This window comes from Gymnoscopelus microlampas, assembly GCF_963454915.1.
Source record: "Gymnoscopelus microlampas genome assembly, chromosome: 9".
Taxonomy (NCBI): domain Eukaryota; kingdom Metazoa; phylum Chordata; class Actinopteri; order Myctophiformes; family Myctophidae; genus Gymnoscopelus; species Gymnoscopelus microlampas.
In genome coordinates, this window is record NC_139946.1 from 22,031,303 (window position 1) to 22,147,443 (window position 116,141).

Below are 116,141 nucleotides of genomic sequence, written 5' to 3' on the forward strand. Positions count from 1 at the left end.
CATTGCTATGCAGATGATACTCAGCTCTATCTTCCACTCAAAACCTCTGACCCTAGTTGCCTATCCTCCCTCAAAGCATGCCTGGCCGATATCCACTCCTGGATGTCTCAGAACTTTCTCCAGTTAAACTCCGACAAATCCGACATTATTCTTTTTGGTCCCCTCAGTTCACAAACCACCATTTTAGACAGTCTTGGCCTCTTGGCAACGAATGTGACTCCCGTTGCAAGGAACCTGGGAGTCCAATTCGACTCCGAACTCCGGTTTGAAAGCCAAATAAAAAAGGTGGTACAAACCTGCTTCATGCATTTAAGGAACATTTATAAAATCAAATCATTTCTTTCCACTGCCAATCTTAAAACTGTTGTGAATGCCTTAATATATTCTCGCCTTGATTACTGTAATGCATTATACTCTGGTCTCAACCAAAACCTTATTCATCGTCTGCAACTGGTCCAAAATGCAGCAGCCAGGCTCATCACCGGTACCAGGAGATTTGAGCATATAACCCCTGTCCTAGCTGCACTTCACTGGCTGCCAGTTGCCTTCAGGATTGATTTTAAGATTTTATTACTAACTTTTAAAGCTCTGAATGGTCTGGCGCCTAGTTATTTATGTGATCTGGTGGAACCTTATGTGCCAGGTCGCACCCTTAGATCCTCTGGCCAGGGTCTATTGGAATTTCGTACTGCTAAGTTGGTGACCAAAGGCGGTCGGGCCTTTTCTATAAAGGCCCCTATACTCTGGAAAAGCCTACCAGAAGAACTAAGATTAACCAGGTCATTAACGAGTTTTAAATCCCTGTTAAAAACCCATTTTTACAGAATGGCCTTTTTAACTTGAGATAAATGTTGTTGATTATTGCTCTGTTTTACTGTAAATGTATATATCACTGTTAATTCATTATCTGCATTGTTTTGATTGCTCTTCTGACTGTTCAAGCACTTTGTAACTTTGTTTAAATAAGTGCTATACAAATAAAGTTTTATTATTATTATTATTATAGGTAAAAACGCGTATTGGCCTGTTATAGCTCCACCATGAGGCTGATTTGAAAATGTTCAAGTGGCATTTCTTCCTCGGCCTAGTGGGAATGTGCGTGCAAAATGTCACAGAAATCGCGTGCTGCGTTCATGATTTGAGGCATTTTGTTCAAAACTAACCAATCCTGCAAACTTTGGAAGCCAATCTTAGCCAATCAGGATGGAATGTGGAAAATGGAACAGATCCGTGTTGATCACATGACTATAGAGATACTGTGTACCGATTTGGTGTTGATGTTTGGACAAAATCTGTAGGAGTAATATCCAAAAATGTGTTTTGCAAAAATCAGCCTCCTGGTGGCGCTATAACAGGCCAATATAAAAGATGCATTGTCATCCAGGGAGTGTGTGTGCACAGTTTCGGAGATTAGCTGCTCACAGACAGATATATATATATATGATACATCTATGTGTGTGTGTGTGTGTGTGTGTGTGTGTGTGTGTGTGTGTGTGTGTGTGTGTGTGTGTGTGTGTGTGTGCGCGCGCGCGCGTGCGTGTGTGTGTGTGTACCTGGTTACATTTCGGACGGAGACCTGTGTTGCACGTTGTTGCCCATCAGCTTCATCAGCTTAAAATCCTCAACATATTCTTCACGACTGTAGCCTCAGATTTGGTTGAAAAACTACCCCCTCACTCTGGGTGCTATGGGGGAGAGTATGTTGACTCATTTTACGAAAAACAGGGTGTACGCAAAGATGATTTTAAACTCTCCCCTGTGACAACAGATGAGGTGTTTAAAAAATTTAGTGCACTCCAACAACACAGAGCCACTGGACTCGACAACATCCCCGCCAAATTTCTAAAAGACTCAGCCGCCTCCATTGCTCCAATCATTACTCACGGGTCCCTAACGACTTCAAAAAAGCAAGGGTGACCCCTCTGTACAAAAAAGGGAACCAATTAGACCCTGGCAACTACCGCCCTATTTCTATTCTAAGCTCCATCTCGAAAGTCATGGAAAAAATAGTCTATGAACAGGTCGATAAGTACCTTGCCGAGAACGATCTAATTTACAAATTCCAATCTGGTTTCAGAACAAACCACTCCACTGACACATGCCTTCTCTATTTGAACGACTCTATCAAACAAGATGTCGACAAGGGCAAATATTGCGGCATGGTCATGCTGGACCTCCAGAAGGCCTTTGACACCGTTAATCACCCAATTATGATCAATAAGCTCAAAGCAATAGGTTTTGATGATACGTCAGTAAACTGGATGAGATCCTACCTGGAAGGGAGGGAGCAAGTGGTGGAAGTAAACGGCACCCAGTCCCCTCCCCTCTCAGTGACTTGTGGAGTTCCTCAAGGAAGTATACTAGGACCTTTACTGTTCCTGATATATGTGAATGACATGTCTTCAGCTTGCGACTGCAAACTGTTCCTGTTCGCAGATGACTCGGCTCTGCTGGTCTCGGACAGGGACAGGCTGCAGGTTGAGAAAACTCTCAGCACTGAACTCAACAAGATCTGCATCTGGCTCTCCGACAACACACTTTCATTACACCTGGGTAAAACTGTATCCACCCTCTTTGGGTCCAGTCCTAACCTTAGCAAGGCTGAGAGTTTCACGATCAAAGTGGGTGATGATGTTATCACAAGAAAGGAGGAAATTACCTACCTGGGTTCTATCTTGGAGGCAAACCTCTCCGGTAACAAAAACGCCAAAAAAGTGAACAAAAAGGTCATCCAAACAATACGCTATTTGTGGAGGATTGATCGTCTAGTCAGTAAGAATACTCTGAAGATTCTTGCGGGGGCCCTCATACAAGGTCATTATGATTATGCATGCACTTCATGGTATCACAACACCTCCAAGGCCTTAAAAACAAGGCTCCAAACATCCCAAAACAAACTTGTAAGGCTACTACTTGGCCTCAATCACAAAACCCATCTAACCCCTGCTCATTTTGCTAGGATTGGATGGCTTAGGGTTGAGGACAGAGTACAGCAACTTGCTAACCCAGATTTGGCTCAACAAAGGGAATGAACTCGTTTTCATGCTATTCATCAAAAATGTGGAATGCCCTACCAAAAGGAGTAAAGGAGTGTAAAACCCTACTCACTTTCAAAACTGCCCTAAAGATACACCTTCAGGAGGCTGCAATTGAAAAATGGCCCCTGTCCAAGTCCTAACCTACCCCACCCCCCCCTCTCTTTCTTCTTTTGTACATATTTTTCACTCTTCATACCAGTAACCTGTAAACTGATTGTATGACATTCTATAGTAGTGTGTATATCTGTCTATCTCTTATATGTCATCATGATTTGTGTGCGTGGGGAACTCATTTGAAACGAGCCCAGTGCTTTAATGAGTCTTCCATTTTAGTAGACCTTGTATTGTGAATTTGTACTTCCATGTACTGTTGTTCTCATGTCTTACTAAATAAAGTACATCAATCAATCAATCAATTCCTTTTTCTACACTCTCCTATGTAAATAAAACAATGATCCCAACTTTGCCTTTTGTACTTCATCATCCACCTTACTGGGGAAGTTAACAGAATTTGGAAAAGTGACAGGTCAGGACATACTGTAATGACATTTGCCTGACAAACGCAGATGTGCATTGCGACAGACTAGCCTTCTTCAGGATCACAGTCACCCTAATCTCTAAACAGCAGAGGGCCCTGTTCTTCCTTTTTTTTGACGATGGGTTCCCAGATTGGCACCCTGATGAAGGCCTGAGTGCTACAACACATACTGGAAGGTGCATTTTGAATCCCCCCCCTCCCCTCCTCCCACAACAACAGTTCCTTAGCCACTATCTTTTTTGCCTCAACGTTCATCTTCAAAAAAGACATTCATAGGCCTGAATGTTGGGGTGCTTTTATGCTGCCCATGCATTTTGTTAATGTTTGCAACTACTCATTTGTCTGTGCATGTGTTATGTATGCACTTTTATGTTTCTTAAACCTTAAATCATCAACCTGCTCAGGAACTACAGATGAAAATGACCCCCGCATGGTTACATTTGTCACATTTACATGTATGCAGACCCTTTTCTCTTTAGTGTTCTCCAGTCCCTGTGCACCTTAGCATATCGAGCAGTCATGAGGGCAGTGATCTCACAATTATCTTTAGTCATAAGAAATATGTTAAATATATTGTGCATTAATATGCATAACTGATCAAAAAATATAAACTGGGAGCAGATCTGTCAATTGCCTTTGAATTTAGAAAAAAAAAATGATGTTGACCATCGAGGGAGAGATAACAAGAAATCTGATATCCCATCTATACAGATGGTTTCAGGACAATGTTATGGGAAACACTCAAGATATTAAACAGAAGTGGGAACTAGAAATGAACATCTGTATCACTGACAATAATTGGGAAAAATCATGCCTTAATGGTCATAAATTAACAAGCAGCCCTACTTGGAGAGTTCCAATGCAAAACAAAAATGCGAGTGTTTAAGACCCCTAAAATGTTTGTGAAATACAGCAACACCTCAGAATTATGCTGGAGAGAATGTGGGAAGATTGGGGACCATAAACACATACAGTACAGAGATATTCAAGGGGATTTTAACAAATTATGGGAGTTGACATTCCTTTTGAGGCAGCTTTCTTTATACTCGGTGAGATTCCGTGGAGACTAGTAACCAAGAAACAGATATATCTGCTTGGGGTGTTGCTGTTGATTGCAACAAAAAGATCACTGTGTCTTGGATAAATGCAAAGCCACCGACTATCCAGCAATGGAGGGAGATGCTAAAAATCATATATCTAATGCAAAGTAATACAGGTAGACTACATACTATATGAGGACAGAGGATTTCAATATCAAATGGACACCGGTAAAACTACAATTACCCAGATTGATTAAGGATGCAGTCCCCCCTTATTATTAATGAGCTGATCAAACAGCCCAATTTCTTGTCCTTCCTACGCCATTGGCCAGAGTGTCCTGAAGGCCATGTAAAGAAATGTATGGATGATTGGTACTGTTAGAATAAAGATTTTTAGTTGTCTGTGATGCCTTTGTCATTTTAAAAAAAATGTTTGATGCTGTTAAATGTGTGTTGGAATCTTTATTTTGTGTGTGTGTATATGTACAGTATGTCCATATAACATGATTACAGAATGTATGAAAATGGAAATAAAAGTCAAGTGCAAAAAAAATAATCATGTTACTCAAATCATGAACAAACTAGATAAAGTGCTCCTCGGAGCACAGGTCTCCGCCAGGTCAGGTACGCTATTGTGGCCTCCTGGTGGCGCTATAATAGGCCAATGTGAAAAGGGCGGCATCAATGACTATGATGATGATCAAATGACTATAGAGATACTGTGTACCGATTTGCATGATGTTTGGATAAACTCTGTAGGAGTAATATTAAAAAATGGGTTTGCACAAATCGGCCTCCTGGTGGCGCTATAACAGGCCCATGTGAAAAAAAAGGGCAGAGGTTCTGAATTGCCATCCAGGTGTGTGCACAGTTTCACAGCGACCGGGCCGACGGTGCGGGAGCTGGTAACGGACGGACAGGACACACGGACGGACGGACACACAGACAGAGGGTGCAAAACATACTCTCTCGCCAGGCCGAAAGACAATAAAAACAATGAGTAAAAAAAGGAAATACTTTTAACACTATAAAATGGTTACTTGTTAAACTTCCTTATATACTGTAAGCTAGCTAACTACAATTAATAGAATGAATAATTTCTTGAAATCTATGATAAAGAACGTTTTCAAATGTGTTCAATAAGTTTTGCTTGGACACTAATCTCTTCACAAAAGGCAAGGGCCAGGTTAACCTAACCTTGAATGACAGTGACATTTCTCCTTAGATTTACTTTATGATAGTAGAGCTATAAATTGATGATGCTGATGATGTCAAACAGTCATGTTTAGTTAATGACAGATTTCAACAGATGCACAGTCAACAACATTTTACTATAAAAGACCAACCCCTGAATGTAATCCGCACATTCCACCAGCCATGAGGGGTATTGTACTTGCCCTGACTGTAGCCCTTGTGGGTAAGTATATCTTAGATGATTTAATCCATCTGTTTTTGCTCGTTTTGTTGTTTGTTACTATGCTGTAGTGTACTATGTAAATCATGAAGAAGTATACTGTGGCAATTTCCACAGAGATATAGGGATTTAGAAATTAATTAAAGATTTAGGAGTACAATTGATATCACAGAACAGAATATTTTCTTTGGTTCATACAGTGTTCATGAAATACAAATTTGAAACAAAGTTTTTCTGTCAGATGATTAAACAATATTTGTTTATTTGTCAATAGTTTCAGACACCAACTCTATAAGTGCATTTTTTACAACAGATTACTGACAGTCTATTCTTATTTTTCAGCGGGCGCTCATGTCAACTTTGGTAAGTTTACATGAACAGGAAATGTGCACATTGTGAAAGCCTACTACAACTATCTATGTATTTGTGAAATTATTTTAAATTATTTTTTCAAAGCTACATGATCTTTTAAAACTAAAATAACATATTAATTGATGTTTAAATTCATTGTTGATGCTAAATTATCCATAGATATTTTATTGTGTGTAATAACTTCTTGTTTCAGCCCCTGACTTTGCAGCCAGTGAGACCTACGTGTACAAGTATGAAGCCGTTCTCTTGGGAGGTCTGCCTGAGGAAGGCCTGGCTAGAGCTGGAATCAAAGTCACAAGCAAAGTTATGATCAGAGCAATGACCCCAGGGATCTTCCTTCTGAAGGTAAAGACTACAAATAGCTTTGATAGAAACTCAACTATTTATATGTGAGTTATGGACAGCAATTCAGGACCTTTCTATGTAAATTATTTGTAATTGAAAATTCCCCCCCCTCCCCCCCCCCCCCTCTAGCTTGTGGATCCTGAGATCTTTGAGTACAGTGGCATCTGGCCGAAAGATCCTTTTGTACCTGCCACCAAGCTCACTTCAGCCTTGGCTGCTCAGCTCTTGACTCCCATCAAGTTTGAGTATGCAAATGGTATTGTGGGCAAGGTGTTTGCACCAGAAGGGGTCTCCACTACTGTGCTGAATATCTACAGAGGTATCCTGAACATCCTTCAGCTCAACATCAAGAAGACCCAGAATGTCTACGAATTGCAAGAGGTTCAAATTAATCCTTTTCTGAATGATTATAAACACAAAAGCCAGGGTGATATTTGAACTCCCAAATAATTTCTGTTCTCTTACTCTAGGCTGGAGCCCAGGGTGTGTGCAAGACTAACTATGTCATTAGTGAGGACACCAGGGCTGAACGTATCCATCTGACCAAGACCAAGGACCTGAACCATTGCCAGGAGAGAATCATGAAAGACATCGGTTTGGCTTACACCGAGAGATGTGTTGAGTGCGAGAACGTAAGGGACATTTCTTTTAAACTATTATTACATTTTGATGAACAGCATCATTTTAAACACAGTGGGTGTGTTCTAATTGCTGCTGGGTTAATTGTGTCTGTGCAGCGAGGAGTGGACCTGAAGGGTGGCGTTGCCTTCAACTATGTCATGAAGCCAATGCCCACTGGTGCTCTGATATTGGAAGCGACCGCCACTGAGCTCATTCAGTTCTCACCTTTCAACATCATGAATGGTGCTGCCCAGATAGAGGCTAAGTATGTAGTTGACATTTCTTTCTATTTCTAAATTGTACAAGGAAGATCTTTTACATTGTACAGATTTAACTAGTTCTTAAAAATATTTTCACAGACAAAATCTGAAGTTCCTTGAGATTGAGCAGACCCTAGTGGAGCCCATTAGGGCAGAGTATCTCCACCGTGGATCCCTGCAGTATGAGTTTGCCACTGAGCTTTTACAGACACCCGTCCAGCTGCTGAGGATCACCAACCCAGAGGCTCAGGTACTGGGAACAATTTCCTGTTATTGTCTCCGCCAGGAGACTATGTTTTCACTTTCCGTCCCCCCCCTCAGCCAAGCTAACATAGGTCAAGCCTCACGTGACACGTGACAATACGTTGAAAGAGTGTGCTCTGATTGGCTAGTGAGACGCATGACGTATAGCGGCCTATAAATAGATGTGTCACTTAGAAAGAGCCTTGGTCTCTTTCAAAGTGAGGTAAGCCAGGAATAATCACGAAATGGCTGAGAAATGGCGGAGGAACACTTAAGACAGGATTAATCAAGTAACACTTAAGACAGGATTAATCAGGAACAGTACTGGCGGAGACCTGTGCTCCGAGGAGCACATTTTCTAGTCCATATTATTTTCAACTTTCTTCTCTAGCAAACACAACATAACACTGGGAGCATTGTTTCCTCTTTCTTCTTGACAGATTGTTGAGATTCTTCACCATGTGGTGGCCTATAATGTAGACAAGGTCCATGAAGACGCCCCCCTGAAGTTTATTGAACTTGTCCAGCTGCTGCGTGTGGCTAGATTTGAGAGTATCGAGGCTCTCTGGTCTCAGTTCAAAGCCAAGCCAGCTTACAGGTAGCGACTACAAAAACTAAAAATAAAGTAAAATAAATTGTACAAATGTCTGGAAAAGATACAATGATCATTTCTCCATTTTCAGACATTGGATCCTGAGCGCTGTTCCTGCCATTGGAACTCATGCTGCTTTGAAGTTCATCAAGGAGAAGTTTATTGCTGATGACATCACTGTTGTTGAGGCCAGTCAAGCTCTGCTGGCATCGGTGCACATGGTGACAGCTGACATGGAGGCCATCAAGCTCATTGAGGTACTATAGGTCAATCCTTAATGAGATCATGCAATTCAAATTCATGATGTAATTCATCACATTATTAGTTAGTAGGTTATAACAGTGCTTTCTTTTCACTTCTCTTCAGGGCCTGGCTTTTAACCCCAAGGCTAAGGCAGTCCCAGTTCTGCGTGAAATTGCCATGCTGGGCTATGGTACCATGGTTGCCAAATTCTGTGCTGAGAACCCAGCGTGCCCAGCTGACCTTGTTAAGGTTGGCTCATGTTGCTGTTTCATGTCCATAAAAACTTTAACTTCAGTTAATGAAAGTAAAATTAGAATGGTAACATTCTTTTTCTCCTGTGCCTTCCATAGCCATTCCACGACCTTGTCATCGAGGCTGCTGCCAGGGGTGAAGTTGAGGGACTGACAGTTGCCCTTAAAGTTCTGGGTAATGCCGGCCATCCTGCCAGTCTTAAACCAATCATGAAGCTTCTCCCTGGATTTGGCTCTGCTGCCGCTTCTCTGCCCATGAGAGTCCACATTGATGCAGTCCTGGCTCTAAGGAATATTGCAAAGAAGGAACCCAAGATGGTAAGAACAAAGCTCCTCAGTCTGTCTCCTTGCCAACAGTTCACAACATTTTAACATGCCCCATGCAATTTGCGTTTTTGTTCATGATTTTCATCTTTGTGATTTAGATCCAGGAACTGGCTGTTCAGCTGTTCATGGACAGGGCTCTGCACCCAGAGGTCCGCATGGTTGCTGCTATTGTCCTGTTTGAGACTAAGCTCCCCATGGGCCTGGTGACCACGATTGCTAATGCCATTATGAATGAAGGAAACCTGCAAGTTGCTAGTTTGGTCTACTCTTACATGAAGGCCATGACCAGGAGCACAGCACCTGACTTTGCTCAAGTGTAAGAGCCCTAACAGTAATCACTTGCTTCCCTTGTTGTTTAAAAAGGATGGTATATCATAAATGTTTATCTCCCAATTTTAGTGCTGCTGCCTGTAATGTTGCTGTGAGGATCATCAGCCCCAAATTTGAGAGACTGAGTCACCACTACAGCAGAGCCCTCCACTATGATGCCTATTACAGTACGAGCATTGACAGTGCATTCATTTACTGATAGTTAACGCACTCAGACATCAGATATCTGATGATTTAGTTGTTTTTTTCAGATCCATGGATGGTGGGTGCTGCAGCCACTGCTTTCTTCGTCAATGACGCAGCAACACTTTTGCCAAGAGCTGTTGTGGCCAAAGCCCGCACTTACCTGGCTGGAGCGTATGCTGATGTTCTTGAGGTAAAAGAAAGGCCTCCTTTCTTTTTATGTTGAGGTTTATGCAGGGCTCAGATGCATAAACTTCATGTTCGATCTTGTTTGACTTTACCATACTGATAGGGTGTAGCCACAACTTTAGTAGCTCATTTCTGACTTTGATGTTATAATCTTTCTCTTCATCATTTCATATAGACCTCTGCTCTATTTGTTTGGTACTAACTGCTTAAACCCTGTACTTAATTGACTAATGTCCCCCAGTGCTCTATTCTAGGCCCCCTCTTGTATTCACTGCACTTAAATATTGAGATACAAGCTCACAACGCATTGCGTTGTGAAGTGTTGCACTGGGAGATGCATTGTGGACTGTAATATGTTATACTGGTTGCATACTGGTCTCCATTTTTCTTCTTTTAGTTGGGAGTAAGAACCGAAGGAATTCAGGAGGCTCTTCTGAAAATGCCTCAGCTTCCTGATAATGCTGACAGAATTACCAAGATGAGGAATGTTATCAAGGCTGTGAGTAGGAAGGACCTTCCAAGTATTCAATTCTCCCTTTAAAGAATTGTATGTGATCACAGAACAATTTCATTACAAAAGCGGGACTAACTCAGGTCATCATCCCTCAGCTTTCTGAATGGAGAGCTCAACCTTCAAGCCAGCCACTGGCCTCTGTGTATGTCAAATTCTTCGGACAGGAAATTGCATTTGCCAACGTGGACAAAGCCATCGTCGACCAGGTTATTGAGGTACTGAATGTTACATTAACTTGTTTACATTCAATAATCAATCAACTCTGGATGTCATCATGTACACAATGTGTGTTTTCCTACAGCTAGCCACTGGTCCTGTCATGAAGGCTGAGGGAACGAAGGCATTTGATGCTCTGCTGGCTGGTATTGCATTCCATTACACTAAACCCATACTGGCTGCTGAGGTACGTCGTATCTTCCCTACTACTGTTGGTCTGCCTATGGAGCTGAGTTTCTATACCGCTGCCGTGGCTACTGCTGCTGTTGAGCGTAAGTTAATATTAGCTCAAGCCTAATATAAACCTACTGTAGGTGCTTTAACCTTTTAAACTTGACTGAATCTAATCTTTCAATTTCACAGTCAAGGCAATTGTGACACCACCTCTCCCTGAGAACTTCCATCCTTCCATGCTTCTTAAGGCTGACATTGAGATGAGGGCTGCGATGACTCCAAGGTGAAACAAATGGAAGCTCATTCTTAAAAATGTATTATTTATTTTTAATAAACTTGCATCTATTGAAGCGAAAGACATCTGGCATACCCTTTAAGTTTACATTTTCTTTGCCTTTCAGTGTTTCCATGCACACATATGCAGTTATGGGAGTGAATACTGCTTTAATCCAGGCTGCTCTGGTATCAAGAGCCAGAGTCCACACCATCTTACCTGCAAAGATAGAAGCAAGAGCTGACATGATCAAGGGCAACTTCAAGATTCAGGTTTTACCTGTTCAGGGTGTGGATAGGATTGCATCAGCAGTGTATGTACTATCCTTTTCACCAAATAAATTGTATGATTCACAATTTCTCTTATATATTTAAATTCATACACGTTTTTGCCTTTCAATGCAGTGTTGAGACTCTTGCTATTGCAAGAAATGTGGAAGATGTTGCAGCTGCAAGAATCACACCAATGATCCCAGCTGAAGTTGCAAGACAGCTATCCAAGGAGACTTTCACTTCTACGATCACATCTAGGGTTGCATCCTCTACGTTTGGTGGTTTGGTGTGTTTGGTGCCTGAGCCCCCCTTTAACACACAAAGTTTCACACACAAATGATACCAAGACAATTATTACGTTGGTTATGTGATTATGAGATTTTATGTTTTCTGTTTTTCTAGTCAAGATCATCCGAAATCATTCCTGTTGATCTGCCAGTCAAAATTATCCGCCAGGTGAAAACCCTGAAGGCTTTCTTTGAGAAGAAACTGTGTGCTGCATCTGAAACCTTTGGAATGAAGGCCTGTGTAGAGGTTGAGTCTCACAATGCTGCCTTCATCAGAGACAGCGCACTCTACACTTTGATTGGACAACATGCAGTCTTTGTTGAGGTTGCTCCAGGCAAGTAAAGTAGATGATATCATCTTTGAGTTACAGAGGTAATTAAGAATAATAAGTAATTTCTTGTTCTGTTTTGATGCAGCTGCTGGACCAGTCATTGAGATGATTGAGGTTGAGGTTCAGATTGGAGAAAGGGCAGCTGAGAAGATCCTCAAAGTGATCAACATGAGCGAGGAGGAGGAAATCCAAGAGGACAAGAATGTCCTCCTGAAGCTCAAGAAGATCTTGGTTCCTGGTCTGAGGAACGGTACCAGATCATCCTCTAGCTCCAGCAGCTCATCATCCTCAAGCTCTTCCCGCGCCTCCAGCTCTCGTTCTAGCAGCAGCAGCCGCTCAAGTGTTGGTTCCAAGTCTTCATCCAGCAGTCGCTCTTCCAGATCCAGTTCCTCCAGCTCCCGTGTCTCAAGGGTGAGGCTCAAAGTCAACTGGAAGGTCATCTTTTCTCTTGTTTAAATGCTGGACAGTCGGTTGATCTGTTGCCTTTATCATTACAGCAGGAGGTCATTGACATGAAGTTTGCCAAGAAGCACATTCACCAGGTAATCATCGAATGGCTGTCTAAAGAATTCTCCATCATCATGCCATCATGCCATATGCTCTGTTTTAACAAACATGTGCCTAATATATGTTTCGTTTGCAGTACGCAACTTCAACTGCCAGGGCTTCCATCATAAACAGCGCCACCAGCTTCGAGGCCATCTATAAAAAGGTGAGAACATTTCTATTAAAACATTTAAGAAGAAACCTTTAGATATACACTAAAGGACCCTTTTTTAAATGCCATTAACATCACTCCTTGATTTGCATCTTCAGGCCAAATACCTTGCCAACAGTGTCACTCCTGCCGTGACTATTCTCATCCGTGCGGTGAGAGCTGACCAAAAGGTTCAAGGATACCAGATTGCAGCTTACTTCAACAGAGATACATCCAGATTGCAGATTGTCGTCGCTAACCTTGCTGAAAATGACCACTGGAGAATCTGTGCTGATGGCATGATGCTAAGCTACAACAAACTCATGGTGAATCTTGCATCTCAGACTCCAGTATAATTTGACTTTGACTTTTGGCATCATTTGTGTTTCAAATGGGCTTAATTGTTTCCCATATTATTCTCTTAGACTAAGATTGCCTGGGGTAAGGAGTGCAAGCAGTATGAGACTGAGATAATAGCTGAAACCGGTCTTGTTGGCCCAGACCCAGCTTTCCGTATGAAGGTGACATGGGAAAAGCTTCCATCGGGGTGGCAACGCTATGCAAAGAGGTAAAGTCCCCAAATCACAATATCACTTTCAAACTTTGTTTCAATGTATTCTTTATAAAAATAAAAATAGATTGTATGCAATGTTTATCAAATATCTATGTCTTTTTCACAACATAGGATCTCTGAGTACTTTCCAAACATTGCCACACAAGCTGGTGTAAGCCTGGCAAAGGTCAAGAATGCTCCCAAACAGATCATACTGACTGTGGCTATTGCCTCTGAGAGAACCCTGAATGTTGTGCTGAAGACACCGAAGGTACACTTTTATTCCTCAATCTATTTATTTATCATTTTTGTTTCACAGCGATCTAGAGAGAAATTGCATTTATATCATTTGATCTTTTAAATTGTATTAATTATGGCTGACGTTTCCAATTTCAATAGAGGATCATGTACAAACTGGGATGTGGTCTGCCCGTTTATCTGCCTATTGGACACACAGCCGCTGAGTTGGACGCCTATCAGGACAGCCTGTTTGACAAAATCTCCTACTTGATTACCAAGGCTCATGCAGGTAAGCGTATATATATTGTACTGGAAAAAGTGCTTTCATTGTTTTAATAGCTTAAGAAATAAATTAACAAAAATATTTTTTTTTCTTTTTATTCTAGCTAAGTGCTTCATGGTTGGTGACAAACTGACCACGTTCAACAACAGGAGCTACAAGAATGAGATGCCCGCCTCTTGCCACCAGGTTCTGGCTCAGGATTGCACTGAAGAACTCAAGTTCATGGTTCTACTGAAGAAAGATCACACACTTCAACAAAACGAGATCAACGTAAAAATTGCTGATATGTAAGTTTAGCAAATGTCTAAGATTTCTAAAGAAGGAAATCAATTACTTTGTCTTAGAAAATGGATTTTGGAGATTTGGCAGTTCATCAATTTCTGAGCTCTCTTTCAACAGCGATGTTGACCTGTACCCCAAGAACAATGATGTTATGGTGAAGATTAATGGAATGGATGTCCCCATCAACAACCTTCCATACCAGCATCCCACAGGTCTCCTATATTAAAATTTCAAATGAGTCTGTCAATCTGAAATTATTCACATTATTAGCAGACAAATATCCAACTTCACATAATTATTTTTTGCAATAATTACAGCCAAAGTCCAGATCAAACAGAGAGGTGCGGGTATCACTCTCCATGCACCAAGCCTGGGTCTTCAGGAGGTCTACTTTGATAGGAACACTTGGACGGTGAGACATTTTACAATGAATATTAGGACCCTATTTCACTCATTTTTAAAAAAGGATTCTTAACAAAGTGGTCCTGAAAAGACTATACTATAGGTCCATAAACCACAAAGGCTTTTTTTGTTCTCAGGTTAAAGTGGTAGACTGGATGAAAGGAAAGACCTGTGGAATCTGTGGTAAGGCTGATGGGGAAGTCAGAGAAGAGTACAGCACCCCCAACGGACGTTTGACCAAGAGCTCAGTCAGCTACGCCCATTCCTGGGTGCTTCCTTCTCAGAGCTGCCGTGACACTACTGGTAAAACCTACACCTCGTCTTTGCAAGTTTCCTTCATATGTTTGGCAAAACAGCATCTAAAGTAGTTAGAGTTAACACTCTAATTTCTATCATTCTGTATTGAACAAGTATTCCCACTTGAATTAAGTCTTTAAAGGTGTCCATTACAGACCAACTATAACAATATAGCAGTTCTCCTTTATTTTATTCATAATTCAACATTGTGCGCTCAGCCCAGATCGTTTAGTGTGCATTAAAGTGCAACAATTGCTAAATGTTCAGGCTTGAAAATATTGCTGATCAACCACTGGACATCTGAACGTTAAAATATCAATATCAACTCGTAGTTTCAGGTGATTTGACCTACGAAATGCTGTGCACACATACAATATACTGATCTTACTTTTACAGAATGTTTCATGAAGCATGAATCTGTCAAGCTGGAGAAGCAGATCATGGTTCATGGCCAGATGTCCAAATGCTTCTCTGTTGAACCTGTGCTGCGTTGTCTGCCTGGTTGTGTCCCTGTGAGGACCACTCCTGTCACTGTTGGCTTCCACTGCATACCAGCTGGTGAGTCTACAAAACAAACAAACAATTTTTCACCTTATGTATTCTAGAAAGAATTGCTTAGCTCCTAATTTCTTTTCGTTCTTCCTCATTGCAGATTCTAACATGAACCGTTCTGAAGGTCTCGCCAACATCTATCAGAAGAGTGTGGACGTGAGGGAGACCACACAAGCCCATGTGGCCTGCCACTGTACTCCTCAGTGTGCTTAATCTCATAGCATTCTGTCACATTTTATTTTGTTTGTTATTTCAGACTAATATTACTGAATTTGTTGTTTAAAATGTTGTTCAAAATAAATTAACATGAAGCATTTCAACTTGGGATGAATTGCAAAGTTATTACAAATGGTAAATATATGGAATGTCAATTATGCAATAATAATAATAGCTTTATTTATATAGCACCTTTCAGAAACAAGTTACAAAGTGCTTACGTGCTTTACAGTAAAAGCTGAAAAACAAATATAAGATAATAAAATCAAAAACTTAAGATAAACAAGATAAATAATATAAAGGGTACAATACATGATTTAAGAAAAAGCTGTATGATAAAAGCGAGTTTAAGAAGATATTTAAAAGAGGACACAGAGTTTGCTTGCCTGAGATTGCCAAGCAGAGAGTTCAGCTGAGGGGCCCTGCTAAATCTACTTCCTTACTGTACTATCTATTATGTTGTGAAGGCATCCTTAATTTTATTTTATCCATTAACGTATATCTATGTCAACTATTGACGTGGCGTCACGTCAGGGTACAATCCCTCCCGTTTTTCAGTTCCAACCAAAAAAAAAAAAAAACATTTTTTTTTCTTTTTTCCTCTTTTTTTTTTTTTTTACTTTTTCCACACAGAACCAGGAGATAACATGCATACAAACTGGCTCAATAGCGCCCCGTGCCAAACAGGACAATGTGGTATTGCAGGTGAAAGTGCTTTATAAGCCAGAGAGAAGTTAGTTGGAATGAGTATATCTGAGGCTTGATTTAGGCTCAAACCTTTTGAAAAACGTTTGAGGGACATAAACAATATATTAAATATTATTATTATTTTTGGGCGGTGCAACCGCCCCTATATGTGAGGTTTGGTTATCGACATTCGCTGCACTGTGATTGGCCACCATTGTACTCCCCTAACCCCTACACATTCAATGCAAACCTATACTATCCACCATTGTACCCCCCTAACCCTGCACCGTGATTGGCCACCATTGTACACCCCTAACCCCTACACATTCAATGCAAGTCTATACTTTTCTTTAAGTGAGCTTCCATCACTGTGATGACCACTAGCTGTAATATGATTGGCTGACTTTATTGGCTGACTCTATTCAGGACTGTGATTGGCTAGTGAAACACATGACACATGTGCATAGCCCTATAAATAGGACTATGCACGTTTTTTTTAAAGTGAATCACCCATTGTGGACCAAAAATATTACTTTTCTTTAAGTGAACTTCCATCACTGTGATGACCACTGTGACCACACCGCCCACTTCACACTGGGTGTGATTTTTTAAATTCATGGTATAGTCCCTTTAATACATATGACCAGAAATTACATCACAAACAAACTAGGCTGCACCAGCGCTCCTGTTTTCGGGTATAGAGGGGTGGGTGTATAGAGGCGCGGAGAGATTGCGCCTGATCCCATTGGTTCACCGATCTGTCCGTCAACCCCCGCCCCGTTAACACAACATTACGAGCGACGCCCACTGCACTCTGGTTGGTTGGGGAAATGAAACACTTCCCATACCCGGTACACCGACGCGCTAGTCCAGGCTTTTATTTTTTAGCAAAACTAAACAATAAAAGCCTGGAGATCGAGGCTACAAACAAACTAACATGTAACATGTTTTGACACCAAACAATGAGCCAACAAGGACTGACTAGGGAACAAGACTAATATACACAAGAAGGGAAATTACAAATGATATACAGCTGGGGAAGACAACAGCAAAGAACTATGAAAACTAGAACATGAGCATAATGTGGAAACACAAGACCTAGACAGGACAGGCAACGTCTGCGACTGTTACAAGAACTGTAGATAAAATACAATAAACAGTATAAAAAACAGCAACTGATAAAAACATAGATATAAATAAAACATTGATTAACAAGTTAAAAACATTCAGTGATCAGTTGACCTCAGACTGATTTACAGTTTTTCACAATTGTTAACACACAAAAAGCGAAAATTCGGCACAATTTTCTGGTGAGCAATTTGCACCACCCGGCTGCTCCAGTGCGTGAGTGGTTCCAGAACCACCCACATTTTCCCGTTCTGTACCTTCAACCTTATTCTCCTTTCCTGAATCCCATTGAGGAGTTCTTTTGAGCTTGAAGGTGGAAGGTAAATGAACGGAACCCACAGAGCCGGGTCCCATTGCTCCAAGCCATGGAGGAGGCTTGTGGCGACGTCACTGTTAGGGTGTGAATCTTCTGCTATCTCACGATTCGATTCCGATTCTTGCGGTCACGATTCCTATTCTTTTCCGACTTTTTCAAAACAAACGATTCTCGATTAGTAAAATATATTTTTTCCAATTCAAAATTGAAAAATGTCATTATACAAAAATCGTGAAAATCGATTGCAGCCCTTGTCACTGTTGAGGTCTGTCAGGGCTTCATGCGCCACTCGAGGCGTTTCCTCCAACGCTGCTTGGACAGGGAGAACATTGCCTATGATGTGGATGAGGCCCTCTGGCCAGACATGAACCAGAGGCATGATGCCTAAATCATGTAGAGAAATAAAACATTTTTGGCTGCATATTTGTGTTTTGTTTTATGTTTGACTATGAAAAAAGTGGGCCTACACTGAGTCATTTTACAAAAGGAGAAATGGCTCATTCTCCAGTCATTGTCATTCATATGGTGTGTTCCATTTCTATGATTGTGTTTTCAATTTTGCCCTGCAGTGTGCTGTAAATGTTTGGTAGTGTGCAGCACATGCTTAGTTGTGTGTACTCAATGAATGGTATGTGTGTGTCATTTGAAAATATGGCTGTGTGTACCAAATGAAAACACGAGTTCCATTTTGTGAACAGTTAAAAGATTTGATGGCAAAGAGTCATCTTGCAAAGGGAGAGTAGGGTTTAGCATTTTCTGTGTGAGGTTTGCAGTTTGGGTGTGCAGTTTTGAGAAAGCCGTTATTGTTTTGAGAAACGTGTGTTAACAGTTGTGAAAAACTGTAAATTGGTCAATTTTGGGCTGGACTCAATGTGGGAGTGAGGGGCAGCAACAGAGATGGCCCGGTCACCTTTGGTTTTGTGACGTGTTTGGGAAACTGAAAAGAGCTGTTGAGATAATGACCTAATGGACCCTTCGCTAAACCCACTCCAAAAGCGATTGTCCAATGCCAGCTTAGGGCAATTCACACCCACTTTTGAGACAGCGCCGCTACTCGAGGTCCGTTAGAACGATGAACTGCAGCTCTCAATGCAATCTCTATGAGAGGCATTGTAAAATACCGTCATTTCACTGGTTAACTACTGAGGCTGTAGCGATTTTTTTTGTGTTCAAATAAAGTGTCCCATTTGTTTAATTTATCCTTGTCCCATATCTGTCATCTCGATATACTACCCACAATATACTATAATATACTCCATCAGTATGTCAAAACCGCTAGCATCGGAGATCTAGAGTTTAAGTGGTCGCATGGTATATACGTCACGGATGCATCCCTTGAGGTTTTCAATACCCAGAAAACTGGCGAAAGTGGTCGTTTTCAAAGTGGTTGTTTTCAATCTGGTCCAATCTGCTCAGTTCAAAGCTTGTTGGATGCGTGACGTTGAGGACATTAAGCACGCATTGACACCTTTTCGGGTTATTTGCTTTTTTTTAGGGGAGGCGAGATCTTAGTTGGGCAGGCGACCGCCTGTCCTGCCTCTACAGTAGGTACGCCACTGGTCGCCGCTCGACACTCGTAAAGACAGTGATGTCACTGAAATGCGACAACTTGTCTGTCTGCCGTCTACCCTCTGCTGTGTTAACATTATGGGTAACTCGTTAAAGTGGCAAATTAAATGTGAAACACATCAACTATTAAGAAAACAAGAAGATATGTTGACAAAGACACTCCATACATTTGGAAACATATTTCTATTTAAATCAATATCGTCTCCAGTTAATGTAGGATAATTTTAAAAGTAGGCTAACTCTCATATCCTCTCATAGGGAATGCATTGGCAGGTGTAGTTCATCGTTCTAACGGACCTCGAGTAGCGGCGCTGTCCCAAAAGTGGGCGTGAATTTATAGGCCTTCCGCTTCCGGCCGTGTGTCTCTATAGGTCTGGCAAGCTTTCGTCGCCTGCCATAGCTGTCACTGTTATATCGCCCGCACACACACACAATCATTTGCAACATAATGGCAAGAATAGGAATACCACGATAACGTAATGGTGACTATGAACCACGTACCCAAACCCGTTGGAGGCTGCTTTTCCCAAGCTGAAATCTGCACTTAAACTGCAAGGCTTCATGGCTGTGTTGTTGAATATATACACAGCTAAACGTCGGGAAAGTTACACGACTCACTCGCCCAGGTGGTGTCAATAATAGGCTACTTATCACCGTAATCGTAACAAAATTCAGAATCACAGGGCTGCCTGTTTCGGATTCCGCACGTTAAAGTATATTAATTCATTTGTTCGTCTATTTATTAACTGCTACTGCAGTCCCTGTGGTACTCCTGTTACAGTCAAGGATCACCTTCAACCTGGTGTTTGCACTTTCTCCATTTACGGTCCGTACATCTATATAAACGTTCAGATTTTAAATATAAAGTGCTTACCCCATGGCCACGGATGTTACAATTATGCACGGGACTCTCAAAAGTACACGTATAGTCTGTATTGTTCAATAAAAAGCATTTTAATCCGATCAGTGGCCATTTTCTCATAATGTATTCGAGTGCACCTACCAACCAATAGGGTCACTCAGTTGAAAGCATATGGAGAAAATGGCCACCGATCAGATTAAAATGCTTTTTATTGAACAATACGGATGATACACGTACTCCTGAGAGCCCGTATATACATGTAACATCCGTGGCCAAGGGATAAGCACTTTTTATTTGAAATATGAACGTTTATGTAGATGTACGGGCCATAAATGGAGAAAGTGCAAACACCAGGTTGAAGTTCATCCATGACGGTCGTGACAGTCGACTGTTGTGTATCCATGGCTATTACTCCCTCTAACATTTCCCATGTTTTTAGTTTATTGAAATAATGTCAAGCACATTTGTCCAGTGCATAGCCTACTGCAGGCCTTGTTGACTAGATTTAGAAGAGATTTTGAAGCTCTTGCTCCTGAAATGATCGATTCTTTTTAAATGGAAGAGCCATAATTTAACATGCAAGTCAATGGGTGAGAAGCAGAGATTGCCAGGCGCTGCCAGGCCTGGGTGTGACTAACTTCGCACCACCAGTCACAGAGTGGAGTGGGTGGGGCTTAGCGAAGGGTCCATTAAACTGCATGAGGGCAGGAACTGGAGTTGGCAGATCAGAGAGTGGAGCACTTAGGGCTTGGAAAACTAAAACTAAAATCAATTCTATATTTCACTGGTATAACCGATGCAGTTGGGCTAAAACAGATCTCATGTGCGCTAGTTTCTTCGTTCCAGTTAAAAGGGAAGAGCATGTACAAATCAAGTACAAAGAAAACAATAGATGTCCCTTTTGGTCTCCTCCTGATAGATGTTGTTCAGGACGGTTTTGAAAAAAGTGTTACACATCCTGCAATGCAGTGGTTCTGAACCTTTTCAGGCCGTGACCCCCCAAAATAATCATATTTGAGCTGGGGACCCCCCCCCCCACACACCCTGATAAGCACTTGAAATATAGTGAGTTGAGGCATTCAATTTAGTTTGACTAGGTTCCACATATAAATATTGTGAAAATAGCTGATAGGTCGTTGTGAGCTTGTAGATTTGGCCATCTTTCATTTGGCCAATGTTTGCCCAGTTTTTATATTATAGTTTGTTGATTACTGTACCCAAAACTGGACTTTTTCATTTATTTATTTATTTTTCTTAAAAGTCCTTAAATGGTCACTTAACTGTCATCTAGGGACCCCCCAAAATCATGTGGGGACTCCCCTGGGGGTCCCGACCCACTGCTTTAATGGATGGTGTCAGGGCATTCAACATTTTGGTGGCAGAGCAGTAGAATGAAAACTTTCCCATGCTTGTTCTAAATGTCTGTGGTACCAGATCATGGTTGCTGTGGGTGTTACTCATTTTGGAGAAGTAGTTCAACAGGTATGAGGGTATTGAGGGCACTGAGGGCAATGTCTCTTTGATTATCTTAGATACCAATCCCAGTGATATTTGCTTAACCCTTGTACCCTGAGCCATCCCAAACTAGCAAAGTGTGTTGGAATTAGATGGGTCATGGGCTTAAGCCTGAGAGGTAGTCATATCAATTTGTTTTGGGAGGTCTGAAGCTTAAACCCAACCTCATCCTCCAGATATTTCAAAAATAATGCCATGGTTGTGTCAAAAGCTGCACTAAGTTCAAGCAGGATTAAAATGGCACAAGAACCATAGTCAGCAGAATGTTGTTGTGCACTTTGAGCAGTGGGGATTCTGTGCTATTCGGAGTTCAGAAACTGCACAGACATTTATCAAAGATGGTGAATGTATTTAAATAGGAGGAGACTTGTGAGAAGACAACTTTTTCTAAAATGTTCTAAATTAATGGCAGCTTGGAGATGTACCCGACAACCTCATACATGTTCCGAAACAGTGCTAGGCAGGACAGAAAAGACTGAATTCTGTCTGGTGACTGTGAACGAGTCCAGAGCTATGCCTATAAAACTTGCCATCTGTGCAGGTATCAATACGCTCTTTTTGTAGTTGATCCTGAAACCCAGCTTAGAGCCCTGCAGGCCCGTCGGGACCCGACCAGGGTCACTCCAATACGGGCTGGGCTAGGGCCGTTTCTGTATTTGACCATCGCCGGGCTCGGACTCAACATTTTGTCTCAGCATGTGCGCTAGCTTGAATGGAGGGGGTGTGTGGGAGGCAGCACCCTACAGTCTATGGGGCAGAGACCGTATCTTAGTTTGTACAAAATAAGTGACTATTATTAGGTTTGAATATTACCACTGTGAATATATTTCTCATATACAATTATAACATCTATCTATAAATTCTGTGTGTTCGGCTGTCCCGGGCATAGCTTCGGCACCATCCGGCCGATTGAACTCAAACTTGCCGTGTGTGCCAGCGACAAGTTGACAACCCAGGGGGACGCAGTGCCAAGTGGAATTTCAGTTGGACCAATGGTTGCTGAGAACCGAAAAAATACATACATATATCTGTATCTGTCTGTAGCTGCACACCAGCTACTCTCTGCCCTGACAGGAGTGCTGATGGGGCAGAGAGAAGTACAGAGGGACTCCCTACAGGTCATTTGCAATGTAATGGTCATGTATTAATGACTTGGAGGTATGTTTTTCCTTCTAAATCCTTTTTACCCCTGCATCTAGTGATGTCCAATGCGGCCTGCATACGTTTTGACCTACCGGTAGTCTTGTTTACGTAAGTAGGCTGAAGAGGCTTATTGTCAGTATCAGCCGAGCAGTGAAGGCTCTATACCCATTCAATGCACTAGACCCCAGATTGAATTGCAGAGCTGGAGTGCCACACCTTCCAGCACTTACCATACATCTTAGTTACCCAAGCCATGCTACCCATAAGCTAGTTTTGCAGTGCCTGGATAACCTAGCAAAGGAAAATGCTCTACCTACCGAGGTTGAACACTTGTTTAGTTATCTTTCGTTTTCATTAGTTATCTAAAGTATGTGATTTACGTCATCATTAGATAGTTACTGTAGTGTAGTTGCCCTGATGAATGTCTGCAGACTGAAAGCTTGCCCATTTTAATAAAGATTATTGCATGGAGCTAAGTGTGCAGATTGTATTTAATTCATTATAAATTAATATGTTTAATTGATTATTTACTTTTTATAACATTCATTGGCTGGTATGAATAGATTGTAACATCCCATTACTCAAATAAAAAAAAACAATGACTAAAATGGATTCATTTGAATGCTATGAAATGTGCATTACACTTCCTAATATAGACTACAATAGCGAACTATGATTAATGACATAAATACTTAATATATACCGTATATTGTGATAAAGGAAGTGTTCAAGTGTGTACAAAATAATGTCCAGGTTTTTGCAACCTGGACATTGATCTCTTCACAAAAGGCAAGGGCCAGGTTAACCTAACCTTATTATATACCTGTGACATTTCTCCTTAGATTTACTTTATGATACTAGAGCAAGGTACCATCGATGATGCTGATGATGGCAAACAGTCATGTTTATTTAATGACAGATTTCAACAGATGCACAGTCAACAACATTTTGCTATAAAAGACAACCCCTGAATGTAATCCGTACATTCCACCAGCCATGAGGGGGATTGTGCTTGCTTGCTTGGCTGTAGCCCTTGTGGGTAAGTATATCTTTGATGATTTAATCAATCTGATTTTGGTCATTTTGTTGTTTGTTGCCATAGTACAGCACACATAAGTAAAGTGTGGCCATTTCCACAGAAAGGGATTTAGAAATGAAAGATTTAGATGTAAAACTGATATCACAACCAGTATATTTTTGATATGTAGCTGTGTTCATGAAATACAAATTTTTATTTTTTAAATACAAAACGTTTTTCTGTTCAATCTCTAGATGATTAAACAATCATTGTTTAATTGTAAATGTTTTCAGACACCAACTCTCTAAGTGTACTTTTTTACATCAGATTATTGACAGTCTATTCTTATTTTGCAGCGGGCGCTCATGTCAACTTTGGTAAGTTTACATGAACAGGAAATGTGCACATTGTTAAAGCTATCTATCTATGTATGTGTGAAATGATTTTAATTATTTTCTCCAAAGCTACATGATCTTTTGAAACTACAATAACACATGAATTAATGTTTAAATCCATTGTTGATGCTAAATTATCCATATATATTTTATCGTGGGTAATAACTTCTTGTTTCAGCGCCTCAGTTTGCAGCCAGTGAGACCTACGTGTACAAGTATGAAGCCGTTCTCTTGGGAGGTCTGCCTGAGGAAGGCCTGGCTAGAGCTGGAATCAAAGTCACAAGCAAAGTTATGATCAGAGCAATGACCCCAGGGATCTTCCTTCTGAAGGTAAAGACTAAAAATAGCTTTGATAGAAACTCAGCATTAATAAAATACACACTGTATGAATTTAAGTATTTACATGGATTATGGACAGGAATTCGGGACCCCTTTACGTAAATTATTAGTAATTTTAAATTGGCTTCCACCCCTCTAGCTTGTGGATCCTGAGATCTTTGAGTACAGTGGCATCTGGCCAAAAGATCCTTTTGTACCTGCCACCAAGCTCACTTCAGCCTTGGCTGCTCAGCTCTTGACTCCTATCAAGTTTGAGTATGCAAATGGTATTGTGGGCAAGGTGTTTGCACCAGAAGGGGTCTCCACTACTGTGCTGAATATCTACAGAGGTATCCTGAACATCCTTCAGCTCAACATCAAGAAGACCCAGAATGTCTACGAATTGCAAGAGGTTAAAATTAATCCTTTTCCGAATGATTATAAACACAAAAGCCATTTTGATTTGAACTCCCAAATAATTTCTGTTCTCTTACTCTAGGCTGGAGCCCAGGGTGTGTGCAAGACTCACTATGTCATTAGTGAGGACACCAGGGCTGAACGTATCCATCTGACCAAGACCAAGGACCTGAACCATTGCCAGGAGAGAATCATGAAAGACATCGGTTTGGCTTACACCGAGAGATGTGTTGAGTGCAAGGCCGTAAGGGACATTTCTTTTAAACTATGCTTACATTTTGATGAACAGCATCATTTTAAACACAGTGGGTGTGTTCTAACTGCTGCTGGGGTTAAATGTGAATTGTGTCTATGCAGAGAGGAATGGACATGAAGGGTGGTGCTGCCTTCAACTACGTCATGAAGCCAATGCCCACTGGTGCTCTGATATTGGAGGCGACCGCCACTGAGCTCATTCAGTTCTCACCTTTCAACATCATGAATGGTGCTGCCCAGATGGAGGCTAAGTATGTAGTTGATATTTCTTTCTATTTCTAAATTGTACAAGGAAGATTTTTTTACATTGTACAGATTTAACTAGTTCTTAAAAACATTTTCACAGACAAAATCTGAAGTTCCTTGAGATTGAGCAGACCCTAGTGGAGCCCATTAGGGCAGAGTATCTCCACCGTGGATCCCTGCAGTATGAGTTTTCCACTGAGCTTTTACAGACACCCGTCCAGCTGCTGAGGATCACCAACCCAGAGGCTCAGGTACTGCAAACCATTTCCTGTTATCCAGATTATTTTCAACTTTCTCCTCTAGCAAACACAACATAACACTGGAAGCATTTCCATTTCTTCTTTACAGATTGTTGAGATTCTGCACCATGTGGTGACCTATAATGTAGCCAAGGTCCATGAAGACGCCCCCCTGAAGTTTATTGAACTTGTCCAGCTGCTGCGTGTGGCCAGATTTGAGAGTATCGAGGCTCTCTGGTCTCAGTTCAGAGCCAAGCCAGCTTACAGGTAGCGACAGCAAACAATAAAAATAAAGTAAAATACATTTTACAAATGTCTGGAAAAGATTCAAGCATGGTTTCTTCATTTTCAGACATTGGATCCTGAGCGCTGTTCCTGCCATTGGAACTCATGCTGCTTTGAAGTTCATCAAGGAGAAGTTTATTGCTGATGACATCACTGTTGTTGAGGCCAGTCAAGCTCTGCTGGCATCGGTGCACATGGTGACAGCTGACATGGAGGCCATCAAGCTCACTGAGGTACTATAGGTCAATCCTTAATGAGATCTTACAATTCAAATTCATGATGTAATTCATCACATTATTAATTAAGATGTTATAACAGTGCTTTCTTTTCACCTCTATTCAGGGCCTGGCTTTTAACCCCAAGCTTAAGGCAGTCCCAGTTCTGCGTGAAATTGCCATGCTGGGCTATGGTACCATGGTTGCCAAATTCTGTGCTGAGAATCCAGCGTGCCCAGCTGACCTTGTGAAGGTTGGCTTAGTTTGCTGTTTCATGTCCATAAAAACTTTAACTTAAGTTATTGAAAGTAAAATTAGAATGGTAATATTGTTTTTCTCCTGTGCCTTCCATAGCCATTCCATGACCTCGCCATCGAGGCTGCTGCCAGGGGTGAAGTTGAGGGACTAACAGTTGTCCTTAAAGTTCTGGGTAATGCCGGCCATCCTGCCAGTCTTAAACCAATCATGAAGCTTCTCCCTGGATTTGGCTCTGCTGCCGCCTCTCTGCCCATGAGAGTCCACATTGATGCAGTCCTGGCTCTAAGGAATATTGCAAAGAAGGAACCCAAGATGGTAAGAACAAAGCTCCTCAGTCTGTCTCCTTGCCAACAGTTCACAACATTTTAACATGCCCCAAGCAATTTGCATTTTTGTTCATGATTTTCATCTTTGTGATTTAGATCCAGGAACTGGCTGTTCAGCTGTTCATGGACAGGGCTCTGCACCCAGAGGTCCGCATGGTTGCTGCTATTGTCCTGTTTGAGACTAAGCTCCCCATGGGCCTGGTGACCACGATTGCTAATGCCATTATGAATGAAGGAAACCTGCAAGTTGCTAGTTTGGTCTACTCTTACATGAAGGCCATGACCAGAAGCACAGCACCTGACTTTGCTCAAGTGTAAGAGCCCTAACAGTAATCACTTGCTTCCCTTGTTGTTTAAAAAGGGTGGTATATCATACATGTTTATCTCCCAATTTTAGTGCTGCTGCCTGTAATGTTGCTGTGAGGATCATCAGCCCCAAATTTGAGAGACTGAGTTACCACTACAGCAGAGCCCTCCACTATGATGCCTATTACAGTACGAACATTAACAGTTCATTCATTTACTGATAGTTATCGCACTCAGACATCAGATATCTGATGATTTAGTTGTTGTTTTCAGATCCATGGATGATGGGTGCTGCAGCCACTGCTTTCTTCATCAATGACGCAGCAACCCTTTTGCCAAGAGCTGTTGTGGCCAAAGCCCGCACTTACATGGCTGGAGCGTATGCTGATGTTCTTGAGGTAGGTCCTTTTATGTTGAGGTTTATGCAGGGCTCAGATGCATAAACTTCATGTACCATCTTGTTTGCCTTTACCATACTGATATGGTATTGATATGGTATTTCATCATTTTATATAGACCTCTGCTCTATTTGTTTGGTACTTAACTGCTTAAACCCTGTACTTAATTGACTAATGTCCCCCAGTGCTCTATTCTAGGCCCCCTCTTGTATTCACTGCACTTAAATATTGAGATACAAGCTCCCAACGCATTGCGTTGTGAAGTGTTGCACTGTGGGAGATGCATTGTGGACTGTAATGTCATACTGGTTGCATACTGGTCTCCATTTTTCTTCTTTTAGTTGGGAGTAAGAACCGAAGGAATTCAGGAGGCTCTTCTGAAAATGCCTCAGCTTCCTGATAATGCTGACAGAATTACCAAGATGAGGAACGTTATCAAGGCTGTGAGTAGGAAGGACCTTCCAAGTATTCAATTCTCCCTTTAAAGAATTGTATGTGATCAAAGAACAATTTCATTACAAAAGCGGGACTAACTCAGGTTTACTCTCATCATCCCTCAGCTTTCTCAATGGAGAGCTCAACCTTCAAGCCAGCCACTGGCCTCTGTGTATGTCAAATTCTTCGGACAGGAAATTGCATTTGCCAACGTGGACAAAGCCATCGTCGACCAGGCTATTGAGGTACTGAATGTTACATTAACTTGTTTACATTCAATAATCAATCAACTCTGGATGTCATCATGTACACAATGTGTGTTTTCCTACAGCTTGCCACTGGTCCTACCATGAAGGCTGAGGGAACGAAGGCATTTGATGCTCTGCTGGCTGGTATTGCATTCCATTACACTAAACCCATACTGGCTGCTGAGGTACGTCGTATCTTCCCTACTACTGTTGGTCTGCCTATGGAGCTGAGTTTCTATACCGCTGCTGTGGCTACTGCTGCTGTTGAGCGTAAGTTCAGATTGCCTCAATCCCTTTGATGTAGGCCACAGGTTCTGTAATCTTTTAAAATGTGAAATTGAAAATAATCTTTTAACTTCACAGTCCAGGCAACTGTGACACCAGCTCTCCCTGAGAACTTCCATCCTTCCATGCTTCTTAAGGCTGACATTGAGATGAGGGCTGCGATGACTCCAAGGTGAAACAAATGGCAGCTCATTCTTAAAAAAACGTTTATTTTTATCCGGCTTTCCCTTTAAGTTCACATTTTCTTTGCCTTTCAGTGTTGCCATGCACACATATGCAGTTATGGGAGTGAATACCGCTTTAATCCAGGCTGCTTTGGTATCAAGAGCCAAAGTCCACAGCATTTTACCTGCAAAGATAGAAGCAAGAGCTGATATGATTAAGGGCAACTTCAAGATTCAGGTTTTACCTGTTCGGGACGTGGATAGGATTGCATCAGCAGTGTATGTACTATCCTTTTCACCAAATAAATTGTATGATTCACAATTTCTCTTCTATATTTAAATTCATACATGTTTTCGCCTTTCGCTGCAGTGTTGAGACTCTTGCTATTGCAAGAAATGTGGAAGATATTGCAGCTGCAAGAATCACACCAATGATCCCAGCTGAAGTTGCAAGACAGCTATCCAGGGAGACTTTCACTTCTACGATCACATCTAGGGTTGCATCCTCTACGTTTGGTGGTTTGGTGCGTTTTATTCCTGATCCTATTTTCCACATAAAGTTCTATACAGTACTTAAGTCCTTTATTGTCTTGGTTCTGTGATTATGAGATTGTATTTTTCTGTTTTTCTAGTCAAGGTCATCTGAAATCATTCCTGTTGATCTGCCAGTCAAAATTGTCCGCAAGGTGAAAACCCTGAAGGCCTTCTTTGAAAAGAAACTGTGTGCTGCATCTGAAACCTTTGGAATGAAGGTCTGTGCTGAGGTTGAGTCTCACAATGCTGCCTTCATCAGAGACAGCGCACTCTACACTTTGATTGGAAAACATGCAGCCTTTGTTGAGGTTGCTCCAGGCAAGTAAAGTAGAGGACATCATCTTATTGAGTGACAGAAGTAATTAAGAATAATAAGTAATTTCTTGTTCTGTTTTGATAAAAGCTGCTGGACCAGCCATTGAGATGATTGAGGTTGAGGTTCAGATTGGAGAAAGGGCAGCTGAGAAGATCATCAAAGTGATCAACATGAGCGAGGAGGAGGAAATCCAAGAGGACAAGAATGTCCTCCTGAAGCTCAAGAAGATCTTGGTTCCTGGTCTGAAGAACGGTACCAGATCATCCTCTAGCTCCAGCAGCTCATCATCCTCTTCCCGCGCCTCCAGCAGCGCCTCCAGCTCTCGTTCTAGCAGCAGCAGCCGCTCAAGTGTTGGTTCTAAGTCTTCATCCAGCAGTCGCTCTTCCAGATCCAGTTCCTCCAGCTCCCGAGTCTCAAGGGTGAGGCTCAAAGTAATATTGAAGGTCTTCTTTTCTCTTGTGCAAATTTTGGTCAGTGGAGTTGATCAGTAGTCTTTATCATTACAGCAGGAGGTGTATGACATGAAGTTCTCCAAGAAGCACATTCACCAGGTAATCATCTAACAGCTGTCTAAAGAATGGTTCATTATCAAGCCATCATGTTCTGACTGACCATGTGCCTTTTTTGTTGCAGCATGCCGTTTCCGCTGCCAGGGCTTCCACCGTGAGCAGCGCCTCCAGCTTTGAGGCCATCTATAAAAAGGTGGGGCATTTTTAATCAAAACATTCAAAGAAGAAACATTTTGATAAGAATCAAAGGTGTTGAAGAAGACCTTTTTAACAACTTTCATTAACATCATATCATCATTTCCATCTTCAGGCCAAATATCTTGCTAACGGTGTCACTCCTGCCGTGACTATCCTCATCCGTGCTGTGAGAGCTGACCAGAAGGCTCAAGGATACCAGATTGCAGCTTACCTCGACAGAGATACTTCCAGATTGCAGATTGTCATCGCTAACCTTGCTGAAAATGACCACTGGAGAATCTGTGCTGATGGCATGATGCTAAGCTACCACAAACTTATGGTGAATCTTACATCTCAGACTCCAATATAATTTGACAAAATAGCTGTCATTTGTGTTTCAAATGGGCATAATTGTTTCCCATATTATTCTCTTAGACTAAGATCGCATGGGGTAAGGAGTGCAAGCAGTATGAGACTGAGATAATAGCTGAAACCGGTCTTGTTGGCCCAGACCCAGCTTTCCGTATGAAGGTGACATGGGAAAAGCTTCCATCGGGGTGGCAACGCTATGCAAAGAGGTAAAGTCTCCAAATCACAATATCACTTTCAAACCTTGTTTCAAAGTATTCTTTATAAAAAAAAAGAATTGTATGCAATGTTTATAAAATATCTGTCTTTTTCACAACATAGGATCTCTGAGTACTTTCCAAACATTGCCACACAAGCTGGTGCAAGCCTGGCAAAGGTCAAGAATGCTCCCAAACAGATCATACTGACTGTGGCTATTGCCTCTGAGAGAACCCTGAATGTTGTGCTGAAGACACCGAAGGTACACTTTTATTCCTCAATCTATTGTTTTTATCATTTTTGTTTCATAGCGATCTACAGAGAAATTGCAAGTATACCATTTGATCTTTTACATTGTATTAATTATGGCTAATGTTTCCAATTTCAATAGAGGATCATGTACAAACTGGGATGTGGTCTACCCGTGTACCTGCCCATTGGACACACAGCCGCTGAGTTGGACGCCTATCAGGACAGCCTGTTTGACAAGATGTCCTACTTGATTACCAAGGCTCATGCAGGTAAGCACGTAGGTATAGTGTACTGTAAACAGTGCTTTTATTGTTTTAATGGATGAATTGTAAAACCAATAAACTGAAATATCATTTGTTCCTTTTGATTCTAGCTGAGTGCTTCATGGTTGGTGACAAACTGACCACGTTCAACAACAGGAGCTACAAGAATGAGATGCCCGCCTCTTGCTACCAGGTTTTGGCTCAGGATTGCACTGAAGAACTCAAGTTCATGGTTCTACTGAAGAAAGATCACACACTTCAACAAAATATGATCAATGTAAAAATTGCTGACATGTAAGTAAAGCAAATGCTTAAGCTTTCTAAAGAAGGAAATCAATGACTTTGTCAAAGTAATTGGCAAGCAACACAGCAAATGTCATTCTCCATCCAAAACAAAAAGGTTTTACTTTTTGGGAGATTTGGCAGTTTATTCATATCTGAACTCTATTCTATTTCAACAGCGATGTTGACCTGTACCCCAAGAACAATGATGTTGTGGTTAAGATTAATGGAATGGATGTCCCAATCAGCAACCTTCCATACCAGCATCCCACAGGTCTTCTATCTTACAAATTAAAATGAATCTGTCAATCTGAAATCATTCACATTGTTGGAAGAGTAAATATCCAACTTTACATAATTTGTTTTTGTAACAATTACAGCCAAAGTCCAGATCAAACAGAGAGGTGAGGGTATCACTATCCATGCACCAAGCCTGGGTCTTCAGGAGGTCTACTTGGATAGAAACACATGGAAGGTGACACAATTTATAATGGAACTATTGGGACCTATTTCACTAATTTATAAATAAGGATTCTTAACAAAGTGGTCCTAAAAAGACTATACTCTAGGTCCATAAACCACAAAGGCTTTCTTTGTTCTCAGGTTAAAGTGGTGGACTGGATGAAGGGAAAGACCTGTGGAATCTGTGGTAAGGCTGATGGGGAAGTCAGAGAAGAGTACAGCACCCCCAACGGACGGTTGACCAAGAGCTCAGTCAGCTACGCCCATTCCTGGGTGCTTCCTTCTCAGAGCTGCCGTGACACTACTGGTAAAACCTACACCTCGTCATTGCAAATTTCCTTTACATGAACATTGGCAACACAGCATCAAAAGTTTCTATTCACCTAACACTTTAATTGCTGTCATTCTGTATTGAGAAAGTATTCCCACTTTAAACTTGTGAATTACAGACCAACCATAATGACTATGGTTGGTCTTGAAACAAACCATCTCTCTTTTAAGAAATGCGTACAAGCAACAAAGTAAACAATGTGCACTCAACCCAGCTCATTTAGTGTGATTAGACTGCAACAATTGCTAAATGTTCAAGTTTGAGGGTTCAAGTGGTTAACATTTTGTGTATCAACTCACAGTTTCAGGTGATTTGACCTACAAATGATGCAAATACATATTTTATATATACTCACCTTACTTTTCCAGAATGTTTCATGAAGCTTGAATCTGTCAAGCTTGAGAAGCAGATCATGGTTCATGGCCAGATGTCCAAATGCTACTCTGTTGAACCTGTGCTGCGTTGTCTGCCTGGTTGTGTCCCTGTGAGGACCACTCCTGTCACTGTTGGCTTCCACTGCGTACCAGCTGGTGAGTCTACAAAACAAACAAACAATTCACCTTATTATGTATTCTAGAAAGAATTGCATAGCTCCTAATTTATTTTCGTTCTTCCTCATTGCAGATTCTAACATGAATCGTTCTGAAGGTCTCGCCAACATCTATCAGAAGAGTGTGGACTTGAGGGAGACCACACAAGCCCATGTGGCCTGCCACTGTACTCCTCAGTGTGCTTAATCTCATAGCATTCTGTCACATTTTGTTATTTTATTTGTTATTTCACCAATATTACTTAAACTGTTTAAAATGTTATTCTAAATAAAGATCATGAAGCATTGCAACATATGTTGTGTGAATGTTATTACAAGTGTGGTATATTGAACGGCAAATTTTACATATCGTGGTGTCCAGGATCAACCAGCTAACTCAATTTTCAGCTTTTTTTTGTTCAATAGCATTTTTTTCATAAACGCTATTGAACACCCTTTGCGTCTGTGTAAAAAAAAAAGGTTTTGAACCAATGAAAAGTATTAAAAAGCTTCTCTGACAAAACCTCCATTGGATCCTCAAACTGTCCATCAACACCCCGCAACTCCCCTCCTCTCCTCTCCTGCTGCTGTTCTACAGCTCAGAGCACAGCGCACTGACTGCGCAGTGAGTGCACACAGACGGAGGAGGAGCACATAAACAAACAGTAACGATGCCAGGTTTTTCCCTCATAGTCTGTTAAAACTATGCAGTGTACCTGTTTATCAAACTTAGCACTGACGCTAATGTTATGAAAACAAGTAATTCTATTTCTAAAATCTATGAAGTGTTTGAGGAGAGCAATGTGACAAGAAAGGAGTTCATAGCATTTCTGTCGCGCTAGTTCTACTGAAACTCCAACTCTGTGAACCCCTCTTTGCAGAATTTATTGTAATTAAAGTCCTGTTTATTGTAGGCCTATATAATAAGTGTCATGAAGCATCAGGGCATTAATTCACACGTTGTGATGCGTTGCGAGCTTGGAGATCCATTTGGAATTTAGTTTTGGAGTTGGCAGGTTGCTGCTGGACAGCAGAGATATCATGTAATGCAGGTGAAATTGGGAAAAATGTGGTCGGTCATTGTGTGGTGAGTCAAGTATTACAATTCACAATTTAGGCATTTAGCAGACGCTCTTAGTCAATAGCCAGAGCCACTTACAAGTGTGAGATTGGAATATTATGGTTTCTTGATCACTGATTGGTAATGTCAAAATAGTACATAAAGTTTACAACACATAAAGTGTCAAGAAATGTCAAGAAATCCTAAATTTGAATGGAATATGATAATTCTGCACGGTTCTCTCTGGAAGATGGTGATTCCTTTCAGGAAGATAGGTGTTACCTTTCCTGTCTCTCTGTTCACCGATTATGTAACAACATGATAATGCAATTACATGAACCTAGTAATGAAGAAAGACTTAGCTACTTAGTTACTTTTAAACTTACTGCCTCAAGTAATTTCTATGTTTTTAAACTGAATTTTCTGATAATCATGATAATCAAGTTGTTTACTGTAACGTATGCATTTACAGTATGTACTGTTAAAAGGATCCCTGACTAATAAGCCACATATGCCTTAATACAGTATAATTGTCCTCTATAACTAAAATGTAAAATTATAAACACTTTAAATATTGTATTTATTTAGAAATAGTTCATCTCTCACTCAATAGGGGCAATGCCCGTCGCAAGTTGATGTTGTCATTTGTCCATGTGTGGTCTAGCCCTATTGAATTTATGGAATGCATATGCAAAAAAAACATATTTAAAATATTGATTTGATGCTCATATCAACTTCAGGAAGTATTAATAATTCCCTGCCATTCACTAAATAGCCCAAAAAGCCCAGACTGACAGGGTTTTTGCGATTTTCTTACCTTTTCAAGTAGTCACAGAATATTTATCTCCAGTATGATCGATTCCCTAATGGTTGCTGCTAATCACGGAGGGTTTCACTTTGCTTCCGTAAATGAAAGAAAAAATGTCATCGCGAACTTCCCTTGGCTCTATGAAAATAGCATGTTTCGCCAAAAAGACATAGTGAAACACACAAGCCGAGGTACAGAATATTTCCTTAATACTTTAACCAGGAAGTGAATGGAGCAGTAAATCTTTGGATCGCGTTATCTCCTGGTTCTGTGTGAAAAAACGTAAAAAAATAAAATAAAAATAACAAATCATTTTTTATTATTATTCTTTTTTTAGAGACGTCAAAAGACGTCATTGGCAGTGTGCATGGGCACTCGATTTACAGCCGTCAAAAGACGTCATTGGCAGTGAATAAGTTAAGTTGTTTTTTATTTTCACATGCATTCCATAAATTCCATAGGGCTAGACCACACAAATGACATCATCAACTTGCGACGGGCATTACCCCTATTGAGTGAAAGACTAAAGGTAGGGTAAGTGATTTACTTTTGTTAAAATAAGTGTTAAATAGCTCTACATTCTAGTACTCATTGCTATAGAGTGTTTGTTCAGTAAAAGGAGTCTCACATGTCTCTCCAGCTCTTTATTAAACAGAAAATGCATTTTCAGTGCTCTCTCCTGATTGGCTTAAATGTTGTCACCTACATGAAAATGTACTATATTCTGTTTACTAAAGAGCTGGAGAGACCCCTGTGACCGAACAAACGCTCTGTAGCAATGATTACTATCAGAATATAATACTTGAACCTTTTAACAAAAAAACTAAAAATACCCCAAAATATCACTTACCCTACCTTTAACTATTTCTAAAATAAATAAAACATTTAAGGTGCCACATTTTAAAGACGCACTGAAGTGACATTTTCGGACATTTTATTTTGAAGGTTCAGCCCGAAACGTCGGCTCAACGACTCTAATCCAATCAGAAGGTCCCATCCCTTCAGGCTATGGGACGTTGGATCTCAATCACTTCAGCCGTGGGCAACACGGCTAGTGTTTGTTTACAAGTGAGAGAGAGACGGCCAGTGAAGCGCGTTTGCTACTACCTGGCTTATTTCTAACCTATAATGTTTTCAGATACATATTTTAGTGTGCAGATGAAGTTTAAAATGAGTAATACACTCATCTTCAATGAGATTCAAAACGGAGTATCTCTGTAATTAAAATCAGCTGTGTTTGAAGAACGTGCAGCTATGGGAATCAAACAGGTGCATGTAATCAAGATTCATTTATATTCACGAAGGTCGAGTTATGTCATCACGCAGCACGTTTTCGTTTACAGGAAGTAATTAAGATTGGCTTTTTAGGGACTTTAGATGTAAAAATACACAAAAATGTTTTTTTTTCATTTTTTTTGGCGTCTATTGTTAGGTATGCCCATATGATGACCACGGATATGCTCTAAAAGTGTGAAAAACATATTTTTCATTTCACTACACCTTTAACACTTTCTTCTTCTTTGGTTTGTTTCTGCCCTAGTGACTCTTTTGTGATTAATTGGTTGTTGTTATATGTATATTTCCCTGTGGCGGTGTCTTACCCTGTGTATATATTTTGCCCCTAATTGATGCATGGGTGATTGAGTGGTGCTGATTGAGTGATTGAGTACCTGGTGTGTGAGTGGTGTCTGAGTGTACTGTAGACTTGTTCCTAGCAAGGGGCCAGCTTGAGATTTTTACATTGACTAATACAGAAGAGACAGTTCATATGAATGGCCTGTAGTTTCGCTGTTTTACCCCTGCTTGTGTCAGAAAGAATATTGACAAGGATTGACAATAAGGTAGGCTATGCTCTAGGAGGGGCGGGATGATTTGATTGACAAGCTACACAACCAATAGCATTCTTTAGGGATTGATTTCCGGTTCATATTCCCGGAAACTTTTTGGCATATATTAAAGATGGCGGATTTCTAATTCCTGAACAATCGGCTTCATTTTCGGTCTGTAGAAACCAGAGGTGTGGCTTAGTCCATTCTTTTTATACAGTCTATGGTTCCCAGCCTTACTATTAGGTGGGACCTGATTGGCTCCTGTGTGGTGGACTCCTCTATAAATATAGCTGTCACCGGTCTTCAGAGTTTAGGCGTCTTCCTCCTACCAGCCTCCAAACACCAGCACTCTGTTTACCATGGGTTAAAGTTCTGTGTGTGTAGGGGTGGCTGACCTCTCTTTTTGTTATTAGTTCATTCTCTGTTTTTGCTAGTTTATAATAGGTTAGATATTTGTATTTTTGGTTTCCTTTGTGTTAGGTAAGGGTAGGAGTTTGTGTTATTGTATTTAGGATTTTATGGTCCCACCCTGAGGTAATGATGTTTTTATCTTAAATATAAAATAAATCTGGATTTTAAAACCTGGAAGTAGGGAGTCCATTTTCTATGTTACACCTAGTGACCCCTAGGCTGGGTCGTAACAGTTGTAAATATCAATAACTTCATCCTTGTTAATTAATTATCACAAATAGTGGTTTGGATCGCAACAAGTTTGTCCACCCCTGCTCTAAAGCTGTGGTTCCCTACTTGGAGTGTGGCATTGGGGGTATAAATAAGATCACAAGGGGGCTGCAAGGCCTCATCCGTTTTGTGGTAGTAAAGATACGATTGGCACACAATCATGAATCCCTTTCCAGACCATTTCTTAATCTACTTACTTAAATACTACCTACTTAGTGAAGGTATCATTGCCTTTATATAGCTCATCTCACTCTAAAATATTACAGCTTGTGACATGCGCCAGACATTTTTAGATCGATCTGCCTATGTTATCAATGTGACGCGAAACTTTACTTTTTTCGAGTGGAAGTCATCTCCGTTGGTAGGTCATGGTCTGATTCAACGTGATAATGTCCCATTCAATGCATTGATAGCATCTGAATATTATTATTATTATTTTTGTTTTAGCATCCGAATCAATGTTAGCTTTGTTATTTGCATCTCATCACAGCTGTTCAAAAGTAATGTTTAAACATTGGCATCATATCTAGAACAAACATGCTAAAATGACATGTCAGTAAAGGTCATCTTGACCCTATAAATAAGTAGAGATAAAGTGAGCAAATACTTAACAGTATAGTCACTGTGGCCACGTTATTTGAACTTTTTTGAACTTTTATTATAGGAGACATGCCACCTTCTTTAATCGCTTCTAAATCTGTGCAAAATGATACTATACTGAAATGCAAATCACTACATTTCCTATGGGTATGAAAGGTTCAAACAATCCAAAATTCAAACCCAGCAATAGAATCACTGGTGTATGTTCTTCACTTTATTTACAGATGTATGCCTCATGACCATTTGGATCATGAGAAGACTGTCAGAGGTAAAACAAAGATTATTCTTAATTAATCACAGTTTTAGGAGATATCAACTGAACAAATATTGGGTTTTATCATTCTGTCAAACACTGATCCTTTAGAAAAAAAGGAAAACAAAAATAGAAAAAACTAAAACCATGTACATAAAAAAATGACTACTTTATAGTTCTTTTGATGTCCTCATCAAAAGGACTGCGTCGTGGAGAGACATGATCAAACAATGTGAAACCGATGCTTAAAGAGATAGGTCACCCCCATAATGCCTTTTTTTCTATCGATTACTCACCCCATGGAGCCTTGAATTCATGGAGATTGTTTTGTTTTTGTCGCATTCCTAAGCCAATAATTTGATGACCGACAGTCTATGAGGCAATAAAATTATTGGCTTAGGAATGCGACAAAAACAAAAAAATCTCGATGAATTCAAAGCTTCGCGGGGTGTGTAATTGATAGAAAATAAGTTTTTGTTTTGGGTGAACTATCCCTTTAATGCTGACCTGGCACATGTCAGTAGAATACAAGTCAGGTGGCCCTAACCTGAACCGAAACTGATTCACACCCTCTTTGTACCAATAAGATAACGATCCATCCAATGGCATACACAAGAAGTGACTTTGCATCACAATTTCATGATAATTGTGCTAACAGGGGCTTTGCCCCCCAGAGTTTTTTCTGATAAAGGAGCTGCTTGGAGCCGCTTGGAGACTTCCACAGCACCTGCAGCCATGAGAGTGGTTGTGCTCGTCATGACTCTGGCCCTTGTGGGTGAGTATGATTTTCCCTGTTAAATAAAAAGCTGCACCATTATAAATTACATTAACTAAACTATGCCATTACTTGAGACTGCTACAGGTGCTACAGGCAGTTATATGTTTGTGGAAGTCAAAAGTGATTCTGTTTTTTTAGCTTAATGTTTAATGGCGTAATGTTTAATTATTATGAAAAAAAAAAAGGAATTTGCCAGTAAACTATTACCAACATTTATTGGAAAACTCAATGCAAATTGTGTTGTGTCAAGTGGCAATGGAATTAAAAGATTAGAAGATGTATCTACAGTAGGTGTATGCTTATGTATGTTGAAAAGAGTAAGAGGAGTTACTTAGGAATATACTTAGGCATGGAATTCTGGTGTTAGTTCAATCTAATCTTGTGTTATTTCCTTTTAGCTGGTCAACACCGCAACTTTGGTACGTGCACATTGTAAAACCATCACAAATAATGATGTCTGTTTTCATTAATAATATTTGTTGGGTTCTCCACCCCAGGAGTAAGTAATAATAATAATAATAATAATAATAATAATAATAATAATAATAATAATGAATAGTAATAGCATTAGTCTTATAGCCATGCGAAACTTAAAGGGATATTTCACTTTCAAACATGTGTGGGGTCATTTTAACGTCTACTCTGGCTTTTGTGAGCACCCCAGACAGTTTTTAAGTTGCTTGATTCAGTGTTTCAATATTTCATATTCATTTTATCAGACACGCCCCCTTCCTGTACAAACCCATTGTAACTTCAAAATCCATTTTAACCATGATGGAGTCATCGAAAACACCCGTCCTTGGTTCTGGTGACTGATATTGTCCTTCTAATGCGTGAGGGGGCTGTGTTTTTTCAATTACTTATTTTATATATATTTTTTTTTAATTATTGTTTTAAATACAAAACTTTCGTAAAATAAATGAAAAAAGTAACAGCCCCTCACGCATTATAAGGACAATATCATTCACCAGAACCAAGGACGGGTGTTTTCAGTGAATCTATCATGGTTAAAATTGAGTTTGAAGTTACGATGGGTTTGTATAGGTAGTGGGCGTGTCAGATAAAATAAATATAAAATATCTAAATACTGTCTGGGGTGAAACACAAAAGCCAGAGTAGATGTTAAAATGCCCCCAAACATGTTTGAAAGGGAAACATCGCTTTAATGCATATTATCCTCTGTCGACAGTCACAAAAGATATTGCTGCAAATGATGTATCTTTCATAAATTCATGGTAAAAATGATCAATTATTATTATTTCATTACTCTTCTAACAGAAGGAAATTGTATTCACAGATCCTGCATTTGCTCCAACTAAGACCTATGTGTACAAGTATGAGGCAGTGCTCATGGGCGGTCTGCCTGATCAGGGTCTGGCGACAGCTGGAGTAAAAGTCAGCAGCAAAGTTCTCATCAGTGCTCTTGCCCACAATACCTTTTTGCTTAAGGTAAAGGTCATCATTTTCAAAAGGTGACTAAATATCAACAAATGGTCATTCCTTTACATTAAACAATGTTCTTTTTACCCTATAGCTTGTGGAACCTGAACTTTATGAGTACAGTGGTTTCCTGCCCAAAGATCCATTTATACCTGCCACTAAGCTCACTGCCGCCCTGGCTGCTGAGCTTATGATTCCTATCAAGTTTGAGTATGCCAGTGGTGTTGTGGGTAAAGTGTATGCCCCTGAGAGAATCTCGGAAATGATGTTGAACATCATCAGAGGTATCCTCAATGTCCTTCAGCTCAACGTTAAGAAGACTCAGAATGTGTACGAGCTGCAGGAGGTTTGTCCAAAGCCCTTGCAGCTACATACAAATCAATCAGAAAGTTAGAGCTCTCCAGTAACCTTTCCCAAATGTCTCTCAGTCTGGAGCTCAGGGTGTATGCAAGACCCTTTACGCCATTACTGAGGACTTAAAGGCTGAGCGCATCCTTCTGACCAAGACCAAGGACCTTCAGCACTGCCGGGAGAAGATCAGTAAGGACAGTGGTTTAGTCTACACCAAGAAGTGTGTTGAGTGCCAGCAGGTGAAGGCAAATACATGTTCTGTCATAAGATGCATTACTGTATACTTGCCACAAAATCAAATAACTATGTGTCTATACACAGGGAACAAAGAACCTGAGGGGAGTTGCAGCATACAACTACATCTTGAAGCCTGCTGCCGCTGGTGCGCTGATATTGGAGGCAAGTGTCAGTGAACTGATTCAATTCTCACCATTTGTTGAGAGGAACGGTGCTGCTCAAGTGGAGACCAAGTAAGTTCAGCGACGCATAATTCAAAACAATGGCACTGCTTAATGATGCTTAATCACACATTAATGTTTTTTATTCCATTTTACTCCTTAAGACAAAAGTTCATCTTCCTTGGGATTCAGACAACACCAATTGTGCCAATCGCAGCTGAGTATGTTCACCGTGGATCACTTAAGTATGAGTTTGGTGATGAGCTTCGTCAATCCCCACTTCAGCTCATTAAGGTCAACAACTTACAGGCTCAGGTATTGTTTCATATTACTTATAAGGATCAATAAAATAATGACTGGAAATATGCTATTCTGGTTACACAAATACACAACACAGACAGTGCAGAATCAACATGATTGAACCCCAGTAAGTGTAACCCCCACCCTTCTCCCTTTAGGGCGTGCACAGACATTTAGAGGGGCAGGTGCTCAAGTGAAAAAAAAGGGCACCTTCTGTGGCGCGCGAACATGCACGCGCGCGCAGCAGAAAGTTTTCGGGTCTAATTCGGGTCTAACTCGGTCTAATTCGGGTCTAATTCGGGTCTAACTCGGTCTAATTCGGGTCTAATTCGGGTCTAATTCGGTTCTGTTTGACCAATAGAAATCAACATTTTTTACGGTTTTACTTTTTGCTATAAAATAAAATATTTGTATCAACTACTACATCAATGTACTGCTCTGTGCATGATAATTAAGGGTTAATCTCCTAGAAACTAACTGAAGAAATTAAACAGCAGCATTAATGTAAACCTATAAGGTAAACCTAGGTTGTTACCTGGGCAGTCAGGAAATCGCCAGTGGAAAGTAACTAAGTGCATGTACTCAAGTATTGTACTTATAAGTAAAATTTTGAGCCATTTTTACTTTACTTGAGTATTTCCCATTTTCAATACACTTACTTCTACTGTCTTCACTACATCTCAGATGCAAATATTCTACTTTTACTCCACTACAATTATTTGAAAACTTTACTTTGTAGATTTAGTAGATTATTATTACAAAACATACATTTCATCACTTCAGCCCTATATACATTTCAGCCATTTGAAAATATATATATATATATATAAATATTCTGCATAATGAGCACCTTTTTTTTTACTTAACTTTGGTACTTTAAGTACATTTTGATACCAATACTTTTGTAGTTTTACTCAAGTAAATTATTCTTTGAGTATTTCTACATTGCAGTATTGATACTTTTACTTTTACTAGAAATGTTGTGAGTACTTTTTCCACCACTGGAAAACGCTAATTAAGGCACAGCTGCGCTGAATGAGACTTTCTGCACAACAACGAGACTAAATGGATGCAAGAAATTGAAGAAAAGAAGAGTGAAGTTATAGTTTGGCATCTGATTTAGCCTAGGGGATTAAACAATACACTCGTTGTATTTGTTACCTGGTGGCTGTCAATCAGTGCAACAACTGAATGAAAGAGAGAAGTGAAAGAAAACCCGCGCAGGGGACCAACACTGACTGTGTTGCTTGGCTTCACTCTGCCTGAGTGACTGGCTGTCTGCTCTGCGCGAGTGCGCGTTCACGTTGAGAGCAGGGAAGGGAGGGGCTGCAGGGCACGTACGAGTGCCGCGGGGCACGTGTGGGGATGTTTTTGACGACATTTATAACGCGCATTTGGGGCATATTAGAAGCTTTTAATCCAGAATTGATCGACCATGGGCCACATACTGTACACTGTTAAAAAAAAGAAAAACTTTAAAAACGAACTTTCAAAAGGGCACATTGCTGTCCAGCGGGCAAACGGGCAGGTGCTCAAGCACTACCTAGTCTAGTGTCTATGTGTGCACGTCCCATTACCCTCCTTCTCCCATTCCTTCCCAACCCTTCTTACCTCCATCATCTTCTCTACTTTAATTGAAGCCAGTCTGCAGCCAGCCCGTATGTGTGCGGAGTGCGGACTACAAACTCATAGCAGAGCAGTTGTCCAATCGTCTTGAAACTTACCACAAATAAAACGTGTCTTCACTTCTAATAATCCCACATTTAGCCCTGTAGGCGGCGCGCACGCACAAACAGGTTTTCATTTAGCCATCGACACTTCTACTGCACAATGCACTAGCTCTGGTTCAGTTCAGACGTTAGTGAGTTCCCTTTAACGCTCTGGAAGACCCCTCGCTCTGCGCATGTACAAGGAATTCCACTGCCCTGCCAGCGCTCAAGCGTAGTGAAAATAAACAAAAACATTTCGCTACTCACCGAAGCAAAGGCTGTTTTGTGTTGTTGAATGTCTATTCTCCAACCCCGCACGCCTAAACGCACCCCACCTACTCTGTAAAATACACTTTTTGGGCAGAAAATAAAATATGTCAGCGAGACGGACATTATTTGTATTTACTCCACAGTGCCCTCTACATTTTGGTTAATGGTAAGTTCAAATCCCCCAGATCTGTAGAGGGCACTGTGGAGTAAATACAAATAATGTCCGTCTCGCTGACATATTTTATTTTCTGCCAAAAAAGTGTATTTTACAGAGTAGGTGGGGTGCGTTTAGGCGGAGCGAGGGGTCTTCCAGAGCGTTTAGGGAACTCACTAACGCTCTGAACCAGAGCTAACAATGCACATGCGCCGGACTCGCACTGCGCAAAGAACAAACACCACTCAGCCATTGTAGCTGCACAGTCAACAAACTACCTCTCTTCTACTGTTACTAGGGTTACATGCGAGACGTTGTGTGTGCGCGAGCCTGTATGGAAGTTTTTATCGGACTTTGTGAGGCTGCCATTCCCACCGAGCCAGAGGCAGCCGTGCGACATAAAACGTATGGAGGAATTTGTAAAAAGCACTATACTTGATAGGCAATTAAATGCCAGCACCACATTTTTTGTCCCTGTCCAGCCCTTGCTGAAAGACCCCTGACAACACTGGCCACCTTTTTTATTTTACTATTTATTTATTTTCTATTTTATGTTTTATTGTATATGTACCTTTGTTTAACAAATGAGGGGCTAAACACATACAATACTTTTTCTTTCTTAATTATAGTACATTTAAGCCCCAATATTGCTACAAATCGCTACAATAAGTATATCCACTCATTTTGGGGCCAAACAACAACTTGAAGGATACATGTAGCTCTGATAATGATGTACCATGCATGTTTACATGATGCCCCAACATTTTACTTATTATACTTCATTATTTTTACATTTTGGCAAAAACTGCACATTTAACATTGACCTGGCCACAATGTTTAGCTGCCCACTGGATCTGTATCTGTCTAGGGGTACAGGGGGCTTTCCCTTTGACATTGACCTGGCCACAATGTTTAGCTGCCCACTGGGCCTGTATCTGTCTAGGGGTACAGGGGGGCTTTCTCATAGGAAGTGGCCAAACCTCCGAAGGGGGCTGTTTTCTATTCCTATTAATTTGAGCATCACAATTATTCTGGTCAATCTTCAATGACAATGATTTGCTCTGTTTGTAGATTGTGGATACTCTGAATCATCTGGCTACCTCCAACGTGGAAAAGGTCCATGTGGATGCGCCTCTCAAATTTCTGGAACTCATTCAGCTCCTTCGTACAGCCCACTATGAAGACCTTGAGATGCTATGGAATCAGTTCAAAACCGGCCCTGCTTTCAGGTTAGTTTCCCCCTAGAGGATGGAAATTTACTGGGACATTTTATAACACAGACCTCATTGAACGAATAAAAGACAGCCTCCCTTTTAATGCAACAACATGACGTCTCAAACCCTGGAGGTTCTTATTCACAGGTTTGATGAAGAACCACGACCTCGTTGGTGCATTAAAAACCCTAAACTATCAGTGTGTAGACAATCTTTTATTCATTCAGTTTTGACTACTCTACTGTCAAACGCCTACCATAGATGAGGTATACTGTAAGGACAAGTTGTCACTCATCGCAATTGTCTATAGACCTCATTCACTTTTTTTTTCTCAGACGCTGGATCCTGGATGCCATCCCTGCCATTGGAACATCAGCTGTTCTGAGATTCATCAAGGAGAAGTTCGTGGCTGATCACATTACAGCTGCTGAAGCAGCCCAGGCTTTGGTGGCATCTGTGCACATGGTCACATCTGATCTGGAGGCCATCAAGATTTTTGCGGTTGGTGAAACTTCAAACAACACAGCACTTGTTATCCAGTTAACAAAAGTTAAGGAATTAAAAGAGGATAATGCATCATTTGTATTGGTCTAGGCCCTGGCAGTCAACGACAAAATTGTGGCCAACCCCATTCTCCGTGAAATTGTCATGCTTGGTTACGGTACCATGATTGCAAAATATTGTGCAGAGAAGGTCGTCTGTCCCGCTGAGCTTATCAAGGTAATACCTACCTACCTACCTACCTACCTACCTACATACATACAGTTTTTCTAATAGTGAACAAAATATTTGGATTAGAATCTTTATAGTTCATATCTTTCTGTAGCCACTCCATGATCAATTGAGTGGGGCCCTTGCCAGTGGTGCAACTGAGGAGCTCATCCTGCTGCTGAAGGTTCTGGGTAACGCTGGTCACCCAGTTAGCATTAAGCCAATCACCAAGGTCCTCCCCATGTTTGGCAATGCTGCTGCAGGTCTGCCCGTGAGAGTCCATGCTGATGCCATCTTGGCCCTGAGGAACATTGCACCGAAGGAATCCAGGGTGGTATGTGAATTTTCAGTAACAGGGGATAAATAATATAATCCATGCAAACTTCTACTATACTATTTCTCATCTCCTCTTGTCATTTAGGTCCAGGAAGTGGCTATTCAACTGTTCATGGACAGGGCTCTCCACCCAGAGCTGCGTATGCTTGCTTCCATCGTGCTGTTTGAGACCAGGCCACCAATGGGTCTGGTGACCACACTAGCTAACATTCTTAAGACGGAGGAGAACCTGCAGGTGGCGAGCTTCACTTATTCTCACATGAAGTCCTTGACTAGGAGTACCGTAGCTAGCCACGCGTCAGTGTAAGTGCTCTATTACAGGCTCAGTTAGCATCACGCCTTATGAAACAATACCAATCAATCCGTGTTGAAAAATGTAATTCTCTCATTGTAGTGCTGCAGCTTGCGACATTGCAGTCAAAATCCTTAGCCCCAGATTGGACAGACTGAGCTACCGTTTCAGCAAAGCCGTCCACATGGATGTGTACAGCAGTAAGAGCTAACATCTGATTTTAAGTTTAATTTAAGTTTTTTTTTCGCTTGACCTTTTCTGTATCATCATGTAACCGTCTCATTTCACTATATGAAAGATCCCCTGATGCTTGGTGCTGCTGCAAGTGCTTTCTACATCAATGACGCTGCCACCATCTTGCCCAGATCCATTGTGGCTAAAGCCAGTGGCTTCATGGCCGGTGCTGCTGCTGATATTCTGGAGGTAAAGACGAGTTGTCAGTTTTCCTCTCATGACACCTCACGAAGTAGTAATTCAAGTTATTCAACAGTTCAATTCATATATTATTTCATTTTTACACAGGTTGGCGTAAGAACTGAGGGACTCCAGGAGAGTCTTCTGAAAAACCCTGGTATTTTGGAGAACACTGATAGGGTCACCAAGATGAGGCGTGTCCTTAGAGCTGTAGGCAACAAGAAACATGAAGAGTACAAATACAAATCGTTCATTTCAGTTCAGGATGAAATGCACATGATTAAAGCACTGTACTGATGTACAGATGGTATGACCTTTTTTCCACAGCTTTCGCATTGGAGAGGTATGCCCAATAGCAAGCCCCTGGCATCTGTGTATATCAAATTCTTTGGACAAGAAATTGCTTTTGCGAACATCAACAAGGCTATGATTGACCAGGCCATTGCGGTATGATTCCAGAACATAACCTCCTGTCCTTGAAATAAATTAAATTGTATTTGACAATCTTATGAAACATAATAATGAAGCAAAATTCTACCCTGCAGCTTGCCACTGGACCCACCGTTGAAGCATACGGAAAGCATGCTATTAAGACTCTGCTGTCTGGTGCATCTTTCCATTATACTAAACCTATACTGGCTACTGAGATGCGTCGCATTATCCCCACTGCAGCTGGCTTTCCCATGGAACTCAGTGTTGTCACTGCTGCTGTGGCTGTTGCAGCGGTCCAAAGTAAGTAATTATTGACTACATAACAACACCCACAACTTGAAGCCCAATGCAAGTAAAATGTACTTTGGATACGTTCTGGGATAAATCCACATAGTATTATTGATGAGATAAGTTACGTTGTGCTAGTGCATAATTGATGTATAGAGTGGGTAAAGTAGTGCTTCTATACTGTATTTGTTTTGGCATAGTCAAGGCCAAGACCACTCCAGCGCTGCCAGAAACCTTTAATTTTGCTCACCTACTGGAGACAGCCATCTGTCAGCTTGAGACTGAGATCAAACCAAGGTAAGAAAGTCAATCAATTAATCAGCCATTCTTACTACAGTGATATTTACTATAATTAGATACAACAGTAATATTCAAAATATAATTTTAAATGATTTGTCTCATTGTCCTAGCATTGCTATGGAAACCTTTGCTATGATGGGAGTAAATACTGCTATGCTCCAGGCAGCTGTGTTGACCAGAGGTAAGGTCAACTCTCTTATGCCATCAAAAATAGCAGTATGGCTTGACATCACTGATGGCAACTTCAAGATTGAGGCATTGCCCATTGCTGCGCCTGAGTACATTGCAACTCTGCAGTAAGTCATACATTTTTCTTCATGTATTTCTCCATTAATCTCTAAAATGTGCAAACTTCGAAACTCTCGTTATTCTTTCAACAGAGTTCAAACTCATGCTGTGGTAAAAAATATAGAGGATCTTGCAGCTACAAAAATCACACCCATCATCCCTGCCAAAATCTTGGAACCCATATCAAAATTGAGACTCACATCTATGATTTACTCCTCTATTGCTGGGAGCTCAGTGAGTCACCCACACACCCACCCACACACACACACACACACACACACACACACACACACACACACACACACACACACACACACACACACACACACACACACACACACACACACACACACACACACACACACACTGATAGTTACCGTAGTCCAAATACTTATACTCCTTTCTTCTGTTTTAGTCAAAGTCCTCTGAGGTGCTTTATCCTGATATGCCAGTTAACATGGAGCCCCTTGTAAAGGCAGCCCAGTTTAATAAGAAGTACTGTGCTACCCTCGCCATGAAGAGTTGTGTTAAGATTGTCTCAGAGAATGCTGCATTCATCAGGGACACTGCTTTCTACAAAATGATTGGAATGCATTCTGCTGCTGTTTATGTGAAACCTGGCAAGTGTTCTAAATACAACATACAATTAAATATACACTATGTAAATCTCACACACACACGCGCGCGCACACACACGCAATTTAATAACATTTCAATGTCATGTTTTCAGTTAAAGGTGTAGTCATTGAGGGACTGGTGATGGAGGTTCAAGTCGGACCAAAGGCTGCAGAGAAGCTTATTAAACACAACAGCCTATGCGAAGAGGAAGTCACTGAGGAAAAAACAGTCTTGCACAAACTCAAGAAAATCCTGTATCCTGGTCTGAGGAATGGCACCGTGTCTTCTTCCAGCTCCAGCAGTTCTCGCTCCAGCCGCTCTCGTTCCAAGTCTTCGTCCGTATCCTCCAGTTCCTCGTCTCACAGCAGCAGCAGCAGGCTTAGCTCCAGTAGATCAGTGAGCAGTTCTTCTAGCTCCAGCTCCTCCAGGTCTGCTCAGATCTCGAAGGTAACTCATTGTCTCCGCCAGAGGTGGAGAGTATGTTTTCGTCTCCGTCCTTCCGTGTGTCCGCCAAGCTAACATTGGTCAAGCTTCACGTGACACGTGACAATATGTTGAAAGGGTGTGCTTTGATTGGCTAGCGAGACGCATGACGAAATAGAAACCGGTAAATAGGTTTGTCACTTCCATCAGCCAAGCTAACATTGGTCAAGTGACACGTGACAATATGTAATATAAATAGGTAAGACAGGAACAGTACTGGCGGAGACCTGTGCTCCGAGGAGCACATTTTCTAGTTAATCATGATTTCATGACTTTACGTAGAAGGAAATATGGAGTATAGTGAGATCTTCATATCACAATTTACAGTATGAAAAAGTGGAATTGACACAAAAATATGTTTTGTTCCAAACAGGCTATAATTTACCCCCATACGTTCCAGAGGAACCACAAGAAGCAGGTAAGTTTTACTTATCTTGGGCAAGGATAAGTAAAAAAAACTTTTAAAAACTGCAGTCAATTTCTCACAAATCTCCTATGACCTTTGTACAGACAATCATCTCTCAAGCCACCTCAGCAGTAAGAAACTCCAAGAGCAGAAGCAGTGCTTCAAGTTTTGAGGCCATCTACAAGCAGGTAAAGCTTTATCCTCTTTAGACAGAAATGAACATTTGATCTGTGGGTGAATTTACATCAGTTAACACTGTTCCTCAGAATAAATGCCTGAGCGAGGTTTCCGCTCCTACCTTTTCCATCCTCTTCCGTGTGAGGAGAGCTGACCAGAAGTTGCAAGGATATCAGTTCGCTGCCTACCTGGACAAACCTACAGCCAGAGCGCAGTTAATGCTTTCTTCTTTGGCTGACTCCAACTGGGGGTTATATGCCGATGGAGCTGTGCTTAGCAAGCATAAAGCTATGGTAAGAAGCCTTTTATTTTTACGTCATCCATCTTACAGCATAAAGCAGCCATGTCCATGTGTGTATTGTTGCAGTTTTAAAAGGGTGCTCTTACAAATCAGCTGAATGTTTATCCCAATATCCCTACAGGTCAAGTTTATCTATGGAACGGACACTGATCGTTTTCAGGCTGTGTTCACCACTGAGACTGGTCTAGTTGGTCCAAACCCTGCAGCCCGCCTGAAAGTGGATTGGAAAGACAGTGCCAGAATAATCCCTGTTATTCGGCGCTATGCAAAGATGTAATTCTAAGCATACCTGTACATACATGTACTGTGGTTCTTTATACAGTATGCATTCCTAATTATGGCCTATTTCAAATTTAAAGAGCCATTTTTAAACATGACAACATGACAAACATTTATCTTATAGTGCCTACGAGTATGTTCCTGCTGCTCTCCTCAATTCACTGGTTGGGGGAAAGGAAAATAACACAGAAGGCCGAATGTCACTAACTGTGGTCGCCACATCTGAAAGGACTCTGGACATCATTTTAAAAACACCAAAAGTATGATGAATCAGATTTTGTTCCAGGATCACTGAAGCTGTATTTTGTTTGTTTGTTTATTTATTTATTTAATATGTTTAATTATTGTATTTTCCTTCTTGCAGATGAGCTATTACAAAATGTCTATGCCTCTTCCAATCTCTCTACCACTTAATGAATTCAGTGGTCTTTCCCCTTTTGATGACAACATGGTTAACAAATTGCACTATTTTCTCGCCAAGACCAATGCAGGTAATATAAAAAGAAAATTCTATAAATTTGAGGAAAACTTTTAGTTTAATTTCGATTTGCCCACATGCCAAAAGACATTTTTAAGAAAACTTTTTCCTTCTATTCTATTTATGTTTTTGTTTTTCTTCACAGCTGAATGTAGCTTCATCAAAAACAAACTGACCACATTCAACAACAGGAGCTACACAAATGAGATGCCCGTCTCTTGCTACCAGATTCTGGCTCAGGATTGCACCCATGAACTCAAGTTCATGGTTCTGCTGAAGAAAGATGCTATTGAACAGAACTATATCAATGTCAAAGTTGCTGGCATGTGAGTCTTTGAATACCATGCCCAATATAATAATAATGATGATAATATATAATTTACAATTAAAAAATATATATATGTGAGAGCTGACATAATAATTTGTTACATGTGTGCCTTTTCAGTGATATTGACCTGCATCCAAAGAACAATGATGTGATTGTGCTAATTAATGGAAGGGAAATTCCCATCAGCAACCTCCCATACCAGAATCCCACAGGTTTATACAAATATTAATTACATCCTCCAGTTATTATATAGCAGTAAAACCACCATGCCAAATTTACTTTTCCAAAATAAGCATTACGTTTCTGACAAACCAGGGTTTCTCATATTTTTTTCCTCTGGGAATCCTATCATTCTGCTTTAAATACTTTTTAATAAACACGATTAAGCTACTGTTGACCTGCATATTTAAACTGACCTGAATAATTTATTGTGGTATGTTTTACTATCAGCTCAAATCCGAATCATACCTAAGGGTGAGGGCATCGCTATCTATGCTCCAAGCTATGGACTTCAGGAAGTCTACTTTGCTAAGGACACATGCAAGGTAAAAAATAAAATAAAATCATTGTTTTTAATAAATGTTAAATCTATATTCCAATAGCAATCGTTGACATTTTGAACAAACCAGGGGCACAGCCATTTTCAAATCAGGCAAAAATAAGAATTAAATAACATAACCCTAACCTAACCCTAAAACCAAAATAAAGTAACAAAAAACGCCCAAAATCCACCCAAACCGCAAATTTTCGCACGCGCAAGGGTCAGGGACGCATGCGTGCCCACCCGCTTCTGTCTCGGCCCAGCCTATACTAGCGGTCTGGTTGCGCCACTGGCTGTTTGTTTGTTCAATAACTGGGGTTTCCCCTTCTCTTAGTAAACAGAAAATACAGTTTCAGGTCAGGATACCAATGCCATTCAAATCCAGAGAGAGATACAACTCATACAAGATACAGGATAAACATGTGAAACTGGAAGTGATGAAACAAAATAATGAGCAAACACAATTGGAACACAGTAAAACTGAAGATGATGATTGACGGGGTTCTCTCTCCTGATTGGATAAAATTGGTATCCCAACCTGAAAATAAGGTTTCTGTTTACTAAAGAGCTGAGGAGATGGATGGGGAGACCACTATTACTGAACAAACACTCTATAGCAGTGATAACTATTTGAATATAGAGTTTTAACATTTTAACAAAAAAAAACGTTCAATCACCATCACTTCCATGCTCTTTAAGTATAAGCATGAATGCAGTATAAATGACTATACTCTTCAAATATTTTGTTAAATGACTTTTAAATGTACTCAAACATGTGACCTAAACCTTGTAGCTTTAAAAGCTGACCATGGGGATTTATCAAACAACATAAAAAGTGCTGCTGACATTTGAAATAGCTTATGAAGCCATTAGAATCATGATCTGAGATAATATAATTATACAGTATGTATGGCCATTCCATTCAGGTTAAAGTGGTGGACTGGATGAAGGGACAGACATGTGGACTTTGCGGTAAGGCTGATGGGGAAGTCAGACAAGAGTACCGCACTCCCAACGGACATGTGACCAAGAATGCAGTAAGCTATTCCCATTCCTGGGTGCTCCCTGCTGAGAGCTGCCGTGACACCACTGGTAAATACCTAGTCTTTTTTGTAGTCTCATTCAAAACCATGGCATAAACCAAGATGAGTGACATGAAAAGAATTTGAAATGTTATCATGGCACACAGGTGGATCAATCGACTCTTAAAGCAAGTTAATTATCCATACCTCTCCAATACAGAGTGCCGCATGCGACTTGAATCTGTGACGTTGGACAAGCAGATCATGGTTCATGGGCAGGAGTCCAATTGCTACTCTGTTGTGCCGGTGCTGCGCTGTCTGACTGGCTGCGTGGCTGTCAAGACCACTCCTGTCACAGTGGGCTTCCACTGTGTGCCTACTGGTAAGTCTATAAAATGATTTAAAAAAAATAAAAAATATAAAAACAGTTTCAAAAGCTATAGCTGGAAGATTTTGTGGAAAATCTCAGTTCCTAACTACTTTACTCTCCTCACAACTGCAGATTCAATGGCGAGTCAGTCTGAAACTAGTGGCTACGAGAAGAGTGTGGACCTGAGGGAGACAACAGAAGCACATCTGGCCTGCAGCTGCAACACTGAGTGTGCATAAACTCTTTTGTGTCATACGTGTCTCCTGTGGGTCTTTTGTGTCATTCACAGTTATGTTATTTGTTATTTCAGCTCAATTGTCTGGATTATTTTGTTTGTAAAATGTGATAATAATAAATATAGAACAACATAACCAGCATCCCAAAATATGTTGTCTGGAAGTTATTTCTAAATGTTCTGAAAGTGATTAGGTTTGTCCAGAGATAGGTTTGAAACAAACAATGTTCTATAGAATAGAATAGAATAATTGTATTGGCATCAGTAAATGACTGACAGCAATAGAAACGTCACAGTGGATCAAAACACAAAAAAGCTGAAGCTTGTTTACATTGTGGTCCAACAAAGTATACAATCTTGGGGGCAGGCCAGCTAATGAACTGGTGTCGCTAAGTCCAATTAGATTTAGCTGAGTCTACTTAGATGTCCAATTAGATCCCTCTAATAGCTATTCCTTTCCCCTTTTCCCAGAAATTGCCAAATTGTACATGCATGACAAATTAAACAAAGCTGACAATCTGTTAAATTGTAAAAATGCTGATCCGTCTCCTAGATGCATAGATTTGATAACCGATTGGAAGGTAGCGTAACAAGCGAACCGCAATTTACTTTGTTGCCATTATGCTTACTGATCTTATTTCAGTTAAGCTACCCGACACCAGGGGCTAAATTTCTCAAGTGTAGGGAGAGGGAGACCAAGTCCAACCACTGCAGATATACTAACTAGTTACTTTATATTGCATTAACATATACCATACACATATTTGTTATAATACCGTTGTATTCATCGAAAAAGTTTAGGATTGCCACTTTAAAACAATAAGATGGCAGAATGTTCCTGATTGAAGTACTAACTAATTTTTTCCTCTTCATTTGGAGACTTTACCTGAGAATATGACTATATGAATACTGAAAGTATTGATATTCGTGAATGCAATACTGTAATTTCTTTTTAAGAATTCGATAACCATATAAAAATATTGATACCAAGAGTTTATTACATTTTTATGTTTTATTATGGAACTTAATATATATAATTATAAGACAACAAACATAAAGTCACCAGACACATTGGAAAGAATCAGCCAAAAAAGCAAAGCAAAATAGAATGCTATTTGGCCCTAAATAGAGAATACACAATCCAGAATACCTGAGCACTGTGATCCACACCTAAGGAAGGCCCTGACTAGGTACAGACTCAGTGAACACAGTCTCACGATCGCAGACCTGCCTCCCAAGAGAAGATAGACTGTGCATCCATTGCTCACAAAACAAGGTGGAACCTGAGATACATTTTCTAACCACCTGCCCACTGTACAAAGACATCAGAGACACATACTTCCCACGGATCACAATCACCTAAAGAGAGTTTGAAAACATGACCAATGACAAAAAAACTCCCATAGCTGCTGGGTTAAGTACAACAGTGTGCAAACACAACAGCAAGATTTGTGAGCTGTTTTGACGGAAGAAGGATGTCCACTGAAACACAACCACCCTAAGGTCTATTAATCAAATGTCCACAGAGCAACTGCCTTTAATATACATTTGAAAAACTACTGCTACCTCTGTCATTTTAAATACACTTGAAAATTGTTTTAATTTGCGTCACAGGTTTTATACCAATGACAGCTAAACCTTGAAATATTGCTATTTGTTCCAAAAAGCTTTATACATACAGTATAAATAAATAAAGCATACAGTTATGCTTACATTTATATATAACTGCTCCTAACAGCAAATGCACAAGTATGCTGTTTTTTGCAAGGTATAGTTTTTGATTGCAAAGGGACACAGCTCTGTTTACACATCTCTTTATTCCCTTCTATTAATTTTATTTTATCCTATTTTATTGTAATTATTAGTGTACATATACATTTGCTAGTCTTGCTTTATGTTTGTTTTGTTTCATGTTTTCTTTGGCGATGTAAATGTATGTTTTCTCCTGAATTTAATGTGTGATGCTGACAAGTAAAACAAATAAACACAAACAAATTGGATTGGAACTATGGTACTTCTCCTTCTTCCCTCTCTGTTCCTCCAAAAACAAAAGAATTGTGGTAGTGCCCATCTCTATTTACTGACATTCTGCTACCTGATTGAAGCCTGGTCCGGTCAGCCTGTATTTCTGCGGACTACTAGATCAGAGCCAAGCAGTTGTCCAATTCTCTCCCAACTTGCTACAAAAATCGCTCATGGCTCTGGCTAGGCAGCCATCTACTTTTCCACCTTCACATGTGTCTCCACATAATCACAAAATGTTTGCCAATTTCCCCCATATTGTACCCCGTAGGTGGCGCATACCAAAACGCTCGACCCAAAACACCCCGGAGCAAATCCGGCGGTATTCACCTGGCATTCCTAAACGTAACCTCAGTAAACTATGCCTAATCTAAATGTAACCTAATTAAAATGGTGCCAAAACCTAACCTTTTGCTAAACTTAACCTCAGTAAAACTATGACTAACCCTAAACTTATTTCTAACCTTATCCTCAGTAAAGCAAATAAAAGAATACAAGAATCACTGGTCCGGCGTGGTCCGCAGAAAAAATGGGTGAAAAAAATGGTTTTGAGGCGAGTATTCCGGTTACCAACACAAGCCGTTCTGATCTTTTCACTCTGAGCAGCATAAGTTACCGGAACAGTGGGCCCCTGACAACACTGCCAATCATTTCTTAAGCCCTGCCAACAGGGATAAAGACTGTTAAAAGAGGAAAAGAACAACGATAGTGAAGAAAAAAGAATAACGAATAACGCAAAACAGAGACTAATCTATAAGATTGTTCTAATTTATTCCGAATATTCCTGTAATAGAGCTGATTGATGCTCAATTACTTGTCTCTGCATTCATGCTGATCCAAAATAATGGGCCTCTATAACCGATTGTGAGCTTAAATCTAAACCAAACAAAAAATTACCCAAATCCAAAATGACATTAACTGGATAAAAAGTGGAAAATGTACAGGATTCTAGGGGAGTTCAAATTGTCAAGCCACCCTGCCCAATGAACATTGTTGGTTGAAAAGGTTTCTGTAGTTCAGCCATTACAAACAAGGATATTACCCACAAATAACACTAAGATTGTATTGATAATATAACATTAATATAAAATAATGAATGTAAAACAAATTAATGATTGAATCATTTCAATGAAAATTAGTTTTCATTGAAATCGATTGATTGAGCATTAAAATAAACATGCTCTGAAAATGCATAGCGTGCACCCACCTGGTCACTTAACTTATGTCCAGTTCAGAACATTTATTTGTGCTACATTTCAAATTAGCATATTTAAAACTTGATGATGTTGCTGTTACATACTTTAGTCTTTTTATTTCTGTTCTATTGATTCATTAGGTTAATCAGGCTTGCAATTCATATATATCTGTTATAATACATGTCCGTATGTTCAATTCCTTGCCGACCTGACCATTTGCTGTGTTGTTCCCCTGCTCTCTCTCCGCGTTTCCTGTCTCTGTCAAATAAAGACTTTAAAATGGCCATAGAATATCTTAAAAAAGAAAGAAACAAGAAAAGTGCTTCAGAAATGGAAGTTAAATTAACCACTTTGACCCTCTATTTTGGGCATTATAGGTGACAAATACAATCTTAAAAAAAGCTATTTTCAATATTCGTTGTCCGATTAAATATACAGGGCTTAAGTTGTTAACACATTAGCAATATCCAATAACAGTCTGAGTCAAGCTGACCACTGTTAAGTTTCAAAACCAGGTCAAATGATTTTGGCACATTTTTGTATCTAGTCTGTTGCATCATAGCTACTGTTTTCCATGTTACTAGATACAGTATTAAGTCCCTCACCACTCCATGGAAGGCCATTTTGACCAGATTGGACCAGTAATGAATAAAAAAAAAGTAGGATTTCAAACATTTTCAAAAATAGCTGATCTACAGTAAAGCGTGGTGAGCTTGTAGATTGCCTATTTTAGCTATTTGTTGTCCAACAAGGTATACAGGGCTAAAGAGCTTAAGTTGTTAAGAAATATTTTTAAAACTATACAGTAGATATTCAGTTATGTGGTACTATGTATGGCAATATCCAATAGGAGTGTCTGAGTCAAGCTGACCATTGTTACATTTCAAAACAAGGTCAAATGATTTTGACCAGATTAGAAATGAAAGCCAAATACATTGCTCTAAGGAAAGGTTTAAATATGTGTCCTATATTGCATTATGTGTTCTTGTGTTGTGCCCTGTTTTTCTTTATTGTTGCCAGAGGTGTAAAGTAACTAAATACATTTACTCAAGTACTTTACTTAAGTACAGTTTTGAGGTATTTGTACTTTACTTGAGTATTTCCAATTTCCAATACTTTTACTTGTAATCCACTTCATCTCAGACACATTTTTTACTTTTACTCCACTACAATTATTTGAAATCTTTAGTTACTAGTTACTTTGTAGATTTTGATTATTATTACAAAACATACATTAACCACTTCAACCCATATATACATTTTGGCCATTTGAAAATAGCCGATCTACAAGCTCACATTGTGAGCTTGTAGATCTGCAATTTTCAAAAGAACTTGAAAACTTGAAATGGGACACTCTGCATAGTGAGTACATTTACTTTTGGTACTTTAAGTAGATTTTGATAGTATTTCAGTAGTATTGATACTTGTAGTTAAGTAAAACGTTTCAGTACTTTTTCCACCACTGATTGTTGCAGGCTTCATGTGTCAGAAATAAGGTTGAATGATCTGTTTTGATAGTAACAATAAACATTGCATTTCAGTATAACAGTGAGGAATGGTCTTTGCCCAGAGAACCAACGTGTCCACTAAAAGTTCAATGACAGGTCAAATCGCTTCACATCACACAGCAATAGGACAGGTTAACCTGACCTGTGGATCTACCTGTATGATAACTTTGGACTTAACAAACAATCAGTCATTACAGGATGATATATAAGGGAGGGTATGGGACTCTCATCCTCACATCCTCCTCATCCTCTCACAATCATGAGAGCGGTTGTCCTCGCCCTGACTGTAGCCCTTGTGGGTAAGTATCATTTGATTCTTTCTTAATAATAATAATAGCTCAGAATTATATAGCGCTTTTCTAAGTACCAAAAGTCGCTTTACAGAGAGAAGGAAGGAACCAACTTTATTAAGAAAAAATAAAAATAAAAGATACGTGCTAGATTAAAATAATAGACCTTAATCACCATAACCATGACATTATTTTAGAAAATGTTTTAATAGGGCTTAGGTGGTTAATGAATGATATTTTCTAAAGCATATTTTTGAAAATGATGTATTCTAATATATATACTATCATCATTTACAGCTTGTCACAACTATGGTAAGTCAATACTTCTATCAAATAGTTTAAAATGACCCGAAACACATCCCTGTTGAATAAGTTTTCTTATTTTACAGAGCAAACATGAAATATCTGCATGATAAATATCTACGGAGTTCAAAACCTACAAATTAAATTGAACCTAATCATAAAGCAATTATTTGAACTAATATTAACATTGATACAAAAGAAAAGAAAAAAAGATGACAATGTGATCTCATTCATTTAATTTATTCTCACAGCCCCAGAGTTTGCTGCCGGCAAGACCTATGTGTACATGTATGAAGCAATGATCCTGGGTGGTGTACCCGAGGAGGGCCTGGCAAAAGCTGGAGTCAAAATCAGCGGCAAAGTTCATCTCCATGCATTTGACAGGGACATCTTCATGCTGAAGGTCAGTGGTGGAAAAAGTACTCATATATTTTGTACTTAGATAAAAGTGTCAATACTGCAATGTAGTGTCATTTACTCTGTTAAGAGTAAAAGTCCGGAATTCAAAATTTACTTGAGAAAAAGTACAAAAGTATTGGTATCAAAATGTACTTAAAGTACCAAAAGTAGAAATCATTTATTATGCAGAATGTCCTGTTTCACAAGTTTTTAAATGTATAAAAATCTTTTGAAAATAGCAGATCTACAAGCTCACAATGAGTCGCATCGCAACACATTGTGATCTTGTAGATCGGCTATTTTCAAATGGCCGAAATGTACATAGGGCTGAAGTTGGTAATGTATGTTTTGTAATAATAATCAAAATCTACAAAGTAACTAGTAACTAAAGCTTTCAAATAATTATAGAGGAGTAAAAGCACAATTTTCCTCTGAGATTTAGTGGAGTAGAAGTAAAAGCATTGAAAATTGGAAATACTCCAGTAAAGTAAAAAATACCTCAAAATTAGTACAGTACTTGAGTAAATGTACTTAGTTACTTTACACCACTGGTCACACGCATCTCGTCTCTCCATAATGCACTTATGACGCTGTCTGGCAGAAAACTTGTATCTTCATATTTTTTGTATCTTCATATACGTTTTTTTTTCATAAATAAAATGCTCTATTTTATACTTGGTCGTAAGACAGTGTCACGCAAAATAGCAAAGTTAACCGATCCTCAAGCTCATGTGTCATGTTGCGATGCGTTGGGAGCTTATAGATCTGTTATGTTTGATTTTCTGAAAAATGTCAACTATAATGACATGACCAAAATAGAAACACCAGGTTGAAAGTGGTTAGGTTTGTCTGTGGGCTTTATAAAAATGTAACCAATGAAAAGTATTGGATGCATTTGGAACACAGGTAATCTTTTGACATGCTTTGGACATAGAAGATTTCCGCCCGGCAGTTAAGTATAATGTCTCTCTCCCATATGCAGCTTGTAGACCCAGAGATCTTCGAGTACAGTGGCGTCTGGCCCAAAGCACCTTTTGTCCCAGCGACAAAACTCACTTCCGCCCTTGCTGCTCAACTCATGACTCCCATCAAGTTTGAGTATGCAAATGGTAATGTGGGTAAGGTCTTTGCCCCAGCTGGTGTCTCCCCTACTGTGTTGAATATCTTCAGAGGAATCCTGAACGTCCTTCATGTTAACATCAAGAACACCCAGAATGTCTATGAGTTGCAGGAGGTATGAACTGTACATTTCTGTATTGTGTACATCATAATACATTAAAGGTAATTCATTAATAGTTTAGTTCTTATGTGTACTTTGCAGTGTTGCTCGCTCGGCACTTGTTGCATGTCTGTCAGCCCTGGATATGGGGGCCTGTAAAGCCCTTTGATACTATATCTCTGTGATTACGGGCTATGCAGATAAACTTGACTTGAATTATATTCTATTACATATTTTAATTTATAATCATATTCACTTCATCTAGAATGGAGCTCATGGTGTGTGCAAGACCCACTACATAATCAGTGAGGACGTACAGGCTGAACGCATCCATCTGACCAGAGCCAAGGATCTGAACAACTGCCAGCAGGCCATCGTTAAGGACTTTGGTTTGGCTTACATGGACAGATGTGCTGAGTGTCAAGCGGTAAGACAGACCAATTACATTTTCTGCCAGATACTGCCAGATATATTACTGCCAATTCAACGGGTTAACCATGTGTTATTTCTGCACAGATCGTAAAGAACTTGAGGGGAGCAGCAACCTATGACTACATCATGAAGCCAGCAGCTAATGGTGCTCTGATCATGGAGGCAACAGTCACTGAACTGCATCAGTATTCTCCATTCAATGAGAGGAACGGAGCTGCTCAGATGATAGCCAAGTATGTTGCAAGACTTGTCGAAGATTAACAAAATGGCAATAGACTCAAAATATCAAGTATGCTGAAACTATTTTTAATTGTGCAGACAGAGGCTGACCTTCCATGCGATGGAGAAAGAGCAAATCTCACCAGCACCGGAAGAGTATCTTCATCGTGGATCAGTGCAATATGAGTTCGCTTCTGAGCTTCTCCAGACACCCCTTCAGCTCCTCAAGATCACGAACCCAGAGGCACAGGTAGAGTGGTGTCGTCTTTTCATTTAATTTTTAAATTAAATTATAGCTTTATATGACACCATATGACTGTCTTCTTGTCTTCTCTAGGCTTTGGAAGTCCTAATTCACCTGGTTACATACAATAAGGTTCAGGTCCATCATGATGCTCCTCTGAAATATTTGGAGCTTGTTCAGATTTTGCGTGAGGCCAACTGGGCGAGTATTGAGGCCATTTGGGCTCACCACAAGACCAAACCAGAATTCAGGTAAGAAAGCGCTGATAAATTGTATAAACTGTAAGATATCTGCTGAGCTACAATGCTGTTTACACATACAACATTTTACTACTAACAGCAATGTATATGATATTGCATTGCTCTTCCCTAATAGAGTATGGTGTTGCTGTTTTTTGTTGTTGTTTTGTTTTGTTTGTTTATTTGTTTTTAAATTAAAAAAAGTATTTCCTCTGGTCTAGGCGTTGGATCCTGGATGCACTCCCTGCTATTGGTACACCAATCACACTGAAATTCATAGAGGAGAAGTTTATGGCTGATGAACTCACTATTGCTGAAGTTTTCCCCGCCCTGCTGTTATCGGTGCAGATGGTGACAGCTGACATGGTCTCCATCCCACTATTTAAGGTACAGTAGGTGAACATTGGGCTCAGTAACCTCGTAAAAAAAACCTACTTTTTATGCTCTCAATGTAGCATGGTGTTTTTCTATTTATTTATGGTCTAGTACGTCTAGGTAATGGTTGAGTTCATTATTACGACATGTTTTTACTTATTTCATTTTCATACTTTTATAAAGCAATTTGGAAGCCTGTTAAGAAAGGTGTAATACCAACAGATACATAGTTTCAGATTATATATTTATCTGAAACTATGTGGAATTTATCTTAAAATGGCATTCTTCCCTATGCTCTCCCACTCTATTGTCCTTTCAATGAAGGAAAGAAGTACAACATGAGGGGGTGTTTTAACCCTCGCTCTATGTTATAAAATGTTTTTCCTATATCCACAGGATCTGGCTTTCAACAAAAAGGTCCAGGCCCAGCCAATTCTCCGTGAGGCAGCTATGCTCGGTTATGGAACCATGGTGGCCAAGTACTGTGCTGAGACACCCACCTGCGGTGCTGACCTTGTAAAAGTAAGAAATAGTATTGTCATAATCCCATTTTACATAACTAGTGGCCAATGGATTGGGGGATTTTAATGAACTGTCAACTCTCCACAGCCAATCATCGACCTTGCAGTCGAAGCTATTCGCAAGAACGAAATAGAAGAAGTTGTCCTGCTACTGAAGGTTCTTGCCAATGCCGGCCATCCCGCTAGCCTTAAAATCATCACAAAGCTCCTACCCGGGTTTGGAAGTGCTGCCTCTGCTCTGCCACAGAGAATTCAAGTTGAGGCTGTCCTGGCCCTGAGGAACATCGCTAAAAGGGCACCTGCAATGGTGGGTTTTTAAATCTCACAAACTAAATATGTATTTATTTTATATTTATACTGTAACTGCATTGTTTACCATAATCTGTTCTGGATCTATTAGGTCCAGGATTTGGCTGTTCAAATCTTCATGGACAGGGCTCAGCATCCAGAGCTGCGTATGCTTGCATGCATCGTGGTGTTTGAGACCAGGCCACCAATGGGTCTGGTGACTGCACTAGCAAACCTTCTGAAGTCAGAGACCAACCTCCAGGTGGCCAGCTTCACTTATTCTCACATGAAGTCCCTGACCCGAAGCACCGCCCCCGACTTTGCTGCAGTGTAGGAGCCGTGACTTTTCTACATATATTTGGAGCTTCGTTAAAGTGTTTTTTTTTTAAATGCTACATATAATAGTATAATTATAGTTTATAATCTTACTTACCCTTTCCGTTCAGTGCTGCTGCCTGCAACGTAGCTGTCAGGATCATCGGTCAGAAACTGGATAGACTGAGCTTCCGTTTCAGCAGAGCCATCCACCGTGATGCCTATTACAGTGAGACAATTAATGCTAATTATGAGTCATTTTAATTTGCACTTTGTACTTTTTTATTTTTGTGAAGCACATTGACTTTACCATGTATGAAATGCGCTATATAAATTTACTTGACTTGTTACAGATCCTTTGACCATTGGTGCTGCCGCCAGTGCTTTTTACATTAACGATGCTGCCAGCATTTTGCCCAAAACTGTTGTAGCCAAGGTCCGAGCTTACTTGACTGGAGCTGCTACTGACGCTTTTGAGGTAATGTGCTTGGTCAAAGTGTAAGAATTCACAAAAAGATGGAAATGAATGAATTCATGCTAATGAGCATTGTCCATTTCTCTCTAAGGTTGGAGTAAGAACTGAGGGTCTTCAGGAGGCCCTTCTGAAACTCCCCGCTCTTCCTGAACACGCTGATCGGATAACCAAGATGAAGCGCGCCATCAAAGCTGTATGTGTCCCTTCCTGAACAGTAAATTATCATGATTGTGGAAAACTATCTGTAAAATGTACCATTGTTTCTCTTTAAGCTGACTGACTGGAGGGCCTATCCCACAAGTGCACCACTGGCTTCAATGTATGTAAAGATTTTCGGCCAGGAAATTGCCTTTGCCAGCCTTGACAAGAACATCGTTGAGCAGGCAATTGCGGTATGTTCTGTTGCACAGTTCATCATCAGAACCTTCCAGCTCCATGTAATTATTACCATTCAATGAAACAAGAACTTGGCATAAAGACAATTGCTTACCAACAGCTTGCCACTGGAAGTGCTGCCCGGGAACATGGAATGAGCGCTTTCAGGGCTCTCTTGGCTGGGGCCTCTCTCCAGTTTGCCAAGCCACTGCTACTTTCTGAGGTGCGACGCATCTTGCCCACTGCCGTAGGTTTGCCCATGGAGCTCAGTCTGTACACCGCTGCCGTGGCTGTTGCAGCTGTTCAAGGTAGGTGCAAAATCATGCAATTCATTAATAAAACAATGTTACTTACATTCTTACTTGCATCTTAGAACCATATGAAAGCCAATCACTTGTTGTGCTTATAGTTAAGGGCATCATGAAGCCAGAACTTCCCGAGAACTTCCACATTAGTCAACTGCTGAGGACTGACATTCAGTTGGATGCTGAAGTTAAACCAAGGTAGTCCCGTTCAAACTAATATTTCACATCAATTTGTCATCGCTTTTCGAAATCAGATACTAAAATGTTTTGGCCCTTTTCTCCAGTCTTGCTGTCCATACCTTTGCTGTGATGGGAGTCAACACCGCTTTTATCCAGGCTGCTCTGATGGCGAGAGCTAAAGTCAACATGATTGTCCCTGCAAGCATTACAGTAATGCTTGACATTGCAGAAGGCCACTTCAAGATTGAGGCATTGCCTGTTGCTGCTCCTGAACATCTTGCAGCAGCTAGGTAAAACCTGTCTTTAGCAATTAAACAGTAATTATACAGATTTTGCATTACAAATCATCCAGTATTTAGCATAAATGTAATAATTAAAACTAGCACCTATTGCATACTGTATAACAAGCATGTCCACTAAAGCGATTATATTAACTTACTCTATGTCATGAATGTTTTCATGACAAATTCATTGGCCATCAAAACATAAAGTTAAATAAACATTGTTAACTTGAACATCAACACAATGTTTGCAACAGACATACCTACAGTTTCTATTAGAATGAGGATTACACAATGCATGAATAACAGACTTAATTACTATTATATCATTAAAATTGTTCTTCTTTGATCACTGGCAGCTATGAGACATTTGCTTTGGTAAGGAATGTGGAGGATGCGCCTGCCGAAAGAATGATCCCAATGATTCCTGCCGCCGCAGCCATCTCAAGGGATTCATTCATGTCTAAGATCACGTCTGCTGCCTCTAGTAGCTGGGTGGGCTGATTTTAAATAACTTTCTCATTCAAAATACCATCATGAAGAGAAAGATGGAATTTGACTGTCACAGGAACAACACATTTTATGCTCTTTTAATTTTGTGTTTCAGGAAAAATCTTCTGAGGTCATTTATTCGGAGGCAGGCTTGAAGCCCACTGTGAGGGCCCCAGGCAGCCGTTTTGAAAGGAACTTCTGTGCCAAGACCGAGACTTTTGGATTGAAGGGATGCCTTGAGGTTTTCTCACAGAGTGCAGCCTTCCTCAGACCCACCGCTCTGTACACACTAATCGGAAAGCATTCCGCCACAGCTGTTGTGAAACCAGGCAAGAACTACTGCAGTACACATGCAAAACATGCACTCGCACTCAAATACTGTACAAATGAATACTTGGTAGATAAGAAACATGATTCATATGAGCAATACATTATGTCTATTTATAGTTGAAGGCGAACCCATTGAGAGGCTGGAGATAGAGGTTCAGGTTGGACCAAAGGCTGCAGAGAAGATCATTAAACAGATCAACCTGAGCGCAGAGGACATTGCTGCGGTTAAACCAGTCGTGCATAAACTCAAGAAGATCCTGATTCCTGGTCTGAATCGCACCGCGTCATCTTCCAGCTCCAGCAGCTCTCGCTCCAGCAGCAGCCTCAGCAGCAGCAGCAGCAGCAGCAGATCACTGAGCGGTTCTTCTAGCTCCAGTTCTCGTCAATCCAAGGTAAAGTACCAAGGTCATTCTACAACTTAGATTTTTATGAATAACGGGGAATGTCTCTTTCAAGTAAAAATAACCAACACATTGAACTGAAGACAGAATATCTATTCCAAACAGGTTGCAAGTAAACGCCACCAATTCCAGAAAAACCACAACGTAAGTACATGAGTACATGAAATTTAGACGATGGTTCTTCTTTCAACATGTGGAAACTTCAGTTGTGCAGCAAACACATTTCTCCTTCCAATTTTATGTATAGGCGATCGCATCTCAAGCCAACTCCCAGGCCAACAGCAGAAGCAGCGCTTCAAGCTTCGAGGCCATGTTCAAGAAGGTGAGGCTTATTTTACATTACATTTTATTAGGACACTTTGTCAGAATCAATCTGTGGATAAACAAACTGATTTTTTTTTTAGCCATTCCTGGGTAATTTCGCCGATCTTGCTGTGACCATTCTCGTCCGTGCTGTGAGATCAGACCACAGAACGCAAGGATACCAAATCACTGCTCATTTGGATATGCCTTCTTACCGTATGCTGCTCACTTTGGCACCTTTGGCTGCGGCTGAAAATTGGAAGCTCTCTGCTGATGGTGTCGTGGCAAGCAGGCACAGGGTTGCTGTAAGAAACTATTATTCAATGTGGCCTGAACAGTTCAATAATCTATCTATACACATAAAATAAAGATACGTTCTTAAACACTATTCCTTTGTTCGGCTCAAAGGCAAAGATTTCCTGTGGGGAGTATCACGCTGAGATCATGGCTGAGACCGGTCTGGTTGGTCCAAACCCTGCAGTCCGTGCAAGAGTGAACTGGAATGACCTGCCAAGAGCTCTGAAGCACATCATCAGCATGTATGTCTTTTCATATTTCTGTAACATTACTTGTTTGTCGTTTCACATAGTGTATGCTCTATTTATTGCCACCACTTGTTAGAAAATGTTCAAATCATTTATTGGAAATATATATTTTGCCTAATCGTCCTCTAGACTTAAAATAAATATGGGACTAATATTTAACTTAAGATTACAGATGAAATAATGCTCTCACATATTTCCCACTAGTGCACGTAAACAATTTCCTAACCTTGCTGAACTGCTTGGGATGATTGAAGAAAACGCATCAAACGCTAAGAACCAGATTTCCGCAACCGTGGTTGCAACATCTGAGAAGTCTTTGAATATTATTTTCAAATCACCAAAGGTATTGTTTTCTTTCTTTTTTTTTACCATACTTGATTTTATGAATAACTGAATTGTTGTAATCATTACAACAATTAAAAGGAGAATTAGATACATTACAATGTAATGTATCTAATTCTCCTTGTATTCAATTGATGATGATTGTTTTATTAATTGCAGAGGATATATGAGGAGGTTATCATTCTCCCCGTTGCCCTGCCACTGGAAGATGTTACTGGTCTGACTCCCTTTGAAGACAATATTGCAGACAAAATCCAATACTTGTTGGCCAAGAATAGTGCAGGTAAAATGATCAGCCGATACAATTTTAAGAAAAGGTTGTTTTAAAAAAAGAAGAAATGTTTTAACAATATTTGCATCTTGCTTTCAGTTCAGTGCAGCATGGTCAGAGACACACTGACAACATTCAACAACAGGACATACGTAAATGAGATGCCTGTATCTTGCTATCAAGTGTTGGCTCAGGATTGCACTGAGGAAATGAAGTTCATGGTTCTGCTGAAGAAGGACAATGAGGTGGCACACAAACACATCAATGTGAAAATCGCTGACATGTAAGTACTCATCAACAGGAAATGAGTTCTAAACACAATGGTGCTGCTAGTTGCTGAACACCATACCTTTCACTTCTAGTGACGTTGACCTGTATCCCTCGGAAAACAACGTTGTGGTCAAGATTAATGGACTGGCAATTCCCATCACAAACCTTCCTTACCAACATCCTACAGGTAGGCCATGTAAATGCTTGAATAGTCGTTAGATCTTTCCCCTACAACAATTTTTTGTTGCCGTCCATTACAGTGCACTTATGTCACAAATACAAATTTGTTCTATGTGCAAATATACTTGGTAAAATAAAAAAAATCCTGATTCTGATGTTAGATTATCTGGATTATCTAAAACATGGTATTGTTGTTGAAGTAGCCTACCATCTCAAATTGTTTCATCTATACTCTACCAAAAGGTGCAATCCATATCAAACAGAGGGGTGAAGGCGTCGCTCTTTACGCTCCAAAGTATGGTCTCCCTGAAGTCTACTACGATAAGAGTACATGGAAGGTGAATAACAATCATTTTGGGAGTAATCTTTAATTCCACCAAATTACCAAAGCTGACATATTCAATTAAAATGAATAACTGGTCTGTTATTCTTTTTACCTGTATCTTCAGATTAAGGTTGTTGACTGGATGAAGGGACAGACCTGTGGAGTCTGTGGTAAGGCTGATGGAGAAGTCAAACAGGAGTACCGTACCCCTAGTGGACGCCTGACCAAGAGCTCAGTTAGCTATGCCCATTCCTGGGTGGTGCCTGCTGAGAGTTGCTCCGATACCAATGGTAAGATTTACAGCCAGAGTAGGATTTTTTTGTTGTTATCAACCGTCAATGGCAGGCAAATTCCAAGCTCTAAGAGAAACTTTCACAGTTTACCCAGCCAAATAGGTTTCAAGAGAATAACCTCCACATAGTGGGCTCATTTCCCAACCTGCTTGAACATCTACCATTATGGAAGCAAATGGAAGTGCTCACCAAACAGTCAAGATTACTTGGCTGCTTACAACCATCAACATCATCTTAACTCCATTAGCTTTTTTATTTAAATATTCATACCTCTCTATTCTTAGAATGTCGTATGAGACACGAATCTGTGACAATGGAGATGGTGGTCCGTGACCAGATGTCCAGATGCTACTCTGTTGAGCCTGTTCTTCGTTGTCTGCCCGGCTGCTCCCCCATCAGAACCACTCCCGTCACTGTGGGCTTCCACTGCGTGTCTGCCGGTAAGTGTTAATGAAGAACAAGCTCGTATCACTGAGCTGAACATTGGATTAATTCTTAAAATGAAATGTGAAAACTGTGCTGTTGCTAAATTAGTTCAATGCAGTGGTGTTAAGTAATGAAGTACATGTACTCAAGTACAATTTGAGTTTTTTTTTACTTTCTTTAGTATTTACAATTTTCTATATTATTTTTACTCCACAACATATCAGAGGCAAATATAGTACTTTTTACTCCACTATAATTATTTGAAAACTTCAGCCCTATATATATATATTTCAGCCATTTGAAAATAGCAGATCTACAAGCTCACAATGCGTCGCGATGTGACACACAGTGGCTACTTTCAAAATATGTTTTAATACATTTTTAACTTGTGAAATGGGACATTCTACACAATGATTACTTTTACTTTTGGTGGTTAAAGTGATATTTTGATGCAGATACTTTTGTACTTTTGTACACAAGTACATCTTTAATACGAGACTTCTACTGTACTTGTAACAGATTATATCTACATTGCAGTATTGATAACTTTTACTTGAGTAAAACATGCAAGTACTTCTTCCATCACTGGTTAAATGTTGTCTCTTTGCCTTCTTCTGCAGACAACGCGATTCCCCCTCCGACCGACGTCTATGAGAGGAGTGTGGACCTGAGGGAGACCACGGACGCTCATGTAGCCTGTAGCTGCACGGCTCAGTGTGCCTAGAGCTGTTGCAGTGGCGTGGACAGCCTAGATTTATACTTCAGGAAACATTTCAAATTGTCAATAGTATATTTCAAATTGTAAATGTCAATACTTAATAAATCATTGTATGCATAAGTCTGTCTCCAGCATATGATTTCACTGGTTCATTGCAACTAACAATAACAGGAAACAAAACAATTATCATATTAGTAGATAATAAAAAACAGTTGAAGGGATACGGTTGTATTTAAATCAGAGTGGTGTGAATTTTACAAGATTTTGCTACACAATTTAAAACGTCTCATCCTTTCATCCCCATAAACTGAAATAAATCATGCAGCACCTGAGTCCTAGTAGTGTTGCTCGCTACGCAGTGTTGTTACTAAAACAGTAAAGATTTGCCCCAATACTGTATATGAATCATACAGTTTCTTATTGCATTCAATAGAACAGCAGCATTTCTACATTCTAAAACATTGTACATTATAGTCACTTAACAAGTTTACAAAATGACTATGACATCATTACTAGGGGAGTATTATTAATATGGAGTGATGTGCAACAGTGCCCCCAAGTTGTCAATACAATGTTATTTAACATTAGCAGTTATTTTATTTTTTGATCGGCCATCTATACAGCCAAAAACACCCCATAGTATATCACCGCCCAAACATTGATATAATAGAAATAATACCTTTGACAATGACATTTCCAGGAACAAAAGACATGAATAAATATAAATGCAATAATTATTAAATCTAAAAAAGTAAGCTTTAAAACATAAGAGAAAAAAAAAAAAAAAGAAAATAACAATAAATTACACAAGTTATCAGTAAATAAAGAACACAAGGGGCTTGCCTGAACTCCTTTTTGGCTTAAATTATTGATAAGAATTGAATGATGTTCAACATTGGCATTCCCCATTCAGGTGTACTTCACACATGGCATTACATGTTTTGTGAATATGGATTGTCTCTATGATCACAATGATTGAAGTTGCTGACTTTAAATAGAGCTGTTTTTATCATCATTCAGGGTGAGGCTCCAGTGGTCCCTGCAGTTCCACTGCTGGGCATGAACCTCACCATTATGAAAGACATTCGTCTCTGGCATATACAAACTCCTCGTCTTTGGTTTGTTTGTGCTTGGGCTGAAAGATACAGATCAACACACAATAATGTAACGGCTGTCACTATATTTAGTTAACATTTCAAGAATCTTGCAACATGGACAGTTGGGCAACTACTGGTACCTGTTCTCTGGGATTAGGTGATGAGGGTGGTGCAGGTCTGAAGTAGATGGTGTTTTAACTGGGCCACATTCGGGTGTGCAGAAGCTTGTGTGGGATTCACATTCATTCAGCCATTCTGGAGCCGACACTGCACTACCATCTGGCTCAGCTGTAAAGGAATTAGGTACTGTGATTCAATACAAAAGTAGACAGAATACTTTTCCATTAGGTAAGCTGATCTTAGATATATCCAACTTGGCCCGTGAAACATTCTAACTTAGTTCAAACAAGTAAACAAGGACACATTTCAAATGGTATTAATTTTATGACTCACATATTGAAAAGGCACTTTTAGACTTTGACATCTGAGGTTTCTTTGGGTCTGCAAAGGGAGTCAAGTTTAAAAACTGATGTTTGAGCCATGTTGCACGGTCATCCTCGAAAGACTTCCTCTGCAATTTAGACAGGACACAAGTTAAGAGACTAAAAGTCATACCATTTCAGCATGCAATATACACAATGTTCAATATTTCTTAACACAACTGACCTCTTCCAAGAATATACCAACAACATTTGATAGCAAGTTCATTTCTTTGTGTGTGTTCTTTGCTTAACCCATTAAAACCCGGAAAGCATCTGTGTATAAGAAGCGCGTCACTTCCTGCCGCACTATTCTGAAAATGTTTGTAAATCTTTGAATATGTACATTTTTTAAAGCGAACATTTTTAACTAAATTCTTTGCTTCTGGGGGTCCCTGGAACAAAAAAAATGACATTGGAGTCTGTGGCCAAATACATATCATTTTGGGGGTCCTTGATATGAAAACGTTTTAGCACCACTCATATAGCAACATAGGTTTTTCAGAAAGCTGTTAGGATTTAGAATCGGCCTCAGGTCTTAATGGGTTATGTGTATGCCAATTGCTTGGTGGGTGGTTCAAGGTGACTTAACTTCATTGCAAAAGCACATTAGAATACTGTCCAGAACAAAAGAGTAACTACCACAAACCTGTTCGCTCAATAATGACACATGTATGAGAGCACTTTATTTGCCACACAGGATATTTAATTCATCACATTTTAACTTTTTCTTTACAATGTTTTTTATTTTAAACATACCTCATGGCTCAGTCGTATGGCTGCCTCAGTGAAGTTCCTTCTCTCTTTCTCCAAGTTCCTTCTCTGCTCTCCAAGGGTCTTCCACTCCTCTCTGAGGCGCTCCTTCTCCTCCAGCATGTAGCAGTCGTTCAACAGCGATGCCGTCTCTTCATCACATGGAGAACTCAGCTGCTGCTACAAGACCAGAGGGAAGGTGTAACTATGATGTTGCAAGAGCACCACCAGATTCTCTCCGTCTGACTGGGGCCGAGAGTGGAGAGTGGAGAGTGGAGAGCGGCGTGGTTCTCTGCTGTGCAGGAATTTACTGTTAAGCCCTTTAGAGGGGTTTTGATCAAGACACATTTCTGCGAAATAGAGTAACTAAGTTCTGAAGTTACTCGTTCATCCCCTGGGTCACGAAAATAATTTCTCTATGGAGAATAACATTGGGTCATCTTAGAATCGTCTTATATAAACATAGACATTTACAAATTGTCCCGGCGCTATTGTCAGGTAGGTGGCTCTGTATCGTTTACGATAGTCAGTCACTCGTATTTGATATAGTCTGTTTCTGGTGGAAATGTAATTAATTCGGCGTCGGTAACGTTAGCGTTTTCTCGCCGTTAGTTGATGCTTCATATCCATGAGTCAAACTGCCGTGCTCTTTTTTTTGGGGGGGGGGGGGGCACAGTTCTTACATGACGCGATATTAAACACGTCTATGGGAATTCAGAATGGGGGGGGGGGGGGGTGTGACCCAGGTAGGATGCGTAAATTACGTCAGACTTTGGTGCTCTATGAATCACTCGAAGAATAGTTACATTTGATCATGCGTGTTGGTAAATAATGAAAACCATAATTACATTTTAGGCATATAGCAGACACTCTAATACAGAGCGAGTTACAATCATAGATATTTTCCGTAAATATGAGTTGAATATGAATGACAATGTTGCCGTTCCATTGTTTTCAAAATACAGCCCAATAAAAACTAAAAAAAAAATACATTGCCTTGGCTACTATATTAACTTCAACTGCTGCCTTTCAACAAACAAATAATAAATTGTTATGCCAGCCTGGCTCATCTTGTATTAGCCACCACCACACTGTGGCTCAAACTCATATTGCTGCATGAAAGATTAACAATAGGAAGAAGTAAATGTATTACACACATACCTGTAGTAATTGTTGTTGTGAATGAATAAAGTCTTTGCACTGTTGGATCTCCAGGTTCAGTCTGTCCATCTCTTTTTCATGAGCCTCCCTTGGTATTGTGTTCATATTGGCCCGCTCACCCACCTGTGCTAAAGATGCTGAACAATCAACATACATACAGAATAACATTGTTAGTTCAACCAAGCCTTGTGATTTTGTTTATCATTTAATTGGGCTGGCCTGTTGATATCACACAAAAAAAAAGAAAAATCAGGATAGTTCTGCCATTCACACTCACACACAAGCTATTTTAGTGCTGACCTCCAAATTGCTATGATAGAACACATACACGATAGGAAAAATACTGGTATGCAATGACTTTAAGTTGCTTTTCCTACATCAACCAGTAGAGGTCACTGCTGATCCATGACTGCTGATTCAACAATAAGATCCCCTCTTTCCCTTGGTACAGGTCAGCCTAGGCAGAGGAAGGTTGTCAAAGCAGCTTATCTCACAACCCCCAATAGTACTGTTATCAACTTACCTTCAACACATAGTTTTGAACATAGCATTCATTTTTGTATATATAGCGTTTGAACCACTTGATATCACATTTGGGTGATATCTGCATTGAGAGTCCATGGTCTGGTATTCCTGGAGGGGCAGAAGAGCCCTAGCATCCTGGTCCAGTATTCACAGAATGCTACAACAAAGGGGGGCATGTCTGTCTCCCACTTGAGGCCAAGGCCAGCCACCTTCGCCGGGAGAGCACACGTTGCTTCTGTAAACACCAGTGGCCCTTCTGAAGCAGCGCTGCCAGTGTTTTGAGGGCACTCCATGTAAGAAAATCATGCAAGGAGTGCAAACTGCTTTTCCTACAGCAACCAGTAGAGGTTGCTGCTGATCCATGACTTTCATGTTTACATTCAGTTCAAACAAGTCCTCTCTCATCAGCTCGGCAAATGTCTTTTATTGTATTTTTTTAAACCATCTGCTATGACAAACTTTCTTTGTTTAGGCTATACCAATTCAGGGATGTGGAAAAAAGTAACACACAAAATAGGAAAAAGGTATAACAGCAGAATTCTCCTTGAGTGAGTGAGGAAGACTACCTTGGCTGTCCAGTCTCTCCACGTGGCTCTTGAGTCTCCTCCACTGAAGGCGAATGCTGTTGGTCAGCTTTTCACGGGCATGGACGCAGGACAACTCTACACTGTCCTTACTGGAATCAAACACTTCCTCTTCTTCCTCCGAGTCAGACTGCTATAATAAATGGGAATGACCAATCAATATACTGACTTGACTTGCAAAAGGTCAATGGAAAACAGCAGCATCCAAAAAAAAGGGTCTGGCCTCAGTTATACTATAATTTGACTATAGTAGTCTGAACCTGTTTCATTCTCTAAGCCTTCATCAAATCCGGTCATCTTTGTCAGTTTGTAATCTTGTGGACCATAAACATGGGCCATGTGGGATCATCCAGTAAACTACCTCTGTCTCTCTACCAGTCACTTTAGCAATTCCTCACAACAACAAAAAAAAAAAAAAGTGAATTTTGTGAAAACAAATATTATCATGTTAAAATACATTTTGTAAATACATTTCCATCTCTAGTTTTGTGTGTGGAATCTGTAGTCGTTATAAATTATATGTGGTTAAGTGGGAGCAATGCCTCTCAAGATTAACTCATTAACAACCCATTTAGACCAGAGGCCGTTTTTTCTAAAAACGACTTCTAAAACCTTACCTACGTTTTCTTAAAAAGTTCAAATTCTTACTCAAAAAACAAAGAAGAAGAATTGTGTTGCTATACGTATAGCAACAACTAATGAGACAAAGAGGTGGCTCCCGGATTGAAAGGTATAACAAAGTAAAGGTTACAACAGGTCTAAATGTGTTAAGAGCGGGAAAGCCTCTGTGTCATTTCAGATTTTAACCATTATTTTATACTTGAACTATTAAAAAAATAGCAGATATACAAGCTCATAGCGAGTCACTTCATACCGCGCTACAAGCTTGTAGATCTGCCATTTTTCAAAAATCGTGAACATTTGTGAAAATCTTTGAATATATATATATATATATATATTGTTTTAAAGTGAAAATGTTTTACTCAACTCTTTGCTTTTGGGGGTCCCTGTACAAAACAAATGGGGGTCCTTGACATAAAAGTAAGTTTGAGCACCAATGATATAGCAACATACGTTTTTCAGAAAACTTGTTGTTGTAGAATCAGCCCCAGGTCAATGGGTTAAGCAACAAAAAGATATATATAACTAGGAAAAAAAGAACATAGATAGAACACAATGGGAAGACTGTGAAAAGAGAAAGGTAAAAAAAAAAAAAACTTGTCCAACCTGTCCTGGACCGTCTTCATGCGTCTCGCGTTTCGGTGTTGGTTTCTTTGAGCGTAAAATTGACATCATGTCTCTCTTCATCTGCTGCAACACTTTCTTCAGCTCTGCGTTTTCCAGCAACAGGTCTTTCTGACGGCTATCGTAGTCACTCAGCAGAGTCCTGTACATCTCCGCCTCATGTCTTAGGATGAGAAAGATCAGAATCTGATCAATGGATTAAAACATAATAGTATCGAACTATATTTTTATTAATTTATGATGTGGTAAGAAAGTTCAAACACTAAAAGAGGGTTGTTAAGACCAAAACACTTACTTGATCTCTGTTTTTCCAGTTTTCCAGCGGCTCCTTTTCCCATCAGCTCTCCCGATGTAATTTAATACGTCAATGGCTGAAAGTGAAAGGTCAGTGAAACAGATAAAAAAATTACAAAAATGTTAACAATGTATAAAGTTGTCATAATTGCTAAATAGGTGCAAATTCAAGCCAGCTTTAGGCATAAAAGATTTTCCATTAAACCTTGTTTCTTCTCCTTTTTGTCAACTAGGAGTTGATTCAAACGCTCTCTGAGTTTGTTGAATTCCCTTTCTTTCCTCTTCATATCATGATTGTACTGACTGGCCCGGTTTGCAATAATATGCTGAAGTTTTTGCACCTGACAAGAAAGCAATGAAAATGGCATTGTAAAACGGTATTTTCCAAATGAAAGCAGAAAATGAGGAACATTTATTTTCAGTCACACCATGTGGTATTTTTCCTTAATATACAAAACAACACAAGTCCCATTACCTCTTCTTTTTCATTTTTCAGGCAGTTCTGTACGCTCTTCACTTTCAGCTGTAGCTGACGTTCTCTCTCAAGGAGTCCCGTGTTTTCCCTTTTGCAAAGTTCAACTTGATCCTAGATCATAGGATGGCACAGGGAGTATGGGCGAAAATAAATCAATACAACCATTAGAATGAACAATAAATGATCAACTGAAATAAACTCAGTCTAAACTGATTTGATCACTCAGATGTAACTTCATAGCTCTGTATTGACAGGAAGACGTGAGTATTGACAGGTTACAATGGAAACAAGCCATAGGCTTTCTTGGGTTTAAAATCCTCTTAGCAGACCTTGAACTGTAGTTTCCTGTGCTTTTTTTTGCAAACTGCTAATTAAGTATTCAATCAATCAAATCAAACACACAGATTATGAAATGATCTTGAATTGTTTTCCTGAGTGTTTTTCTCCAGTTTTGGTGTCATGGGGGATTTGATTCCAAATCCATTACCATTTCCTGTTCTTGTTACTAGCTATTGCAAGTTGTAGTGCTAGTGAAAATATCCTCCTCTAACTAGCGTAATGGCGTTTTTTGTTTGCCAAAATTATAGTTTTGGTATGCAGTGGTGGTTATGTTCTGGATGTGGATGCTCATGGGGTTGGGCTCACCTTTAGCCGAGTGTTGCTGAGCTGCAGGCAGTCCGCGCTGCTGCTCGACTTGAGCTGCTCCACTTCCATGTCTTCCAAGGTGCGCAGGCCCCTGCGGTACAACTGAATCAGGTCATACATGCTGTTGAGCACAGCCACCACATTAAGCTCTGAGCTCCCATCGGATTCTGTCCAAACCGATGGGAGGCCAAGGGAGGACAGTTCCTGGAAAAGGGGCACATAGAGACAAAAAGAGGGACATGATGTTTCAAATTGGCTACAATGTTGCCATGCAGTGTTTTCTCTGGCATCTATTGTAGCAAACAGGATATGGGATGTAAGGGAAATATTTCATACTATTATTACTTTGTGTCTTTGTCTGTACCGTATTCATTGTATTGAAACCTTGTTTTGGGGCTGTGTTGCTCCACATTAGGGGCCAGTCATAAACCCCTGCTGCTGCCATTTGTTCATGAAGGGCAGGTAACAGCTGATTCTGGACAAGCACTGCTCTATACTTCTATTCTCAACTTAACCTGTCAGCTTAAGACATTGTTGTTATAAAGTCTATTAGTGTAGTATCTCTCTACATATAGACCATTCAAGGGCAGCTACTCTGTGTGAGTGAAGAGGGGTCCGAGATTAGTCCTCTGAGGGTGCTTTTGCCCTGATGGGGGCTTTCTTGTTGTCTAGGCCTTGGGTACAGGACAGAATAGTGTTGGAGAGTGTTTGCTTTTCCTGCTGTTGGATGTCGAAATAAACTTTGACTTATACATTCACCTTCCGCGTGATTAGTATAATTTCCCCACGACAGGGTGACAGTGCGACCAGTAAATGCAAAACAGAAGCAATGTTTTACGGTGCTTGCTGTCCTAAAACATAGAACGCACAAATAGAAATGTTGGGAAGATTCTACATGTATAAATACACATTATTGACAGATTTACCTGAAGAAGCCCTCCAGGTATACACCATGTTGTATGTATCCACATAGTAGCCTCGCAAAAAACGTAAAGCAATTTTAAATATATTTTCGTGAACGGAAATTACGAACAGATGACAGCTTCCGTTCTCAGATTTCGGGAGGTGTAGTTCCAGACTCTATATGGCATTCGGAGATTGTGGAATAGTTGTCTGGCTATGGGAGACTATCCACATAGTATCTTCTCAGCTTACGTATCTATTTGTGCCTTCAACAGTATTTTTTTATGACACAAGGCCTACCCTAAATAGTTTTGTGTACTGCATTTACTGGTGGCTCCCTTATTCCTTTTGTTATGTATTTTGGCAACTGAGCAAGCAACTTTGCCTTAATTTTCCGCACTGTTGTTTGTGTCTTTATGTAGCGCAATGTTCTGGCCTGCAATGTTTTTCGTCCGTGGAAATTGTTCGAGAGGAGGTTATATAGCTACAGATATTCATGGGATACTTCAAACTTCATCATTATAAAAAATCTCAACATCAAGCATGTTGATTGTTTGAGGGACAATAGAGCTCATTTGAATACTGTTATTTAAATGTTTTATGTTCTGTGTAAGTGGCGGCACTGCTGAATGAACAGAACAGACATAAAAACAAACCTCAAAAGATCGCTATGCTGGATGTTCATACTTAAATCTGACAGCATTACTACTACCTTACAGCAGTCAAATATAAGAATGCAACTGTTGGCCTGGTGCAGTGATCTAAATGTAGAAATACGCGTTGAAGATTGGCAGAAGGTTTGCTATAAAGCTCAAACGCAGACAATCAATACCAGATACAAGTTATTACAGTACAAATGGCTGATGCGAACGTATATTACTCCTTCTCTACTTCATCATTTTGATCCTAATACACCAGACCAATGTGTAAAATGCAATGTGGAGAAGGGTACATTATTTCATGGCAATGCTCAGAGATCATGAAGTTTTGGAAAGAGGTACTTGGTATATTATCCCAGATAGTCTCAGAAGATATTCCTATCTGCCCACAGCTGTGCATTCTGGGCATGTTTCCTGATAATCTCAAAATTAACAGTAAAAAAAAGAGTATGATTATATACTCTCTTCTCCAGGCTAAACATACAATTGCACTCTTTTGGAAAAACCCAGATAAGACATCAGACAATGGTATAGAGAATTATCAAATTGTCTTGCACTTGAGAAGCTGACCTTTGCCATTAAAAAGAAATCTGCGATCTTTCAAGAAATTTGGGGACAGTTCATACACTTTATGGAAGGTAATCCTTTAGGACGTGGGTTAATAGATGGTTCTGCTACTTTGTAATGTGGTTGTTGTTTTTTTCTGATGTTTTTGTAATGTATTTTTTCTGTTTTTCTGTTTTTGTTTTTCTTATTGTTATTATGTATGTGTATGTATTCTATGCTCTGTTTTTGTTTGATTATTTATAGACATTTAACACAAGAGCCATATTGTTATGTTATATAATTGAAAATGCTAATAAATATATTGTTAAAAAACAAAATGCAAAAATCAAAACTTTTTGCTTTCTTTTACTTTAAAAATCATGTCTGATTAGTTTCTTCATTTGAATCACGTTATTCTAGCATAAAACTCCTGTCATGGTTTTCAAAAACACAAAAGCGTTATGAATTAAGTGTGACTATAGCATAAGGTTACCGACCTGGTTGATGCATGATAAACATTCTGGCACGTTGTCCTCGGTGCAAAAGGAGCCAAGCATGTATTGGTTTCTGTGCAATGGCAGGGAGAGCACTGACGATTGGCTGAACTGTCTCAAGGGAGACATTCTACATTTGAAAGAGCCGCCAGGAACGTCCTTGAAATCTGCAGGGTGAAAAAATGTCTGTTGTCAAGCAGATATCTGGGCCTATGTTGATAAACTAGTATGCAGTTAGTAAAGGCATAGGACAGCCTTGTTCTTGCACCACAAAAGCAATGCAGTCGGTGGCCAGGAATTGAGGTTACCCAATTGGCACAGAAATAGCATATATTAATAGAACTGATCCGTCATGTGTGTCGATTTAACCTTTTCCTTACGCACAAGGCTGATATATAGAGGATCAGACTGTTCTTACAAACTACTGTAGTCGACAGAGCACTTCAACGTTTTGGCTACAGCTAAGAAACCAATGCATGATGACAACATTGTATTAACATCATGAATCATGATCCATTTCAGAACAATTTAGTCCCTTCTTTGAGTGTGTACATGTGTGACATGTGTGACAAGTGAAATGTTGGGATAACTATTACGTTGTTATATATTACAACTGACAACTGTTTGTACACACTAGCAGTAAAATGCTACTACAAATGCATTAGTGCTGCTGGTCAACAACATTTCTCCAGGCCAAAATCTTTAACAGATTACTCACCAAGGGAAGACACTGGCATCACTGCAGTGCAGTTCCTGGTCCTGAATTATCCACTACATGTGCAGGACACACTCGACTTGCAAACTCATAGATGCAGGCAGACTGAAATAGACATGTCAGATTAGCAGTGCCAATTCAACACTGTCTGGATTACAAGGGTTGACTGTGATAGATGCACTGTGGGTAAGAGAAACATGCTGCAGCCTAAACAACAAGGGAGGGAGGGAGGGAGGAAGAGCTGATTAAGAAAGGCCAAATGATTGATTGTAAGCAGTAAGTGAATACACTTCTGCATCTGCACTCAATATCCTCTGAAAGAATGCAGGCTTTATTCCAAGATTTCTTGCGCATTTAATTTACTCAAGCAAAGAACGCTCTTGTCGTCCGATGGGTGAAGAAATGTATTCTATAGTCCAAATTTACAGTTATGGCATACACGGAAAATAGACTAATTTTGCCTACATCATTTATTCCAAAAATGTAATTGTTGCAAGGAAAATCATAGAAAGTGGTAAATATGAAAGAACCAGCACTCATACTTCCACAGTGCAGAGGCATGACAATACATTTGATGTGATTGTGTGATGAAAATCCATTGTAGCATTACAAGTTGGATTTAAGCCAACATCTTAACAACACAATGCTCTTATCACCATCCATCTGACCGTTCAAATCCAAAACACATGCTGATTTAACTGCATGAAGAAAAAGAAAACAAAAAAATCTACATTTCTAACAATCCAAGAACAATTTCTCCTTCTTTTCAAAAGGCTATATCAATAAATATAAAATGATGTAAACTGATAGCTTCAGTAATCAGTATACACCATTACAGGTGTTCCTGTCTGGAACAACTAATGCATGGGCAAAATTACAGAAGTGGATGACAAAACCAAATTCTTAATTCACAGGTTTTAAATTATTCAGCAATGAAAAAGCAACAACTATGCTGCCAGTGCCATGTGTTTCGAGCACCAAACCCAGCCTTTTGGCAGAGAACAGATGGCATGCCTGGCTACGAAGCTTACAAGTCACAGACCTACTTAGCAAACTAATAAGACCTAATTAATGGACGTAACCTTTAATTTAATGGCTATTAAAACCCAGCTATAATAAAACATTTTCAAAATAACATGCTACTAGTGTTGATGATTTCGTGTATGTTGTCTGTCTCGATGAATTGAATACACAGGACCACAATGGAAACAAGCCCTTTAAGGACTTTTTCTGTTATCCTTTTTAGCATTATTGTATACCTCTATCCTAGCCTTGGATCAAGACTGTCATAGACTTTTACTTTCGTGTGAAAATAAAAAAAATAAAAATACATCTATGATCTATGATAGTTTGTATCTCTGAAATATTTTTGCAAGCTGTTAATACAGTATAATCAATCAAAATAAAACTTGTGTCACGTTAAAATACCGAAATAACCACAGACCGAGAATCCGAGATAATGATCAAATGACAAACCTGTGGCTCAGTCGGTGCTACTACATTGAACTGCAGTGACAACGTATTCAGCGCCAAGGACACGGTGCTCTGAAGAAGCCTTAACTTTGTGTTTTTACATCGCTTGGTGCCAAATTCCTCACCTCACAAAACGTCTGTCACATAATTATTCCTCCAGGGTACGACGGGTTTTGCACGGCGTTGCTTCATGCATACCCGTGGCACCACGGCTTAAAATGGCATGTTAGCGGCTTTCATTCACCACCACAGACCTGGCATTGAAACCACACAGCTTTTAGCTTCACAGAACACAACTTGTTTGCTTTAATTACTTACTCATTAAACGTGTATACCAGTTATATTCTCCACTGTCTTCTCTTCTCCGCTGGTCTGGATCCACCGCACGGCGTACATACAAAACACGACTGACTGCTGACAAATCAAACGTCGCTATCATTGGCTCCTCCGTTTCCCAGGCAACCAAACACGTGACCCTTTTCAAACTTCCGCTTTCAACGGAAGTCGTCACTGAATGGTGAAGTATACGGAAGTGCGACGGAAGTAGTCATTTTAGCGCCTCTTTCCTAAATTCCTACATCCGTCCGTGTTGTTGTTGTAGTCAACAAACACTGGGAAAGACTTGCACGGGCTCTCATCGGGAAGAACTGATGTTTTGACAATTGAAGTTATTGTTTTTTGTGTTGAAAATTTAGCTCAAAAGCATTACCTTTGCGTTGCACTGTTGCCTAGCTGTGAAAGACATCCCAAAAGAAAGCTATCAGACAGCAAGGCAGAAATGGATGGTCATGATGGGAAGATACATAATTTTACGCCCCTGCACTTGGGAAACCCTTCTCTTGCAGGTAAAGATATGGATAATATTATATTCTATGCCAAGTTGTTTGAAATGAGCATTTTGACTCTTTAATGTGATACTTTGCTGATTACATTTGCCTGCTACATTTATATGTAATTTCAGGTTTCAACATAAATGTCAAGCTACTGCCAGTCTCCAAGCAATCTACTTTCCGCCAGCCAAGTCAATCTGAGTCTAACCATGATGAAACGAGGAAAACTCAGACACGAGCCAATCAAGATGGCGCCTCCATTTGCGAGCCAAGGGCCCTTGCAAAAGTTTTAAGGATTAATAGCAGATGCTGTGTTCCTCGTTGCACTTTTTCAAAGAGACAGCAACCACATCTCGCTTTTCATAACTTTCCGGATGACATCGAAACGAGAAAAAAGTGGGTTTGTGCGATCAAACGAGATGAAGACCAAGCCTTCAGTATCAAAAGAGCCCGTACATATGTATGTGAGGAGCATTTCCAACCCGAGGATTACCATTCGTCCAAAGTGTCTGGAGGAACAAAAGTTCTGAAACTAGGTGTAATACCGTCTTGCTTCCAGTGCCCACCGCCAGCAGTTTACTTAGCGGCTTCTGAACACAACTATTGTAAAGAGTCAAACGATATAAAACTGACACTGCTCAGAATGCAGCGCGACAAGCTTCTAGAAGAATGTAAAAAGCTGGAGGAAGTAGCTCTTAGAGAGCGTTACAGTGTTCTAAGATTTGCGGATTCGGATGATGCAATCCAGTTCTATACAAGGTAGGTAACCTATACATTCACTGATTTCATAAATAAAGCCTGGCATTAAATATGACAAAACATCCGTATGTTCCACCAAACTGCTAACGTCTACAAGTACAATCACCTCTGGTCTTTTTTGTTGCCACTTGCCACTATAACCTCCTGTGTACTAACTAGACTGTCTGGGGGCAGTTTGTCTTGAGCAACTGGTTGTGTTGCTTTCAAAAACTACAACCGCTTAGAGTTAACATGGGCAACTACAGTTAATGCTTTTCTTAAAAGGATCCCCGACCCTCTCTGTCACTCTCTTTAGCTGAAACACTCATCCATGCTTACATTACATCCCGCCGCGACTATTGCAACAGTATCCTCCATGGCACCACCTCCAAAGTCCTCAGTAAACTTCATTATGGAATTTATGGAATGCATTTGCAAATAAAAAAACAACTTAATACTTCCTAAGGTGAATTTGAGCATCAAATTAATATTTTAAATATGTTTTATTTGCACATGCATTCCATACATTGAAGGGCTGGACCACACATGGACAAATGACATCATCAACTTGCAACGGGCATTGTCTCTCTTGAGTAAAATATTAACTGTTTCTAAAATAAATACATAATATTTAAGGTGTTTTTCATTTCAGTTAAAGAGGGCAATTTTAATGTAGTATGGCATATAAGGCTTATTAGCCAAGGATCCTTTTGAAAGTAACTTTTAGCATAATTCAAGTCTAGACTTGTCACTAGCAGTGAACCGGATGTGGATCCAAGGCTACATCCTCTGCGAAGCGGAACCTCAATTTGCAACTAAAAAGAAATCAGGTGTTGCGGTATAGAGCAAGGTTACCTGTGAACACAATTGCACTGTGGAATATAAAACACCTTGTTGATTATTTCTCCCCTTCAATAATACCAATTGGTATCGTATTTCTTCCCAAAATACCCAATCTCGGCACCGACCACAGTGGCGCACCTCGCTAATCATTAGACTCCCAACCCACTACCACTGGGAGTGTGGGATCGACTCCCGCTTGGGATAAACTTTTTCAGTCCGCGGACTACTTTTTTCCGCCGATAAAGTATAGTTTTGGACCATGACGGAGGCGCGCCGACTCAGCAGACCTTGAGGCTGAGGAGTCGCGCCCGAGCGCCTCCAGGCGCAAGTGCCCGCGACGACCAGCCGAAGGTCTGCTAGTCGACTCAGCGCCGTCCGAGTTATGTACCGATAGAGACAGAATAGTAAATATTTTGGTGGGGACTGCGTTTGCCCCACTGACTGCGTTTGGCCCAACTGCCACTCAAAGTGACTACTGGCCAATCACATTGCGTCTTTCCCGGGACTTAACCAGCTCTCAACTTCCGGTACACAAACGCACTACATTCCCAAAGCTGGCTACCATGGGGGCAGTGTTGCTGCTTGGAGCATACAAACTCGACAAAGTTGCAGAACCCATGCTCCAGCACACACCTGCCAGCAGGTGTGTGCTGGAGAACATGAAGCACATAGATCATGCTGGTAGGTCGCTCAAAATGACAGCAATTACCAACAGAAGCCTAATTTTGTTTAGCTGTGTTGCTCATTCCACGATTGCACGATCCTTACAAGTTATACCTTGTTGTAAAGGTGACTAATCAACGATAAAAATGATATAAAATACAATACCAATTGGAATTATTGAAGGGGAGAAATAATTGACTTGATTGAAGTTACGTTTCCAAAATCTTTGAGAAGTTTATATGGTATGCTAATGTACATGCTAAACTTTCTGTGTACATAATGCAAGTGCATTAAGTATCTCTGCCAGGCCCGGATGGCCTTAGTGTGGAGTGGACAGCCAAAGGCCGGACACTATGTTTTCGCCCTTGTCTATCCGTCCGTGAGTGAACAGCTAATCTCCGGCACCGCTGGACCGATCAGCATGAAGCTTTGCACGCTCTCTCCCAGAAGGCCAAGGAAGAACCCCTGCACCACATTTTTTTTATCTGCCTCAGGGTGGCGCTATAACATGCCACTTCATGTGTTGGCTTATAACTCCTGAACCGCAGGTCATACAATCATGACCTACGGTTCAATAATTAAAAACTGGGAGTGTGCGTGCAAAGTTTCACATCAAACGATCCAGCCGTGCTGGATATTAGCTTTTCCCAGACGGACGGACACACAAACAAAGAGACACACAAAAGGACAGGGGTGAAAACATAATATCCGGCCTTCAGATGTCCGGCCAGGTCACTAAATATGTCCATCCATCTCTCTGGCTCTCGCTCTCTCTCATATTTATCTCTCAAGAACAGATTCAGAGCTGCGCTTGAATCTGTCTGGAGCCCCGTTGAGAACCTATGCACATTGGCTACAAGTGGGCGGGCCTTCAGATCAGGAAGCAGGCCGCGCTTTACCCAATCAAATGTAGTGGGCGGGATTTACATCTGCGCGCTCGCTTCCCACTTGAACCAAAACTCATTTAACAATAGCGCCCTCGAAGCCGACAAAACCACGGAAAGTTAGTAACATTTGAACTTGCTCTTTCATCATAGAAACAAGTGGGCTTATAACCAAAACGATCCATGTTCTTTGGGAGAAATGGTGTTAGTGTTCCGTGGAGAAATATTGTTAGTGGGAATGAAAACATAGGCGCACCACCGGAAGTGAAGGGCTGAAGGCATGTCCAAACCCCGGTTTCTAGCATAGTCTAGTTAATCTCCCCCCCAGAGTCAAATGCAAAAGTGAAAAACAACAGAGGACGCTGTTTTTCCTTTTTTTTGACGATGGGTTCCCAGATTGCTCTCATATACACACACACGAACAGACACGCACACTTCCCTTGAATTTGAGCAGAGTGACAAAATGCAATCTATAATATGATAAATATGTTTTGTTTTTTACGTTTTTGTTGTTGCAGGTTTCCCACATACAACCATTTAATGGCCTTCTGGCAAGTTCTTGAGCCAGCAGCTTCACAAATGGAATATTGTAATGCTTACAAAGGAAAAAGAAATCGGAAGGTGCTAGCTGCACCTGATGGACTATCGGTAAATTCCCACTATACTACTGTCTAATTATAATTTAGGGTCTGCTGCCTACACCTAACAATTGCATTTATTTTCATCACCAACAAAGCTGTTAAGTAGTCGCAAGTGTAGTCTCGAGTAGCCAGGCAATCGGAGATCTCGGCCTATATCTGGGGACAGAAAAATGTAAATGTATGGGTGAAAACGTACATAAATTTAAGAAATAATGGGATCGCATTACCAATACGAAGACTTTAGGGTAGTCTGTCATATTGGGGTGGTATCCGAATTGGTTTTCCAAGCAGTGGGCATAGAATTGTTAGTGCTGGTTTTCTCCTCTATGTTTGTCTGGCTACACGAGACTGTTGCAAGTGACCTACCCAGCTCAAATGTTATTTTATGTGTCTATTTAGCGATTTAATAGCTACATGTGATAATTTGTGTGTGTGTCTCCAGCCCCTGTCACATATAGACGAGTTCTTCCTGTTTATGGCTCGCCTGGTTCAGGGTCTCGAGCTTTTGGATTTGGCACAGCTTTTCAAGGTGGAGCATTCCCGTGCAAACCTAATCACGAGATCCTGGGCTAACTTCCTCTACACATTTTTGGCCTCTGTACCCATTTGGATATCCAAGGAGATCATCAGAGTTCACCTTCCTGTGGAGTTCCAGTACTTCCCGGACACCCAGGTGGTCATCGATTTCATGGAGTTCCGTTGCCGAACGCCTCTCTCTCACTGGGAGGAAAAGGAGGAAGAGCTGCTTTTCGCTGAGCATGAATGCGACACCACTCTCAAGGCAATGGTGGGCATGGCACCCCACGGCTTGGTCACCTTTGTGTCCACTGTCTTCCCTGGTTCCTTAAGTGATGAAGAGGTTTTTCGGAGGTCAGGAATAATCCCTTTACTGACCCCAAACACAGCCATAATGGTTGACGAGAGCCTCAACGTGGACGACTTTGTGTCGTGCAAGGTCCATCAGCTGCCTTTCTTGTCGAAGGAAAAAGAGATTTTGGTGTACAAGATGAAGAGATCCACCAAACTCCTGAGGCTGTACATTGATCAGATGTTTCACAGAGTGAGGGACTACGCGTTGTTCAAGTCTATCGTCCCCCTGTCTAGTGCCAACAGCCTGAATCAGATGTTCACAGTGGCATGCAAGCTGGTGAACTATCAGCACTGAGCCCTCAGTAATGCCTGGTCGTGTTAGTTTAAGGTCAATGCTGTGCTATGCTGTCTGGCGGTGCTTTCCTCCGCATCATCACTGCAAAGAAACTCCTCAAGTTTTGATTGTTTGATTTCAGGTGCTTGGAGCTAAATATGTGAACCACTTAATCCCTATATACTGTATTGACCGAAGTCCTCCAGGTGTCTATATTAGGCCTGGGCTTTTTTCTCCTACGCCAACGCCAAATATCTTCGCTAAAAATACCAGATTGCTATTTTTGGTGAATGTTCGCCCCAGAATAGGGATGCTAGGATACATGTGGTTAAATTTAAAATACTGACATTGGGGGGGGGGGGGAGAAAAGGACAAAGTTGTAACCATTTAATAACTGTTAAATGCCGTTTGCTAGCATACAATAAGGACAAAACATTGTGTACTGCACTTACAGTATATTGCAACACATTACAATAAGCAATGACAACTGTACATGGGTAACAAATATGAGGAGTCAACTTGATCAATTTGTTCACATGGGTTATATTTGGAGCTTCAGATTGTCCCATTTTAAGGCCTGAGGCTGATTCTACAAATGCCTTCTAAACCAGTAGTTCTTACAATATTTTTCAAAATGTTCAAGAGCTTGTATATCTGTGATTTTTGAATAGCCAACGCTAAAATCTAAAATGACATGGATGCTTTCCCGGTTTTAATGGGTTATTTTTGTAATCTGTGTTGTGTGTCAGCAAAATGTGTTTCTCACTAAAGTGGCCCTAAAGAAAGGGGGAAAGATTTTCAGGGTTAAGAGTTTGCTTAGTATGCTTTTCTGACCTTTTTTTATTAAACATTGTCTAAAATAAAGTATGCCCCAATTTCTCAAATTATTCAATACACGCCATTTCTGAAATTATGTTGCAATCATATCACAAAAAGTGTGTGTGTGAGCGTATGTCTGTGGTGGAAAAAGTACTCAAGTGTGTTAAGTAAAAGTCCTGTATTCAAAATGTCACTTGAGTAAAAGTACAAAAATATTAGCATCAAAATATACGTAAAGTACCAAAAGTAAAAGTGCTCATGCAAAATGTCCCATTTCACAACTTTCTTTCAAAATGTGTCAAAATCTTTCTACAAAGTAATTACTACTAAATTAGTTAATGTACTACTATACATTTTGTCATGTAAATCTGCAAAGTTACTAGTAATTAAAGCTGTCAAATAATTGGTGGAGTAAAAAAGTACAATATTTGCCTCTGAGATGTAGTGAAGTAGAAATACCTCAAAATTGTACTTTCAGTTTCCACCACTGGTGTGTGTCAACTGTCGATATTGGGCAACCATATTTCATGTTCAAACTGGCTATTTAAGCATTGATTGTTGTCCAGAATGGTGATGGAACTCGTAAAGGTGAGATTGAAATCACCTAATTCATCTACAGCACATACTGGCTGCATCTCTTTTCTATTCATGTTTCAACACAAAATGACATTGTGTTTCCAAAACACCACCTGTCTGCACATTTATACACATACTAAGACACAATTCCACTGTTGAACTGTTTACACAGTTATGTACATGTTTTAGGATTTACTAAAATAGCTCTCTCTAGTCCAGTGGTTCGCAAAGTGGGGTCCCGGTCCCGGACCCTTGAAGGGGTTCCAGGAGGTCCCCGGCAAGACGGGCCTGTAACTCAAGAGAGTGTACAAATGGAACCAAATGGACCTTGCATGTCCATTTGGTTACATTTGTACACTCAGAGTTAGGCCATGGACCCCCCCATACCAAACTGGGGATCCTTGAAATGAAAGTTTGAGAACCACTGCTCTAGTTGCTAATTGGTACAGGAGCTCCTTTGGACTCGATGAATCTGAGCAGCGGGTCTGTCGTCCGATCATCTGTCTTTGCTTCAAGCCACCATGTTGTCATTTCCCCCTTCCCCTGTAACATTAAGGTAAGACAAAAGGACAAAGTAAAAGAAAGAGCAACAGTCAGTTTGTGAGATGTTTTTTCGTCTGAATATTAAATGTGGGTCAACGGGGTTGAGGGAGCAAAGCAGCTGAGCGCACTCGGGCCCTAATTGAGACATCTAGTTTTTCAATGGAGTGTGTGAGTCTTGACTCACAGGCTCCATCCCTTGGGACAAATAAGCAGCTGCCCCTCCCCCACTACTACACTACCACCCAAAGAGTTGCCTAGGTAACTAACTGTGTGAACACAAAGATAGAGGGCAGGAATATCAGACACACCCAGAGTGTCCACTTAAATGCTCCTGAGTGAAGATTGGATTTCCTGTGATCATTTCAAACTCGCAGCTTCAAACATCGTGTGCCCTTATCCAGTGTCTGAGATGCTAGTGTGATCTCAGTGCTTCCTAACCATTTGGGGTTATTGATTGTGATTAAATATCAAAATTTGTACCTTTCTTACAAAATAAACTTTTTTTTCAAGTTATAGTTACAGTTCTTAGTGAGAATAGGTCTGCGAGCTCACAATGCGTCACGGTGCGACACCTTGTGAGCTTGTAGATCATCTTTTTTCCACATTTTTCAAAATAGGGCTGAAGTGATTAATTCATAATGTATTGTTTTGGACCGGAGGAAAACACCAAATTTCTCTTTTGGGTCTCAAGCTGAAAAGGTTTGGGAACCCCTGGTTTAAATGTGTTATTTTCACTAAATAATATTTTACAGTTAAAGGTAACAGAAATTGTGCATTTACTTGAAAACAACAAAGTGAGTTAATTCAATGACTCTGTGGACACATGACCTGTTAAAATATACATGCGCCTCTGAAGAAAAAACTACGTTGCTATGGAAACTTCCATGGTCACATCCAAGAATGTCCTAAACAGCCACCATTCTCTCCCTTTCTCTCCAATGTTTTCTTCTCTTTTTTTTTAGAAACAAAAAAAGCAGTGGTTCTCAACCTTTCCAGTCCGTGACCCCCCAAAATAATCATATTTGAACTGGGGACCCTCCACCCTGACAAGAACTTGGAATTGTAGGAGTTGAGGCATTACATTTAGTTTGACTCTGTTCCACAGATAAATATTGTGAACAGAGTCATATTTTCACCAAAAAAAAGAAAGAAATCATGACCCACAGGTTGAGAACCACTGCCCTAAAGGATAAATTAGGTCTCTTACTTTGACATTGAGTGATCCTCTGCAGGTCAGAACATACCCGCCCAGTGTGTGAAGCAGGTCAGCCGTGGCCCCGCTCACCTGGATCTTCAGCGCTATGGTTGCAGGATTACACATAGTCCATTACTTTAACTTTACTTTAATAAGGCCTGAGGCAGATTCTACAAATGTATTTTCTGAAAAACTTATGTTGCTATATCAGTGGTGCTCAAAACTTTTTGTCAATGTCAAGGACCCCCAAAATGATATGTATTTGGCCGTGGACCCCTATCTTGAAATATTTTGTTCCAGGAACCCCCAGAAGCAAAGACTTGAGTTAAAAATATATATATTCAAAGATTTGTCGCAAATTTTCAAGATTTTTCAAAAATAGTAGATCTACAAACTCGCACTAAGAGCTTGTACATGTGCTATTTTTGAACAGCCAAAGTAGAAAATAATGGTTAAAGTGGTTAAAATGACACAAAAGCTTTCCTGTTTTAGGCGATACACACCAAGGAAAGTGTGAATTAATTCTACATTTCAGAGATTTAGTTAATGCTTTCAGTTACGTGCTTAATAGCTAATAAAGCACTGAAAAAGCTAAAGAAGATGTATAAGTGACCCATAAGGTCAATTTTACACTTTCAAAGTCAAATTAAACCGTCCGATTTGGCTGTGCAATCTGTAAAAGACTAAAAAGAGACATAAATTATGACATTTTAAGAAGTAATTTGTAAGATGGCACCACTTTTGTCAGGCCCGTAGGCTTTTCACGTAGGACATTTGAAAGCCTGTACATGGTAGGCTAATCATTATTTTTATGGGTTAGCTCATGGCTTTCTATTTTTGCACCCCTCTCCAAAGCCACTCTCTCTCCCTGTTCCACTTGCTTGATGAAGAGGATTAGGTGCTCATGGAACAGAATGCTTGCCTTTCACGCGTCACTGTTGGGTGAGCAAATACAAATGCTAATTCTACCCACTCCTGTCAGCTTTACAAAAAACTGTTGGCAAAACCATGAACCACAGCAAGGCAATCTTTTGTCACTTTTACACATAATTAATTGTATAATTAATTGAATGATTGTTTTGAAGCACATGAAACCTGACAATATAATTATACCTACATTGGAAAGCTAAATCTTAGAGTGGACAAATCTAGACTTCTATAGCCTACAAACGTATGAAATTAGACTCAGTGACGTGCACTGGGTAAAAAGTGTGTGGCGTCTAATCTTTCCTTATTACCTTCACTTGTTGACTCCATCCGTGATGATGTGTTGACTGTATCACCAAATAAGCAATACCGTGGCATTTTGGTGCCAACAACACCAGCTACAACAGGTCCTGTTAGGACAACAACAAACAAAGTGAACAAGGCATACTTTATTTTAGTTGTTCTCAATGCTGAATTTCCTTTACAATGTATGGCAGTTCAATCAATACAATCTCTCACCTGAGCAACCATCATTTCCTGGTTCCAAAATTATACACAAAGTAATAAATGAAATGGACATGAAAAATCCGACATGGGTCTGTGAAATCACTGTCTGTGGAACCAAGTCTTCACTGGTTTTTGACTATATAGGTTCATGCTTTTATTTACTGGAGCACAATGGGAACAAGCCCTTGGGGCTTTTTGTGTTATCCTTTTAACACCATTGTATAATCATTCCAATGTACTATTTACAAATTGTTAATAAAGTATTCAATCAATCAATCAAACTGACCATAGCTTACAGTATTAGTTCTCAAACTGAATTCAGGTTTACGATGACTAGGACTGAATGATGGTGTTGCCTGAAACCTTAATGGACGTGTAAGTTGAATTAATGAGACTGAATTGAAGTGACAGGATAAGATTGATGAGGTCACATGGTGACACAAAGATGAAAGACCCAGTACTGTACCTGAGTGGATACCAGCTCGTATTTGAAGCTGCATCATGGGCTTGTGGGGGATTTTAAAAGAATGGCAGACGCTGACCAGACCCAGGGCCATGCTGGCTATCTCCCCTGCATGATTGATGCCATTCTCATTGGGGACCCCAGAGACCACCATGTCTGGAAGGCCGGCCATTGTCCAGGGGTACAAGAAACATGACCCAGGGGCAGGCAGAAAGTACAGACAGACGACGAGACACAGATAACAAAAATTTCAAAAGTCTGTTATAAATGCAAGTTTTGGCTGGTTACAACATTTGATATCAAATAATAGTACTATACAGTTTAAGGGCAACAACACAACACAATACTACACAGTCGATGCATGTAATAACATCTATACTCACAAGCATCTCCTATTGTCTCTACCTTGTAGACATCATAATTGTCAATTATGTCATCAAAGGTGGTGTACAGCTTGTTGAGGAAGTCCACCACCTGGTGGGGGGTGCTGGTCCCGGAGAGCAGAGTGAAGCCTACAATATCACTACAGAGAAACATTACAACTTTATTTAACCAGGTACGTATTCATGTTAAAATGTATGTCCCAGAGGGGGCGGGGGGGGGGAAGAACTAACATGAATATTAGCTATTCTATTTTGATATAATTTTGACAACAAAGAAAAAATGTCCAGAAACAAAAAATCATACTTCAATAAACTTCTAAAGGCTCTTTTCCACTACAAGAACTACACGTATCGTTCTGTGCCGTGTAACGTATTTCACAGGTTCTGGATTTCTTTCCATACGCTACAGCTCAGTTTAAATTAAGATACGGTTCTCAGAACTCAGAATTTTCTCAGAGTTTTTACTTTACTGGAGCATTTTACATTTTCAGTACTTTTACTTCTACTCAACTACATTTCTGAGGCAAATATTGTACTTTTTACTCCACTACCATTATTTGAAAACTTTAGTTACTAGCTACTTTGTAGATTTTGATTATTATTACAAAACCACTTCAAACCTATATACTGTATACTTTGCTAATTTGAAAATAGCCAATCTACAAGCTCACAACGTGTCGCGAAAATGTGTAAAATAGGACCTTCCGCATAATGAGGACTTTAACTTTTTGTACTTTAAGTACATTTTGATGCTAATACTTTTGTACTTTCTTTTTAATGACGTACCTCCCCCTTCAGGGGTTGCTCTGGTTATAATGGAAACGTAAACAACAACAAACAACAACAAAAAAACAATCACAGAAAGGTTTCAGGTTATGGAAGGTTCCGGGTTACACTTCGTAGTGGAAAAGAGCCATACACTGTAAGTGAATGGCAGTATGATGAAGTCATGATGTACTGAAGTAGTTTGCTGCACTTTGATCCCTCATACCTGAAGTACACTGTAGCATTGGAATAGCTCTGTGCCTCTGTTGTACGACCTTGGCGAAGGGTATCAGCAACTGGCTTTGGCAACATACCTGGATTTCATGGCATAAGTTACTATTACTATTAACTTTTTTTTTTATTGATAATAATAATTAGAGACAATATACTGTACATATTCAGCATGAGATGGGATCATGCACATCTATTCTTCCACCACTAGATGATAGCGTTGGGTTAAAAAACAGATCACTTTGGAAATGTTGTCTCATTTGAATTATTTTAGCTACCACCCCATGTCACACTGGCTGAACATAATGCAGAGTTGTACTGTTTACTGTGTGTGTACATAGAACAAGTGTCTTCACCTCAAGCTTATGATATTTTCTCTGTGGTTTTTAGTAAGTGGTGGGGGGTAGGCTCTCTCCAGTTATTGTATACACAGAAATATTCCAGTGTGAGTTGAGAGCCTTATCAACCACAATGGGGGGTGTCTCTCTCTCTCTCTCTCTCTCTCTCTCTCTCTCTCTCTCTCTCTCTCTCTCTCTCTCTCTCTCTCTCTCTCTCTCTCTCTCTCTCTCTCTCTCTCTCTCTCTCTCTCTCTCTCTCTCTCTCTCTCTCTCTCTCTCTCTCTCTCTCTCTCTCTCTCTCTCTCTCTCTCTCTCTCTCTCTCTCTCTCTCTCTCTCTCTCTCTCTCTCTCTCTCTACGTATGTCATGTTAGCATGACATACACCCCCAGGCCAGAGTGGTAAAAGGATAGCCTCAGCCCCGGACCTGGGGGAGCGGAGAGAAAACACCTAACCCAAATGACAGACAGACAGAGAGAGAGACACAGACAGACAGACAGACAGACAGAGAGAGAGAGATCTTAGCATTTCACACCCTCTTCTTTCTCTCTGGATTGTATTAACTTTGTGCCATGTGTCTTTGTAATGCAGAAATGTCACCAAGACAAATGCTTTCCATCTAGTAGACATAATAAAGGGAATACCATCCTGACCAAGGAGCAAGCTTTCCTTTCTGTGGTAGCCCCTAAAATATTTAGGCGGAGAATGTCTTAATTGCTTTCAATATGTTTTGCAATATGTCTAACTGAGTGACTTTTCATATCTCCTACAAATAATGCAGTTATCTCTCTTTCAACTGTGGTCGCATCTTTAGGATTTGCAATGTAGACATGCATTGTGTGAATTTGTGCTCTCCTGAATAATGTTGTTCACTACTGATCCTGACTTACTGTATAACAACCGATCAGTCTTCTGTTTCTCCTGAAGAAGGTCTTGTGTCCTCTCAGCCACTATCGCCTCCAGATGCTTGCTGTACTTTTCCATCTAGGATTACAGGAAACCATTATTGTTACTGTTACTGCCAGTGACAAGAACCAGCCACAGGTCAAATAATAGTAGTAAATCCTTTTTAGTGTAGGTTTAACCTGCGTGGTACAACATATGCTTTCTCCACATCAACCCTATTGAGATAGAGTCGTAAAGACAGAAAAGTATATGGGACTGATTTTCAAATACTTTCTTGTGAGCTCCTTATGTGTTTGGAAAGAAGTTCTCTGGCAGGATTCAGTCCTAGACCCATAGGGGCACTTATGGTTCTGAAGGCATCTTAACCACTACACCATCAATGGGCTAGTTATACCCTTTTTTATCTTTATTTAAGCTGGGGAAAGTCAGCCATGGGACCACAACTCATCAATCTCACAAAAAGCTTCCCCCAGGCTTTTCTCGACAGACCTGGGTCTGACAATATTTGTAACCTTTTTAAGGTTTGTCTTAACTAATTGGGGGCCTGAAATATGCAGAACAACAACATTTGCAAGAACAGACACATCACTTAAGGGAAAGTGCAAAAAAAAGTATACATGAAAATGCTTGGGCTACAACAATGAGAGTACTTTCCACCTCTGTCAGAAGGTTATTACCAGGTTCATCATCATGTCCACAGGGCTGACTTTGTGTGGGTTCATCTTATCCAGCATTTTCTTCACCTGTTCAAACGTGGGTCTTGTGGTGACGCTTTGTGACCAGCACTTCTTAATGAGCTGCTCAAAATGAGAAGAGAGGAGAGCATTTCACTTCACAATGGCCTCTGGGATATTATTAGCCTATGTATTCATGTCCTCACTGTCCTGTCCACAAATATAAAACATCTGCAAGAACAAACGGTAACACTTTACTTAAAGGTCGCGTCTATAATGCATTATAATCACATTTATAACGCATTATAATGCACTTATAAGGCATGTTATAGACCTTGTTATAGATGTTTATACTTATGCATAACAACTTATAACAAGGGTTATGAAGTATCATAACTTATAATATTTTAAGTGCTGGTCATAATGCATTATAAACTCAGTGGAACAGAACATAACTACCAGGTACCACTTTACTTAAAGGTCTTGTCTATAATGCATTATAATCACATTTATAATGCATTACAATGCACTTTAATGCTTCATAACACTCGTTATAAATGTTTATAATTATGCATAACAACTTCTAACAAAGACACTTTATAACTAACTAAGTTAAGGTACAGTAGCTATAATGTGCTGTTCCACTGAGCTTATAATGCATTATGACCAACACTTATAATACGTTATAAACGTTGTAATAAGTTGTCATACATAATTATAAACATTTGTAACAAGTGTTATAATGCCTTATAAGTGCATTATAATGCGTTATAATTGTGATTATAATGCATTATAGACGCAACCTTTAAGTTAAGTGTTCCGAAAAAACTGATCGACTCACCAAGTATGCTCTACAGCAGGGGTCTTCAACAGGGGGTCCGGGACCCCTAGGGGGTCCTCAGAGTTACTACAGGGGGGCTGCCAAATCTTGAAAGGAACTTTTTTTTTTAACATTGATCAATTGAACCCTAGGATCCCTATTCTGAGAAGAGCTTTAGCCAAAAATAACAGATCTACAAGCTCACAACGCCTCGCGATGCGAGCTTGTAGATCAGCTATTTTCGGCAAAGAGGTTTAAGTGGTTAAGTATCTGAAAATACACATTAATTATGAATCCATCATATTAAAAACATTAATTTACACAACACTGATGATAGTGCTATCTATTAAATCTATGACATTTTTTTATCTGCAACTAAATTGTACACACTATGCAGTGGGGGGGGGTCCCTGCTTCATCTCTCTCTCTCAGCTAAGGGGTCCTTGGTCTGAAAAACGTTGAAGACCCCTGCACTACAGACAGGCCTCATCATCAACACCACCAAAACCAAAGTGATGTCCATCAACACCACCATACAGGCATGCATCACCATAATGATGAACCGCTTGATTCATTGACGACTTTGTGTGCTTGGGAAATCTGATTAGCCAGGACAATACTGCACAAAAAGGCATCCAGCGCAGACTTGGACAAGCACGCAAAACTTACACAAGACTCCACAGATTTTGACACAGTTCCACAGATAAATATTGTGAAACTAGCCGAACTCCAAGCTCAAAACGCCTGCACTTGCACTGCTTGAGGCAATGTTTGCATCTCTTTTTTTTCTTTCTTTTTTTTTTACCACTTTTTCTTGTGGACCATCCAACAAAAAACTACAAATACCCTACTGCCATGGCGATTTGCATGTCAAAACCCCAGGGAACTATGCACATTTACATTAAATGATGACTTCACTGATTTTCAACCTATCTTCATATAATGGAATAGACCACTGCAGTTTGAACTGAGGGGGGCGTGTAGTGCAGCTTATAAAGTAAGTGGTCTTGTTGTGGCATTTTCACGCTGGATTTTTGAGGGGCCTCAAACTGGAATGAAAATCTGTTTATTTATACTTGAAAAATAATAATTTGGGTAACTCTTATGAGGCCCCAGGCGGTTGCCTAACCTTGCCTAGTGCAAAGACCACCCCTGTGTATCCTACCGTCGGGAGGACGTAGAGCCTTCGTACTACTCCTCCCAGCTCCCACCCAACACTCCTTGCTGACAGGTGCCACCCCAGCCTGTAGGAATACGTGCAGTGACTATAATTACCCTCCCCGCCCAGCTTACCTCCCCTGAACACTGGCCCAATTGTGTTCCCCCTGGGGGTCCCGACCCCCATTTTTGGGAACCACTGACCTAACCTAACCTACTAATGTACAGTATATAAAATGTATGTGTAAGGATTGTAAGTATTCTGAACCAGTGGTTCTCAAACCTTTTCTTGCCAATGACCCCCAAATGAATATGTATTTGGCTGCAGACGCCTACTGTATCTGAAAATATGTTGTGCCAGTGACCCCCATACAAGATTTGTATTGTCAAAATGTTTAAGAAATATCCCAAATTCTTTCACCTGTTTTCAAGATTATTTTTGAAAATAGCAGATCTACAAGCTCACAATGTGTTGTATTTCCAAATAGCTGATGTAGTTACTTTACTTTATATAGGGTTAAAGTGCTTAAACTGATTTGGATGCTATAACAACTCATTTTGTGGGGACCCACTGGAACACCCTCAAGGACCCCTTGGGGTCCCCGGACCCCACTTTGAGAACCACGTGACTGGTCTGAACATATCTGACAGACCTCGCAGTAGTCTGCTCGACTGGGACAGTCAGTGTCGGTCCTGCCTGATCTCAGTTCAGGCAGTGGGGGGCGCCACATAACGTCCATCTTCACTGCCTCAGCCTGGGCCTGTTGGGGGAGAACTCCCAATTATGCACCAAACATCAAAAGGAATCCAAGGGTTGTAATCTCAAGCAATTCAAGAGATAAAAAATGTCAAGGTTTTGGTTCCTCAACTTGCCAGCCCATAGAGCCCCATTGTGAACCCGGAAATGTTGAGTACACCAAGGTTTTATGTTAGAAATGTTGAGTATGGTTCCCCAGCATGTAGAAACTGCCAGATGCTAACTTGGATATGTTGAGCAATTTTCTGAATTAGCGTATTTAGCTTTTATGAGCATAATCACCTATATGGACAATATTTCAGCAATAGTCCCGGGCCTTAGGGATATTTTCGCGCTAATCAGTCTTAAATGCACCAAATTTGGCCCCGATGTAGCCCAGGGCATGCTCTAATGATTTAGCTAGGGCGCCCGAGCGGGCGACCTTTGGGGTCGACATAGCGGCCAAATCCAAAATGGCCGCCATGAAAAACGGTTTTGGCTGTAACTTTTGAACCAGATGAGCTACAAATACAAACTTGGTGTCTATTTCATGTTTTTTGACCATTGCAAACACATTGGAATGCTTATCATTACGATTGGGTGTGTCTGGAACCCTAATTTACATATTTCCAAGATGGCGGCTATGTGAAAATGTTAACTTTTGACAGTTTTGGCAAACTTAGTGTCTATTTTATATTTTTTAAGCATTAGAAACATATGAAATGCTCCGATTTTCTGATTGCATCCATCTAGAGCACTCTAATTTACTTATTAACAATATCAACACTATCCCCAAAAAGGTATTCAACATTTTCACCCAGAACACTTTTAGGAACAACCTTAATAAGCAACCTTTGTATGTTACACATATACTGTATTTGAAAGATAGAACAATGGAGTGCAGCACATTCCTATTGATATAGATAGGAGTATTTGAAACAATCTTACAATTAATGCACAAAAACTCTGTACGTGCATACGTGGGCTGGGCATATCAGTATAGTATAGGCATATGGAGATCCGGTTGTCCAGAACCGCTGATCCAAACGATATGCCTCTCTCTGAAGACGGGGGGGGGGGGGGGGGGGGGGGCGCAACTGTGGCAATCTTCCTGCATTGTCCCGGTGCCTAAGAAAAGTCGCACCTTGTGACTACAGGCCAGTGGCTCTGACATCAAAGAGCATGAAGACCTTTGAGCGTCTGGTACTGAATCAACTGAGACCGATGGTGAGTGAATACCTCAACCCCCTTCAGTTTTCATATCAGGCGGACATTTGATGATGCCATCATCTACATGCTAAACAGGGCATTCACACACCTTGACACCCTGGGCAACACAGTCATAATCATGTGTTTTTACTTACAACACTATCCAGCCGCAACTGCTTGCTGAGAAGCTTGCGTTGATGATGTGGACCACGGCTTGGTGGCATGGATCACAGACTACCTCTCGGGCAGACCGCAGTATGTGAGACTGCAGGGTTGTCAGTCGGAGGTGCTGGTGAACAACACGGCTGTCCCCAGGGCACAGTGCTGTCACCTTTCCTGTTCACCCTATACACATCTGACTTCCGATCAACTCCAAGACATGGCCCCTACAGAAGTTCTCAGATCACTCTGCGGTGGTCAGCTGCATCTCAGGTGACAACACTGTTGAGCACGATAGCATGGCGAAGGACTTTGTGGACTGGAGCGAGGCAAACCGCCTCCGGCCCAATGCTAGCAAGACCAAGGATGATGGTGGTGGACTATGGCACGACCAAGAGGGCACCTCCGGTCCCCAGCACCATAAATGCTGAGGTGGTGGAGATTGTAGCCAACAACAAGTTTCTAGGAGTGCACCTGAACAGGTTGTTGGACTGGTCCGACATACTCTAATGTAGGAGCAGGCTGTTCTTCCTGAGAAGACTCTGATGTTTCACCCTCGCCCAGGTGACCCAGCCGGGGTTGATCAAGCCCCAACTTACGTCCCAGGACCCACGGTCAGTCCTATAGGGAAAGACAGGGCCACTCAGTCCGCTTCTCCGGAACTACTCTGCCGGAACTCAAGGAGGCTCTGGCACGTGGAGGGACTAGGCTCTGTGGGTGGCCTTCTGGCCAGGCTCCTCCTTCGTCTCACCACATCCAGGACCTGAGCACTGTACCAGATCCGCTGCACCAGATCCGCTGCAACACCCCGATCCTGGCGTGATGGTTCCTTGGGCCGGTTTTCTAGAATGGCTCTCCTAAAGGCCTCACCGTGGGTTTGTTGGGCTTCTTCCTCACGGAAGACACAGGCTGGGGGCGCTAACCCATGCTGCTCCCTGCCTCTGGGTGACTGAAATTCCCCTGTGCGATCAATAAAGGTATCTATCTATCCATTGTGCTTATATGTTGTCATCTGGACCCCTCATTGTTGGTGAGGCATCCTCATATCCACATAATCAGGTGCTACTGTGAGATCCATGTTGCCTCCCAAGCTGCCCATGCACTCTTTATCCCATGGCCAAGGGAGGCTGATGTAGTATCACATCCTGCTAGCGCATGGAAGAGAGGAAAAGCCGGAGTTTGTTACACCTCATCATGTGGATGTGAGGAACATTGAGGTTCTACACAACAAACATTGTTGTGTGGTGCCACCCCCTCCACGCACCGCATTTCCATTTTTATTTGTATTGTTTAATATACTCTAGCCTACTGGCTTATTATCTGTATCAATAGGGATGTGCTCCACTCCATTTTTCTATTGTTTCAATAAAATTGTATGTGTAACATACATAGGTTGCTTTTTTTAGGTTGTTGATAGTGGTCATATTGGTAATAAGCTAATTAGAGTGCTCTAGATAGATTTAATCATTGATCGGAGCATTCCAATGTGTTTCTAATGCTTAAAAAAACATAAAATCGACACCAAGTTTGCGAAAAGTGTCAAAGGTTAAGTTATAACTCGTTTTCACATAGCCACCATCTTGGAAATATGCATATTAGGGTTTCAGACACACCCAATCGTAATGATAAGCATTCCAGCATTGTGTTTGCAATGGTCAAAAAACATGAAATAGACACCAAGTTTGTATTTGTAGCTCATCTGGTTCAAAAGTTACAGCCAAAACCGTTTTACATGGTGGCCATTTTGGATTTGGCCACTATGGCGACCCCAAAGGTCGCCCGCTCGGGCGCCCTAGCTAAATCATTAGAGCATGCCCTGGGCTACATCGGGGCCAAATTTGGTGCATTTAAGACTGATTAGCGCGAAAATATCCCTAAGGCCCGGGACAATTGCTGAAATATTGTCCATATAGGTGATTATGCTAATAAAAGCTAATTACGCTAATTCAGAAAATTGCTCAACATATGCAAGTTAGCATCCGGCAGTTCCCACAGCTGCAGTTGACCCATACTCAACATTTCTAACATAAAACCTTGGTGTACTCAACATTTCCGGGTTCACATTCTGGCAAGTGGACTAAAAACTGTAGCAACAACAACAACAACAACAACAACAACAACAACAACAACAACAACAACAACAACAATACATAAATAAAACTAATAAAACTAATAATTAAGAATAGCAAAGTATGTACGTTAATCATATCACACTTTGAGGTGCTTGAAGGTGCATGAAGGTGACTGCATGGGTCCTATTTCTTAAACATCCATTTACATCCTTTTACATACAGTATATGTGCATGTATATTTATGTGTGCATACATGTTTGTGTGTGTAATATTATTATGTAACGTGTCAGGTGCCTGTGTGCAGGGTGTGTTTAACTAACTGGATGTTCACGTGGCCTTCACACCTAGATTTTCAGGCCAAAAATCCAGTTACAAGTGGCCTCTATAATACAAAAGGCCCATGACGTAAGATAGTGGGTTTCATTTTTATCTTATATTATCTAAGCATAGAAGACCCATCATACTCACTGAAACGAGGTCAGAACGGGTTGCTATCTCCACCAGGATCATGGAGTAGCTAGGGAGAGGAAGGCAAGGTATAGTAAAAAGGGATATTTTATTCATTATATCTTCATCTTCCACTGCAGTGCTATCCTGTTAGTTTGATGACTTTGGGGTTCATCATCCTCACTGTAATTATGAATATTACCAGGATGTTAATAAGAATGGGGCATACATAAATTAATATGAATTGATAAAATAGTCCGTTTTTATATACATTTTTAGTACAGCAGAACAGTGGTCAATGACCCCACTCTATTTCAAATGATACATAGGATTCAAATCCAGTAACACCTTGGTCTATTTAGAATCAATAATGTCGGTCGTTAACAAGCCACCAACGCACAGCAAGTGTGAACGACCCAGTCAAATCTAGTCAGCGTCTTAACGAATTGCACAAGTACAAGCAAGCACGTGCTATTGATATGGGCACGTTTCCTACTAATGACGATTCAACCAGGTAAACCAGTACAGTTTCCCTTGAAATTCTAACTCCCATTTCTGTGGAAGTTCTTGACATCCGACTTCCAAGTAACTGACAACATTGATGCGTCAAGTCATCATACATCAAATAAAAGCCTGTATTTACCATGATGTACTAAAACCTCCCTTAAATACTTTGCGCTGTGTGCGTGTGCAAATCTTCACTTTCCTACATTACTAAATGCATGGTCAGGGACCACATGCAATACCTCCACGGACCACCAGTTGAAAACCCATGATGTAGGCAACAGTGTAGTCACTGTAGTTAATAATTATGGGATTCAATGGGTTTCCCACATGTAAGTTTAGAACATTCTGTTAGTTCTGTCCATTCTGCTACCACTACAGACACTACACTGTGCATTTAGCAAGACTGACTACAGTAATGTTCTAATCAATGTGGAAAGCAAAACATCAGACATATTATCAGTTTTAAATGTCATGTTGTTGTATTTGATGGGGAGGGTTAGGGGTGTCAAGATAACACTAATTTCACAATACATACATGATGTTGGGCATATGATATCGATATGATACATTATTAATGTTCTTTTCTCATGTATCATCAACATTGGCCATCATCTTTAGTTTAAAATAAAAATTATAAAGCACTTTAAAAAACAATTACAAAGTGCTTTGTACACACACATAAATACATTTGTGCAAGCTTAAGGGAGAAGTGAAGTTCTCACTAACTATAAACCCATTGTTTCAGAGGACAGATAGACACTAATATAACAAATATAATATAATATAATATAACACTGCATAACTATAAATTCCACAAACCTCATATTTTTGTCATCTGGACTTTACGAACCAAGTGCAGCCTAGTTAGAACAGCTAAAAAAAAATCTATAATACCAGATACAGTATAATACCATGTAAACAATCTTAGATTAGATGTAGGCCTATTTGAGAGTGCAGAGGCATAACTGCTTTGATGCATGTCACAACATTAACGAGCGTCAACGAGCATCAGCTGACACGCAACACCTCCCCTCTGCAGTGTTTTAAACTGAAAGTGACCGGAGTCTGTTTAATTTCTCTCCAAAATATCTTGAATATGATGGAAGACATGATTAATAATTACTGTGATTATGATAAGCTTTACATTTCGTATCATAAACCATACAGTAAGAACTCCTATAACTTTCACTGGCAAAAAAAGAAAGAAAAGAAAATAATTTAAAAATATATTACGATACAGTATGTCATCTTGACAATACCTATCGTCACATTTTAATACCACGATAGGCTATATCGTGGGACAATATATCGTGACACTCTTATAGGCGGGGAGGGTTAATCTTTTTTTTTTAATCACTTGGGGAGGGTCATTGATTTGTTTTTTTAGTCAAGGGGAGGGTCATGGCATTTTAGATCAGGGCACATACATTTTCTCCAGGGGTACCCTTCTTCAAAAATCGACCTGTCCCTTAGAAGGATTTATATTAAAGGATAAAGTGTTAATTTTGACAGCAAATTCTGATTTAGTCTTATGATTTTCTTTTGTCTTAGTCGACTAAATATCAAAACCTTAGTCTTTTAGTCTTTTAGTCTTTTAGTCTTAGTCTTAGTCAACAAAATTAACACTGCATTGTAGTATCTTCCAAAGTAGATCTACTTTGTTTTACTTAGACTGCTACTACTGCACTCATCGTTGATCACACTGGGTAAAGTCAAGTGTAAAATCAAACCAGCTGCTGGTACACACCTGTAGACGTCTGCGGCCGGAGTGATGTTGGAGCTGCTTCCTAGCAGGACCTCAGGAGCACAGTACACACGGTATATATCCCCACAATGGAAGCCATTACTGACGTTCTCAAAGTCTTCCTTTCTGTAGAACGTGAGTCCATAGTCTGGATCCAACACACAATTTAATTGGATTGCAGCGTTACTTTTAGAATGCTCCCCTACAACTGCAATCTAAAGGTAAAGGTACATATAACCCAGGCTCAACCTGGGTGCCTTAACTATACACACATGTCCTACTCAGTGGTTCTCAAACTGTTCAGGCGTACGAACCCCGAAAATAATCATATTTGAAGTGGGGACCCCCACCCTGACAAGCACTTGTGGAATGGTAGGAGTTGAGGCATTACATTTAGTTTGCATCGGTTCCACAGATAAAAACTGTGTAAATAGTCGATCTACATGCTCAGTGAGCATGTAGATCGGCTATTTTCAAATGTTTTGCCTCTTTCTTAGTTAATATTTGGGATTTTTTTCTTTGCCTTGAATGTCAAGTATTGCTAGGATGTGGCAGTATAGTGAAATGATTTGTAGACTGTTAATTTGGTTAACATTAAATGTTAACATTAAATTTAACCTTAGCCAATCACTACAGACCAACTTAAAACATAACATAAGATCAAAAAGACCTGCAGCTTTGTCAAAACAAAGCTGCAGGTCTGCAGATAAGGTTCCATGATTATGACTGTATGGGCTGTACATGAGTAGTTGCATGTCTACATTTTGCCACCTGAGATTTTGCAGACCCAGCGGTCGTCTATAACACAGTTCCTGGAGTGAAGTCTCCCATGAAATATCTTGTGCTGGTGGAGATAGGACATCCCACGGGCAATATCTGTGGCAAAGGACAGTCTGAGGGTAGGAACAGGACAAACAAAGAAGAGAAGGATGAGGCTGAAAGGCGTGTTGAGCTCAATTTATAGTCCATCGCATGACGGTGTGGTGTCCCCTGCTGATAAGAACAGATCTTGTTGGCAAGCGACATTGTTGTGCAACCAAGTATAAAGCTTGTGCTGCCAAGTATAAACTATATATATATATAAACTAGCACAGCAACTATGATTTATTTTCTCAACTGTTCTATTGATTACTTTTTTCTTTTCTTTTTTTAATATATATATATATATATATATATATATATATATATATATATATATATATATATATATATTAACAAATCAACACAAAAAAATCTAATTGATATTTTATAATCAACCAAAGAATAGTGAAAATAGTCGATCTACATAATTAGCTCACAAAGTGTTAGATCACAACGCTTGTGAGCTTGTAGATCGAAGATTTCCACTATTTTTGCCAAGAAAACTAATAATAAATCCAGCATGATTAATTTATTAAAAATCAATATTTTTTTTTTTATCGATTAGTTAACTGTTGTTGAAACCCTACTGCAAACGTGTATTTTTTTCACAGTGAACTTGTATGGCTGGTTGACTTTCACCTGAAGCCCCAGTAGATAGGGACGTCCTCATTCAGCAGAACGTCTGTCAGGCTGCCTTTGGGGCAGTACTCTGTGATGATGCTGACATATGGCACCTCGATGGAGCCACCAAAGAACTTGGCTAGGTTTGGGTGGTCCAGCTCCCTTAATCATAAAAAAAGAAAAATGTCAGGATACAATATTAGCTGAAACAGTGGTGGAAAGTATCTAAGTACATTTACTCAAGTACTGTACTTAAGTAGAATTTTGAGGTATTTTTACTTGAGTATTTCCAATTTTCAGTACTTTTACTTACATTACACACTACATCTCAGAGGAAAATATTATACTTTTACTCCACTACAATTATTTGAAAACTTTAGTTACCAGTTACAGTACTTTGCAGATTATTATTACAAAACATTTGAAAATAGCCGATCTACAAGCTCACAATGCGTCGCGACGCATTGTGAGCTTGTAGATCTGCTAATTTCAATAGATTTTTATTCTTTTTATACACTTGAAAAGTTGTGAAATGGGATATTTTGCATAATGAGTACATTCTACTTTTGGTACTTTAAGTACATTTTGATACCAATACTTTATTTTGAATTCTGGACTTTTACTTGTATAACAGAGTATTTCTACATTGCTGTATTGATACTTTTATTAAAACATTTGAGTACTTTTTCCACCACTGAGCAGAAGCCTTTGTAATAATGATGAAAGTTGCTGAAAGATTCACATTCAGCAGCTCACAGCAATGTTCCTTTTAACATTCTTTCAGGTACGTTGGTTTTAAAACTGTGTTTTTTACAAAGGTCCTACATTTTACTTAGGCTATTTTACTTGAGCTATTAGGCTATTATTCTTTTTTATATAAAGCACTTTCCTTAAGCTTGTTACACATTATACGCTTGCCCTTCTCATGTTGATAGAGGCATGTAAAAAGCTGCAATGGGTGGGATGGTTCACCTCAATAAATGGTTATTTCATGGTATTATTCAAAAACAAGGAGGGTCGGTCATACTCAGAAAAAAAATTTTTTGTTTAATTTTTCCATGCCTCAGGAAAGGAGATGAACAGTGATGAAGGCTGGATATCTGAAACATCTGTCACCTTTCCTGAGGCATGTAAAAATTAAACAAAAAAATGACTTATTTCTGAGTGCGACCCTCCTTGTTTTGAGGACAGCGCACCATGAGTGGTCAGAGCACGGTGGTATAGAGATGAGTTTATTATTCATTCAGCTTCCTACAATCCTTATAACCAAAGAACTCCAACACCGCTTTTTGAACACTTTATCATGTAGAGATTTTGCTTACCTGACCTCTTTGATTTCCTTCCTGATGGTTTTTGTCAGGGTGAAGTGTTTCTTCTGAATGTGCTTCACTGCCACTGTCCTCCCATCACTGGAAAAAACAGTAGCCTAGTTAGCCACATTAACCCTGGCCTCCAGGGTTAATGTGGTTGACTAGGCTCCATTTCTATCAAAAATATTAAATACATTCAAAATGTTCAGGATTTGTCAACATTTTCATAATTTATGAAAAATAGCAGATCTATAAACTCACAATGCATCATGAGGTAACACGTTATGAGCTGGTAGATTCGTCTTTTCTTTTTTCTAATAGCCATGTGGTTAAGATCATGAGTAAAATATGTCAATTTTGGGGGAAACATCCATAGGTTAATACGTAATTAAGTAAAATAATAATTTCCAATATTTATAAGAAATATACAGGAGTCCTACTCCAAATGGTGGCCTTTCAACCATGGACTTTTAAACAGGCCCACAATTTTGTTTTGACCAGCTCAACCACAAGTGGCCTTGTGGTTAGAATGTCGATCAACCCCCGACCGAATCATATAGCAAAGCAAAGACTATAAAAATGGTACCCAATGCCTCCCTGCTTGGCACTCAATATCAAGGGTTTGATTGGGGGTAACTTAAGTCCCTGTGAAATACTAGCATCATGTCCAGGGGGTGTACTTGTACATCAAGCTGCCTCACACTTCGGAAACAGGAGATAGGCTCCTGACCTATGGGCCACATAGGATGGCTACTTACAGTTTGTTTTACATTTCTAACCTTATGCATAGCCAACAAATGATGAACATCAAATTTTGGAACTTCAAAGAGTTATCTGGGACTTCTGTTATGCTATGAATGAATTATGAGATTGTCAAATTATCATGTTAACATGTGATATGACTTTCATTCAGATGACGCTGATACAGCTGTTGACCACTTTCAACCTGGTGTCCCATTTCAATAATAAATACAAAATTGAAATTTAAATAATATAATAATTATTATTATTAGTAGTAGTATTTATTTATTTTTTAGAAAAGTCGCGATGTGACGTTTTGTGAGCTTGTAGATCAACATTTCTGCAATTTTCAAGTAACACTGTCAAAGTATAGTATACTTATAGACAAAGTATATAATAGGGCATAAGTGATTAAGTGTAGGTCACTGTTTCCTACGATTACTATAATGTAGAATAAAGCAGAGTGACTCACTGGATGCCAGGCAGAATGAAGCTCTGCTTGCAGGAGGTGTTGTTGACCACGGTGCACACTGTCACATCCGTGGTGCAGCTGAGGACAGAGTTACTCTTCACTGGCTGGAGACTGGAAGTACTGCAGAAGCCCATGTAACACACCTTCCCTGTTTGGGTTCATTATATAGTAAAAAACAAAAACGAGCACACTCAGTCTGTAATGCAGTTTGCCGGGTGCACGGCTTACAAAGATTCACAGTAGAAAGTAATAGCCAGCACTCCGAAGTCCTTTCTGGTACTTTTAATACATAAATGCATGGACAGCATACACAGACAAAACACGTCCGTGTGTGCAGTCTGTGCATCTATGACCACTTTAACTTTCACTTATTTATTTTTTCCCCCCAAAAATAGCAGATCTACAAGCTCACAACGCATTGTGACGTGTTGTGAGCTTGTAGATCGGCTACTTTCGGGTGATAATGTACTATGTCCTGGGTCGTACGGCATTCATTTACAAAGAAATATAAACAGTTGAAATATGGAGATACAAGGTTTCTGCCCAACAGCAACGAAATGCTCATTATATCAAAACTGATAATATAATTTACCACTGAATAGTCCAGGTCCAGTGAGAATTTACTAAAAAGTGTTTCTAAAACTTTTACATAATAGATTAATCTGTATTTCATCTCACACATTTTACCGAACATTATGTTCTTGTAGCTGATGATCCAACTCTCATCCCAAAACATCTTCTGTTTTTGATACTGCAGCCACTGTGGAGGATATATATTGATCTCATTATAGGGCCATGGTGATCTATAACGCATGTCAGACATGAGGTTGGTTTTGCCTACATAGCAATCAGCCCTGGTTTGTCTAAGACAGACCCGGGCTGATTGCTATGTAGGCAAAACCAACCTCAAAACAAAACATTAAACACACACACATGATAATTTGATCATCAAAAAAACAACAACCCAAGAGTAAGCCTGAACTTTCAATTTTTAGCGAAATTTTAGAGACTTGACTGTCTGACTTATCAATCAGTATCGTTGATATGATAAATAGTGGTAACTACTGTGTAAGTACTTTGACCCTACCGAGTTTTGGTATAGTGATGTAGACTGTAGTCCCTTTGATTTGACATGTGAGTCTGAATAGTATATAACTGATTATTATGCAGTGTATTTGTGTGTGTGTGTGTGTGTGTGTGTGTGTGTGTGTGTGTGTGTGTGTGTGTGTGTGTGTGTGTGTGTGTGTGTGTGTGTGTGTGTGTGTGTGTGTGTGTGTGTGTGTGTGTGTGTGTGTGTGTGTGTGCGTGTGTGTGTTGTTGCGGGGCCTCACCACCACGGTTAAAATGAAACCACTGCAGAAGAGGGTGACAGGAAGACCTATGGCCACTTTTATACTGATGGACATGGGGCAGAACCCACAGTCTGCTGGGCAGTTGAGGCAGGTCTCCTCCAGCTCACAAACGTCATCACCACACACTGACACACATAAACATGTCAACACAAGCTCTACAAGAAGAGGTCATTACTTTTGGCGCTGTGCTCCAAATCTAACAAACCAATGTATTATGGCTTGGCTGCCTTCATTATGGTGTTATGTACTGTACAATCATTTAATGACATGTATTTAATGACTGTCTCGAACCTGATTGGCTGTCCTGTTACTGTATGAATAAAATATTCGAAATTATCCACAAAACATAGACAATGAACAGGATCGAATGTCATCAGTGGCACTTACATTCTTTGTTTAAGCTGGTGGTTTAACTGATTAAACTTTTTTCAAAAATATTCTTCGGCTTTTTTTCCTTTATTTGGGTAGTATAAGTTACAGGAAACAGGGAGAGAGACGGGGAGTGACACGCAGCAAAGGTTGTCAGGCTCAGGAATCGAACCCGCCACTTGCTGTCAGGCTACAATAGAGCCTACTGTATATGTGGTATGCCCCTTAACCACTAGGCCATTGGCACCCCAGTTTAACTTATTCAATTATTTTCTCGGACGTTTGTGAACTCCAAACACAATCAATATTAGTCATTCTTTGGAAATGATAAGAGATTAAACGTCTACTCTGGTGAGCCATACAGTTTGTTGCCCTTTTCCCCGAAACTATACTCCCCTTTCTTGATGATATCCTTAGTGGCCATGTCTGATTAATCAAGTTACGCCTCCCACATTGTTGGGAAATAGCACTTTCCTGCAAATGTCATCACTGACTATCACTAAACAGAAACAATATTCATCAGCACATTTCAACAAATGGCTACATTACATAGAAGATATAAATTACTTAGTTGCGCGTAGGTGTCGCACACTGAAAATAACAGATCTAAAAGCTCACAACACGTCACAATGCGCCGGTTTATGACTGTTTGTGTGCACACTGACCTTGGGCACTTACAACAAGCACCTTGGACTCCAGAGCTGCATGCATCTGGCCGATTTTGATATGGGCAATGACTGAGGTCACTCCCAAATGTACCAACACCACCTGCATGGAACAATGAAATGATTGTAAACCAGCCAACCAGGCTACAGTCTATCTCAGCTACAGGAAATCAAACTTTATTTTATTTTATTTTATTGTTGTTTGCTTTATTGTTAAATTGGTTGTAACTGTAATTGCATTCTTGCTCTGTAAAGCACTTTGCGCTGCATTTCATGTCATGAAAGGTGCTATACAAATAAAGTTTATTATTATTTATTATTATTACTATACAGCACAATTTGTACATTCAAATTAAATTAAATTCACTTTACATTACATGAAAGTCTAGCTTACCTTTGACGTCCAGTATTTCTGACTCACGGTGCCTGCTTTGGACACAGTATGGGTCACTATTTTACCGTCATCAGGAATCCATGGGCCACATATCCCCCCTTGTTTCTGTAAAGTTGTAATATAAAGATAATAATGATAAATCATTTGAAATAAATTTAACAAAAATATATATACACACGCACGCACGCACGCACGCACGCACGCACGCACACACACACACACACACACACACACACACACACACACACACACACACACACACACACACACACACACACACACACACACACACACACACACACACACACACACACACACACACACACACACACACACACGCGCGCGTATTTGTCCATAAGAATATAGGTGAGTCGCGAGTCAGTCTTGACTCTTGACCTTACAGTGGCAACAACAAGGCTTGAGCTACAGCCAAGTATGTGTACTGTACATGAACGTATACTTAATCACTCTTAAGCTATGTAATCATATAGCGCCTACAGAATGTGGAGCCCTGGAGCCTATGTGAGCAATGCCTCACATACAGTATCTTATATGTTTCTGATGTCATAAAGTATGTGCTCTCCTTTATCAAGATACAGCAGGCCCAGGTATACAGAGTGTCACTGATGAAGTACAGCTGTCGTAGGCTAATAAATGTGGAGGCTAAAGCTCTTAATGTATAAAATCTATCAACAACTGCTGTCATCTTACAGCATAGTGTAACACTAGACGTTGACATACGGGGTGCCTTTGTTTGCTTCAGTTTAAAAAGCAAAGACGGCATATATGACCGATCGTCTTTATGCCAGCGGGATCTCTGTATAAAAGTGGCTTGAGTTTGCTTAGCCTAAAATCCACTGGGAGGTTGTGCTAAAGTGTAGTAGTCCTCAATGGCCCAGTTGCCTTTTTTCTTCAGTCTAGACCAGGGGTAGGCAACCTTAGGCACGGGTGCCTGCCAACATAGGCACAGGGGAGGGTGATCACTGGCACACTGGCATAAGTGTGTGAGAGAGAGAGGTATTTTTCTTTTAAAATTTAATATTTCAAAAACATTTAGTCAATTAAATGAAGTCCCCTTAGATCTGTATGCAAATGACATCCTGCACACAAGTTTACGTTCATTCAAACTCCTAACTCTGACTGGGGAGGGAGTCTGGGAGATAGGTGGGTTATTGCTAGTCTAATGACCATTACTACATCCTGATGTGAAAGAAAATATTTCTAAAGAAGAAGAAAAAAACTAAGGTTGTTATGGACAATCAAAATCTGTTGGAAATATGTTATTTTGATGTGGTGTCATAATTAAAATTGTGGTTATGGCACACTGACGATCAAGAAAATAAAAAATGGCACTTCATGTCAAAAAGGTTGCCGACCCCTGGTCTAGACTCTGTAAATCATGCCAGGGATCTTAGGGAGTGCCCAACCACATTCAAGGATGTGATACGTGTCTATCATGAAACATATGACTCACACTGATGAGGTACAGCAAAAAAAAACAAATCTTAACAGATGAAACATTTCACAGATAGATTGAGAGTTGCTTTTGATTGTGACAACACAATGGACATTCTATGTGACGCAATGAATGTTCAATCATTGAATGTTATCATCATATGAATCTAAAGTGTTTTCTAACTGAACTCTGAATCTAATCAGCAAAGTTTTGACCAAACTATTCAAGGTAATTGTGCTACAAGAAAAACATGCCTTTAAAGATCATGACGCAGTGTTACACCTCAACCTGTTGTTACAGGCCTATTTGTACTGACCGGCCCAGAGAGGGGCAACACCTGAAAGAACTTCTGGGAGGTTATTCCCTAAAGACTCATTGGGGTACTGACCATGAGGGCGAGGGGACAGGAGTGGATATTGGCATGGTAAACGCAGCAGTTCAACTCATTGGCATTGTTCCAATTGGCTGGACACTTGTGATCATGGCAGAAACGCTTGGCCTCTGCTGCTTCACTGGAGAAAGATCACAGACAAACATGTATTTGTCATACAGTGCATGCAGTAATGTGTCATACAGTGCACACAATAATAGTACAGCATGGTAGCAGCTGTCAGCTAGCAAAAGGTCATGTATTGTACAGTTATGTACAGTCAGTGTATGGTCGTGGGAGTGGGTTGGCAGGTGGCAGTACATATGCCAACATAAGTGTATGTGTGTGTGTGTGTGTGTGTGTGTGTGTGTGTGTGTGTGCGTGCGTGCGTGCGTGCGTGCGTGCGTGCGTGCGTGCGTGCGTGCGTGCGTGCGTGCGTGCGTGTCATTGTCTTTCTTATCTTGTGTGATGGAACTGCAGATAAATGGCATTGGCAGGAGATATACATACTTGTGAACATTTTTCCTCCTCTTCGTTATTGGCTGTTCTAAGTTAATGTGTGACTATGTAAAGAATTGTATTCATGGTTGTAAAATATGTGTGTACATACACAGGTGCATACTTGCCCGTGTGTTTACAGTATGCTATGTGTGTGCAGCGTTGCATGGGCTGGGCTGCAAGTCATAATTCCAGACAAGTGCTTATGCAACCGCTCACCTGAACAGGAAGATCTTGTTCTTGACTGCATATTCATAGAAGGAGTCTGAGGCTGTCACAGTGTAGGTTACGTTGAACTCTTCCCCGTTGGACACCTTCTCTGGAGGTCGCTGCACCCAAGACATCTCCAGACCTGGACGAGGTTCACAAGGGTACAGTGTACAGCAGTGGTTCTCAAACCGTTTCCATGTCAAACACCCCCAGTACATTGTAGATTGGCTATTTAAAAAAATCTGATATATAGTGTTGATGTGGCTAAACTGATTTTGATGCTATTAACTAATTTTGCTGGGGACCCCCTGGAACCCCTTCAAGGACCCCTGGGGGTCCCGAGACCCCACTTTGAGAACCACTGCAGTACAAGACAAGCCCACAACAATGATGCGTAGATCTGCTACTTTGGCTATTTTTGAAGATGTTTGCCAACTTATTCTTTTTTCCCCCCCTACCATTATTTGAGCACATGCACATCAAAGGTTTGTATTCTCCAGTCCATACAAAACTCAGGGTGGCAAAACTAACAGCAAACAGGGGTTAAGTAAACTGAAGAGCTGACAAAAAACAGGCATACACAGCTGACTAACTAGACACAGGTGAAACTCTAAGACAATCAAGTAGGGATTGGCTGGGGCAAACAGCTACAAGGACAACAGGAAACACTTGGGACATTACTTTAAAATAAAACACAGCACTAAATTAAAATCTAAGTACACAGAAAACAGGAAACAATCAAGTATCACTACAAAATAAAAGATGGAGACAGATCCTGACAATAGGCTAGCCTGGGACCAGACTTATCTGCCAGTGCAAAAAAAGAATTATAGTCTGGCTACGCGAGGCTAACAATAGGCTACTACTGAAACACAATGTTTTGCTGGTGAAACAGTGAAAGTTCCCTCAGGATTAATAAAGTACCCAACTACATATATACACATGCACACACAGGCAGATTAAATAGTATATACATAATACATGGAGTGAGGTATGTACAGTACATAAAACAGAACACACAGACACATGCCTCGTACGACAACAAATGCATGCATGTACAGTATAAAATACAATTAATTTATAACATGTATAAATGTATACATGTTTACACTCCCCTCCTTACTTTGGCATCCAAAATTAGCAGGAGGTGCCTGTTTTGTAAAGAATTTCTCAAATCGTGAACACAGTGTCCTACCCCAAATTTGAATCACACATTGAGGGGCCTTTAAACTACGCAGAGCCAAAAAGCGATTTCACTTCCACCCATATGGGGCAACACAAATGCTAGAAATGTCACTGTCTGTGTCAGAAACATGTTTTTTATCCCCACCAAATTAGGCACAAATTGCCTGTAATTGCCTTCACAAACTTGTTGGCAGGGCCTATTTATTTCAAAATGCCATATAATTTATTATGAACGCAATATCCAATCCAATCATCCGCAAACTAGAATCACATGTTGAGGGGCCTCTATAGGCCTACAGCACACCTCCAAAAGGGCTTTCACTTCTGCCCATAGGTGCGCCACAAACGCAACTGTTGTATAACTCTATTTCCCCCTTCCTCCGAGGTGGAAAGACTGGTGATGCGAGGTTAATTTCACCCTGAAGCTTCCTTGTGTGCTAAGGACTGCACCCCACAACTGACACAGCCCTTGGTAGGCAACCCAGCCTGTCAGACACATTTATAAACTATACTTTGTTGTGCGACCAAGTGATAATAAGTTTTTCAGTTGAATTTCAGCAAGCAACATGGTCATACCAGAGAACCTTTCCGACAGACAGATTTTAGAAGAAAAAGCTCTCACCTCCACAGCTTATCATATTGTAATCGTTTGGGTTGTTGAGTGGCCAGCAGTCATATTCTGTATTATCCAGATCATGCCAACTGTTAACAATGCCCTGTGAACAAGACAGCAAGCTCTTCTATGTAAAACAATTTCAATGCATTGATCCATAATCTTCATCATTTGTGTCCATTAAGCCAGCAATCATTATTTAATGTATACCCAAGACAAAAGATGAATGCAGTGAACTAATAGGAAACTATAGGAGAAGTCTGCGTGGGTCCCAAGGAGCATGCTGAGAACCATTATGAATGATCATTTGTGTATATGGTCATATATAAGCTACTCACATGTGTGTCAATTTTCTCAATAGTTGTAACAAAGTTGTAATACATAAATATGTAATACAGCTAATTATTCCACAATATTTGATGTTGGGACATCACTTATTATCCTAAAAAAAAACTCTACAACAAATCTTTGCCTTGATGTAACTAGATAATAATAATAAAAACCTGAAATTTGAATCCAGTTGGGACAGTATTTTTCCCACTGAGCCGTACAGTATGCACATATTGCAGAAATGTTAATTGTGCATATAGTGTATTGTCAAATAATGGATAGTGGATACTGGTCACAAGTATGCAAATAATATGAACAGATAATCAGTTAAAACTTCAATCTAGAGCTCTTTTACATGTGAGTTCAAAATAAAAATTACACCTCTAACAAAATAATTATTATTATTAATAATAAAGTCATATGATTTGATAAACAGTAAAATCCAGACTGGATGTCCATTAGTTTATATTTGTACACTCTTGGAGTTAGTTATAAATGGATACATTACTGATTGTTTTACTGAGTAGCACACTTTACTCTCATCTATACAAATATCACAGAATCTTATTTTTCATCCCCCTACAAATCTGTGACAGACCAGACAGTGGTGGGTTAACTTGGGACAAAGCAACACACCGAAATGACGCAAGCTGTGTCTGCAGCCACACGTGTT

At 40.2% G+C, this 116,141-nt stretch overlaps 7 protein-coding genes across 7 annotated transcripts; 5 read left to right on the forward strand and 2 right to left on the reverse strand.

The window, feature by feature from the left end:
• Positions 1-5,965: 5,965 nt before the first annotated feature.
• LOC311051447 (vitellogenin-like) lies at positions 5,966-15,574 on the forward strand (the record flags this gene model as incomplete). The annotated part of the gene is made up of 34 exons (XM_084066016.1): positions 5,966-6,033; positions 6,373-6,393; positions 6,596-6,747; positions 6,877-7,128; positions 7,218-7,379; positions 7,485-7,633; positions 7,728-7,878; positions 8,312-8,469; positions 8,555-8,720; positions 8,830-8,955; positions 9,057-9,275; positions 9,383-9,600; positions 9,684-9,781; positions 9,866-9,990; positions 10,384-10,485; positions 10,596-10,715; positions 10,802-10,988; positions 11,080-11,173; positions 11,292-11,477; positions 11,569-11,722; positions 11,839-12,058; positions 12,141-12,466; positions 12,553-12,597; positions 12,699-12,767; positions 12,872-13,078; positions 13,178-13,320; positions 13,438-13,576; positions 13,705-13,834; positions 13,932-14,115; positions 14,228-14,322; positions 14,428-14,522; positions 14,650-14,815; positions 15,206-15,367; positions 15,462-15,574. Exons 1-34 carry the CDS (start codon positions 5,994-5,996, stop codon positions 15,572-15,574), a joined length of 4,974 nt encoding a protein of 1,657 aa, XP_083922142.1. The 5' UTR covers positions 5,966-5,993.
• An 8,219-nt stretch (positions 15,575-23,793) lies between these two features.
• LOC311051448 (vitellogenin-like) lies at positions 23,794-33,035 on the forward strand (the record flags this gene model as incomplete). The annotated part of the gene is made up of 33 exons (XM_084066017.1): positions 23,794-23,836; positions 24,389-24,540; positions 24,689-24,940; positions 25,028-25,189; positions 25,303-25,451; positions 25,547-25,697; positions 25,795-25,952; positions 26,038-26,203; positions 26,313-26,438; positions 26,540-26,758; positions 26,866-27,083; positions 27,167-27,264; positions 27,349-27,473; positions 27,815-27,916; positions 28,034-28,153; positions 28,240-28,426; positions 28,520-28,613; positions 28,699-28,884; positions 28,976-29,129; positions 29,238-29,457; positions 29,543-29,874; positions 29,962-30,006; positions 30,089-30,157; positions 30,275-30,481; positions 30,577-30,719; positions 30,832-30,970; positions 31,100-31,229; positions 31,334-31,517; positions 31,685-31,779; positions 31,886-31,980; positions 32,109-32,274; positions 32,667-32,828; positions 32,923-33,035. The coding sequence occupies 33 exons, from the start codon at positions 23,794-23,796 to the stop codon at positions 33,033-33,035; spliced, it is 4,962 nt and encodes a 1,653-aa protein (XP_083922143.1).
• A 4,998-nt stretch (positions 33,036-38,033) lies between these two features.
• LOC311051449 (vitellogenin-like) lies at positions 38,034-52,975 on the forward strand (the record flags this gene model as incomplete). Its single annotated transcript, XM_084066018.1, has 32 exons — positions 38,034-38,073; positions 38,717-38,833; positions 39,235-39,255; positions 40,134-40,285; positions 40,371-40,622; positions 40,705-40,851; positions 40,949-41,097; positions 41,190-41,340; positions 44,530-44,687; positions 45,008-45,173; positions 45,267-45,392; positions 45,499-45,717; positions 45,805-46,022; positions 46,114-46,211; positions 46,310-46,434; positions 46,534-46,635; positions 46,753-46,872; positions 46,971-47,157; positions 47,346-47,442; positions 47,556-47,741; positions 47,826-47,967; positions 48,149-48,353; positions 48,464-48,798; positions 49,208-49,252; positions 49,507-49,710; positions 49,840-49,951; positions 50,621-50,801; positions 50,921-51,015; positions 51,254-51,348; positions 52,271-52,436; positions 52,587-52,748; positions 52,869-52,975. The coding sequence occupies 32 exons, from the start codon at positions 38,034-38,036 to the stop codon at positions 52,973-52,975; spliced, it is 4,680 nt and encodes a 1,559-aa protein (XP_083922144.1).
• Positions 52,976-57,956: 4,981 nt separating this feature from the next.
• On the forward strand, positions 57,957-69,059 carry LOC311051450 (vitellogenin-like; the record flags this gene model as incomplete). Its single annotated transcript, XM_084066019.1, has 31 exons — positions 57,957-57,996; positions 58,542-58,693; positions 59,672-59,923; positions 60,174-60,335; positions 60,425-60,573; positions 60,659-60,809; positions 60,897-61,054; positions 61,264-61,429; positions 61,814-61,939; positions 62,027-62,245; positions 62,339-62,556; positions 62,673-62,770; positions 62,895-63,019; positions 63,108-63,209; positions 63,289-63,408; positions 63,513-63,699; positions 63,801-63,894; positions 63,981-64,166; positions 64,517-64,652; positions 64,765-64,993; positions 65,097-65,371; positions 65,628-65,702; positions 66,092-66,222; positions 66,433-66,571; positions 66,730-66,853; positions 66,941-67,124; positions 67,204-67,298; positions 67,535-67,629; positions 67,741-67,906; positions 68,194-68,349; positions 68,956-69,059. 31 exons carry the CDS (start codon positions 57,957-57,959, stop codon positions 69,057-69,059), a joined length of 4,614 nt encoding a protein of 1,537 aa, XP_083922145.1.
• Positions 69,060-69,254: 195 nt separating this feature from the next.
• LOC311052719 (afadin- and alpha-actinin-binding protein-like) lies at positions 69,255-81,501 on the reverse strand. The gene is made up of 14 exons (XM_084067857.1): positions 81,420-81,501; positions 79,632-79,733; positions 78,917-79,080; positions 76,312-76,515; positions 75,667-75,777; positions 75,397-75,532; positions 75,193-75,268; positions 74,880-75,060; positions 73,635-73,785; positions 72,544-72,680; positions 71,389-71,562; positions 70,604-70,721; positions 70,291-70,438; positions 69,255-70,188 (listed from the first exon to the last, which is right to left on the reverse strand). The coding sequence occupies exons 2-14, from the start codon at positions 79,648-79,650 to the stop codon at positions 70,044-70,046; spliced, it is 1,764 nt and encodes a 587-aa protein (XP_083923983.1). The 5' UTR covers positions 79,651-79,733; positions 81,420-81,501; the 3' UTR covers positions 69,255-70,043.
• Positions 81,502-81,701: 200 nt separating this feature from the next.
• On the forward strand, positions 81,702-87,204 carry LOC311052162 (uncharacterized protein). Its single transcript, XM_084066984.1, has 4 exons — positions 81,702-81,946; positions 82,063-82,690; positions 85,578-85,707; positions 86,143-87,204. Exons 1-4 carry the CDS (start codon positions 81,880-81,882, stop codon positions 86,863-86,865), a joined length of 1,548 nt encoding a protein of 515 aa, XP_083923110.1. The 5' UTR covers positions 81,702-81,879; the 3' UTR covers positions 86,866-87,204.
• A 1,412-nt stretch (positions 87,205-88,616) lies between these two features.
• LOC311051451 (atrial natriuretic peptide receptor 2-like) lies at positions 88,617-110,458 on the reverse strand (the record flags this gene model as incomplete). The annotated part of the gene is made up of 16 exons (XM_084066020.1): positions 88,617-88,782; positions 89,990-90,081; positions 91,216-91,314; positions 91,878-92,030; positions 92,258-92,397; positions 93,249-93,336; positions 94,480-94,573; positions 95,173-95,292; positions 97,801-97,908; positions 101,792-101,840; positions 104,025-104,169; positions 104,793-104,914; positions 105,522-105,665; positions 106,826-106,912; positions 108,027-108,174; positions 110,413-110,458. 16 exons carry the CDS (start codon positions 110,456-110,458, stop codon positions 88,669-88,671), a joined length of 1,749 nt encoding a protein of 582 aa, XP_083922146.1. The 3' UTR covers positions 88,617-88,668.
• Positions 110,459-116,141: the final 5,683 nt, after the last annotated feature.

What these genes read in the sequence shown, in the direction of transcription:
- LOC311052719 (XM_084067857.1), bottom strand. An exon ending in TGAAAAATGAAAAAGAAGAG is followed by an intron (nt 75,533 to 75,666) that starts GTAATGGGACTT and finishes CTTTCTTGTCAG; the next exon opens with GTGCAAAAACTTCAGCATAT. An exon ending in TAAAAGTGCCTTTTCAATAT is followed by an intron (nt 70,439 to 70,603) that starts GTGAGTCATAAA and finishes ATTCCTTTACAG; the next exon opens with CTGAGCCAGATGGTAGTGCA.
- LOC311052162 (XM_084066984.1), top strand. Translation starts at nt 81,880, where the DNA reads ATGGATGGTCATGATGGGAAGATACATAATTTTACGCCCCTGCACTTG. An exon ending in GCAATCCAGTTCTATACAAG is followed by an intron (nt 82,691 to 85,577) that starts GTAGGTAACCTA and finishes TTGTTGTTGCAG; the next exon opens with GTTTCCCACATACAACCATT. An exon ending in CTGCACCTGATGGACTATCG is followed by an intron (nt 85,708 to 86,142) that starts GTAAATTCCCAC and finishes GTGTGTCTCCAG; the next exon opens with CCCCTGTCACATATAGACGA.